The sequence below is a fragment of the Girardinichthys multiradiatus genome, chromosome 5 (genome assembly GCF_021462225.1).
Source record: "Girardinichthys multiradiatus isolate DD_20200921_A chromosome 5, DD_fGirMul_XY1, whole genome shotgun sequence".
Lineage (NCBI taxonomy): Eukaryota > Metazoa > Chordata > Actinopteri > Cyprinodontiformes > Goodeidae > Girardinichthys > Girardinichthys multiradiatus.
The window spans coordinates 46205919-46326643 of NC_061798.1; the positions used below are offsets into that span (position 1 = coordinate 46205919).

The window sequence follows — 120725 nt, forward strand, 5'->3', positions numbered from 1 at the left end:
CCCAGAGGCGAAAAGAGAAGCTTTGGGAAAAGTCATGTCAGTTTTGCCCTCAGCTAGTTTAATGCTTTGCGGGAATTATTTGTAGTTAATAGATATTGGGTGCTGGGAACAGTGTAAGCCTAAAGAAAACATAGCCAAAAGCTGGTAGGCTAACAGATGTAATGTTGGAATCTGTTTAGGTGCTAAATAAAAGACTATTTGACTGTTTTTTAAAGAAATCTGGGCTGCATTTGGCTACATCATCTCTAATTCAAAACCTAAAATACAAGGGTGTCCTGGTCAAACTTCAACTACATTATTCTGCAGTGAACAGAGATTCTGTAAAACATTGTTTGAGTTTAATAAAAACTTTTTTTTTTTTTTTTTCCCAAAAAGAATAATGTTTTAAATGCTTTTTGGCATTATGACCACCTTGGATTGGGATGTGCATGAAAAGCACAACATATAATAACTGGTCAGCCATGGACTGAATTATTTTATACTGTTTCTAGATGCGGGCTGCATGGTGGTACAGTTGTTAATACCTTTACCTTGAAGCAAGAAGGCCTTGGGTCCAAATCCCGGCCTGGGATCTTTCTACATGAAGTTTGCATGTTTCCTCTGTGTACGCATTAGCTTTCTCTGGGTACTCAGCCTAAAAAACATGCACGTTAGGTTAATGGATGTCTCTAAATTACCCTTTGGAGTTTGTATGTGCATAATTGTTAGTCCTGTGTGTCTTTGTGTTGAACTCTAATGGACTGGCAACCTGTCCATCAGCAGTCATTTTGCCTAATGACTGCTGGAGCTGGGCATTAGCCCCTCCACAACAGTGGAAGAGGGTATAGACAATGGATGGATGGTTACAGATGCTTTAAAATGCAATTTGAATTTCTAAAACTTTTATTTGTGATAAAAATGTTTTTGAATAGACTTTTCTGGGGGACTGTGTGTAGTTGTGGGGGTACCACAGTGGAGTAAGGGGTGCAAGGGGTATATAAGAAGGGCCTCACCCAGGACGCGATTCATGCAAGAACTGCTCCTGCCTTACTGTGTGTCTTCTACAGCTGCATTTCCACAAATCAGAATATCATCGACAGCTAATTTATTTCAGTAATTCATTACAAAAAGCCAAACCCATATGTTATTTCATATATATATATATATATATATATATATATATATGATAATATATATACACATATATATATATATATTATCATATATTATTCAATCTAAATGGTGATTTGAATCAAGTGTTTATTTATGTTCAATTTAATAAAACCAATAAAAAGCTAATGTTATGGCCCGCTAAACCTTAGGGAAGACTGCTGACTTGACAGTTGTCCAGCAGACAGTAAATGAAACTTCGCAAGGAGGGTAAGCCTCAAAGTGTCATTGCAAAATAAGCTGGCTGTTCACAGTATTTTATGCAAGGATTTTAATGGAAAGTTAAATGGAAGGAAAAACTGGTTAAACATGGTGAACAAGCAACAGTGATAACTGTAGCCTTGAGAGGATTGTGAAGCAAACCTCATCCAAGACTATTGGGGAGATTCAAAATATGCCGGGGTAAGTGCTTCAAGAGCCAACACCGACAGACTTACCCAGGACATAGGCTGCAACTGTTGCATAAGCTGTGTTTACCCATGTCTAAACAAGAGTCAACCTCAGAAGCAAATGCCTGGACTACGGAGAAAGGGGACTGGAGTGTTGCTCAGTGGTCCAAAGGCCTTTTTTCAAATAAGAGTAAATTTTGACTTTCAATTGGAAACCAAGGCTGCAGAGTTTGGAGAAAGAGTGGAGAGGAACAAAACCCAAGTTAACTAAGGTCCAGTATAAAGTTCCGGTAGTCATGATTTGGGGAACCATGTCATCTGCTGGTGTTAGTCCACGGTGTTTTCTTAAATCCAAAGTCAGTTCAGTCTACCAGGACATTTTAGAGCACTTCTAGTTTTCCTCTGGTGGCAAGGTTTATGGAGATGCTCACTTAATTTTCCAGCAGGACTTGGCACCGGCCGGCACCGCTTAAAAGTACGAGTACTAGTTTTAATGTGCATGGGATCACTTTGCTTGATTGGCAATGTTGTGGAATTTTCTTATCAAAGTGGGTAGAAGTTGACTCATAACAAGAGAAAATCCGGACTTTGTCTTTATAAGTTTTATTCAAAGGCATTCAGTGTTTGAATGACTCTGTCACCGAGCAAGTCAGTTGAACAGAGCCCCGATCAACATTTACACACAGTATTTATACCAGAACATGACAGTGTTATCTCAACTGCAAAGAGTCCATGTTCTATGACCCCAACCCTTCTTGAGTTCAACAGTGACAGGCTTATCTAGGAACAGACCTAACTGCCCTAACTGACATTGTCCTAAAGATGGGTCTGAACCATTAAACTTCTGATAATGGCTTTACAGCTTACTCCCTAACACAGATGTTCTGAGGAGTAAGATAAAAAAAAAAATCATACACAGTGAAATGCTTACTGCAAGAATTTCCATTACAGCAAGCAATCTGGCCTGACCTGAACCTGTAGAGCAGGGGTGGGCAACTCCAGTCCTCAAGGGCTGGTGTCCAGCAACTTTTAGATGTGTCCTTGCTCCAACATACCTGAATCAAATGGCTGAATTATCTCCTCAGTATGCAGTCCGGTACTCCAAAGACCTAGTAATGACCTAATTATTTGGTTCAGATGTGTTCGACCACGGGAACAAATACAACTGAGGTGGGAAACATCAGTTCTCAAAGGGTTGGTGTCCAGTAAGTTTTAGATGTGTCTCTGTTTCAACACACCTGAATCAAATCTATGGCTCATTAGAAGGCCTGTGCGAACTTGACTGCATACTGAGGAGGTAATTTAGCCATTTGGTTCAGGTGTGTTGGACCAAGGACACATCTAAAAGTTGCTGGACACTGACCCTCGAGAACTGAAGTTGCCCACTCCTGGCATGGATAATCTATGGAGTATTGTCAAGAGGAAGATGAGATAGCAATGCATAAAGTGTACAGTACAGGGGCATATATTTCAGTATTAAAATGTATTTGTCTTGTGAAATATTCTAATTTTCCAAGAAACAAAATGTTGGGGCTCAGCAATAATCATAAAAATGAACAGAAATAAACACTTGAACTATATTACTCTGTGTGTAATGACTACACAATGTTTCACTTTTTGACTTGAATTACTGAAAGATATAAACATTTTTAGAATATTCTGATTTGTTGAGAAGCACTCGTAAAATGCCTTGAGTTTACTTTTATTGTGAATTGGCGCTATATAAACAGAGTGAAATTGAACTGGACCAATTAAAAAGCGTTCTGACTCTGACTAATGAGCGCAGGAAACGTGCATTTTTTTTTTTTATCATTATAATACAGATTTATATTTTCCTGTTGAACGTTCAGTTCATTTTGTAAATCTGTGCTTTGTGAAATTAGGAGTCAGAGCTGAGAAACGTTTGCGCCATTTGCATATATTACTATCAATACTTAAGTCATATTTACTTCGGTTCTTTTTTTTTTTTCTTTTTCTTTTTTACGGAAAATGACATTGACTCTGAATGCGATTCGACTCCATCAATATGGTTCTCTTTGTGTTTTCAAATATCTATATTGTCTTTTCAGATACGCACACTGAAAGCCTGGGGGCACCTTGTCCGTACGCTGCTCTCGGGGGCGAGCTCCTCCAATGCGTGCGTGCGCGCGCGCGTGTGCGTGCGTGAGAGAGCGTGCGAATGTATGTGCCGAGTGTGTGCGTGCCTGCCCACGCGCGTGTGTCTGCTCTGCTGTTGCTGCCCTTTGATCCCTGCATTAGTGTTAGTTAGGGGCTCGGAGACACACTTGCACCGAGAGCAGCCATAGTCAAGACACGGCAACAACAACAGCAAGCGGCACCTCCTCCGCCCGTGTTCCCGTTCCCCCCCTGAACAATACAGTTTAAACCGAGCAAAGCCAGGTGCACGACCGAGTCCCTGCCATCACTGGCGCCTCCAGTCTCAATGGGAAAAATCCATTTTTCTCCTCATCCCCAAACAAGGACGAGAATGTGATTAAAAGCGGGGGGAAAATGCCAAGGAGGAAGCAGGAGCAGCCCAAGCGCCTGCCTTCACGTAAGTCCTCCGCTCGATGTGTGCGATTTTAGCCGCTCTCCGTGTGTTTTGCGCAGTAGTTTAGGGTTATAGAGGTGAAACAGACAAAAGGCTCGGCGTAGGTTATTTCTGCCCCCTTTTTTTTTTTTTTAGGTCCGAGCGAGGCAGCCATGTTGTTGGCGAATGGGTAACGTTAGCCAGGCAGTGAGTGGATAAACGATACGTGGCTTTAATAAGAGCAGAATCGATAAAAGGTCCGGTTCCGCTAAGAGGTTGCGGTCAGTTTGGCTTATGTGTCGGGGCGGTTGTGTGCGGCATAACGGCCGAGCGGTTTCGGTAACGTCTTCACCCTCTCTCGGATAGAAAAAGGGGGAGGACCTGGGAGTCTGGCCGCAATAAAATGAAGGGTCAGCCGGATCAGACGAACCAGAGTCTGGCTCCCCCGTACACCCGAGTGTTCTCCGTTAGCTACAGCGCTATCGAGTAGCACCGCTCGATAAACTTCTATCCCCCGGCTAAAAAACGGCTAACTTTCGCCTCAGAGTTGCTGCTCCGACCTCGCGGAACCGACTCATTTCGCGTTTGTTTATGTCGTCGACTTTTTTTTTTAAAAGTGATGATTTTACCGTTTTTAAACTCAATCTCAGTGTACGTTTTTTTTTTTTTTTTTTTTTTTTTTACCCCTCCCCGTGTACATGAAGGCAGTGTCAGAGCCATGGTCGGTCACCTGAAGTTCAGGGTTTTCCCCCCCCTTTCCTTCCCTTTGCAGCCATTCATTGCAGACAGACTCCGATCAATAACGCGTTTAGAAAAAAGAAACGGCACTCGGGCTCAGCTGCGCCGCTTGTGCCGCAGCAGAACCCCGTTATACTTTCCGAGGAGTTTATTTTAGTCGGTGGTTGGCTTACTTTGGTGCGTTTGACCCTTCTTGTCTTCGATATTCTGCCTTTATCAGTCCTCCTGTATAATGAAACGCTGCAATAACGTACTCCGGCCACTGGAGGATTCCTTAGATGTTAGTGGCCGTTATTAGTGACATTTCTTGAAGCTGTTAATCATTTCTGCTGAATGCATGCGTAGGCAAACAGCTCAATTAGTCATATTGATATGCAAATTTAATGAATAATTAAGTGGTTTAGCTCGATATATTTGTCTTTCTTTATTTCATAAATGTCACATCCCACCAGATGTTCTGCATTACCGCTAATTTTGCTCGTTTATTCTCGGCTCAGGTGTTTGACCCGGGGGTGAACTTGGGGGGAAATGGCAGAAGCTGGTTAGGGAGGCAGAGATGTGGACAGTAGGTGACTGTAATATGCAGTGATTGGTGCTCTGTGAGTGTGGAAGTGACTGACAGTGTGGGAAGTCACATGAATGGGCTGCACAGCACAGAGCATGGTTTTGATATATAATGAAAATAAGCCATTGCAGTCTTTTTAATATGATCTCCCATCAAGGTCTTTATATTGAACTGTGTTTTGAGTGTGTTTTCCTTTATCATTTAACTCGTTTTCTTTAGAGGTGCACCAATCAGAGATTTTGTGGCCAGTTACTGATTTTTGCTCAATTCTGAAATGACAATATTTATTTTAACAGATTATATTCTCTTTAAGGAGGTATTTATTCATTATTTTATTTGTATACAACAACCTAGGTTGTCCTGAAGTGCTGTGGAGAAGAGATCAATAGCTTCTAGAAATACAGTGTGCATAACCAATATGTAAAAACAGATTGAAAGTGATCAGGTCAATTAGAAACCAGCTACAGGATCATACTCAACCAGGGCAGAAAAACAGTTTATGAAATGTGGTTTTTAAGCTTGTTAATATCCCTGGACAGATCTCACTTGAAACAGGAGAACGTTCCAGAGCTGTGGTGCAAAGACCAAAAGGCTCTAACCCCTTTGTTTTTCAGCCTGGGCATAGGAACTTGTAAAAGTTAATGGCCATTTTTATTTCTGTTAACAACGCAGCTGATGATTTTTGCTAAAGTTTTGATCCTTCGATTACAGTTTGCAGATATGAATCATTTCAAATAAACATTAGCTGGTGCGATTAGAGGTTTAATTTGCATGAACAAGGTCCCCATTCAGTCACAATTTGGAAGGAATTTATATCATAACTTCAGGTTTTAACTATGTAATTTGTAAAAGAATTCAAGCTAAATATATTTGTTTAGGTGAAATATTATCCATTGCTGTTGTCTAATGGTGAAAAAATGTAATTCTTATTCAGCCCAAACTTTACCTTTTGGCTGAATTAAGTTATTGTTACAAGGCAAATAACTGACATTTATTCTGATCACTAAAAGTATTATATTCATCAAAGATAATTTGTTAAATGTGTGCAAGGTTTCATAGGTTTTGATGTAAACTGAGAGACAAAAACCTCCCAGAATCTCAGCCTTTTAAACTGATGTCTTATTTTTAACCTGTACACCTGATCTTGATATTATTTCTTTCCTCAACGTCCTTTTAAGGCATCATTGTTTGTTTTGTCTGCAACTCTTGGACATTTTTTTTCTCACATCTACTTTAGGAACTATGTATAACAATACGTGCCTTTTTCTATGTTCTGGATGAATTAAAAAATGTAAAAAGAGCCCAAACTTACAGAGCTGTCCTTGTATCATAGAAAACCTGCACATACAGTAAAATCATCTCTGTTAAGGGACAGAGGTGTAAAACTAAGCAAAAGAATTAGAGATTGAAGCTCACTAACTTTTTTTCCTGCAAATGTAAGGTTCAACATATCATAAATGTTTAGTTTTGCAATAACGGTGTTCTCCAGATTAATATCTGAGATAGAAAAAAAGCTCTGATTTGCTATTACGTGTTAGATTATCATTCATTCATTAATTATTACAGGTGTAACCACAGAGCTACTTGGATGCAGTATTTGGTTGGATATTATAATTCAAGTGCCATGCATTCATGCTCTGCATGCCAAGAATACATTTGGCCACTTATACAGACTCTCTAGCTGCCCATGATACCCAATGTGGGTTAATCATAATTAATATAAACTTTCAGTCATAGGAGTGCAGTTTCATTTTTTTCCCTGAAATTATGCATCTTCAGTTGGGACTAGAGGCGTGTGAGAGAGAGAGAGAGAGAGAGAGAGCAGTCTGTGTTACACAGCTCTACAGTTGAATACAGGATTTCAGTAACTTATAATGAAGAGAAGGGATCACAGAGTCGACATTTTAAATTAATCAGCAACTTATATTAGTGATTATCACAGTATTACACAGTGCCTGTATATATTCTTTAACTTGGCGTCTGTAGCTGTTCCCTGACAGACAGAACATGACTTTTCATTATGATTAAACAGAGTAACTTTGCTGTACTATGTTCACTTTTCTTTTTACCTGCTTTCATCTGACTCCATTGTTGTGGGAGCCAGAATGAACAGCCCTTATTCCTGTTCTAGAAGCTTTGTGTTTTTTCTGATGTTTTTAAAAACCTAATTGAATCTGAAAATGGCTGCCTTATTCACCTTGTGAGAAAGTTCACAGAGGAGTATTTTTGTGTTAGTTGATTGGAAAAAAAATCTGATTTTTGTTTCATTTCAGACAGACTGGTCATCTATCCACAGCCTTTTTGAGCATTAAATCAACCGATTCCATTCACATTTCACCAATTTAAAATGTTTGTTTCCAGTATGCTTGTCATTTTTAAGCCATGTAATAAGTTTTTTTTTTTTTTTTTCTTGTTGGGTATTGTTTGTTTTATTATTTGTAGTCATTAATTGTGTGGGACTGTGATATGTTACCCTTTGAACAAAGCTGTGGGTCTATGTGTTCACCACACCACATTAATTCACCAATCTTGTCAACACCATCTGCATTCATGCCCTGGTCCTAATGAGGCAGAATGTCATTTCTGGGTTAGATGAAACTTGTGTCTGGATTAAGCATGAATTTGTTACTGTTAAGATGTTAGTTTGTTTTTGAAGCTGTGTACGAGCGATTCGAAAGCAACTCCCTCCCATATATTCGGTGTCTAATATGCCTGCCTGTGTATCTGTATAGCTTGTAAAATATTGCTACAGCAGTCAGAAAATGTGTATGTTTTGATACCTTATTGTGCACCTAGAAGGCTAATTGGGTAGATTATCAAACAAATATTTGTCGTTATAGTATCCTGCAAAAAAACAAGTAACTATTATTTTGACAAGAATGTTTAAGACATACTTTTTAAAAAACTGAATATATATGTTGAAAATAGGTTGTTTGTGATCAGTTATCATATAAATTAGTCCAAAGTCAAGAAATATGTTTCGTACGATATACCAAAACAAGGTTGTCCATATTTGTGGAAGAGCAGCAAGAAGAAAGCTGTTATTGAAAGAAATCCATAGGAACATGCAAGTGACATGGCATACGCAGAGAAGGTTGTTCGGGTTAGACGAGACCAAAATGTTTTAACCGATGTACATGTGTGGCAAAAAACTGCACACTACCCTGAACACACCATTGTCATGGTGAAACATGGTGGTGGGAGTGTCATACTGGGGGAATGCTTTTTTGCAGCAGAGACAATTAATCTTTCTTAAAAAAAATATCAAAACTGTTTTTTGTTTTTTTTTTGTTGGAAGAGGTATGAATACTTTGGCAAAAGGTGTGTCTGAACTGGAGAAGTAGCACGCCTGTTCCTGTCTAAATCTTTTCTGGTTTAGGAGTTGATTCCCCCCTCGGCCGACAGACTGTCACAGAACAGCATGAATTTGTCAGAAGATTTTTTGCTCTTTGTTTTGGGATCTTCCCACTCTGGAATGGAGCTGTCACCTCGTCAGTTCTGAGCGTTTTCATCATGCGTACCGACAACCCCGCGGTGGCGTGCCATTCGACAGGCACAACATCGAGCTTTGAAAATCCCTACGTCTGTGGTGAAAAAGGGCAAGTTAATACACTGGCTTTAATGCTGGAGGTGCTTTATGTTAGCTCAGACCCCAGATATATGGCCTGCTCTGTGCTGCTGTCTGTTGCACAGTCTGCGGGACGAGGAGAGTATTCTTTAAGGATGGCACCCTCATGTGAGAACAAAACTCCATGTGTGTGTGTGTGTGTGTGTGTTGTTGTTGTTCATGTGTTGGTGTGTCTGAGGGTACAGAAGCTGACTATGGAGGTCACAGTGCAGTATGGCGCCTTCACTCTGACAAGCACACATGACCTTTTGACGCCACAGAGGAAACTGCCTTTCTCTTTGACCTTGCTCTTTATTATTGTTTATGTAATTTTCAGTCTTACAACTCGCACCTGAAAGTTAGGAACTAGTTTAAGTGCCTTTTAAGTAATTTCTTGTTCATTTCTTTTCTGTTTTATGACGGGCACACTTGAGTCAGCGAGAATACCATGGGGAACACATTTATTCCACTCTCATTTCTCCTGATTATTTCCATTTAAAGTATAGAGATGTTCATCATTTTTGGACTGAATTGTGCCTTTTTTTCTGTCCGCCAGTAGCTGACAGACTAGGTGGCTCTCTACCTTACTGTAATGGTGGGTCACTGGCTACCTTCCACTTTTTATGATTATAATGACCTTGGTAGGGCTAGGGCTTGAAAACATTGGATTATAGGGAAAATGAGAGAAGGGTTTCCATTTCCCTCTTGGCACCAAATCTTCGGGCTCTTTCTGCCAAGAATGCTCCACCTCACCACCGCTGCTATGTTCTCCCCTAAGCTCGCTGGGGCTGGGGGCGCGCTGGCAGTGCAGAGTGAACAACGCTCAAGCAAGTAATGATACACAGCCTTGAACTTGGAAATGAGGTACAGGACAAGCTGTATGTATCTGACTAACTGCACGTCAACTTGGGGCGCAAATAAACCTGTTTTCAATTAGCATCCATGTTCAGTGGGCAAATTAGAACCCGGCGTTTGTGTTTTTTACTTCATAGTTGTAGAAAACACAAAGTTGTTTGAATGAACAGTTTGTTGGGCAGAGTTTAATGGGCCCGGCTTCACAGAAGTAGCAAAGCCTCAGGGCTAGGATCAATATTTATACACAAATGTTAACCTTATTTGCTACTTCAGACAATTGGCAAGGCACACAGACGAGAAGGCTTTACAGCACTTGAGAATGAAGGACTGCGAAGAGGAAAAACTTGCTCTTGGTCTGTTTGTAACTCAAGAAGAATTTAAAACGGTCAAAATAATCAACTTAATGAAACGGATTTGAACTGGCATCAATCCTACAAGCATTTTTTACAGAACGTGAATAATTGACCTTCAGTGCCCTGGACAGTTATTGGCACCTTGGTAAAGATATGTAAAAAGTCATAAAAACAATTATTTTCTAGGCTTTATGACCTTGAGATGCCTCTCTTTGCTGCAGGTCTCTAACAGTGAGCTCAGGAGATTTCTTTCTAATCTCCATTACCCTCCCTGCACAGTGGAATGACAAACTCAGGTTCTTGTCCTGCTGAAAGAGCCAGTCGTGACCTGTTTTCAGTTCACTGGCAGAGGCCATCAGATTTTAAAACCTCCTGTTTTAAAAAAAGTTCATGATGCCAAGCCTCTAACAAGGCTCTCTGGACCCTTGGAACAGAAACCGGCCCACAGCACCACAGATCCTAGGCTATACTTAACAATGGGCATGAGGCGCTTTTCCACGTACTTAGTTTTCCACCAGACCCAGCTGGAGTGTCTGTTGTCAAAATGCTTGTTGTCTGATCTGAACACAGTTCCAGTAAAAATTCCCAGTAAAGTTTCAGTCTCTCCACATATATTTTTGTGGTTATGGAGGTTTGGTGACCCCTAAGATGCCACTTTTTGCTCTAACAGTGAACTTTAGAGATTTATTTTTTTTACTTGCCCTGCCATCCTCCTCATAGTTCTGGGTAACATGATTAATTCAGTCTTTTTATCACTGTTTCTATTAAATAATTGCCTTGAGCATGCATATTGGCAAGTAGCTTTTGAATGGCATATTCTCCTAACTTTCCCATTATGAAGAGTGTCTAAAACTGATGAGCCTCTGTGCCGTGTCATTTCTACATCCCAGGGAAACGGAGACCATCTGATTAACTTAAAAATGTTCAGTTTTACCTGACTTGTTAGGGGTGCCACTGATTGCTGCACCTGTAATATTATTTTTGAATGTGTGATTTTCTTCTAAGACAAATGAATGTTCTTAGATTAAACAATTTTGTTTCTGTAATATAACATTAATTTGTTTATTTTACACATATTTACCAGGGGTGCCAATAAGAAAATTCGAAAGAAGATCATTGTGTTCTTTCAAGTTTGGTACATTATGGCTATTTTTATTAGAGCCTCTTGGGCCCAGACAGACCAGAACAAGACAAGGAATCAGTGGGTGATCTATATTTGAAAAGACTCACAGAACTTCTCTTTCCAGCAGGACCCATTCACAGTTTAGGTGCCTGCAAAGTCGGAAACAAATAACAGTGTATTGTGTTTCTCTTTCCTACTGTGCAGCCGAACGTTCGCAGGGAAAAGTAGTTTGTCCAACTCTGCCTCAAACTTCAAACAACAAAGGCTCGCAAAGCGCAGCAACAGCACGAAGTCGGAACGTTTCGGGGGGACAGATGCATTGCTGGTATGACTGCCAGCAGCATTTGGAAGGAAGAAATCTGCAAAGAGTTTGCTGAAGGAGGGAACAAAAAGGAAGAATTACCATTCTCTCCTCTAAAGAATCAGGTTTAGGACGTTTTAGAATGAGTCACGCTTGTTTCAGCCCATTCAGCTGGACTCCAGTAAATTTATATTTTGTGCTTCTTGTTTTTTTACACTCGCAGCTGTAAACACCGCAGCTATTAGTTCTTACTTATGGATTCTGCAAAGTTTGAATGTCAGTCTTCCGATGTATGCCTATTATTTCTTTGAAAATTTGAGTTGTTTATTTCCCAAATAATATATGCTTTGTCTCGGAAGCTTGACAGTTTTTTTTTTGTTCTGTTTGTTTTTTCTTTATGTGCCTTTTGAGAAAAGTCACAGCGAGTCAGCGGAGGACCACTTTTGGAAACCCCCTCTTGGGGACCTTTTATGGATTTCTCACATTGCAAACCGAGCCCTAGAAATTAATGAGCAACATGGAAATTAATATTTCTATACTCCAGCATGCCAGCAAGGTTCTTAGTGAATTAAGAAGACACAAAGCTGGCAATTAATTAAATGAATGTAGTTATTTTTCACTTGACGTGTAAATGAGATTTAGCATAATCATACAGTTTATCCCCCAATAAGCATGAAGCGCAGAGCTCCTGCTTCACAACTCTCTCAGCACCTGATTCATCTGTGGTAATCATCAGCTATCTGCTGGCATCTATGCATGCTCACCTTCTGAAGCACCCGAGGCGAACACAGACAATTAAAACTGTTTAAAAGCCTGGTTGTTTTAATTAAATCAGGCCAGTTCCTATGTTTAACGCAAAGCCACATGTTTGTAGAAACTCTTTAGCACAAAGATAAAATGACGTTGTAGGAAAACCGCTAGTCTGTTTAGACTTTCTTTGTGGAAGTGATCCACTCCATGTTGTTGTGCAGATCTACTTCACACCATTATTGTACCTTTTGACGTACAGTTTAAAATGATGCAGATTAGATTAAAAAGTTTGTTGATCTACAGTTTCTTACAAAAGAATTGGTATCTTTTTAACTTTTGCATCTTTTGCCACATTGCAACTACGCATATTTAGCCTTTGACTAGGCCATTGTAACACAGAAATATGCTTTGTTTTAAATCATTCCTGTTGCAGCTCTAGCTCCATGTTAAGGGTTGTTGTCTTCCTGGAAGGTGAGCCTTGTTTGCTGTGTCCTCTACATTGTTTTTGACACACAGTGAATGGAATGGCTTTTGGCAAACCTTCAACGGGACTTCCTGTGGCGTTCAGTCTTCCATTAAGCCCAGCTTTGTAGAGTGCAAGGCTAATAGTTGTCCTGTGGACAAATTCTTCCGCCTGATGAGTTGATCTCTGCTGCTCCTCCAGAGTTTCCACTGGCCTGTTGGTTGTGTCTCTGATTCATTTGCTAAATGCTCTGCCTGTCAGTTCAGGAGGACCCCCATGTTTTGGTAGGTTTGCTGTTGTGCTAAAGGCAATTACTGTCACTGTTTAGGGTTACCAGAGTAAAGGGGCTGAATAGAAATGCACTCCACACTTTTTTAGATATTCTTATTTGGGGGGGGGGGAGAGACATTTATTTACCTTGAAAATCCTTCACTTTCTTTGTGTTGGTTGGTCACATAAAATCCTAATAAGATTCGTAATAGTTCTGTAGTCGTTCCCTGAGAGAACGTTGGGGGGATCATGGGTGTGAATACTTTTGCAAGGAGGTGTACATCAGACATTAGGTCTCTGGTTAAGAATATTTATGAAGGGTCAGTAAGACAAGAAAAGAAGAATCCTTACTCTTTGTGATCATCTCATCCCAGTGGATGATATACTGGTTTTGATACCCTGGGTTTCTCTGCTTGTGACAGCACAAACCAGAGGTGCACTGAACAGTTAAAGGTATTTACGCAGATGTTACTGCTATTGGCTTTACTACAGACATGTTGCTTCTGATATTTGCCCAGTCTCGCTGCACAATGAATCGGTTTCATTCGATCAGCAGTTTCCTGGATCTTATGTGGCAAAGTATGGAAAGGTTGGAAAAAAGGAGAGGTGGAAGAAGAACGTTTTCCCTTCAAATGGGACGTTTATACAGTATTATTCAACTAAAAAAACTAAGAAATCAGTTAAAGGGAAAATTGTACAAAAATAAAAAAGCTGAAATAACCTGGTTGAATAAGTGTGCACACCCTCCTAAATTAACAGTTTGTTGAACCTCCTTAATTAAATTTTCACATGAAATAACGTGAATCTGGTTATCTGTAAATAAACTTCAGCTCCAATCAGGCTGTGGGGTTACTTTTCTTTAAATGGAACTAGAGCTTGGTAAGGTGGGTGAAATCAGCCATATCTGTTGGTTTTGACCCAAAACTTTCAGTTGTCTACCAACAAGCTGAACATGAACAGCAACAAAATGAAAATAAACATTTTTTAGAATGGCCTAGCCAAAGTCTGGAGCTAAATCTAACAATATCTGTTAGGTCACCTGACAAGGCACGTGGACCAGAGATGAGGTAGATTTGGAAAATGTTGCCATGTTGAGAAGTAGCATGCTGACATTCTCCTAACAAAGAAGACCCGATGCTGATGTTATTCATTTAAGGGTATGCACACTTATACAACAGTTTTTTTTATTTCTGCCTTTTTCCCTCTTAACATGTTTGGTTTTCAGTTGGATTATAAAAGATAAATGACTCTTTAACAGCAGAAAGAACTTTTAAACAATTTTATAATTATAAAATTTTTTTTTGAATGTTACAAAAACCTCGCATTTTAAAACAGTTGTGTAGCTTTTTTTATATATATATCCACTGCTTTCAGTTTGGATCTTTGTTGCACTTGTTCTTTCAGGTTTGGGAAGTACTAGTTCTCTTGTCTTTTTTTTTTTTTGTGGATCTAGAGGCCTTTTATTTTTCAATTTTTCAGACAGTAGGTAGACGGGAAATCGGGAGAGAGAGGGGGAAGACATTCGGCAAAGGTCTCCGGGTCCAGGACTCGAACCAGGACGGGCGCTTCGAGGACTGTAGCCTCAATACACGGGTCGCACGCTTAACCCCTACACCTCCAGCACCGTGCCTGGAAGTACTGGTTGTCTGCAGTTCTAAACCTACTAAAGTTTGGTTCAGATTCCAAAACAAATTTAACGATGCTCGGATTGAAAAGGTAAAGTCTTCATTGTGTTTCTTCGAGTTATTTTGCATAGCAGAGACTCTGTAGCACAAACCCAGGTCCTAAAACCACCAGACTGGTACCTGCCTCTCTGCTTAGTCACTATCAGAACCCACCCCTCCTTTCCTTTGTGTGGAATGGAAGTGCCTCAGTCTTGATAACGATTTTTTTTTTTTTTCCCGTGTTGACAAGTCACAACATGGAGATCTACAGCTCGGAGAGCAGCCCTTTGGCTACGTAGAGCCCTGCTTGCACTGAGTAATAGCAATCTCACAGGAGTAGCAGGCTTTCAGCTGGCAGCAGTTCATACGGAACAGCTCGCCGGTGCAGCTGGGAAAGACAGAGCATGAGTGGAAGAGGGGAGCGAGGGGCCGGTGGAGATGGAGGGAGGGAGGAAGTGGAGAGGAAGAGCTGTTAAGAGCTTTGGGCGGTTTCTCTGTTGTTGTACCACACAAGTGCATCCAGGCCCTGCAGGATGAGCCTTTAACAGGCGTGAGGAATGGAGAGCATGAGAGGAGTGGAGGAGGAGGAGGAGGCAGCAGCAGCAGAGGAGGAGGCGGCGATGGTTTGGGGAGCTGAAGCCAGCCAGTGTACCAGACGCCGGATCTGAACAGGGATGGGTTTTATTGTTTGCCTCTGTATCACTAAACACATTAAAATTACTCTGAGAGATAAAGAACTTACATGATTAGCTTAAAAGAAAGAGCATCACCTGCAGGCTGTGGAGACATTCTTGAGAATGTGATGCATCATTAGGACACGCTTCTGTTCTTTAAGATTTAATGCTTTATACAAAGATCCCTGATCTGCAGGGAGGCTGGCCAACATGTTGATCTTTGTCGCCCTCGCAGAACACCCAGCACGATGCAGTGCAGTGAGATGACCTCACTTCCTGTGTGGTTGCGGAGGCCAGACATGCTTTCCCTCCTAAAGCCTGGCTCCTGTTAGCCCTCAGCACTGAGAAAGAAAAGTACCCCCCCAATCTTTCCTCCTCGGTGTGGTAGGGTTCCCGTTTAGCACGTTCAAACAGTTGGGAGCAAGGCCGGGGCTGCCGTTTTCAGCTTGCTGGGCTCAACACTCTGCATATGGAGGATTTTTTGGGGACAGAATCAATTCAGTCAAGAGATTTAAAGTGCAGAGACGGGATGGAGGGCTGGTGCAGACGAAGCACCGTGTGTCCATGAAGCAGCAGTAGCTCTCTGCTCTCTTATTATTCTCTAGGGAAATAATAAATCGGCTCTAAACAGAGAGTGGAACTGTTTTGGCATGAGTGCAAAAATTTTGAGAAGTTAAAATCATGATGTCATCTCTGAGTGTGATGTTGCTAAAAATGCAGGTGAACATCTTGACTAATTCATTGTTGTCATGTTGACGCCCCTTTGCACGCTGTGGTCATAACTCCTGTTACAATAAAACAAAGATGGACTGGGCCCTAAAATAAATTCTCCAACAGTAACAACTTTCACTGCAGAAGCATAATCTCACGTGGAATATTTACCAAAAATCCAAGCTTAAACTGAGTGCATTCATTCCTTAATAGGGAGAGAAATTCCTGATTGGAAAAATATTTTAACAGATTCACTGGAAGAAACATTATTTTTATTATTATTATTATTATTATGGGGACCTGAGACTTGATTTGGTTATATTAGAAAAGACTTGAGACTCAACTTTGACTTGAATGCTACTGACCTGTGACTTGAGCGTCTTGACTTGAAATGACTTGATGCTCTTATTAAAGTCAATATTTTACCACACAGAGTAAAAACTAAAATATTTATCCGCATCGTTTGTTTCCTCGCGTCGTTGTTTTCCTCCTCAGTCCCCCCCCCCTCCTGGTTTTAATTGTGTTATAGTTCTATAAATAAATAAAAAGTATTTTGTTCTATTGAAGTTTGCTAAAAATAAAAGACTGACAAAAACTGGGACAGAACATTTTTGTTTTTAGTTTTGTGTGTACAGTTTCAGCAATAGCTCATTATGACTTGTTAATAGCTTTGAAATTACATCTTAGGACTTGGACTTGACTTGAGACTTGACTATAAAGACTTGAGACTTATTTGTGACTTGGGAAGTAATGACTTGGTCTTTGCCAGTAGGACAACCCTTACTCTTCTCCTATGGGTTCTTCAAGTTCTTAAAGACAAAAGGTTTGTAAATGCAATGATCTGAATTTTAGGTTTATAGCCCTAAATATGACCAAGGTTTTTAATTCTAGGACCTGAATTGCATCTAATCTTCAATCTGCTTGTTCATCCTCTCATTGCTTCTTCCTTTTAATAGTTAAATTTTTCTGGAGGTATAAAAGCACTGAAGTTACATATGGAAAAATATCTATATAAGTTAACAAGGCAAGTTAAATAAAAGTTATGTTTTATTAATCACGTAGGTCTGGAACTTAAACTTAACTGACTGAGATTTGCTAAGGCCCTGAGTCATCCAAAATCCAAGGTCTACTCTCTCCTTAGTTGATGTTTTTTACAGGGTTTATCTCTGTTTTAGAGAAATATGCTCATAGCACCACAGATCCTCAATGGTACCTAACGGTGGGCATGATGTGCTTTTCTGCACATTTATCCTTTGTTTATATCAACCCAGATAGAAATGCTCAATCTTGGTGTCATCTGACTGAAGTCACAGGCTTCCAGTTAAAATCCCAGTAGACATTCCAAGCTTCATGTTTACGTTTGTGATGGTGGGACAGAAAAAGGCCTCTTCTTTTTTTCTAGCATCTCTTCCAAATGCATTCAGTGTTGCTTCTAATAGTTGTCATGTTGCTTTTACCTCTCTTGTCATCCTCCTCTGTGTCATGGGAAACATTAATTCATGGTTTACTAATCAAAACATGCTAGAAACTATGATCAACTTCAAGTATAAGTTAAAAATACTGTAGTTAGATATATTTTAAAGGGCTTTTTAGGGGTACCAAGAATTTAAAAGCATTTGATTTTGCTAAAAATGATTATTTCTTAAGGATTTTTTCCTCACCTGAATAAATGTACTCAACATAAGTGTGAGATTATGCTTCAGGGAATTTTTTATTTTTATTTCACACCCTGTAAAACACCTTTGTGAAGGTGCCAATAGGTGGCCAGCGCTGTACCTCCGATCTTCATCTTTCCTTGCTTCCCAAAGGCATTTGCTCATTTACTATCTTCTCTTCAGGATGTTACTAAGATTAGGTAATCACTGTTTTTCTTGTGGTTTATGGTTCTTCTTAATAACCTAAAGCAAACAAAGAGGGACAAATGTGAAGTTTATAAGTGAGAAGACATCAGAAACCATTGCAGGAAGATGTGAATCAGACGGCCCAGTCCGTAATTGCCTGTGTTTTCCCACACCCCACGGGTCCTTTGAATGGAGGCCATGTTAGCTCAGATTGCCATGTCATTAATCCCTCGTACTCTACAGGGGAGTGGTCAGCGGCAGATGTGTTTGCGCTTACTCCAGAAGGTTTTCTAGATTAGCACAAATCCTCCCCGAAAAACCGTTTAAAAACCTCATTTGGCACGCACGATAAGACTGTGTGGGCTCATAGCCGGCCAATGACAATGATGCCAACCCTCCCTCGACATCTAATGCTTTCTGACTCCACCCCTACACCCCTCTGATTGTTTTTTTTTTAGTTTCTATCTCCCCCCCACCTTCTGATTCTCAAAGCGTAGCCCCCATGTTGATTTTGACTGGCCAGCGTAATTGTTTGGAAACCAGCTTCTGTCATTTGCATGTCGCAAGCAGCCACTTTTCCAGTTTCAGTGGTTTGACCTTGTTGTACCTGCCAGCTAGAAATGAGATCATCAGAAGAGTAGACGAGAAGCTGACATCTCTCCTCCACCTACCCGTGGCTTTAAGTGATGGTTGTCATAGCAATCATTATGCCACAGAACAGACTCAGTGGGTGAAGGATGGCTTTGAATGCCGCCGCCTCGGGTCACAACCTGGTTATGACAGAACAGATAGACCTACGGAGGTTGGCTGCAGACTGCACAAAGTAAACAGCTGCATACTCTGCTTGTTAGGGTTATAAATTCTACAGTCATATTTGAGCAGCTATGGCAATATTCCCTCTTTATAGTATGAAAATGGGAAGGCAGGTATTGGTCTAACTGAGAGGAGAGGAGCAGCATGGTGCAAACAATGCCTCCCATTCCCATCAACCCTGGCTAGCATTTAACATGGAGATTGCAAATGGAATAAGCACCCCCCCACCCCCCCATTCTCCCTGGACCTGCATGTAAATGAGGTTAGCAGTGAGCTATTCCTGCTGTGCCACAACAATTCCTCTCCTCCTTGCCCTCTCCTTTTCCTCCTTTCTTTTTATAAGTGATGGTCTGGAAGCGCTCCGCTCTTTCATGGATGGAATAGGAACCAAGACCAATCACTAATAGTGAGCCTGTTCTCAGTGACGAGCCAAAATCCAAGTGGGCGCTGCATTGGGATGCTTCTGCCAAACCGCTGTCAAACTCGAACCTCTAATGCAAAAAAGAGAAGACACCTCCATCCCAAAGATTTCACCCCTATTTTGTCCTTCTTGCTTCTCTGCCCCATTCTCCCCTGCTGTATTTATTTGCTGTTAATACATCTCCACTCTGTTGCATTATATACATGTAGAATTATTTCCAAGTCTGTCCTCACCTCCCACCGGACCTTGATTGTGTGACCGCTGTAGGGCTGAGTGTCCCTTCTTACTAGTAGGACGATTCACAAACAATACATGGACACTGTCTGCGGCAACCTTCCACCCTCCTACTGTCTCTCACTTCTTTCTTTCACCGCTACACAGCGGGGAGGTAGTCGGTTCATTTCACACTCATTCTAAAGAATGCACCCCGTCTTCTGCAGGACGCAACATCCACATCTTATTCGACAAAGAAAGTGTTGTTGGCCAGCAGGAAAATTTATGACAAACTCACTTTTTTTTCTTTTTTTTATTCAGGCGGCTTATACAATAATTTAACTATAAACCACATGAAATTCCAAAAAATACTTGCCACTTTCTGAATGGGAGTCTTCTTCATCAGTGATGTACATTCAATATGGTCACTTCATTTGGGGCTGCATTTTAACGGCCACAGGGCGACTATGTGGGGGCCATGAGGGGCTTGGCTAAGGCTACGTTCACGCTGCAGGCAAGTACGACCCATATCTGAGTTTTTCATGCCAATCAGTTCATGGCAGTCAGAACGGCCCAATTCCAATTTTTCCACCTCCAAAGAAACCCGCTTATCCTTTCAGGGTCATTGAGCGAGAAGCGGGGTAAACCCTGGACAGGTCGCCAGTCCATCACAGGGCAACAAAGACACACAACCATGCACACACACTTAAGGGCAATTTAGAGAGACCAATTAACCCAACAATCATGTTTGTGGACTGTGGGAGGAAACTGGAGTGCCTGAAGGGAAACTACACATGCACACAGAAAACATACAAGCTACATGCAGAAAGATTTATTTTAGAATTCAGGTATTATTCATCATTAATTTTCAGGATCCTCTGATTAAGATCTCAGATTTTTTTTCACTGATTTATTAAAGCTGCAGATTTTTACATTTCAATCAGGAGTTTTAAGTTTGAATAAAACCAGAACAGCAGCAACAACTTTCAACAGATTCAGTTTGCTTCAGCCGTTTACTAAACCTGAACAAATGATAAAAAAAAATGCTTGAGTTTCCAAGACTTTATTCTATATTCCATTACATAAGATCTAAATTTGTAAAAAAAAAAAGCCTTTTTACATTGATTCATCTGTGATGATGCCTTCCATCTTTGATTTGCTACGTTGCAGCTTTGGGTTTTGTCCAAAACATTGTTTGAGTTGTTGACAGAATCCACAGAAAAATGCACAATCATTCAAAAATCAAAAAGAGACCATTTTACAACTTGAATGCAACAAAATGAATGCATCACAGAACACAGACTGTGCCTTTTTAAAGATGTGATATATTTTCTCTCACTCCTTTTGGTATGTCATTACCAGAGCTGCGTGTTGAGATATTGTTGGTGAATAATTGTAATAATGTTATTGATTAAACCCAAATGTCAGTGTTTAAATGAGCTGGAAGAAAATCTAGAAATTTGATTCTAGAAAACTCCTATTCTAGCTTCTTTAAAAGAAAGGTGGAAACATTCCCACAAATCTGGTTCTGGAATAAGGTTCCGGAACCAGGTTAGTTTTCAGGGGCCATTATTACCCTGCATTGCGACTGCATTAATCAGGGTAAAAAAAAAATGACCAGGCTAGAGATTTACCCCAAGAACGGGACCTGGTAAAGAGGAAGTATGATTCATTTACCAGGAACTTTTGGATGGAGTGTTGTGGAGGGATCATTTCCAATTGGTTGAATTCTTTCTAGGGATACACCGATATGAAAAGTTGGTCCGATATTCATTATCCAGTACTAGTATTGCTTTTACATTCGATAACCAGTGTTTACAGATATTATTTATATGATATATATTTCTTAACCCCTTCAACACTGTGGAAAAGTGACCACACCACTGATTTTACTTCTCTGCTTCAGTTAAACACCCAACAATCCTGCGCTGCATCACAATCACATGACCAAACGGATACCACATGGCCAAACCCCTCCTTAAACAGTCATTTTTTAACATATTGGTATTGGCCCTATAAGTAAAACTGGAAAAATGTTTAACATTTATATGTTATGATATATTGTGCATTCCTAGTCATTTCAGTCATCAATGATGTTCAAGTACATTGATACAAAATGGATTACGAGGTATGTAGGTTAACACTTGGGTACATAATGGGGGTAAAAATTGGTCAAGGGGTTAATTGATCCAGAGCCAAGTTGATCAAACTTTCTCGTTTGAGAATGTAACTAAAGAGAGCGGGAAAATAATGACATTAAGAACAAATGTGGGAACTTTTAGATGTGGAATCACAGTCTATTATTATACTAAGTAGAGCCTAGAAAGAAGAAAACAAATCCTGGATTACAGTTAAACCAACTTTGGTGGGACTGGAGGGCATTCCTCCACCATGTCTGGTCCTGACTATGTAGGAGCTTGACTTGTAGTGTTAAGAAATCAAAATGTTTTGTGGAGACATTGCTCGTAATGTGATTGGATGAGTGTGTTACCACTGAGCTCCTCAGAATAAATGGAGAACTCTGAACAACAAGCCTTTTAGATGCAACCACAAACACAGGCAGCTGTGTTGGTCCAAACAAGTGTTCTTTGGTATCATTGTCAGACGAGCTGTGATGGATTAGAAAGGAACCATCCTCTGATTGTTAAAACTATATTTACATCATGTTTGACTGCTGCTTAGTGTATTTAATGTACATCACTTAGAGGACGAATTCCCTCGTATGCCGACAGCGACAGTCTGAACATATTTAATCTTACTTTATACGGAAATGTAGCTGCAAAAAAAGATTTAAAAAAGCTGAAATATTACATCACAGGACACTGCCTCAGTGGCTTTAGAAACTTCATAAGATAACCTAATGCCATGATTTGTTTTCTGAACATTTAGTGAGAATTTTACTCTGCAGATATTAAACCTAGGAAGCATTTATTTAAACTTTGGTCTTTGCACCAATGAGCTACTGTTTCTGAAGATTGAAAGATGGTCATCATTGCTTAGGTCTTGTTACTGACATGTGGTCTCATGATTATTATCATACTAGAGATTATTATTGTTATCTATAATTATGTTTAATATTTAAATAAAATTCTTTTGGTTTTAATAAAAGACACGTGGAAAGTGAGAGGACAGGTTAGCATGTTGACAGCCACTCTGTTGTCATGTGCCCATAACACACATTTTTAATCGATGTCAGCATTAGATATTTAGAAGATCAAGGTTGAAATCCTAATTTAATCTTTTAGGGCGAGCTGATAACAAAGGTCACTGTCTGCTCAACCACTAGAAATCCAGCAGGCTTTTTTAAACGACAGTCATCTGTTCAATAGATGTCCATATTGGACATTTAGTGATAAATGTTCTTATTGCTATCTGCTCCAATCTGCACTAGGTTGTTTATTGTACCAACAGACATGCTAAAGGTTGTTGCCAATATTCACTTTAAAACACTGCCCTGTGTAAAATCCAGACATGATTTGTCTGAGCTTTTGTTTTGCAATAAATCCATCAAACATTATGTTCTTGGGATAACTCCCCTCCCTAAGCCAGCTGATTGGTGGTGTGCAGCGTCAGGTGTGGGATTGGGAACACCATTCTTATTTTTATATATACACACACACACACACACACATATATATATACATACTACTAGAGAGAACTCCTGACGCTTCGGCACACTTTCAGGTATCTGATAAATGACGATTTAAACCACAGTAATGGCATGACCGAAATATGTATGTGGTGTCGTTTTTTTTAAGCGAGACTTTTTTAAACCATTTTGGGCCGCAGCCCATGCCTTGTCTCGGTGTATAGAAATATCACAGTGGAAGTTTAAAATCATAATTTATTTCCCAAAAAACTGAATTGTGAAAATATGATCCATTGTTGGGTAAATTTCTGCTTCTGTCTGTCTTTTTTTTTTTTTTAAGTGTTTTTCAGGATCGCAGTTAACATTTATTCTGCTTCTTTATGGGGCTGAGGGACTCATGTCAATAATTCACAGTTTGCTCTTTAAAAATGCGCTGAATGACTATGGCAGCTAGATTATTTGAAACCATCAGTTGAAGCACATGCAATCAGTGCAGTGTCATATTTGAAATTTGCTTAGCATGAATTGCTCCATTTAAAGCACATAACAGCCAAAGTGTCAGAAGCAACCATATGGGAGTCAATGTCCATTAAGATACTATTCCACACAGACCACAAATAATACGAATCACCAAATATTGCTAAATTGTAGGATTCATGAGGATTCTTTGAATTTAGATAATTTTCTGGTCCAACTTCTGATGCCGAAACACTTAGGACAAATGCGCTTAAAGATAAATCAAGAGATTCGGCTTAATTCGCTCGTATATTGTCTGGAATTCAGTACAATTTACAAGAATTGATGTAAGAATACTGCATGTTTGGAATCGGTTAACAAACGAATGCATCTGAGAATCAGGTATGATTAAATTTAAACTTGTTATTCTTCTTGACAATTTTCCATCAAGATGTAATAAACAGTGATGAGGGACTAGCTGTGAATGTTATCTGAATGATGACTGTTGATATATAGAAGTTAAAATGTTTAAAGAGGTGACTGTGGCTCAGTAGGAAGAGTAGCTGTCTTGCAATCAGAAGGTTGTGGGTTCGATTCCAGCTTCCTCCTGCCATATGTCAACGTGCCCCTGGGCAAGGCACTTCACCTCAAGTTGCCTACCGATCTGCGTATCGGTGTGTGAGCGTTAGTGAGTGTGATTGGGTGAATGTGGCTCTAGTGTAAAGCACTTTGAGCGGTCTGTATGACTGGAAAAGCGCTACATAAGTTCAGTCCATTTAAAGTGAAGTGATTGTTTTTACCAAAAATATGTAAAACTATAAAGTGCTTGTTTCTGGACAAAAAATGTTATAGGAAACTCAATTAAAAAACATTTAACATTTACTTTGTTTTAGATTTATTTTAAAAATGTTTTATTTTGTTTTTTAATAATTATTTTCCTAATTTCTTTTTCATATTTTTCCATGGGCAGCAGAGAGATTTGGGCAGATTTAGGGGGTACAGTGGCCCTGAGTGGTCAAGACAATGCTTCACAAATCCCAGACTGAGTTAAGAACACAAGGGAACATCTAAGTATAATTTAGGAAATAGCTACAATACCTAAGAATGAATCAGAAATTTGTTAGGAATTGACTGAAATGTTTTGGATTCGGGAGTTTGGCACCAACATTTTGAACAGCTCTAAACTTTTGCCACGACTTCCAGATGGCTCAAGAATAACAAAAACTGACTAGGAATGAAATATAAATCAGTTACAAATATAGGGCCTTATTACGATTAAATTTATTTGTCATTTTGTATTATTCGTGCTCTGTGTGGAGTAGTGGTAGTAAAGACAATACTTAAAATAGGTCAGTGAAGTTTATGACTGAATCATGGCTAGTAAACATGTCTCTTATATTTGGACTTAAATGAGCTTAACGGGCCAGGGGTTGGTAGATCACAAGTTGGGATTTAAAATAGGAGAGAAAATCAACGGTGGATTATTTGAACCAAGTGTTGATTTCTAGATTTATTTTTGATATGAGCAGAACTGTGCTTTAAACATGCAAGCATCCAAAACCCTGCTCTGAAGATGAGCTGAATGCAGTCATAGAAGGAAAACACTGCAAGAGTTTTTTTAAATGTGCATTTTTTTCAACATTAGGTGATTTTTGGCTTACTGTGATAAATGTTGTCACTGTTTTCTTAGTTGAATATTTAGGCCATCAGTTCCTTTACCAGGTCGGTAGCTTGTTTAAAACTCTACTAACATAATGTCACTTTGTCTTTTACCGAATTTAGAAGTAATTAACATTTTAAATTAAATGATAAACCTTGTATTCATGCAGTTAGTGCTGTGGAGATTCAGTAGATGTATCACCTCTCTCCCTAAAGCAGGCCAATCGATTTGATGACACATCTGATGTTATGAGTAGCTAAAAAAGGAACAGAAAAATAAACCAGGGGGGTAAAGTTCACTTCATCTGCATTGAGGAATTTCAGAGGTCTCGGGCTCTCGGTTGTCTCATTCTTTTCCAAGAACACTTCTCCTTCCTGTTTCACCTCTGGCATACGGCCCAAAGAACCCACAAACCACGGAGGCCAAGGCCGAAAATACACTCATGGTAATTCGCACTACATTTCAGTACGACTCGAACCAGCAGTATATATAGCAGTGCTGCATGAACTCTGATCCTCACTGAGAGGATCATCTCACCTCAGATTCTAGCTAAAAGACTATCTTTGTCATAGGCAGCAGTAGGATGGGGTTATATAGATAGTTTAATGAGGAAAGAAAAGGTTTAATTCAAAGTTTTCTTACATTAAAACATAAAATACACTACAAAATGTTGTGGCTAATTTCCAGTCTGTTTTTTTGTAAAGGTTTGACCTGCCAACCCTGATTCAAATTTCTCTTTAAGAACTAGACTATAGGAAGAAAAAGGAACAGTATTAAGTATATATTTTTCTAGCCTTCCTGCCCTTAGAGGTCATTGATTATTTATATTTGGAGCCGAGGAGACGTTTCTGTGTGAGAGAGCAGTTGCTGTAAAACAGGGTTCGCTAATATTTTAAAACCAAGAGTTGGCATTTTAAACCATCTTTTGCATTTTATATGACATATTTCTGCCTTTAATGTGTGAGCATTGCTGAAATGGCAGTCTCAGCTTGTATTCCATGGAGACAGCAAATCCTCACCTTAGCTCTGAGATTTCCAAAAGACTACCAACTAGGATGGGCAATTATCAGATTGTTTATTATCATGAACTCTAATTGATTATGTCTGCAACATTTCCAATGTTGGTTGGAGCCTAGTTAATGTCAGTCTGTGTGAAAATATGGTTTAATGCACTTATGTACTGTTTAGCAGTGCTGTAGTCTTTGTAACAGGTGTAATAAAGTAGCCTGTTCAATAATGGGTGTGTTTTTACAGCAGTATTTGTGTTTGTTGGGCTCCAAATGTACACAGAGACAGATGTATTGCTGCAAAGACAATGGTTAACGTTATGTTTAAATCTTTTTTAAATGTAACAATTGCGAACCTCCTCCTTTTTTAAACAGGTTTTACTCATTAACCCAAAAGACAAAGTTTAATTGTTCACTAAAAATAAATAACTAAGTACGGAGTTTCTTGTGGCTTTGAGAGAATGGGAGACAGCAGATAACAAGCCGAATAGACTAAAGAAAAGTTGATTTGTTTTATCCTCCAGCTTATTTAGTGTAACCAACATGGCAACTTTGGACTATGTTTAATGAGTATTCAGACCCCTCTAGCAGCTATTATTAAAAAAGCGACTAGCGACTGAAATACTTTTTAGATTTACTGGACACATTCGAAGACTCATTACGACACATCATTGTCACTCTTCTGAATGAGCAGTCCCTTTATCTTTCCAATGCACTCACAGATGGTCCAGTCCTTCTAGCTCCAGTCAGAGCAGGAGATGTTCCCTTCTCCACTTCCTGACTGCAAATAAATGTCAGCTACTGGGTTTGTTGTTGATGGTTCTTAAAAGGAAAATGTTTTAACAAATATAGTTTTTTAAATAGCTTCTTGTATTTCTGTACTTCCTCTGACATTTGAACATATTGCTGATGCTGAAGATGCCTAACTTTGAGTCTTCACTCAGAAACAGCAACCTGGTAGCACATTGCACGGTGCGTTCACTGATCAGTAAAAGATCCAGATTGTTTTTGTTTCCGGTTCCCCATCAGAGCCAGTCGAGCTGAAAATTTTGTTTTTTTCTAGTTTTAACAGAATATTTTAATATCTGACAGGAAAAAACAAAATTCTCACAACTGTATTTCTGAGTATGAAGACTGCGTCTTTAAGGCTTCAGGTTAACAGTATTTCAGTGGAAAATGTTATTGTTCCAAGTTGGAGGCAACAAAACTGCTGCCAACAGGAGTACATTTTATCTAATGTACACTCATTTGAAGTAATTTAACTGGTCAATACTAATATTTAGATATTTAGATATTAATTGGACTGGTTTTTTTTAGTTTTTTTTTTTAGAAATGTTCGTTGTTGTATCCTGTGAAGTTGATATTTGTTGTGAACCGGCGGTAAAAAATGAATTTAGTTATGCTTATAAGTGGTATTTTTCTTCCCAAATTAATAAGGATGCTTTAAACTGTACCATCACTAAGTTCATCAAAAGTAAATGGCCACTGTGCTTCATAACAACTCGGTTGCCGCATGTCGTCAAACAAAAAGAAAAAGTATTTAAACGAATGAAGGAAATACTTCTACCCACTTTGTTCAATAACTATTTTTATTGTTTGGGTTTTGGCAGAAATAGAAAGGCAAGAAGAGATTTAAGTGAAGTGGTTGAAGTGTGCAGCAAGGATCAAGTAGGTGATAGCTTATGCAAAAAAGGAAAGGGGGACAAGCATTATCCAATGTGTCCCAATTAATAGAATTACATTCCTCCTTGGGAAGGCTGTTAGTCATTTGTTGAGAAGAGAGTCTGCCGGTGGCGCATTTCTCCCACCATATTGTCCAACGAGTGCTTATTAAGCCAGCCCTGACCACTGGGCATGCTCATTAGCATAGCCCGCGGCCGTGGCAAGGCCCAGTAGTGCTCAGCTGGACACTTAATTACAACCAAAGCTTCTTCAGCACTACCTCCATGCTCTCCGCTTTCCTTCCCATGTCCTCAGCCCTGCTCAAACCCCCTTAACCCACCCAGAGAGGCACAAATATGCCCACACACAACTGCCGCCCTTTTTGCCTTGGCAGGAGAGGAGGCTAATCATTTTGGTCATGTAAATGTGATGGCTTTAGTCTGAGCATGTTGTGGCAGTCCTTTATGTTGCCTCACACTGCAGGGCTTTGCGGTCGCTTTGCGGTCAGCAGTCTTTGAGATTTTAGTGACTCGCTGACCTACACTACCTCTCTCTGTCTCTGGGTCTCTCCCTCATTCTTATATTAGCTCATGGGCATGACTCTCCTTTTGACATCAGCGCAGTATTGATGCATCCCCTTCCAACCTTAATCGGCTAATGGCCTCTTCTTTTCTGCCCAGCCAAATCAACCCCTCCCTTTATTCATCCCTTTATCTCTTCCTTCTTTCCTTCGCCTTCTCATCTGCTCCTCCCCGCCACCCTGTTCCAGCCTGGGGTCAGTGACGCCACTTTTCATGCCTGGCTAAGGAAGAATAGTTTAGTACGTATTCCTGTTTATATTCCCATCTGCCATAACACAGTGACTACTGACAGAACATTTATTCCATAATTTTTAGCTAATGGAGTTTATGTGGATGTTGCATTAATAGTTTTAAACTAGAGTCCCTAAAGGGACCGCATACATAACTGAGATTGTTGTTGAGGGCTGGATCATTGCCTGAACGCAGTTATTCCCAACAAATATTTCGTGATAAACCCAGAATATAATTTTTAATGGCTGCTGGTAGCCGTTGTCGCCAATAAAACTGAACAATAAAAGAGGAGACTGACGACTGAAACTAGATGGTAAGATATGTAATCTCATGGTAAATCATAATGTTTTTAAAATTAAAAATGGTAGAAAATAGAAAGATGTGCATGTTGTATTGTGTCTTTAGACTATGTTAATTTAAGCTGAGATCCTGGGGAACAGCAAACCTGTTCTCCACAAATACAAAAACATCGGCTTTGACTTCGATAAACAGATACTTAAGAGTTGAGCTGCATGATATTAGGAAACTGTAGTCCAACATCATCAGAGGATCTCCTACAGCGAGACTTCATCCGGCACACTGAATATCTTACCGGCATGCAAAGGCAGTATTCATGAAATAACCATCAACTATTGTACCACAAATAATCCTTAGCAGTATAATGAATGCGTTCAATGATATTGCAATGATCATACAGTGCACTGTCCTTACTTAGAAGTCTATATATTGAATAAAAACTACATTCTGCATTATTAAACAGCGATATTACCACTAAAGTCTAATAAGCTTCCTTCTTTTTTCTTGCTGGTTTATGCAACACTTACTAAATGACCAGTGTTGTAAGTTAGAGACGTGCTGCATATTTGGTTTGTTTTGTGTGCATCTGTTGTAAAGCGTAAGACAGCTTGCTGTAGTTGCCGCTGAATCCCTTTTAGTCTTTCATTTATATTGACTCAGTCTGGACTTCTTAGGTGTCCCTCTTTGTCTATAAAGTAGTGATGTTATGCATTATTTGTGGCCCAGAAAGTACATGCTTCTGCGCTGCACCAATGAATCACTTGTGTGTGAGCGATAACAGACCCCGACTGCTGAGCACCCTGCAGCTGTTTGTCTCAACATGCAAGTCATCACCGCCATTACACCGCTAAACGGTCCTCCTTTAGTGGCAGACGCTTGCCGCCTCAGCCCGTTTCTCCGTGTCTCCATCACTCAGGGCGGCGGCAGCAGCCCGGGTATGTTGTTACTGTCACCAAGCCAGCCACGTTCCAGAGGCAATGCATTTGACTGCATCACAGAAACAATATGTTAGAGGGGAGGGCATAAGCTTCTGAGTTTCACTTCAGGAAAACATTTTGCTCCAGGATTTTTCAAAGCAGTTGTGGGATGTAGTACCACTGCTGAACAAACAAATCTGCCTGAGCTTCATCTATAGACCATCCACTTAGAACGTGTCATGCTTAAAAGTCAAGCAGATGTTTCACCAAATGCCACCAAACAATCAGTGAATAGGGTTAGGGTAACCTCAGAGGAAGTTGCAAGGTATATGACTGCAGATATGATTTATATCTCATAATTGACACAAACCAAACAGTTACTGCTCACAACAACAAAAGTGATGCATGAAGTTCAGTCTCAAAGTAAACATACAAGCTCAGTTGTTGGGAGTGAGCTTGTACAATCTGTGTACAAAAATTTTAATTGGAGAGGTAGACCAATATATTGCCCAGGCAATAATTTGGGCCAATAATTGCTTTTATTATTTATTATCTGTAGACCCTAAAGGGTCATCAGCAGGATACTAGTCACTGTGTGTGTCTGGATTAATAGCACATCTTCAATTAGTTGAAGCTTAATGGGCAATAAGTTACAACAAAAGATCGAGCTTTTTAGGTGTAACCTTCCTAATTCAGTCTGTTCTAAGGACTGCAGCAACCAAACTCATTTGTGTCAGCTCATTTGAGGTAGCATCAGAAAACAACATAATCCCCATAATCCCCATTTATATTTCACAGCATATATTCCAAACCTCTGTCAGATTTTTATTTAATTGAAAACTGAACACATCTAATAATATGCTGGTGTTGACTTTACAGTTCAATAAATGTGGGAGATTATAGTTTTAATTCAATTCTTATACAAACTCCCGGTTACCTTAAGAGTCGATCAAGGGAAATCTGGCTGATTGATGGGTGGAGCACTGGGTTTATCTGGCTCGAATTGTCAGAGTAAGTAGCCCTGATGTTCTTATCTGGACTGGGGAATCTCTCTTCTTTAAGCCGTGTGTGAGGAGGAGCAGGTCTGTAAACATGATGCATGAGAATCACCTGAACTGTCTCCACCACTAGATCTCTAAAGCATCTGTATAGACTGCCTGGAAATGTTGAACCAGGGAAACATCTAAAACATGCAAAGTCCAATAAATCGGTCATTTATAGGCCTCTGCTGAACTGGAGACATATATGAAGAGTTAATTGGTCATTTGAGTTAGGTGTAAGTTGGATCAGGGACACATAAAGCAGAAATCCAGGACTGGAATATGACACCAGTGCTCTGGAGGCATAAGAGAAGAAAGCCACTCCTTTAGCCATGTAGGGCATACAAGTTTAGTTCAAAATATCAGTCCAACCTTACCATCTGTGTTCTTTATTGTTTTTGGTAGAAATTCTACTTTTATGGCATGTAACATACAGTAGGGTAATAGAAAACCCACACACCCAAGTGGCGTGACACGCATGCTGCTGATTCTGTGTAACTGAATCACTAGTTTAAAGGACTTGTTCAACTTAAGTCTGAGTTCAGTTGTTGAGATCTTTCCTTATAGGGAAAGAGGTGTGAAACAGGTGGCCCTCATTTAGGCAGGGAGGCAGAACGTGTTGTTGATTCAGGTTGTACTGCGTTCCTCTCTGAAATCTGGGTAAAATAGATCGTTTACAAGAACAGTGTATGTTAATGAAAAAGTTCATTGATGAAGGGGAAACATGAAGTACAGAAATTGATGCTCAGCCAATGATCAGCTCTGAGGAGTTCAGAGAAGGTGTCCAGTTACCTGTAGGTCCTGTAACAAGTAGAAGATGCCTATCTATGTGAAACCAAGATATCAGCAAAGTCCCTTAAACACTTCAGTCTTCACTGTCAGGCTCATGAATCAGCGTATGGGGTTGTTCCTCGTGCTGTTGTGTTGGGCTGTTTTACTGCATACCACATATGGGTCTGTTTAATGCATAAAAATACTTTAAGAGTTCATATTACCTTAGTCTGAACAGAAAATGCCCCTGAAACATGTTTCAACCAGGCAACAACCTTACAACCCTGGCATGCGAGCAGCATCTTGATCTCGGACAACGTTGTAGAGTGGCCAGTTCATTTCTAGGACCCTAATCCAGCAGAAACGTTCGGGGTGACATCACACCTGCTGTGTCTGAAGTAGAGCCAAGAAATGCTGATGAATTGTGGAACTATAGTCCTGTTGTCCTGGGCTAGAATATCTGTTCACAGATGCTAGAAGTTGGTCGACTCCATGCAGCACGAATGAGAAGCAATTCCCAGAAACACAGTGGTTATACCACTAAATGTTAGTTCAGTGATTCACAGGAAAGCTAAATCTTCAAGTGTTTTTCAGTTTCTACTGCAAGTAGAAAAAAAAACCAGACAGCTGTTTTTAACAGTATTGATCTCTTTTCCTCAATTGCTGTAAAGTGACAACAAATACACTGCTGATATTTAGAACACAACTATATGTGTTTCATGTCTAATACAGTATAAAAGAGAGACTTCGAACAAGTAAAATACAAATAATTAGGGTGTATCGACCATCAGGTGCCCTGATTAATTAAGCATCAGTGTTTGAAACCAAACTGAAGGTGAAGATGTGTTTTATTTTTTTTTATTGTCAAACTGTTTATTTGAGCATTTATTTGGCTAGAACACCCATAACATTATGACCACTCATTTAATATGCATTAAAATTGTGAGTTTGTGACACATCACCATAAAGCAAAGCACTATATATAATGAATGTCGATTTTCCATCTCATTGAGCCAGAAGTATAAAGTTTTGTGGTTCGGATGTAAGTAATAAAGTTTTTTTTCTTGCATGTGAATGGCTTTTAGTAGCAGTCGTGAGCACAAGGCCCGGATGAAGCCCCCTTAGAGGTTGGGCTGGAGACCTCGACCTTGGAAAATGTCAGTTTGCCCACGGGGGTGCCTTGCCCGTGACACACAAAGCCACATAGTGAAGTTCATCGGTGCACTTTAGCACTCAGCCAGAAGTCTGGTGGTTTACCGTGGTGCTCAGCTGTACCTAACCCTGGGATTTGAAAGTGAACTTAGGAAGGAAGAGAGTTCAGCCTTAAAGCTGAAACCTCGGGTCAGCAATCCAGCTATTTCCCTCTAACCATATTACAGCCATTAGCGACTTTTACTGCTTTTCACATGTCACATGGAAATAGGTCAAGGCCTGGCCCGTATGACTCACTGTCTCGGTTTCCCTCTCTTTATTCTTGCTAACCATATTCAGGTGGTAAAATGGCTGCAAAGAGCATGGGAAGGGATCAGGATCGTTGCATTTTAGTGTTCTTATTCAGCTTTTTAACAGTCATAGGTTGACTTAATGGTGAAAGGTCATGCAGTGTATGTTTATCCCTCTCAGCACTTGCTGCATTGTGTATGGAGTAAGGGAGATCCCATGTTTCTTCTGTAAATAAAGAATATAAGTTGGAACTGTGAATGTGTTGGAGATGAGGAAAGATGTGAAAGTGTGTATGCCATATTTGATATCTGTAGCAGCAGTAGAGTAGAGGTCACCGTGGGTTGGGGTTTTAGTCACCCTTGTGGACCTTGGTGAGCCATGCTGGCCAGATGTCAGGCAGCTCTAAAAAGAATCCAACAGGTTGCCTGGAAACTCCTTTGCCTGTAAACAAAGAGCCAAAGAGCAAACCCACCAGGCGTCTGTAAAGTTCACGAGGGTGAAACCAGCTTGGTGTGTAGATACATGAACGTTTGTGTTTCATTTTGGGGGGAAAAAATGAAGAGGTTTTGCTGTATTGTTTTGCAGCTGCACAATGCCCAGTTTCCTCATAAATCTCTGATTACTGCTTTCTGTTTAATGTTTGGGAGGTTGTGTACGGTAACCCAAAGAGAAAATGCCAGTTTTGACATCTTTCTTCACCCTGACTAGGTGCTTTTGACTTATTCTTATGGAGGTTTGTTAATATGTATCAGGAATATTCACTTTTCTTTGTTCGCCCTTGTCTGGCAAGCTGTAATGTTTTGCTTATGAATATTGATACACGAAGTGTATATTAATGACCCTTGGTGACCTTAACCCTATCCTTATTGGCTCCCTGGTGGTATCTGCAGGCTCATGAATATTAATCTGGTTCTGTAACCTCCATTACCCTAATCTTCGCTGTCTAGCCTCCCAGAAGGAGCGGTTGTCATGGTTACCCCTTTACCAGGCTCTTCTTGACTAAGGGTGGGAAAAATGTGTTTTTAAAGAAAAAAGGACAGAAAAAACTAAATTACACCAAAAATCTCCAATGTGCTATCTGGAACACTTTTTATTACCATGAGTAATGTTTTCTTTAAGTAGTTTTTTGCTGAGGACTGCAGCTTTAACAGCTGTGTATTCCTGTTTGTGTTTCTAAACAGCTAAATTATGTTGTTGGGTTACAAATTAGTCCTTTAGCAGTACAATTTTCAACAAAAACAACAAACTTTACTGTATTGTATCAGGATTCAGTGTGTTGACCAACATAAAGTAGTGCCTAATTCTGAATTGGAAGGACAATAATGCATGTTTTTTATTTTTTATTTAAACAAATCTGGAAAGTGGGCTGCACGGTGGCGCAGTTGGTAGCACTGTTGCCTTGCAGCAAGAAGGTCCTGGGTTCAATTCCCGGCCGGGGGTCTTTCTGCATGGAGTTTGCATGTTCTCCCTGTGCATGTGTGGGTTCTCACCGGGTACTCCGGCTTCCTCCCACAGTCCAAAGACATGCCTGTTAGGTTAATTGGTCTCTCTAAATTGCCCTTAGGTGTATGAATGAGTGTGTGCGTGGTTGTTTGTGTGTTGCCCTGCGATGGACTGGCGACCTGTCCAGGGTGTACCCTGCCCCTCGCCCATAGACTGCTGGAGATAGGCACCAGCTCCCCCGCGACCCACTATGGAATAAGCGGTAGAAAATGACTGACTGAAATGAAATCTGGAAAGTGTGGCGTGTTCGTATTCAGCCCCCCTGAGTCAGTACTTTGTAAATACTTTGTAGGTCTTTGAGCTATTCTGTCTCTAGATTTGGCAAACTCAGAGCTATCTATGAACAGAAAGTCTTGCTAGAGATTCTCAATGAACTTTAACTAGGCCATTCTAAAACATGAATATACTTTGATATAAATCATTCCATTCTATTTATGGCTGTATATTTAGTGTTCCCTGCTGGAAGGTGTGCCTTCACCTCCCCCTCAGGTTTTTCACAGCCTCTTAACAAGTTTTCCTTCAGGATTGTCCTGTATTTAGCTCCATCCATCTTCTTGTAAACTATGACCAGCTTCCCTGTCCCTGCTGAAGATGAAGCATCCCTTTAACATGATGATGCCATCTCCATGTTTGATGGGGATGGTGTGTTCAGGGTAATGTGCAGTGTTAATTTTCTGCCCCACATAGCATTTTGCTTGTAGGTCAAAAATGTCTAATCTGGTCTCATCTAAGCAGAGCACATTCTTCCACAGATATGTTTGCTCCAGTGGCTTTGTCTTGGCCCTCTTCCATAAAGACCAGATATCCGAAGTATAGGACTGACATATTCTTCAAACCTGAGCCGTGGAGCTCTGCAACTCCTCCAGACATGAGCCTCTTGAGTGCTTATCTGATGAATGCTCTCTTTGCCAGACCTGCCAGTTTAGGTGTCAGCCATGTCTTGTTAGGCTTGGAGTTGTGCTGCTATACTCTTTCCATTTTCAGGTGATTGCTTGAACAGAGCTCTGGGAGATGTTTGGGGTACTGTTTGTCCATGATCTTTCTGCTGTGCTCCTTGGTCTTTGTGATGCAGTTTGTTCACTAATGTTCTTAAACAAACCTCTCAGGCCAGAAACATAACTTCTGGATTCATAGTACTGCATTTAATTTAGGAGTAAAAAAGGGTTAAAATCAAACGAATGTCACACTTGTAACATTTTCTTGGTTAAAACCCTTTGAGGGTTGTAAAAACCTCAGCGTAGTTTATATTCTCTTCCAAACAGCCTGAGCAGCAACCTGCTTGTTACGTCTGGTTAAATGATTTTATTTTGTCTTCTTACAGATGTGGACGGTGATGAGGAAAGGGGCCCTGATGATGGTGCTACAGAGGAGGAAGGCTGGTTTGGTAACACCTCCGACACACGCTCTGACTCGTCGTCTTTTGGAGACACACAGGATGAGCTCCTCCTGCACAGAGGCTCCTCTCCTGAAGACCAACCAGGGGTTAGTGTCGGTTCCAGGGATCACGACGCCTGTGGAGGCGAGAGCTTGCTGGGTTGCCGGACACCCGTCCATCGTGCCTCTTTGGAACTTCTCGGCTTGGATGGAAGTTCATTCTCGGCCCAGGACACTCTTTCCTCTGTTGTATCATCGCTGTACGGTGAGGCAGCATCCAGAGCGCTGGGGAAACCACTCAGCAGCAACCTGCGGCGCCTCCTAGAGGCTGGCTCCCTCAAACTTGACGGTGCAGAGATCCTGGGTCGGTCATCTAGGGGAAATGCTGGGGGAGAGTCTCCTCCAATTGCTCTAGCTCCAACTCTGACCCTTTCCCCGTCTTCTCACCATGCCCAGCAGTTAAGTGCTCTTGCCCGAAAACTGGCCAATAACAACAGTGGTTCTGCCTCACCAGCCTCCTTGGCACCCTCAGTCACCAACATAAAGCAAGAGCCCCTTGACCCCTTTAACTCCGTCACCCCTAGCAACGGAAGTGGCTTTGTATGGGCAGGTGTGGCTGATAAGTGGCCCCCTGCCTCGTGCTCCACACCCTGCAGCTCCAGCCTGTCCCCAGACTCTGCAATCCAGAAGTTAAAAGCAGCAGCTAATGCCGTACTTCAAGACAAGAACGCGGTTGCTTCCTCCTCAACGACCTCTTCCTCATCCACCTCCACCTCATCCGCAGTGCCCACTCTGGGTGGGGGCGGTCGAGGAGACGATGTGGTGCGCTTCGATGCCTTCAACTCTCCGTTCAGCCCACAGTCAGCGAGCTCTACCCTCGCCGCACTTTCCAAGAAAGTGAGTGAGAGGAGCCAAGCCTCATCGACAACCAGCAATGCTTCGGACCACCAAGCCTCAGCGAGTTCCTTCCTCTCTCACGTGTCAATTACCACCTCCTCTGCTGCCTTGCTCAAAGAGGTGGCAGCCAGAGCAGCGGGAAACCTGCTGGCAGAGAAGAAGGACGGTTCCCCATTGTCGACTGCAGGGATCCTCCAAGAGGATGTGAAGCCCCTGCTGGACAAGAACCAGAAAGCACCGACGCCCACTACGCCCACGCAGAGCCTAGAGTTGTTGTTGCCGTCTACGCCAAAGGGCAGAGGCAAACCAAACAACCAAGCAGGTAATCTGAATGTAATATGGTGAACTTTTGCATGTTGGGGTTAAGACTTAAAGGACACGTTTTCCCAAACAATTTGGCCTAATTCAAACATTTTATATTACTTTAAAAGGTAAACGCAATATTTGGGTAAACTGCTCTTGTCACATAGTAGGGATGCAACAGTACAAACGTTATTAGTAGTAGTAGTAATAGAAGTAGAGATATTTTTAGTCCTTTCATCACTCATTCACCAATACACAGAACATCTTCTGTATTGTATCTGTCAGAGATAAATGAAAGTCTCTGGCTCGGACACGCAGCGCGCCCAGAAATCAGACTTTTGTGTTTTTACAGGCAGGGAGAGTTGTGTATGATGTTTTTCATTTGCTTCAAATATGTTCTTTAAAACTCAAGGCATTCTATATTTAGGGCTCTTATTGTGAAGTTCAGAAGGAAGTCTATCTGCTGTATTGATTCTATTGAGGAGATGAACTGTTTCAGGTAAAAGCTTGTGCTATTATTTCGATCCTGACAAGTATAGGTGGACCTGCACCTACAGTTCCAGTAGTCCAAGCTAGTAGCAAGTTAAGAAGACAAACCACACTATTATAAAGACCCCATACATCAGGCTAAATGTTAACTAACTTCGCATTAGTCGTTAGGCAGCTAGTGGATTCTTTAGGCAGACAATATTCAGCATCATTTTAGTGGTTCAGCATGAATTGTGGACAAAGACGCATTGAAAAAGCCTTTCTTCTGTAGTTGAGATCCATAGTCCAGATACATTTCACACTTGGTGCTCTTTTTGTCATGTTACAACCCTATTTTAATGCGATTTAATTTAGTAGACCAAAACAAAGTAGTGCAGAATAGTAATGTCGCATGTTTTTCTAAATAATAAAATGAGTTTTGTGCATTATTTTCCTGCCCCCTGACTCTGATTGTTCTAAATAACAACCAATGCAAGCAGCATTCTTCAGAAGTCTCATAATTAGTTAATAGTCAACCTGTTGTAATTTAATCTCATTATAAATGCAGCTGTTCTGTAAAGGCCTCAGAGAACATCAGAGAACAAACAGCATCATGAAGACCAAGGAGCCCAGCAGATGGCTCAGGGAAGAAAGCCATAAAACGTCCTTCAGCGGGGCTCCAGACAGATGAGACCAAAATAAACTTTCTGGCCTACAAGCAAACCCTTTGTGTAGCAAGAAATTAACTCCTTGAACACATCATCCTCACCAAGAGACAGTGTTGTAGCAGCATCATGCTATATTGATGACTTTCCTCAGCAGGGACAGAGAAGCTTGTAGATGTCGATGGGAAAGATGAATGGAGCTAAGTATGAGGTGTCCCAGACTGTAAACCTGTTAGAGGCTCACAAAGACTTGGGACTGGGGCAGAGGTTCACTCTCCAACAGGACAGCAACACTAAACACACAGTCACATCTACAATGGTCTAGATCAAAGTGTATTTGAGTTGGAATGCTCTAGACCTAAATGTGGTGAAGAATCTGTGGCAGTATGTAAAAATCGATGTTCACAGATTTATGATAAATGAAGACTGTTGAACGGTAATTTAATTGTAAAGAAGCAACAATAACAAAATAGGAACTCTGGGTTTACCTTGGTAAACCCAGAGTTAGGAAGGGTTTCTTACTAATTACTTTAGAGCGAGTTCATGTAGCTGTAGGAAGCAGGAAAATAAAACTGTGCAAGAGCATAGAACAGCAATGAATAGAATGTGGCTTGTAGAGCATCCCATTATCTCTCTGCTTTGGCAAATCATCAACATCTTGCAATTCTTCACCATCTCATATTGTTTTATTTCTCTGGTGTTTTGATGGTTTATCTGTGCTGATGAGCTCCAAGTCTTTGAAGTTGGAAGAACTCAGTTTCCATCAGACAGGCCCGTCCAAAACTTAATATTACATCCAGGAAGAAGAAATGTTAGTAACATTATTACTTTAAACCTATATCTGCCAGGAGCATGAATAATTAACTGTATGAAAAAATATGAAAATTACAAATAAATCTCTCTTGGGTCAGTAAAATTTATGTCTGAGTTGCTTAGTTTTGTACTCATCTGGATTTCAGATAATTAAAACTGTTGTTAATGATACATTAGATCTAATAATGAGTTTACCTTCTAGAAAATGGAGATCATTCTGCTCAAACTAAAAGTCATTCATTTCCCAGAAAAAAAGGACAACTCTGTCCTTCTCTGACATGTTTTCTTCTGTTTTGTCATAGTTTTGCTCTCACTTCAGTGGCGCCGCAGTAGTAGTGTAGCCTCAGCTTTAACTGTCAGCCGAGCAGAGAGCAAAACCGAGAGAAAACAGCCCTGGCTGGCCTTACAGTATGGGAAATGGTCTGTGGGCTCAACAGGGGGTTCCGACTGAGACCTCGCTGCCTCCCCTAAACCAGTTCGTTTGCGCTCGGATGTGCGTGCTGCCAAAAGGGGGTCGTCAGTGTGTGCTCGGCACAGCGGGGAGCCCTGGAGTCCATATCCATCTCAGCAGCCTCCTCCTGGCTGCAGCCCCCACTTACCAGAGCCCTCTGCACTCATCAGCACAGTAGACTTAAGACCAAACACATCATACTTTCCACTGACTGGATACAGATGCGTGCACACTTTTTTTTCCTATCCCCCCCCCCCCTCGCTCTCTCTTTCTCTCTCTCTCTCTCTCTCTCTCTGTGTATTGCTCATGCAGTATACTTGGCAGGCATACCCTCTGATGTAGACGCGTAACCCAAACAATGGTGCACACAAGGATCTTGCTCGGGACTCTGAGTACTCTTAAGGGAGAACCAAATGCTTTCAGAGAGATTGATGGGCACTTTTGAGGGATTGTGTCGCAACCCCGCCAAACCTAAAAATGGCTGGATCAAATTGACTTCAGACAGATGAAGCAATCGATGTAATATTCTGTGATCTGCATGCTAAAAAGGATGGGGGGGGGGGTGTCGGTTCTAACCCAGGCTGCCGTCAAGGTCGAGCAGCGCTGTAAAAATGCAGGTAGTCGTTTGGTCGCCAGACTGAAAAATGTGACCTTGATTATCGACTGTCATGTCTTGTTTTACTGTCATCCCTCGCCGGTTAGACTGTAAAACTCACATAGCGTGCTGCTTCTTCATCTAATACATGGTTGATTCCAAACATGTTAAGGACCAAACTCCTAAAGTTTCCTCCTCCTGTGTTATTTCTGCTTCAGTGACCTTAAATTTGAGAAAGCAGGACTTCTATTGTTTTTTTCTGTTTGTTTTGCATCCTGATCTCTGCTGAGCTTGGGAGAGGTTGGGCCGCAGATGGCGGTTTATTGTTGCAAATAGGCAGTCTCGAGGTTTTACACCTCAGGTCAATGAATGGCTGAGCGCAGTAATTTCACCAAACACTGATTACCAGATGTTTTTCAAGGAACGGCGCTGGAATACTTATGAAGCCATCCTGACAGGCCCCTTGTAGAATTTGTAATGCAATCATGCCTCTTTCTAATAAAACCAATTAAACAGTAATGGATGCCGGATATGAAGCCAACAACAATAATCGAGACACTAAAACATGCCTGAGTTTTCTCTTTCATTGTTCCATTTGCTTCTTGCTGGCATTTCCCTCGATGCTTCCTATCATGAGGCTTCATGGCTTTTACTTCATTACAAACAGCGCCAGCCACATTCATGGCACCGCTGATAAAGAAATGAAAAAATCTTTTAAAAACATTCACCTTGTTATCAAAGCAGCATGATCTCACACTCATATATTGAGAAGAATCTAACCTTTAATTTGATTATATTTATTTAGTGGGGGAAACCCGATGTTAAGAAATTGTTTTTAACAAAACTACTGATGGCACAACTGTTGGTGCCCTGCTGCCAATACCTTCTACAACCACCATGAAATTTTAGTCCTGTAACATTCCATGAGGTTAGAGGAAATGTAGGGAGGGGTCTTTAATCAGTCCGTATTGCACATTCTCTCTAGATAGACCAGAGTCCCTGGGTCTTCTTTTTCCCTCTCTTGTCTTTAACACATCCTATAGCTTGTCTACAGGATTTATGTTTGAGAACTGAGATGGAAGAAGGTTGATTTTGTGTCTATTGAACCATTTCTGTGTTGATTTGGTCATATTGGATCATTTTCCTCCTGGAAGAACTGGAGAGTCCACCAGATTGTACCTTATATGTCCTGGTATTTCATGCCATTCACTGTAACGATGCCCATAGCATAACACTTCTTCCACCATCCACTGTTACAGGGCTGTGAGCACCTCGCTTGGGGACTCGGGCATTACAGCGGTGGGTTCCCTTCCCCCTTGGTGTGTTGGTTCTTTCAGAAAACACAAAAAGACTGAAAAGGTGGACTTTGAGTGTTTTTGGAGTTGTCTCATCTGACCAAAGCACACGGTTCTAGTTAACTCACTCTAGATTAATCACACTAGAGTTTAGCAAACTCCATTTATTTACGTTTGTGATGGTAGGACAGAATAGGCTTTTTTTCTGGCAGCACATCCAAACAACCTGTTGGCATGGTCGTTATTGAAACCAGGTGACTCCAAGTTGCCATTTTTTGCTGCAGTTTTCCAACTGAGGGCTTTTAAGAAGATTTATATTTTACCTCCCTTATCATCCTTCTCACTTTATGTGGTGGCAAGATAGACTAAGGTCATCATCCAGCCAGAGGCTTAGAGAAAAGGTTCTGTGATGCGTCCGATTTTTACCCCAGGGAAACAGCAAATTATGGATTACTAATTAGATGTTCCTAGATTCCTACGATTTTATGGCTAATTGTGCCAACGGTGAGTTTGTTATAAAGCAATTATTACTCAACATACGATTTTGATTCCCACTTCATAGATATACTGTTGTTAAAGGTTGGGTTTTTTTTATGTGAGAGCTTCTGCATTAAAAGATCCATTTCTTTTTAGGCTTTTTATGCATCTTTACTGTGGGATTCAGTAAAGCAAAACTCATTACATGTCGATTGCAAACAACAACAGTGTTCTTATCTTCTATTTAGGTTCTCCTGAGGACGGCGGCAAACCATTCCAGTGTCCTGTATGTGGACTGGTCATCAAACGCAAGAGCTACTGGAAGAGACACATGGTCATTCACACAGGCTTGAAAAGCCATCAGTGTCCACTGTGTCCCTTTCGCTGTGCTCGCAAAGACAATCTCAAGTCTCACATGAAGGTTGGATGATCTTCTGGTATTTTATCTCATATGGTCTGGAATTAGTGCCACTGTGGTTATTTAAATATGTTTGGTATTATGATATCTGATTGCTCTTGTTATAGATCTTAAGCATTCCCTACTTGCTGTTTTATGAAGGAACTTTGCTCAGAATGTTGTGCTAAAGTCTTGAGGGATCTTATTTCTTTAAATATTTCTTCTAAGGTACCAGACTTTCTTGTACATCTTTGAAGTTGTGCAAAGAGGAATTTAAAAGCTCTTTTAGACTACCTTAAGAAATAAACTTCCTGGTTTCCTAAAGCATCCGTCCATCCTTCCGTCCATCCATGAACCACGTAGAACAGACCTCCCCAACCTTTAGATGCATCACTGCTTTTACACACCTGGATAAGATGACTGAATTCCCTCATCAGCATCTCATTCTGTTCTCCTGAAGGATAGTAGCTCTCGAGGGCTGGACTTAATGTAGAAACATCTGCCATGTACTCATAGTTAAGTTTCAAATCTGTGTTTTAATACAATTGGATAAAAAACAAAGAGGAGAACTGTGGACCAAAAGAAAAGTGTGGAATTTTGATATATAAAATGTGTAGGAATCCAGCTCATCGGTGATTTTGTGTTCCAGGTACATCAGCACCAGGATCGAGGTGAGACCTTTCAATGCGAACTTTGTCCCTTTACCTCCTCCCGACACTTCAGCCTGAAGCTTCACATGCGCTGCCACCAGCATTTCCCTCGCACTGACGTCAAGGTGAAAGAGGAGCCCACCACCGACACCGAGGGCGAGGGATCCCTGCTGGGGGACAGCGGGACCACAGATCTGAGAGCGGCAGAGGCGTCTCCGCTGCACGGAGAAGCCCAGCAGCAAACCTCCCCTCCGACCGAAGTGTCTTTTAATCACGTTCACGTCAAGGAGGAGCCTCAGGAGAGGGATCTGTCCGTGCTCTCCCCGTTCAGCATTTGCAGGGACCGCCCCGGCAGCAGTACCAATTCCCTAGACCTACCTGGAGTCGGTATCGGACTTGGGATGAGATCCAGTCCGAGTGGTCCGACCACAGCCTCACTCTTCAGCCCCGACATCACTACCAAAACGGCAACTGACCTGCTTATGAAGCTTTCAGGTGAGCTCGAGTTCCTTTTTGAACTTCCCTTTTTGGGACATTTAGTAGATTAATGTGACTTGTTTATTACCAGTTTGCAGAGTCTGAAACAAGTTTTGAAAATATGTATTTTGAGGTTGGGTCACAAACATGATGATACAACCATGAATTACCAAGGAAACTAGAAAGAGACACTTTAAAAAATCCCTAGCTGGTTTAAACCAGGTTCTACAATGATTTCTACCCATCTAACGTCAATGAAATAAAACAACACACATCAGTTTCCACTCTTTCACTGTAAGGGAAAAATGGAAACGGTTTAGTGAAATGTTTATAGTACACATTTGCTGTTTCCATAGGATTTGAATGGGAAGTAGCAGCCAGATGTTGCTGATTGGTTCCACTTGATTAATTGATTTTCACCAGTCTGACCACCTCTATTAAAAAGCATGGGTGACACACACACAAGGAGTAAAGACAGCAGCAGTGACCTTAGAAAACTGTTGCAGCCCATTGAGCGGGAAGATTTGTAGCCATTTCCAAATTCTTAGAAGTCATCATTCTACAGAGAAAAAATTATTTACAAAACGAAACTTTTAAGACCGCTGACAATCTTCCCAGGAGTGGACAGCTCAGCAAATTCACTGCAAAATTACATTAGAAAAACTATTGTTACAAACATTTTGGGTTATTATCACATGGCAGGGCCCAGTTCTGCATTAGCCTGATTTTTTACAGATAGTGTAACATTTTTGTCTAAATTCATGGTGGAGGTCCTGTTGCAGCACAGTATCTCCTGACCATGACACTTCCAACTCAGCTGGTTTTTTACCGGGAATGCGTTATTGGGTTTATACCAAACTGTCCTCTGTTCTGGTGTCCAAATAATAAAATTTGAGACTCATCTGTCTAAAGAACATTATTCCAGAGGTCTTTGACTATATTCACTCTGGCAAATTTTAAGGTTTCCTCCTTGCTCACCTCCTGTGGAAGTGGCGTAGCCTCTTGCTAATTGTTCAGGCATGCACTTTTTAAAATAATATCCTTTTAGGGTTTTTAGAGACTTCTCTTAGCATCTTGCAGTCTGATTTCAGGGTTAACTTGCTTGGATAGCCTAAACTGGGCCTGTTAGCAGTTGGTTTGAATGTGTTTTATTTCTTTACTATTTTCCAGACAGCAGAATACCTGATTTCAAATCTTTTTCACGCCTCTTTAAAATTCTTACCAGATGTGTTAGCTGCTACAGGCGTCTTTCTGAAGGCTTCAGACATGGTGTTCACTCACACTTCAACAATCAGGGGCACAACAAACTGTAATGTCTGATGTCTCAGCAAGGTCAACCTCCTACAAAATGCTGAGTAGCAATGTGCCAATTGTGTTTCTCATGTGATACATCTGAGATTTTAGCCACTTCAAGTGAGAATAAATTTGATGTCCATATATATTCTTCACTAGAATTAGCATTGTTTTATAACATTTTACGCTCCTTTTTGGGAATAAAAGGTGTTTTACACAGGACTAACCTGATCACATTGTATGAGTTGTATTTGTCATTGAGCTGGAGAACTGTTGAGCATATCATGCATGCCTTCAGTTGTAGCGAGGTCCACTCTCAGCCTTGCTTTTAGAATGTTTTCCATTATAATTGTGATTAAATAAAAATAGCTCTCTGACTTTTAGACAACAAAAAAAACCAATTTGCCTGTGAAATACCTCTTGACATCCAACTGAATAGGATGACACTTCAAAGTATTCAAACACTGTTTTCTTTTTTTGCTTAAAAAATATTAAATACGAACAGGTAGCGTTCCAGCTAATAATGTGAATTTGATAAAAATTGTACAAAAATTCCAGTTGCACCTGTTAAACAGACTGCTGTCCTGCAGCATCACTGGAAGGAGCACGAGAGGGGGAGATCTGGTTCTTCAAACCCGCATATCTGAATGGTCGGTTCATGACTGGCTTAGATGTGTCCGGTCCAGCGGTACTGGATCGGACACATCTAAGCCAGTCTACTAACCCTCTCCTTCTTTCATGCTGTTCCTGAGAGAGGTGAAGGGGAAAAGCCGATCTTGGCTGTCGATCTCAGCCACTCACGGCCGTTTCTCCCGTTTAAAAACCACGGCATCTGTGGCTTAGTGGCTCTTAGCGTCACTTTTCAGCTCCACGTGTTTTCTTCTCATTGGATAAAGTGGAAGTCACTATCAGCCTCCCAGCATGTGATGTGTGATTAGTAGCAGTGGGACAGAATGGAAATCAACCTCTTTATCCAACGATATGCAGCCCAAATTAATGGCCTGATTTATCAAAATGTTTGCTGTAGGGTTATCAGTAGGATTTCTACTTTATAATAAGCAGTCATAAATAAACCTTCTTCCCTTCTCTGCTCAGGGATACACTGCTGTCTGGAAAATTATGGAATTATTTCCCAGGAAAACATAGTATGGAGAAATATTTGTTTTATATACTTTTGTCACTACCCCATTTCCTAAAGCATTCATCCATCCATCCATGGACCATTCTGCCACTTGTTAAAGGACAAAGTGAAACCTTCAGGCATCTTCTCCTTGATAAGAATCATTTCTGTGTTGAAGATTTTTATTTTAGTGCTGATTTTAAATCTTACGTTTCTTTTAGGATGGATGGAAAATGCATGCAGTGGGATGCAGTTGAAAAGCCAAGGACTACGTTAGCCCTCTGTAAAGTTGAGATATTCTTAAAAAAAGTTTTCCAGATATCCTGTTGCCAGGTGAAGAAGTATCAGGTTTATTTGGATGCATTTTACCGTGTTGCAAAATATCAAAAGATGAGCCTGGAGAAAGTGGCAAGATTGATGGAAAAAGGTTGACAGAGGTCGATCGCGAGGGTCGAGGCTACAACTGCCACTCTCCCGCTTAATGCTGTGTAATTAGATTGAGATCTTCAGCGAGTATGTGAAAAAAAAAAACCCTGGGAACATTAGATTAATTAAAAATTTATGCATAATTCATAATTAAAAAGGAATTTATAATTTGAAATGATTAACACCCCGAGCGCCATCCTGTGACCCCTCCAGGATGCACGGGGACTGGGACGGCTTAGTTAACTCCCCCACGATCTCACACGCCCTGGCTCCACACGGGTGCCCCCTGGGTTCCAGTCACACTCTGCTACCAGACTGCACAATCAAGCCCAGGCAGGTCCCGGAGGAGCCGAGGTGGTTCCTTGCAATGTCAGTCCAGTGTCAAGCGGCAGACATCTTAGTCAGGACATTGTTCAAGGAGGATTAAAAAAGAACACATGGCTTTATAGTTAAATGGTGTTTAATAAATACTGCTGATTTCATTAAAAACTACCCTTTTATTAGTTTGTTGGAGTAACAGGAAGGTGTTGGACTCAACTCGCTGAGGCTCACCCATGTAGCTGCCAGGCAGACTGAGGTGAGGAAGTTCCTCCTGGGACCTCTAGACTCTATTTCCTCTGACCTCCCTGCCAACCCAGATTTAGTGCATACACAAGCACCTCATCCCTCCTGCTTTTACACTGATGTCTCAGTGCATCAGTCCCACAAGGCCTTTAAGAGATGTGGGGGAGGGGGAAGATCCTCAAAAAACTGCAAAGGGTATGGTGGGCGGGAGGGGGTGTAAAGTGACAGCGAGAGAGTGAGACATAGTAAGAGCCGAAAGAGGGACTTGCGTAGATTCCCCCCGGCATAAAAAAAATCTGAACTCTTCCTGACCTCTGACATAATAAGCATGTCAGTTTTTTGGGCTGTCCTGCTTTCCATCGAGTGATACACTGATACGCTTTGATTTTTTACATGCGCGCTAACACAACCGTTAGCCATCCAGTGTGATCCACATTCTGATTCACGGATGAAAGCCACCGAGGCACTTTGAAATGCACAGGCCCTCTCCTGAGCCCAGTGGACTCGGAGTTAATAATGAGAGTGGGCACTGCACACCTTCCCAACACAACCCTCCCCACCCCACTCCCCCACTCCTGCGGTGACACAGGCACGACAAGCCTGACCCTGCCTGGGTGTGAATAATTGGCATGCAGGGGGTTGTGGGAGGTGTTGCATCTGTCATGATGCTTCTGCAGTTGTCTTATTTATCTTTTTGCTAGCAGTGTGTCTTGCTTTGCTTCTGTTACATGAATTGGTTCCTACACCCATCACCCTAATGGGATTTTTAGTTAAATTGTCTGTAAAATAAACCTTCACCTGCTGGGCCCTTCAAAGGTATTCATACACCATGAACCATTTATTACATTTTGTCACATTACAACCACAGACTTAATTGTGTTTTATTGACATAGAGTGCTTACCTGGAAGGAAAAGGATACATGGCTTCCTTTTGTTTTTCATTTTACAGTTAAAAAATCTGAATGGTGTGGCATGCATGGTATTCAGCTTCACTGAGTCGATACCTTGTAAAACAAAATCTTTTGGGGTAGGTCTCTACCAGCTTCACACATCTGGAGATTGAAATAATTCCCTCATTCTTCTTTGCAGAATAGCTCAAGTTCAGTCAGATTAAGTCTAAATTTAGGTCTGGACTTTGACTGGGCCATTCTGCAGAGGTACTGGCAGCATGTTGAGGTTGTCATCCTGCTGGAAGGTGAACCTCCACCCAAGTCTCAAGTCTTTAGCAATCTCCAACAGGTTTTTTCCTTGCTTGCATGTAGGTCCATTACCTCATCACATCTGACCATCTTCATTGTCCCTGCTGAAGAAAAGTATCCCTACAGCATGGTGCTTCTATCATGAGCAGGTGTTATTTAGAAAAATCTGGAATCATCAGACTGCTTCTGCCAACATGCTTGAAAAGTATTAAAATACAGAGGAAACAGGAGCAGGGAATAATTCATGTGAGCCGACAGGGAGGAGGGGATCGTCTGTTCCGGTCCGGCCCGGTCTGGCCCAACAGGATGGTGTTGGTTTTGTGGTCGTACAGTAAAATGTGGGGAAGACACAAATTCTTTCCTGCAAAGTCATCAGTAAGAGGGGAAAAGCTGCTCTACACGGCTTGTGGCAAACTGCAAACGGGACTTCTTATGGTTTTCTTTCAGCAATGTTTTTTTTTTGAGCTGCTGTGCATGAAGGCCAGACCTGCTGAGTGCATATGATCAAATGTCTTGTCAGCAGATTCTCCCACCTGAGCTGTGGATCTCTGCAGCTCCTCCGGAGCTTCCATAGGCCACTTGCCTGCTTCACTGATTAATTCTCCTCCTGCCTGGCCGGTCGGTTTAGGTGGACGGCCAGGTCTCGCTAGGTTTTTGTTTTTAGATGATCCAGTGATGGACAGACAACTTGGAATATTGTTCTATAAACCATCTTCAAGATGATTATATTTAACTAATGTTCTAATAAACCTCTGAGGCCTTTACAGAACCACTGGATTAATATGAATATTAAATTACACTAATTTATTTAATAATTTATGTTACTTCTGAAAGCAGTCGGTTGCACTGAATTTTTCTTGGGGTTATTGTGTTAAAGGAGGCTAAATACAAATGCATGCTGCACTTTTTAGATTTTCATTAATAAAAAATTTTGAAAAGCATGTATTTTTCCATTTTGTAATTCTGCTTTGATGATCCATCACATAAGATCCCAATGAATATAGGCTTAGGTGTGACTAGTATTTTTACTCCTGAACAGGCAGTACAGTTTCTTCCAAAGACTGAACTATTTATTTCCTCTCTGTAAATATGAGATAAAATAGGATGAGTTTCTTTCTTTCCAGACCTGGCTTTTTGTGTGTGACCTCTGGTCCATACATCCCCTCTGCACCCATCAGTATCACTGTCCAGTGTCTAGGACAGTGTCAGCTGTTGTTGGGTTCTCAACCTGCCCCACGCAGCCCTGTGCTTTCCTTTTTTTACTCTCTGGGAGAAAACAGCAGCCCATTGTTAGAGGGGGAGCAGGCCGGCGTGACAGAGGTGGAAAGCTAATGAAGTTATTTGACGGCAGCCCTGACCACAGAGCGAGAGGTGAGGTGCAGCGGACAAGCGTCTGGCAGTGAGACGGATGAGCCGAGAGAGAGAGGCGCTCAGCGAGGGGGAGAGAAACAAGCGAGGGAACGGTGGTGGAAAGGAGCGTTGGTGGCAGGTGTCAGAAGGGTGTGATAACATGGAGACAAACTGATAGCATCGTCCATCCTGAGCTAGAGCCTGCCGTACAGTATCATGCACACAGAGCTGTCACCAGCCTTGGTTAGCACATAACCACCCTGCCAGGAAGCCCACAGAACAGAAGCTTAGTCACCCAGAGATGGCCATCTCCTCCGCAGAGATGTACTCTCTTCACAAAATTATCCGCCGCGGGACTGGACAGCCATGATGCGATTACAATTGTGAAACTTTGACAGACAAAAGACCAAAGTGTAAGCTCAGTGTTGCTGGCGGAAATGTGCCGCAGTTTGGCTGCTTGTTAGCGCTCTGTCCTGCCTTTTTGTTCTGAAGCCATTAGCATGCAGGAATAAAGAAACTTGCCTATTGAATTAGTCTGCTAAATAATTCATTGTGCTCTGTAATGTAATTCCGAGTGGAAATGTCCTATTTATAGCAACAGTCCACAAAGGTCACGGAATGGTGCGACTTTCCTGTTTTTGTTCCTCCGCCTCCACAAAGGAGAAGAATTTAAGAGGATTTATCTTTGGCAAGGATTTTTCTGTCACTAATCACAGAGAGTGTCACAGCATGATGATTCCCGTGGAAAGAAATGTCTGGATTTATGCCTGGTTTGGGTATTTTAAAAGTGCGTTTGCAAGGTGGTGGCCATGTGCGCTGTTCGCATCTGATCCAACATGACCTCAACACGCTTCTAATTAAAGGACGTCCTTCCAGGTGCTGACCAGGTTATACTTGGGCTGCCGGCTGACACCTTACAGTGTGACATTTCTAGCTGGTGCCACGTGCTGCCCTGCGCCACTGGCCCAGAACTTGAAAGTCACCTCCCTCACCACTACTTCTCCCTGCATCCTTCTCTTCATTGCTCACCCTCTTGAACTGCAGTCCAAACCTGCCCTAAAGTGGCTCTGCGGCATCACATGGGTGGTCAAAACACCTGCTCCTGTCCCCTTTCCCTGCCCCGCGCATCTTGTCCCGGAGCCCTTCCTCGTGGATCACCATTAATCAGAAGAGCCAGAGTCAGCACAGATTGATGGCACTGGGCCGGCAGCGGCCGGCCTGTGGTGGTTTGAGATGTTTAGTGTGAGGGGAGGGTAAGGACCAGAGCAGATCTTGCTGGGGTCAAAGGAGAATGGACAGCGGTGTGCTACCTGAGAGCTATATCTTTTTCCACTGTATGTTTCTGAGACAGATCGAGTGCACGTTTCTGCAGTTCTACAGAAGCACACACTTCATCTTGTTTTATTCATTAACAATAATATTCTTTAATACTCTACCTTACGCTCACCATGTCCCCATCAGGATCTTCTGTCTCTAATAATGATCCAAGTCATGTAGGAACAGGCTTTTTTAGATACTGAGTCACAGTCTAAAACTGTTATAAAATGTATGTTGTGCACATACTTACAACCATTGTATTTTTAACAAATATTAAAATAACAGTACATTTCATCAATACTAACTCCGGCTGATGCAGCATTTGTTTGTTTTCACATCAGCAGATATTTTATTCCAACTGGAGTTTCTTAGACAGCCTTTTGTTACGAAACGGGTCTGACTCGACGCATGCAGCCACAGTCTCCAATAACCCCACGTGTTGCTCTGCTGACCATGTTTTCATGCAGAACCGTGTGCTTAAGGGTTGCCCGAACATTTCCTCGTTCTCACCCTGTTCTAATATGACTCGTGGCTTAAAACACATTTCAGGTTTCAGTTAACCTGAAGTCTAGTCTGTGGACAAAGCCTGCAGAAAAAGTTGTTCTCCTGCTACATAAACTTAAATTTCCCAACTAGCGTTTCATCAGCACGCACACAGCTCTGTGCTAAAAACAAAACTATTTGAGGATACAAGAGAACCACAGGTCAAAGGAGCCGCAGCAGCCAGTCCATCCTCCCTTTCAAGGTGAATATTGGGATGGATGAAAAACAATTTGACTGTCAGAGAAAACCCAGATTTATTATATCAACAAAATGGTATGCATGGCCTAAAATTTAGCTTTGGGAACTGAGCACTCGAAAATATATTTGAAAAATTTTAGGGCTGAAACTAATGATTATTTAGCTTAATTGATTAATCTGTTGACTATTTGTTTTTCAATTAATCTGTTAATAGTCAGATAGCAAAAGGTGTTTAATAGATATTTTTACAGAATTTGAACCAGGTGAAGCTAAAATGGTGCCACTTGAGGAGTTTTGGATAGAGCATATTTACAGACAAAGGTTTTTCATCCTAAAAATGAATTGGCTGACGATTATTTTAAGAATCGATTGATCACAATTAATCCGATTAATTGTTTTAGTACTATAAAATTTCACAGATTTCAGCCACATGCCTCGCTGGGGTGCTGCTGATATGAAATCACAGACAATGCAATAACAAGTAACAGGAGTAGAGTTCAGTTAGGGACTGTAATATCGATAATTTAAACATGCTGCGATCGGTAGATCCCTTGTTCCTATATCTCTAAGTGAAATACAACATATTGTCGACAAATCTTACAGCTTCTTTCAATGTTTGTTCTGTTTTTCCACTACTGTAAAATGTAACCAACGAAAGTCTTGGTTTTTACAAGGAAAACAGTAGAACATACACGGAGACACAAAGAAAGCAGCTTGGCCTGCTGTTCTTTTCTTAGCAGCTATCGGAAGTTGTTCTGTGTCTAATTATTAATTATTCATCTAAGGCAGATTATATGTGGCCCAGTTTCTCCTTAAGACGCATTCGGACCGGAGTGACCAATGTGACAGTTCAGTCCCTAACCTAGCCTCAATTACAGTAGAATACAGCTGATTTTCCAGCTGGGTCTAAAACAATAAATAAATAATTCTGATGCCAAAGCGTGATGTGAAGGAGAAATAGGGAAGTGGTATCATATTTCTGTTTTCAGCCACAGCTAGACTCTAAATCTCTAAACTTTGTTGTTCTCTTTGTTTAGCATTTTCTTGTAGTGTTCAGGATGTTTGGATTCACTCTTTAAGTTTTTAACTGAAAATTAATACCAGAGTCTAACTTGAGCTTCACCAGGATTCTTTTGATCCAACTCACTCCTTTAATCTCGTCTTTTTTTCCTACCTGCAGCAGCCAACCAGAGGGAATCACTCAAGTCTCCATTCCACCTGAAGCAAGAGCCGAAGGTGGAGGAGGCACCGAGCCCGAGACCATCCTCGCAGTGCCAGAACCAGGTTCAGCCAAGCTTCCCTGGGTCGTTCTGCCAGGATGGGCCGACGGGGGCTGCGGCAGCCATGGAGTCACTGAAGCCGAGGGAAGGAAGCCCCATGGCTAAAAACAGCCTGCTGAGCCAGGATATCAACGTAAAGGTGGCCTCCGAGCTGCTGATCAAGTTGTCAGGTAGGCTTAAAGACCTCTGTGATGGTTGATAAATATTATGCAAACGGTTGTGAATTTCATTTTTTAAATGTTGCCTTTGCCATCTGTAATCATTAAAATTGTGCATATAATCGAGTTAAAGAGAATGCTGCAACATTGTTTCTCTGAAGCTGATTGATGCTGTCTGGTGACACTTTGCTTCACTCTAACATCTGTTTATCACAGCTTCTTCTAAACAAAATAGATTTATGTTTTATTTTTCTGACATCCCTCCCAAACCAGCTAAATGCTACAGGTCCTTCTCAAAATATTAGCATATTGTGATAAAGTTCATTATTTTCCATAATGTCATGATGAAAATTTAACATTCATATATTTTAGATTCATTGCACATTAACTGAAATATTTCAGGTCTTTTATTGTCTTAATACGGATGATTTTGTCATACAGCTCATGAAAACCCAAAATTCCTATCTCACAAAATTAGCATATCATTAAAAGGGTCTCTAAACGAGCTATGAACCTAATCATCTGAATCAACAAGTTAACTCTAAACACCTGCAAAAGATTCCTGAGGCCTTTAAAACTCCCAGCCTGGTTCATCACTCAAAACCCCAATCATGGGTAAGACTGCCGACCTGACTGCTGTCCAGAAGGCCACTATTGACACCCTCAAGCAAGAGGGTAAGACACAGAAAGAAATTTCTGAACGAATAGGCTGTTCCCAGAGTGCTGTATCAAGGCACCTCAGTGGGAAGGAAAAAGTGTGGCAGAAAACGCTGCACAACGAGAAGAGGTGACCGGACCCTGAGGAAGATTGTGGAGAAGGGCCGATTCCAGACCTTGGGGGACCTGCGGAAGCAGTGGACTGAGTCTGGAGTAGAAACATCCAGAGCCACCGTGCACAGGTGTGTGCAGGAAATGGGCTACAGGTGCCGCATTCCCCAGACCTGGGCTACAGAGAAGCAGCACTGGACTGTTGCTCAGTGGTCCAAAGTACTTTTTTCGGATGAAAGCAAATTCTGCATGTCATTCAGAAATCAAGGTGCCAGAGTCTGGAGGAAGACTGGGGAGAAGGAAATGCCAAAATGCCAGAAGTCCAGTGTCAAGTACCCACAGTCAGTGATGGTCTGGGGTGCCATGTCAGCTGCTGGTGTTGGTCCACTGTGTTTTATCAAGGGCAGGGTCAATGCAGCTAGCTATCAGGAGATTTTGGAGCACTTCATGCTTCCATCTGCTGAAAAGCTTTATGGAGATGAAGATTTCATTTTTCAGCACGACCTGGCACCTGCTCACAGTGCCAAAACCACTGGTAAATGGTTTGCTGACCATGGTATCACTGTGCTCAATTGGCCTGCCAACTCTCCTGACCTGAACCCCATAGAGAATCTGTGGGATATTGTGAAGAGAACGTTGAGAGACTCAAGACCCAACACTCTGGATGAGCTAAAGGCCGCTATCGAAGCATCCTGGGCCTCCATAAGACCTCAGCAGTGCCACAGGCTGATTGCCTCCATGCCACGCCGCATTGAAGCAGTCATTTCTGCAAAAGGATTCCCGACCAAGTATTGAGTGCATAACTGTACATGATTATTTGAAGGTTGACGTTTTTTGTATTAAAAACACTTTCCTTTTATTGGTCGGTCATGAGCTGTATGCCAAAATCATCCATATTAAGACAATAAAAGACCTGAAATATTTCAGTTAGTGTGCAATGAATCTAAAATATATGAATGTTACATTTTCATCATTACATTATGGAAAATAATTAACTTTATCACAATATGCTAATATTTTGAGAAGTACCTGTATACTGTGAGCTTGCTTGCTTTATTGAAGTGAGAACTCAACCCTGGCTTGTCTGTTGCTCTGTCAGTCATTTTAGGAGACGCATGTCTCGGTGTTTGTTTGTTTGTGTGTGTGCTGTATCTGAACCTGCCTGGATCACGCTGACATGTTCCTGTGCTCCATGGTTTAGCCTCTACATCTTCTGCTTTAACTTGACAAGAAAGTTGGAAAAAGATGCAAGTCGCTGCTTTAGGACTTATCTCTTAACCGTGTAGTTGAATGCATGTTCTGCTGCTGCAGTTTGTTTTAACAGTATGTGTTTTGTGTTGCTGCCAAATTTAGCTATAAAGAAGGTGCTCATTTTGTCAAATGTGGTTGAAGTGCAGCAAGGACAGGTGTTTGTCTGTGGGTTGGTGGAGAGCTGTACTCAAACATTCAAGAGTGAAACTGGCTGCATGTGAAATAACTGAGCTGTTATCGTCTTTTATCCAGGTTAAAATAATTGCAGAATAACTTGCTTTCTTTTAAAATTAATCTGCGCTCTCATTTACATACTTCAACTTTTTCTCTTTTCACTGTTTTGCAGCTTAATTCTACAGTCATGTTGGAAAGATCAAGATATATTAACAACAATCTGATCCTATATTTATTTAAATCAAACATCCAAGTTGTCCGTAACACAGATTCCTCACTATTAAAAACAGATTAAAAAAAAGCCAAATGATAATGTTGCATCTTGAAACTAAGACGACCATTGATGCGTCCAAACGATTTGAAGGAGGTTGAAGCTGTTGGGTGTCGCTTAATAAATCCCTCTTCTAACTGATCACCATCTTTATGAAAGAGTTTGGAACTTTGCTGATTTGGAGCAAACAGGTGCATTTACACAACGCCAAGGCAGGAAGACATGACCTTAGAGAAGCAACTGTCACTGCCCGTCAATCTGGGAAGGGTTGTAAAGAAACAAGAAAAATTAAGTCCATAGTTTTACAGAGTTAAAAGGTTATTTACACGTGGAAAACATTTACACCACCTTCCAGTCCTACAAAGAGTCCCAGGGATTCTTTTGGAAATTGAGAAATAAAAAATAAAGGCCTCCATCTCAGGTTCTACATCCCTCAGTTAGCAAATGCTAAAGTTCATGAACAAACAATTAGAACAGTGTAGGTCTGCAAAGTTGCATCTGAATGAACCACAAGACTTCTTGAACAAAGTCCTTTGGACAGATGAGACAGGCCATAATGCACAGCACCTCTTACTGGCTGTCAAGCATAGCAAAGGAGGTGTGATGATTTGGGTTTTATTGGTGGCCACAGGACCTGGGCACCATTCAGTCATTGAGTTGACATCTAACAGCTTGAATAATATTAGGTTGTGTGCAAAGAGGCAGTGCTGCAACGTCCCCCACAACGTTGGAAATGACAACTGAGAGTTATTGCTGCTAAAAATGGGTCTACAAGATGAATCATGGGGAGCACTTTCTTTTATAACTTCCCATTTTTATATAATTTTTCTTTAATAAATAATGATATTGTGGAACCTGCTTTGTGTTTTTGTACATTGAATGTTAGATTTACATAAAAGGGTGTACTTTTTATTTACCCTTTGGTGCATTTGTTAGGAAATTTTTATAAGCTGCAGGAATTAACTTTCACAAAAATGTAATGAGGTTTGACAGAAATGGTGAGAATAGAGCATATATTTTTGCAGACTTCGGTTTTTATACTTGGTCAGAAATCACACACACACTCACTCACTCACTCTAGGTGAATTATAATTTGATGGTGCTGCAGTGAGGCGCTGCTCCATCCACAGCTCCTCATCCTATGCCAGTGTGTGCATTCTTGACAGACACCTCACACACCGGTGGCCATTGTTCTCTCTGGGTCGACTGGTGTTCGCAGTGACTCATGCTGGCTGGTAGCTCAGTGGTACTACACGTGTGCTGCTCCGCTGCCTGCCCTCGGGTCACGTTTCCCTGTGTGCGCGTGTACGGCAGAAATGTAAGATGTTGGCACAGGGGCCTAAACAAAGAAATGCATCGCCTCTACTTGTGTTCTTTGTTGTGTCGCTGCATTTCCCCTTCTCCTATACTTTTTGCTTCTTTTTGTGCTGACTTCACCCATTCATCCAGTTCCCGGCTCCACCCTCCTCTCTTTTCCATTCTTTGCACTGGCTCTGCCAGGTTGACCCGGGTTAGGGAAAGATGCCGCAGCGTTCATCCCTGCACCGGGTCCTGCTGCCCCCTCGCGCAGCCCTTGGTGCGCAGTGCCATCCGTTGCCGTGGCAACAATGGGGGCGGTAGATGGAGAGGGCTGTCTGGAGTGACAGCCTTGACAAGAGTCTGGACCCTCAAATGACCTTGATGGGGGAGGGTTTGGAGGTAGGGGGAGGAGGAGCCGGTGAGGAGGGAAGGAGAGCGCCGCGGAAAGGTCACCACCATTATACTCGTGTGTGATTACAGTCATGAGGTTCAAGGGTACGTACACTGTAACCTCTCCCTGTCCTCTGTTAAAGGTCAGCCTGGTAAGGATGCTTAAATAGGAAAAACACATTAGGAGTTAAATCTCAACGTTTTTCTTACAAACCCTCCTATCTGCCTGTTGGTGTTTATTTCCTCACTCCTATTTGGCATCGCAGCAAATGGACAGAGCCTAATTAAATTTCTGCTGCTCGACCGTGGCGTTGGGGATGTCATCATTACTGCCCATTGTGCTGTAACATGAGTTGCATCATTCCTTTAACTAGGTCACTTCTTCTTCTCCTCCTCCTCCTCTTTTCTTCTTCATCACACATTTGTCGGCGCTTTTGCTCACGTTACTTCCCCCACATCTGTTTAAAACCAGGCTGCTGGTGTCTGGGGGCTAATTATGCTGGGCTAAATAGTCCCCGGTGCCAGCGGCTAACGTGTCATAGCAGATGGGCGCTAGTGTTTCGGGCCAAGGGGAACATGGCGTCAAAGGAAGAGAGGAACGTGAGGAGGGGGTTGGGGTTTCAGGGCCCAAGGTGGTGCCCTGACAGACTGGCATCATGTGGGTAACAGCCGTGCCACCCACTCACCATCCAGCCACCCTCTCTATAGGTGTGAAATCACACTTTGTGTTCACTTAACTCCCGTCCACAGGGCTCTTTAACTTCCTTAGTCGAGTTGAAAGAAACAACTTTGACAGATACACTGAGAAACTTTCAACTGAACTGACAACAAACATTTCATGAATTTTATGTTTATTTTAATAACAGTTTTTCTTGGTTTGGTGTGCTGATTCTGGTGAAGGTGGACAAACATGATGGCATTTCTGCTAACTGTCAATTTTGGGAACAAAACATTGGCTATTGTTCTCATCAAAAGCTATCCAGTCAGGTAATTCATCATTGTCAGTTTGTTTCAACTTCTCATTGAAACAAAGTTTAACATTAGGTTAAATAATTATTTAGACTTATACTGTCCTTTCATTGGAATCAATTTAAGTCCAAATTGATTTATTTTGCTGTAATTTCAAGGAAAATGTTTGACTTAATGTATGTTCTGAGGGCACTGTTTATTTCTGCTAAATACTCTCTCACCAAGTCTTGACACGGTTTCCACACTAGGTGGCGATTGTTAAGAAAATTATGGCATTAACTAAGGGTCTGCATCACGCCTTTTAGGTGAAAATGACTACTAATAACAAGAACATCAAGTAAACGCATCAACTCTGTGCACTGCAGATTAAAAACAAGCAGCTTCAGCCTCCTGTGTCATCAGTACCAGCCAAGCTTTGCATTTGTTTGGTGTGGAATGAGCCAGTGTGTGTCCACATGGTTAAATGGAACAGGATGGAATAGAAAGTTAAGCAACAAACAAGTATGGCTTGCCTAATTCTGACAGTCATTTATATCTGTGAGTCAGTTGTGTCAACAAGGGGCAGTATACAAGTTTGAGATGCTGTCCATGAATCCATGTTCAGAGACTATTTAATACAATGTGGCATTATCATTATAGCTTATCCAGTTGGATTTCCTCAAATTCATTTTTAAGTAGACAAAGCATCAGATGATGAATTGCTTTCATTGTCGTGGTAGATTTATATGCTAATGTTACCAGACATTGCTGGCTACTGGACCTTCAGAGAGGCTCAGAGAAGTTTGCCACACAGAACTTCTTGAAAGCCAAGGTCTTTGGCTTTGCTTTATTTCTCGTTTTGATCAACCACTGGCATGAGAAATATCCGGACACATCAGGACAAGGCATCATTGTTCACCACCCCTCAACCACTGACTGAATCATACATTCTTTGCTGTTGCGCGCTAACATCTGAACCTAATTGTAACCTCGAAATCTACTCCAAACCTTGAACAAAAACCCTATGAAGTTCTTAAAGTATGTATTATTATCAGCTGGTTGAGATCAGATTTATAACAAGCACAGACTTGGCAGCTTCTTCTTGGCATACAGAAGGCTCAAAGACTGAAGACCGCCACCATGTGGTTGGAGCACCATATTAAAATCAGTTCCTGTCAAAAACAAGATTTGGATTCGTATACCATGATGACTTTCCGAACATTTGAAATTCAGATCCCCTCTCTAGTATAAGTAGTTTGTGCAGTTGCTCTGTTGAACATAGTCGACAGTAGATGTTGTTTTTTAGTAATATACTGCACACAAATTTTCTGTCATAGTGCCTTTATTTAGTCAACAGGAGAATCAGAACCAGCATTATTGACCACGATTGTGTGCACAAACAAGGAATTTGACTTTGGTTTCAAATAGTCAAAGAAAAAAGGTTTATTGAAGTCCGACATCTGGTCTGTATGACACGGTGAAGTCCATACATCAGGGGAGCCTAATGTCTTGTCTTTTTCTTACATTTCACACATCTTTACAGATTTCTTTAGTTTTTACATCAGTTATTTCTTATTCTCACAAAACATTTTCTACTGCAATTCTAGTGCAATCACAGGAAAATATATATTTTTTTGCTGAACACCACAGTTTTGATGTGTATGACTTTAATTCAAGAGTTAGTATCTCAGCTATTTTTTCTACAGCTTTTTTCTTAGCAAGAACAAAAAAAGACTAAGGAAGAAATATTCAAGTGGTAACTCTCCTCAGCAAATCATGTCCCTTTTCTTGCAATTTAAATTAATAAATATGAGCTCTCAATTCCACTGCTTTTTAGTAGATAATATAAATAAAGATTAAAGTGGTCTAAAAAAGAGGCAAGCAATACCACCAAATGTTTTATGTATAAATGTACTTTATAAAATCCTCCTTTCATGTTTTAAGTAAATGTAACGCTGCTTAGATTCAGCCGTTAAATTTTTCAATATAGCTTACCACAGCACGCTGTCCAAGCGGTTCACCATTCTAGTTCACAACATTGGCATCATTCTGTGGTATTACCTCATATTAAGCCGTACTCTGCTCTGACAGTGTCCTCACTGTGACCCCTCAGCGTGGCCGCTTGCTGACCTCTTTTATTCCCGCCCTCCGTACCTTCTGTCTCTCTGGCTCTTCATCACATCCTATAGTTCCATCTTTTAATTATAGGTATACTTGCTTTTTATTTAGTGCTAAGTTTGATATCTATGGGTGATGGCAGTCATTTATCTGGTATTTATCTACGCCTATATGACCAAGCAACCTGAGATTTGGTTATGTATTTATTTATTTTTTGTTATTGCTTAAATTTTGCTTCTTGGAGACGGTATCTGACTAATTATAGGACGTATATCAGGCGCGCTGCTCTACATGTTTCTGCATTTTGTATCTGTTGGAAGACTTAACTGCGGAGCTCTAGTTGGTTGAGGATCAATTGTAGCAGCAGCTGTCTGTGAAGTCTGCAGGCAAGGCTGCTGTGGCTCCCACATGACATCCAGTCTCCACACTGCAGCCTTTGAAGCGCCTGAACTCTTCACCCCTGTCTGAGCAGGTCGGCTAGAGAGCAGCAGAATAGAGAGATTGAGAGAGCGAGGGAAGGGGGCAGGGATGGAGAGAGATGTGGAATAACAGAGCAGAGAAGGGGGGTAGACCTGGATAACGGGAAGGGGGAAGAGATGTCATTTAGGCTCTGGCCAACTCTCATCGTGCTGTCCTCCCCCAGCTCTTCATTCTCATCCTGCAGTCTTCGTTTCTATTTTACCCTCGGGTGTTTTTTTTCTGGCACTCTTTTGACAGTTTTCTTTTTCTCTTCACCCTTCCACTTTGCCTCTCTGCCTGTCCTCTTCATTGACTGTCAGTCCAAGAATTTCTCCCTATGGTTTCGATGCATCAAAGTCGTGCCACGTCTTTCTTTTTTCGTGCCCACTGCTTTCTTTATCTAAGGGTAATTACAAACCATAGCTGGGTGTATATTGAGGCTTTCTTTTAGGTTAACACATATTCAAGTCGCCACATGAGGTCAAAGGTGATCACTAAAAACAGAAAATCACACAAACTCCTATCACTTTAGATTAAACGCTGCTAAGAAGTGCTGTGTAAGGGGCCAAAGGTAGATCTAATGTTTCTATTAACAAGGCAGTGTTGTTGCCATCACATTCCAGCTTTATTTTCAACCATTCATGAGGATAATGGTCACATTTACAAAGGTTTAAACTAAAATCAGTCAAGGCCCTGTTTACAAAGGGTAGCCCCAAATGAAAAAAAAAATACTTTTACTAACTCTTGACTGAAGCTATAAGTTCACAGCTCATTAATACAAATGGCAGAAAAAAAGATGGGCTTATCAGTAAGAAACAGTTTAAAAAGAAATGATAATAATCTGACATATACTGTAGAAACTTGTTTGCATACCTTTGTTCTGCATTAAAAAATAATGCAGCAAAAGGTTGTGCAACAAAATATTAGGTTAAGAATACCATCATTTTTGTCCAGGCCTGTTTCATGAGTTTCTTTTTTTTACATAATTCTGTTAAAGCATGTTTGAAAAACAATGGCTGACTTTCATTTGTTCATTTTCATAGGATTTTTATTCATTATTATCTTTTGTCAGATTCAAGTTATTTCTGTAGACCATTGTGGGTTTTTCTTTCATTAACCGAGGGGTACCAACAATTTTGTCCACGTGTGTAGCTGTTGTGTTATGACATAAATATGATATAATTATATTAATATTTGGTACGTACCTTGGTTTTTGGGTCATGATTTGCTACGGGTACAGTACAACAGCAAAAAGAAACAAATTTACAGGTTTTAATTTCTTTAAACAAAACATTAAAACTCAGCAAAATGGAAAAAGTTTAACAGCAATTTTTGGCAAATCAAACAAGTATTTTTCTCAAAAATGGAACAAATAAAGAAAATGTTTTGCCCATTTTGGCCTTCATGCAAAATAAAGTGCTGTAAAGTTCTAAATAACTGCTTCCCAAATAATTATGCAAAATAAATAGTTTAAATGTTAAACTTTCACTGAGTGTGATGCTTTGTGAACTTTAGGTGGCACTTGTTCAGAACAGTGGTGTATTTCTGGTATGTATTACAAACACTGAAGGTTGCAACTAGTGTTTGAAAATGGACCCTGATATCAAGGATAGTGAGTAAACACACAAATGGCTAGCCATAAATGCACTATTATAAAGTATTTGTGTTTGTCATACATCCATCACTGCAGTCCTGGCACTAAAACATATTTCTATCCACAGTCTGTGTACTGCTGATTAAAGATAAACAGGTCTCCACCATCCAGGTCATCAGTCATGTTTGCATTGGTGTGGTGTGGGGTGCTTTAGAGAGCAGTTTGACCTTTTATTTTGTTGTCATGCTTAACAGAAAGTAATCACATGAATGCATCATCTCCTGATTTAGAGTGATCGCCAGTGAGCCTGACTGCCATTGAGTGAGATTTGTACCATTAGAGTTTGGTACAATTTTTAGTACAGATGCACCTGAGATCAGAATCATCCAATTTTCTTATTCATTAAATGCGTCAAAACTAAGAACTCCACTAATTTTTAGTCCATAAATGCATCAACCAAAGGTTATGGGCATACCATTTGATGGCCGAATGGGGAATAATCATGTATTTCCTTAACTTTTTGTATGATTTAAAGCTACTTCCTCCATCAAAGAATTGGCAGCAGGTTTTTTTTCCACATTTATGCATTGTAGTCCTTAGAAATAGACAACTCAGTCAAAATCAGAATCGGTAGATCAAAGACAACATTTCTGATGGGGCAGGAAAAGTCTGATTGGTGCAGCTCTAACTATTAGTAAAATGGTGACATCCACTATAATCATCTGATCAGCTTGTAAACAAAAATATACATAAAACATACATTTGATGCATGTTTTTATATGGATTTTAATATAAATTGAAGCAGCATTGTGTGTAACACTGTGGCCTAAAACCAAGCGGTGTATGACGGAGCTTCTGCACTGAAGGGGCTGACACATACTGTACATACACAGACTAAATGCTGCTTTTTATGGCTGCAGAACATTAGGTCATGACCTGAGCCAAAGAGCCATATCTACTGTTAGTGTGGGAGTGAGGGCCATATTTAAATGTTTTATTTTGTGACAGGTAGACGTTTCCTCTGGTTTGCTGTGATCCTTTCAGAGTCTGTATGATCAAATGTTTTCTCTCAGTGTAAGATGATCTCTTTGCAGGACATTAGCTGCTGCATATCTTGTCCATTTCATGTGTTTTCGTGTGTATTTGTGCAGCAGACCAGTCATTGCTGCCTCTGTTGTTAAAGCTGTGATCTACTGATGGAAGCTCGTGTGTCCCTGACCCTTACAGTGCAGTCCACCCCCACCACCACCTCTCCACCCTCCCCTCACTCCACTTCTCCATCAGGCTCCTAGGTTACTCGGCTAACTCAAGCCACCTGATTAAAGGATTAGTGTGGCTGATGGTTGACAGTGTCTTTCCCCCCCCCCCATGCTTGTTGGTACCAATAACTCAGACACCTGGCTCTGAGGGAGGGGGAAAGAGGGGCGGCTCTGCCCCTCAACCTCATAAGCAGTCAGATAAACAAGTGACTTGATTAAGTAGATTCTCTCTTGGCCATACAGGTTCAGGGGTTTCTGTCTCTGCCCCCCCCCCCCCCCCCTTTTTTTTTTTTTGCCCTTCTAACCTCCTCCACCCCTCCCAATGCTCCCAGTGACCTGCTGAGTCGCAACATCAGCGACAGTGTATGCTTTGTTCTGCTCCTGTTTGTCACCCTGCTAAGATGCTGCCTCCTGCCTTCACACTGGTCGGAGGTCACATGAAGTCCTGGATTTACATCACCTTTTGCGCAACTGTTTTTGTGAGCCAGGAAATAATAAAAATAACAGGTTTTCAGTTGAATAAACTAATTTGTTGCCCCTTTGTTAACATTCAAAGTGTTTTACTGCCTTTCCTGTTTGCTTCAGTGAACCCACATGAGCTGCTGGATTGCTCCTCCAAGCAGCAGCCTGACCTCTCCGTGCACTCGTGCCCTAATAACCACACTGCTACATGCTAACCGGCTCTGCTGGGCTTTGAAGGGAACGCTCATGTTTAGGGTTTATTTGGATCGTCTTGTCAAATGTCAAATATTACTTAGTGGTGCGCTTGATTTACTGCACATTTTTTATCTTTTACTATCTTTTACTTTACAAAATTCAGTCAGACTGTTTATTTAGTGTAGTTTATTTTTTATAAATCATGGCCAAAAAAAACATTTTGGGCATCTCCATATGGATTGGTAATATTTTTCTCATAGTTATGTGGTTCTAGGAGAGTAAACAGAAGCAGTTAATAATAATAAAGACATTGTTGCAGTTTAGACTAATTGGTAGATTGGTGAAAGAAAATTAGGAAAATTAACGTTTTTGTTGTTCTTGAGTTTCAAGGGTGCAGTTTACACATATTATTGCTAATAATGAAGAACATATACTGACCAATGAACCCTGAAGTGAAAATTAAATAACATACAGTTTGTTGCAGAAGTGCTCAGTGCAACTGGTTGTCTTCAGCAGTCAAATAAATCCACACGAGTGAAGTTGAATCTCAGTATTAATTCTGCTGATCTGTGAAGTTTGCCTGAGAGGTTTGCTGGAGCACATTAAAGGAGTAATAAAGAGGCCTATGGTATCTCTGGGGGATGCCATGTGCGACAAGACAGGAGAATCTGTATGCATGCATGCATGGAGGACTATCGAAAGGAAACATTTTGTTGAAAGATATCTTGCCGTAAGTCATGGAGATGCACAGCAAAACATGTAGACGAATTTGCTCTGGCTAGAAGGGCTTATAATTGACCTGTGTGGCATGTATGCAAACCTATGTGTGGAGCAAACCTAACTGCAAATCACCCTGATCACCATCTCCATGGTCAAACATATTAATGGCAGCATCATGATGTGGGAACGCTGAGATTTGCTGTAGCAAGGCTTATTTTTCTAGCTGATCAGAGTTGATGGCACAATGGATTAAGTTTTAAAACTTTTAGGTTACTAAAGACTTTGACACAATGGCGAAGGTTCACCATCCAGCTCGACAACCAGAGCTGCAATGGAAAGTTTCAGATCTTGGGTTAGAATGGCATAGTCAAAGTCCAGACCTAAATCTAGTTGAATCTTTAGCTTGAAAAGACTTGCTGTTCTGACACTCTCCATCCAGTGTAAGGGAGAGTGGGCAAAATTTAAAATGTGCAATTAAAATTTTTTAATATATTTAGATTTGAGCATATTTGTAATGCAGCTGTGGTACCTTATTTTCTAGGTGAGCTCAAAGAAAGAAAGAAAGCCGTCTTCATTCACTCATCCCCCCCTACACCAGAAAAACGATTAGGATGAACTAGAAAAATTTGCATTTCCTGCGAAAATGCAGTGTGTAAGCTGAATTTTTTTAGTTGAAAGCTGGCCAAAAGAAGCTGAAATTGACTGCAGAAAATCTGCTGAAATCTGATAAATTAGTAGAAATAGCAGAAACAGCAAAGAAAAACTGTCATCTGATCTGTTTGAGCAGGTAGACTATTAGCTATAAAACAGCTTAACAATGTAAAGTTACCTCAAAACTACTTGTTGAAAGAGTTGTTGAAATGCAAGAAGACAAAAACTTTAAAAAAGCAGGAAAGAGCTGCCATAGATGAGCTGAAAAAGCAGACTGAAGCAAAAATAAAGCCTAAGAAGTTGAAGTCAGTGCTAAAATACACAAAAATTGCAAAACTGAAAAAAATGAACTAACAACAAATTTGTTGAAGAAACACAAAAACAAACAAGAAATTGCTAAAAATAAAACGCAAAAGTGTTCTTCAGCTAAGAGAGAAGAGAGGAGAAAGAGAAGCTAAAATGATAACATTAGCATATTGGTTATCACTAGCATGAAGGCTGATATTAACCCATCTACCATGCAAAAAGCAATATATAAGCTAAAATTAGCTAAAATTCTAATGCTTACTACAGCGTATATTCAAAAGTCTATGAAATTGCCGTTTAAAACTATTCACTCTTCAGCATTCACACAATAATAATAGTAATAAACTAGAAAATTTCTGAAGAAATTTAGACGGGGCCTGCCTCTTGGCGCGTGCTTCTTGGACCAGAGCCAAATGTTGTGGGGCTGAGGTACAGAACCAAAGCAACAGAACGGTGAGCATCATGATTGGGGGTAGAAGGTTAAGATGTCTATCTAGACCTGTTCTTGTTTCACCAGTTATCATGCGTCCTTGCATTGCTTTGGCAGTCGCCAATAAATAAAGAGTCCAGTTTAGAGATGTGTAGTAATAGGTGCCACCAGGCAATGGCATGGGAGTCAAGCCACTCACTGTTCTCCCTTCATTACTGTGGCAGGCCCCAACTAAGGAATGTTGAGACTTTTATTTTGTAAATATCAGTGAAGTTATTTTGAAAGGTTAAAGTAGATCCATTTCCGTCACAGAGTCCCATCAATAGTGTTAAGACCAATGCTGCAATTATTGCTGTGTGAAATATGAAGGCGTTTATTTTGTAGTGTATGTCTAGGTGTTGTTTTGAAAGTCCAGCATGGTTGTCCTTTCAGGTCTGGCGTACTTCCACTAGATATAAAGAACCTATTTGCTATTCTAAAATCATTGTGTATGCTATTATCAGCTTAACAAAAATCAATACAAACTATGGAAGCTGAGGCTTTTATTTTGAAAGCCTTATTTCAAAGGACTAGCATAGTCCCATTTCCAACACTGTGTGAACTCCAACAGTAGTGTAATGCCCAGTCCTGCAATGATATACAGGTCCTTCTCAAAATATTAGCATATTGTGATAAAGATCATTATTTTCCATAATGTAATGATGAAAATTTAACATTCATATATTTTAGATTCATTGCACACTAACTGAAATATTTCAGGTCTTGTAGTGTGTTAATACGGATGATTGTGGCATACAGCTCATGACCGACCAATAAAAGAAAAGTGTTTTTAATACAAAAAACGTCTACCTTCAAATAATCACGTACAGTTATGCACTCAATACTTGGTCGGGAATCCTTTGGCAGAAATGACTGCTTCAATGCGGCGTGGCATGGAGGCCATCACCCTGTGGCACTGCTGAGGTCTTATGGAGGCCCAGGATGCTTCGATAGCGGCCTTTAGCTCATCCAGAGTGTTGGGTCTTGAGTCTCTCAACGTTCTCTTCACAATATCCCACAGATTCTCTATGGGGTTCAGGTCAGGAGAGTTGGCAGGCCAATTGAGCACAGTGATACCATGGTCAGTAAACCATTTACCAGTGGTTTTGGCACTGTGAGCAGGTGCCAGGTTGTGCTGAAAAATGAAATCTTCATCTCCATAAAGCGTTTCAGCAGATGGAAGCATGAAGTGCTCCAAAATCTCCTGATAGCTAGCTGCATTGACCCTGCCCTTGATAAAACACAGTGGACCAACACCAGCAGCTGACACGGCACCCCAGACCATCACTGACTGTGGGTACTTGACACTGGACTTCTGGCATTTTGTCATTTCCTTCTCCCCAGTCTTCCTCCAGACTCTGGCACCTTGATTTCCGAATGACATGCAGAATTTGCTTTCATCCGAAAAAAGTACTTTGGACCACTGAGCAACAGTCCAGTGCTGCTTCTCTGTAGCCCAGGTCAGGCGCTTCTGCCGCTGTTTCTGGTTCAAAAGTGGCTCGACCTGGGGAATGCGGCACCTGTAGCCCATTTCCTGCACACGCCTGTGCACCGTGGCTCTGGATGTTTCTACTTCAGACTCAGTCCACTGCTTCCGCAGGTCCCCCAAGGTCTGGAATCGGCCCTTCTCCACAATCTTCCTCAGGGTCCGGTCACCTCTTCTCGTTGTGCAGCGTTTTCTGCCACACTTTTTCCTTCCCACTGAGGTGCCTTGATACAGCACTCTGGGAACAGCCTATTCGTTCAGAAATTTCTTTCTGTGTCTTACCCTCTTGCTTGAGGGTGTCAATAGTGGCTGTCTGGACAGCAGTCAGGTCGGCAGTCTTACCCATGATTGGGGTTTTGAGTGATGAACCAGGCTGGGAGTTTTAAAGGCCTCAGGAATCTTTTGCAGGTGTTTAGAGTTAACTCGTTGATTCAGATGATTAGGTTCATAGCTCGTTTAGAGACCCTTTTAATGATATGCTAATTTTGTGAGATAGGAATTTTGGGTTTTCATGAGCTGTATGCCAAAATCATCTGTATTAAGACAATAAAAGACCTGAAATATTTCAGTTAGTGTGCAATGAATCTAAAATATATGAATGTTAAATTTTCATCATTACATTATGGAAAATAATGAACTTTATCACAATATGCTAATATTTTGAGAAGGACCTGTATAGTTTAAAACGTAAAGGCTATTATTTTGTAGAGCATGTTTTGCCTTATTTTGAAAGTCCAGTGTGGTTGTCCTTTCTGGTCTGGGTTAGTTCTGTTAGTTGTTCTAAAATCATTGTCTATGCTATTATCAGCTTAAAAAATCATTAGTAACTATGGAAGGTTGAGGCTTTTATTTTGAAAATTTCAGTAAAGGGCTGATTTGGTCCTATTTCAAACACTGGATGAGCTCCAACATTAGTGTGAAGCCCAGTGCTGCAATTTTCTATAGTTTAAAATGTAAAGGCTTTTATTTTGTAGAGCATGTTTTGTCTTTTTTTGAAAATCTAGCAGGTTTGTCCTTTCAAGTCTGGGTTATTTCCATTAGTCATATAGAACCTGCTTGCTTGTCTGAAATCATTGTGTATGCTATTATCAGTTTAAAAAATCATTTGTAAATGTGAGCTCAGCCTCAGAGCCAGTCTCTGTCAGAGGTTACTTAAGGTAACTGGCAGCTGTGTTCTGTTGCTATGGTAATTAATGAGCGCCCAACAGCTGCTGTTTCTCACTCATGCAGCACCACACTTTGTGTCTCATCATGGCCTAGCTTTATAACATGGTGGGACATGCTCCCGAACTACTGCCCATAACTCGGAAACCGTAAGGGCTATCAACGTCATTCTTGGACCGTTCTTCTCAGAACGGACAAGAGAACGAGAATATTAACACATTTTTGTTGAAAATATAATAATAAAGGCACAACACTAGGTGACAAAAAGGGAAAAATGGAGAAAAAAACAAAAATGCCTGAACATGCTCTCGAACAACGTCTAATATCTCAGAAACTATAAGCGCTATCAATTTGATCCATGCACTGTATTAATCAGCAGGCCCTGGTGAACAATCATGGAGCTTCTCAATTTTCTACACATATCTGTTTGAGAGGTGTCACCCTGTGAAAAAGTGGATAATTTTGACCATTTTTAACCTGAGTGAAGGTGAATTTTTCAATGTCAAACAAACCTACTTCACAAGGAAACGATAAAAAGTATCCAAATAATTTTTGGACCATAGGTATCAGCAGGGATCGGTGAACAATCCGGTTTATTTTCATGTGTCTACATAAATCAGTGTAGGAGATGTGACAGTGTAGAAAAGTGGATAATTTTGAAATTTGTTAATTTCAAGCGATTTTGAGAAGGACATATTTGGTACTCCTAAGCAAACCTGTTTTATGACAAAACGATAAAAGGTATCAAAGAAATTCCTTCACTGTGAGCGCCAACAAGGTCTGAAGATTAATTGGTGCAAAGCTCATGTCTCTAACTTGAACGGTTTAGGAGAGGCGGCGATTCGAAAACATGTGAGTTTAAAGATTTTTTGCTCTAATTTTTTCTGAAATTCCTATAAGTTTTCCATTCAGGGTGTGTTGACTTTGCGTTGCTCCCGGACGTGTCGCGTGAAATCCGTTAGTCCTACATTAATGAGGGTGACATTTTCTGAATCACGAAAGAGCATCCTACGTTTTGATACATAATTTGTGCCAGTAGAGTGAAAATTGAGCGAGTGAGGAGAGTTTGTCCGTTCTTTCTCAGGTTATTCAAAAACCTAGAGCATACATTCTACCAACTGACGAATTCCGCCATAGGATTACATTATAAAATCAAAAACGTCAAAAATCTTGCCTAAAATTTGAATCGCAATTGTAGAAGAACCATAATAGATATCAAAAAGCTGAATCATCTGAAGATAGCTTAATGTCTTGTGAACATTTTAAAAGTTGAATGGTGTTTCTAGCTGAAAGTATGCAGATGTAGTAACCTGTTAAAGAGATCAAAGTTTTAGCTGAATTTTGTGGAATTTTTAAGATTTTTCATTCATTTCAATGGGCCAAAAATCGGCACAAAAAGCTGAATATTTTAAAAAGTATAAAAAGTATTAATACCAAAAGTCATAGCCGTAATGTCCTAAATGAGCTGAACATTTTAAAAGTTGAATGGCTGAGATAGGACAAAGTATGAAGGAGGAGATAGGTGCCAAAAGAAGTGTTAGATATACATAATAATACAGCATTCACACAACTACACCTTCCTCAGAATTGTAGGCTTAGAGCTGAGAATGAGGGCCTTGAATGGGATTTGGCCAAAGTCTCACTCACTTTTATTTTTTTATTTGTGAAGTTGTAAATGTTTATTAACATTCTTATTGCTTTGTAATTGCTTTATGTCTTTCATAAAAATGTGCAGAATCATCTAATCTTTGTCAATATGCAACAACAGTAGCTGTAGTCATGTTAAAGATTATAAGAGTAAAGTTAAAGGCAGAAAGTTTGATTTTAGTGTGAGGCTGACAAGTCTACAGTATTTAAAAGACTCTTAATACCAATGTAGACTTTTCTGTGTTGGGTTATCATTGTACTGACCAGTAGTTGTCGTCTTCTCTCCAGAGAACAGCAAAGACGCCCAGTACCAGAAGGTGAAGGTAAAGGCCGAGCCAATGGAAGTGGATCCGCCCCCCGCAGAACTTCCCCCGCCTGCCTCCCACCTGCTGACCTTCAGCACTTTAGGGGCGAGTGAGAAGAGTGAGCCAATGAGTAACCTCCCAGAGATGTTGGCCTGCCCCCAGAAAGACCTCTTCTCCCAAGACATATCGGTCAAAATGGCATCCGAACTGTTGTTTAAATTGTCAGGTACGCTTCCTGTCAGGCACAAACACACATCATGCACTGTGTTTTAACCCTCGAACTCTCCTGGTGTCGACCGTTTCCATCCTCTGTTCGAAGTAACAGCAACAGTGTGTTTACATCCTGGCTCTTACCTCTAAGGCCATATTAGAGAAACACAAGCAGACCCCAGCTGTTTATGTTGTTAGATTAAGACACAGTTTTCAGGGGTGTTCACCGTCCCGCTGAGAGAAGAGAAAAATCTGTGTGTGGTCAAGTCTTCTTCTGCTCCAACATCTGCTTTCTGTCACTTAAATCAAGCTTTTCTCTCACATATTCACACATTGACAATTTTTCTTTGTCACACGATCTTCTACGTGCACACCTTTACATGCTCGCACCAGGCCCCACGGGGAGCGATGTCTGCACAATTGCCCGCTCCTCCCTCCTTCTTCTCCTTCTCGTCTCTCCCCTGACTTGTTTTTAGACATGCCGACTCAAGTACACTTGGCTGCACATGCTCTCCCCCCCCACCCCCCCTCTCTCCCCCCTCTTTTACATTTCTCCTGTGCGGCATCTCCATGGCAACGTGGAAAAAGACCTCTGTCCTTGGCGAACAGTGCGACGAAGTGGGGCGTTTCGGGTACGGGGGGTGGTAGTGGCATTTTCTAAAGGGGGATGGGGGGGTGTACAGTTTGCCCACCCAGGGAGGCCAGGGCATCGCCAGCCTGGGCAGCGGTGACCACCACCCCCTCAGAAGTTGTTTTGAACATTTGGGGGGGACTGGAACAGAGTGGGCTGCTGTCATACAATGAGCAATCAATATGAATTAACCAGAGCAGTAGGACCTCAGAGACGCATCAGGAGCAAGGTCGCTGTGAACACTGAGATGATTGCAGCTTTGAAATTCACTTCAGCACATCGCCTTGAAACTCACACGTATATCTCCGCTCTCACTAATTTAGTGTGGTGCCCTTTACTTCTGAACACTGGGAACTACACGATCTGAGCTCAGGTTCTGGCTGCTTTCACTATTATTATTTTTTTTTCACAAATATTCACTATTGTAAAGTTGCCAAAACCTCACACATTTCTATATATTTAAAACCATTGACTTTAAATAGGTGCAAGCAATATATTTGTGCAAGTTTTCACATTCGTTTATAGTGTCTTGCAAAACGTTTCATACCCCTTTGTCACAGCCACAAAGTTCAGTTTATTTAAATTTGATGTGTTAGACCAACACAAGGTAGAGCTTATTTGTGAAGTAGGTGGAAAAGAGTACATGGTTTATGAATGAAAATCTGAAAAGAGTGGCATGCATTTGTATCTTCCCTGAGTCAATACCTTGCTGCAGTCTGGAGTTTGACTGGGAACTAGGTTTTAATTTAAGGTATTTTTTACCATTCTTCATGTATTTTACAAAATGTGTGAAGTACATGAAATTTGAGTTGGTCTATTATCTAAAATCCTAGTATAAAACATTCTCAATTAGATTTCGGTCTGGACTTTGACCGGACCATTGTGACATATGAATCTGCTTTGATTTTAATCATTGCATTGTAACTTTGGCTGTTTATTTAGAGTCGTCTGGCTGGAGGGTGAACCTCCACCACTGACTGCCTTTTTCTCCAGGATTCCCCTTTATTTAACTCCATCTTCCAATCAACTCTGGCCAGGTTCCCTGTCCCTCTTGAAGCAAAGAACCTCCACAGCATGATGCTGCCACCACGGTGTGTCACCTTTTGGGATGGTGTATTAATTTTGATGTCTAGTGTTTGTGTCCCACAAGCCAAAAAGTTACATTTGGCCTCGTTTGACCAGAGCACCTTCTACAGCATGTTTGCTGTGTCCCCTACATGGCTTGTGGCAGACTTAAAAAACAGAATGTTGTATGGCTCCGATCAACAAGTAATTTCTTCTTACAACCTGACCTATCAAAGTCAGGTTTGAGGATTGTATAACAAAAAGCTGTTCTGTCCTGAGCAGGGGTTCTCTGCAACTCCTCCAGAGATGTCAAGGGGTTCTTGGCTGCTTCTGAGTTGTGCTTCCATTGCCCAGCCTGTCAGATCTCTAGCAGCTGTACCATACTCTTTCTACTTTCAAAGGGTCGATTAAACAGAAGCTTGGTATATTTTTTTAGAACCTAACCTTGCTTTAAACTTCTCCACAATGTCCTCCCTGATCTGTCTACTGTGTTCCTTGGTCTCCATGATGCTGTTTGTTCTCTAGTGTTCTCCAACAAACATCTGAGACCTTCACAGAACAGCTCTGTTTATGCTGACATTACATAACTCACAGGTGGAGTCTGATTCCTAATTAGGCAACTGGCTGCATTTGATTTTATTTCAGGGTGTCATCGGAGTAATATAAAAGCACACCAAACTTTTCATATTTTCAATTGTAAAAACATTTGAAAAAACATTCCTTTCACTTCATAATTATTTGCTACTTTGTGTTGGTCTCTCACATGAAATTCCAGAGAAATACATTAAGGTTTGTGGTTTTACTGTAATAAAATGGGAATAACGTAAAAGGGTGAGAAACCTTTTGCAAGTTACCGTACCACTTGAAACATTTCACAAATATATATAGACAGTGGGGAGAAGTATTTGATACACTGCCGATTTTGCAGGTTTTCTGAAGAGTACCTATGATAAAAATTAAAGACTTCTACATGTTTTGTAAGTAAAAGCTGCAAAATCAGCAGTGTATCAAATACTTGTTCTCCCCACTGTAATTGGAAAAGTAATATTAGGCTAATTACTTTTGGAGATTTTATTTGTCAGTAGTTGATGGCTGGATCAGACACAATGTTCAGCCGCGTCACTGCCATTAATCTTAACAACGAGAAGCTGAGTCAGCAACAAAGAAGTTAGGAGAATCAAAGACAAACTGCTGGACCAGGTAAGATGAGGTGATTGTTTAAAGGAAATGTTAAAGTGTGTAGTTCAGCTCCTAACACAAGAATTTCACCACAACAAATCTCTTTTTTTCTGTGCTCACAGGTGGCGTTTTAAAGATAATCATTGTAGACTAAATATTTTAGTCCTTGATGTCTCTTAGTACTGTTTTAAGCATCCAGGGTGGCCATAAAGCCAAAATAGCTGTGAAATAATACTTTTTAGCTCCACCACATCTAATGATGAACTGAGGAGGCTTGTTTGCTGTTTGTTACAGAGATAACTGTAATTAGTTTTTAGGTCTGACACCTCTCCCATCCTCAATGTATTCACTTTTCTCATTTTTTTAAGCACATGTCACACGGTACGCAGTCATGGTAAGGTACAAGGACTGGACTGAACTGAGTGAAAGACACCTGAAGAAAACATTCTTATAAATATAAAATTCTGGCTGTTTTGGAGAAAAATGTAAATAAATGAGGAGTGGTTTTAACTTGCATTGGATTGAAGATTTGTTGACAGTAGCAGACATGAGCCTGAACATCTTTAGAAAAGAGATTTTCTAAAGAGTGTGAATCCTCTCACAAAGCTTCAACCTCCATAGTTCCAGCTGCTGTAGTTTCTTCCTTTTGACTTCATGTCTGAGTTGTTATCAGACATCTATGAGGATACAAAGAAACAGATGTATTTGGTATGAATAATGCTAAATTGAATCTGTTGATAAGTTGCTATTTTCTTGTTTCCAGAAAAAGTAAGCAAAGCCAACAACCACAAAGACAGCAACATGGTGGGAATAAATAGGTAGGTCAGTTTCTCTCCATGTGCTTCAGCATTTATAAATACACTGCTTGTATTTGTGCTTTCTAATGGTCAGTATTAGTTTGACTGTGACTGAAACCTGTGGGTGTTTTTAGTGGCAGTGTAAGTGATGGTAACATTGCCTCTGCTTTTATCTGTTCCAGTTCATTCCTGGACGAGTGCTTCAGACAATCACCCTTTAACTTGCGCTCCAAGAGCTTGTCCCCCGCAGAGGCCAGTTCCTCCACCAGGGCACCGTTCCACGGTGAGGCAGAAGTTACACGCACACAGTTGTGTTCAAAATAACAGCAGTCAAAACCAGATATATCATTGGTTTTCGTAGAAATTATATTTCAACATGGCAAACCGTTTCCTAATTATTTTTTATGTGTGGTATAGTAATAGAAAACAAACTGGCTCAACGTGCATGATATGCATGCATGCTGCTGAAATCATTATTGATGTTCAAAATAAAAGCAATATGGAGTTCAGTCACTGAGGAGATTCATTCTGTATATAAACAGTTGGCCCTGATTTAGGGATGAAGACAGCATGTTATACCTGCTGGTTAGGATGCATTCCTCTCCCAAAATCACAGGTTGTTCCAGAAAATGCTCAGAAGAACATCTGGATTTAGTTAAAAATGAGTGAAGAGGTGCAGAAAATTATGGTCTGCTCAGCTAAAATGATCTCGGATTCTTTAAAATGCAAACCAAAACCAGAAAGATGTGGAAGAAAACAAAAAAACGGCCATTTGTAGGGCTTCAAGAATAGCTGAGGTGGTAAATATTCAAAGGTGATTACAGAACATCTACATTTCCCTGCAAGTACGTAGAAGACACCTATGTGAAGCCAAGCTATCAGCAAAAATCCCACAAAGTCCCACTGATGAAAAAGAAGTTACAATTTGCCAAAGAACACACTCACTGATCTATAGATAAACTGAGAAATATTTCATAGACTGATTGTTACATTTAGGTTCGAAACTGTTTCAGACGAACCCCAAATTCAACCTACAGTACCTGTGAAGCATTGTGGCTCAGGTATCATGATGAGAGGATGTTTCCCATTCTATGGTGACGGGCCTATTTATCTCATGTCAAGGACAATCGACCAGTTTAAAGGCATTAAAGTACTTGACAAGGTCATGTTGCCTTATGCTTAAAAGGAAATGTGTTTAGACAACGACCCCAAACACGAGCACGAGTCGAGCAGCTTCTTGGTCCCCAGACTAATTCTAGGACCTACAGAAGACACACGGGTTGACATCAAACATGCGGTTTCTAAGACGAAATAAAGAAATGCTGATGAACTGTGGATTGTAGTCCAGCTGTCCTGGGCTGGGTTTGTTGGTGCCTGAAGTTGGTCGACACAGATGTGGAGCGGTTCCTAGCAACGGTGCTTATACAACTAAATATTACAGACCCGTTCAATAAATTAGAACATTGTTAAAAAGTTGATTTATTTTAGTAACTTGGCTCACTAAGTGAAACTCATTATATAGATTAACTGCACACAAACTGATGTTTTCAAGCCTGTATTTCTGTTAATTATGAGAATTTTCTGCTTGCAGCTAATGAAAACATTTCAGATTAAAATATTACATCGCACCAATAAAAATAGTTTTTTAAGACAGAAATGTTGGCTTTTTGAAAGATATGTTTTATAAATACTTGATGGTTATTTTCAAAAATACTCTTAATTTGACAAACAATCCTCACCCATATTCTATATCACTGAATAGGACCGTAGTTCAGCGATTCACAGACAAGCTTCATCCTCAAGCATTTTTCACTTGTTTAATGCAAATGTTTATGTTTGGAAAGACAAATATCGGTATTCAAATTTTCTCACTTTCTGTTGGCTAAATAATACATTTGTTAATTTTTGCTTATGTTTTGATTTAGAATAGGATGTGCAGCAATCCCAATGCATTTGTCTAAATGGAAATAAGAGCCTCTTTTTTATTTTGAAGTAAAAATGAAAGCAGTTTTTCATTAAATACCATATCATGTTAGTGTTACTAACAAGTAGGCATTTATTGATCCAGAGGCTCAATTAATGAACAAAATAACTGAAAAGTGATTTTTATTTATATGTAGCAGAAATATTTAAAATACTCTATCTTTCAAAGTTCATTACTTTTTAATAGAAGTCCCTAAATCATAATGCAGTGACACATGCTCTATATGCAAATACATTTTTAGACCTTCTGTAGATACACATCATGCAGACTGAGGTTAATCTACCTTCCGTTGGCCTTTCTGCACCTAAAGGCTCTGCCCAGAGCATCCACCTACCCCGCCCAACTCCAACTCATCCCTGGCATCTCACAACTACCCTTGGTGTGTCTTTGACAGTGAGGGATCCAGAGGTTAATTAGCTTGTGCCAGCTTCCTCTGTCCCTCTGCCAGTTAATGAAAATCTGATTGGCTTCTGGGTGTCAACAGTGTCCTGAAAGTTAATTCTTCGAGACCTTTCCCCTGTGAGTTTAAGCTTTACATTCAGCCTCTTCTGCTTTATCACCTGTGTTCTGTTTGACATCTTTTTCTGTCTCCAAGGTAGATTTCCTCACTTTTTGATTTCATTTTTTAGCCTAAAATTGATGCATTGGTCAAACATGTCCAGTTAGCCTTTGCAAATGAAATACCTGTTAATAAGGAAATCCTATATAGCCAACCTGACTGCTTTGACCCAGCTAGTGGGATGAACCAGGAGTGTGTGTGAGTACTTTGTTAAAAACAACTTCATTATGAAATGCTGCAAACTGCATCAAGCTTAAATTCATACAAATTTGGATGAGGCAAAAAAAATAAAAAAGACAGCCAATAAAACTGCCAAAATACATACAAAAATAAATAAAAATAAATATAAAAATATTCAAAACAGAAATGAATAAAAGAAATTATTCTGAATATCTTGCTCTGAATAATTAACCCCCAAAAATGTATTTGACCATTAATAGAATATTCTAAATAATAAGTGGTTAACATTATGGTGGATAACAAATACATAAAAATGTGTACATTTTAAATAAATATGAAAAAAGTTGCAGGTAAAGCCAGACAGAATGAATATGCGGATAAAAAATAAGATATCAATAAAACTCAAAATTACATCACAAGATATTTTCAAGTGAAGATAAATTATTACAGGGAGACATTTAAATGAAATGTTAATGTCACCTTTAATGGATCAATAAATGAGCGAATTAAAATAATTTTGTTACATTTTTGCATGTTTTATTTTCCGAGGCATTTGGAAATTTTATATTTATTCTAAATATTGGCAGTTTTATACCTCCGTAGTGAAGCTTTTTCAGTTTAAACAACGTAGAAATGATTTCATAAGTTAATGTGATACTTGTTCGACTACAGAGGAGCTCCAGGTTTCCTCTCTTCCAGTCCGGGCTTAGTTCACTCCTTCATTTCTTGTTTGCGTTTCTCCTCTCGGCTCTAACAACACTAATTAAAGTGTTAACCACTTCAAGGCCATCCACTTTAATTGGCTTAATCATGAGTGTATTTGCTGGGTCATGGCTTTAGGTCCCTGCAGTCTGACTTCTCAGTCCCTTGAGTGACCAACCCTTCCTCCTGCTTCTCCTCTGAATCAGGCCACTTAATCCTCCTCTGCTTCTTCTGCTCCAGCCACCAAACCCTTCAAGTTTGGACTTAACGCTGCGCCTGATATCAGCTCTCATAAGGCAGATTTTAGCAGATGCAGGAGGTCAGATAATGTAATATAATAATCTCACCTGTCGTTACTTAATGTACAAAGTTTGCTGGCAGGCGTTACCCTATCTCGAGCACCAAAAATAAAGGGAACACTTAAACAACACAATAAAACTCCAAGTAGATCAAACGTCTGTGAAATCAAACTGTCCACTTAGGAAGCAACACTGATTGACAATCAATTTCACAGCTGTTGTGCAAATGGAATAGACAACAGGGGGAAATCTTTGGCGATTAGCAAGACTCACTCAATAAAGAAGTGGTTCTGCAGGTGGGGACCACAGACCACTTCTCAGTACCGATGCTTTCTGGCTGATGTTTTGGTCACTTTTGAATGTTGGTGGTCCTTTCACACTCGTGGTAGCATGAGACGGACTCTACAACCCACACAAGTGGCTCAGGTAGTGCAGCTCACCCAGGATGGCACATCAATGCGAGCTGTGGCAAGAAGGTTTGCTGTGTCTGTCAGCGTAGTGTCCAGAGCTTGGAGGCGCAACCAGGAGACAGGCCAGTACACCAGGAGACGTGGAGGAGGCCGTAGGAGGGCAACAACCCAGCAGCAGGACCGCTACCTCCACCTTTGTGCAAGGAGGAACAGGAGGAGCACTGCCAGAGCCCTGCAAGATGACCTCCAGCAGGCCACAAATGTGCATGTGTCTGCACAAACGGTTAGAAACCAACTCCATGAGGATGGTATGAGGGCCCAACGTCCACAAATGGGGGTTGTGCTCACAGCCCAACACCAGAGAACACCAGGATTGGCAAATTCGCCACTGGCGCCCTGTGCTCTTCACAGATGCACAAATGAAAGCAGGTTCACACTGAGCACATGTGACAGAGTCTGGAGACACCGTGGAGAGCGATCTGCTGCCTGCAACATCCTTCAGCATGACCGGTTTGGCAATGGGTCAGTAATGGTGTGGGGTGGCATTTCTTTGGAGGGCTTCACGGCCCTCCATGTGCTCACCAGAGGTAGCCTGACTGCCATTAGGTACCAAGATGAGATCCTCAGACCCCTTGTGAGACCATATGCTGGTGCGGTTGGCCCTGGGTTCCTCCTAATGCAGGACAATGCTAGACCTCATGTGGCTGGAGTGAGGGGGGGGGGGTTGTCAAGCCACCTCTGTTACACCCAGAGCCACCAAGCAAGGCATTCACAGCCCTGTTTTATCTGAATGATGCTAGTTAGCTTTGTAGCTTGAGGATGTGATACACAGACGGTCTGTTTCTTCTGCAGGCCAGCAGACAGGAACATGGGGGAGCAGAGAGTTATCCACATCGTTTCTCGCCCTAAACAAACATTGGACAGGCTGTTCTGTAGAGCGATGAGACAAAACAGATCTCTGGACTTCAGTCGGGGGTAGTTTTTCCAGCAGGCGACACTTAAAAATACAACTTAACCAATAAGCTGTCACACACCTCAGATGTGTTTAGCACCGTAGAATGAGGGAAACTCATTGTATGTGTTATGCTCTATGTCGATCCTGCTGAAAACCACACCCCCCTTGGTTCCACGATGCTAGCTTGCTTTCTGAAAAGTCACAGGTGCAGTTTATCACCATCATAATGTGTGTTTCACAATCAACCAGAGCAGCATAAAGATGGGCTCGTCTTTGAGTTAAAATGAAACAGTTTTGTAAAAAAAATATATAATAATAATTTGGCAAAAAACACTCCACATGGGTCTGGTGTGAAACAAAATATGAAAATGTAGAAAAACACAGTGTCCACTGTTAAGTATGGTGGAAGATCTGTAATGCAGTGGGCATCACAGTACATGACATCATGAACTTTTTGTTTTTGAATAAAAAAATTGGCGACCTCTACCAGAAAACTTTATATGGGTTATAGCTGAATCTTCTGCAGAATAATGATTCAAAAATCAACACGAGTGGTTAACCAGATGGATTCAGCCTTCAGCCATGACCAGAGTCTTCAGACTTTAATCCTGTAGATCATCTGTGGTTGAGCTGAACAAAGGTGATTGTCAAAGATCCCCTTTTCTGTATACTGATAGGTTAAATTAAGTTGTACAGCAGGGGTGCCAATAATTAAGCCACCTCTGATTGTGTTAAAAACTATTTCTAAACATGACATTTTTTCATTAAATGTTTTTTAAATCTTTCAGTGGGAGATGATCCTACTACAATAAAAGATTGTACTGTTGCTGCCTTCTCTTGCCTTCATCATAGCGACGAGACGAGATGTGTTTTCTTTCCAATAAACTTCACAAAGTTTGAATAGGATTTAGAATGTTTCCCAAACTTTAAATATTTTGATTTGAGGGGAAAATATAAAAAAAATTATTTTGGCCTAATAGGACAGTACATTTAAAATCCCTTTTGATTGCTTTTAGATTTTTTACATATGGTAACAAACAGCCATACTTAAAGAAAAAAAAAAGATATGGATAATTGTATTTTTCTTGCTTTGCTGCCTCTAAAAACCCACAAAAGCCGCTGTGACACATCGTAAAGCAACAATGCAAACTGTGTACAACATAACCAAGCTGCTTTGCATTTTGGGGGTCAAAGAGGAAGTTAAAATCTGACAAAGAAAGAAAAAATGCTCAAGGTTGCCGGAGTTAGAGGAGCAGCAGCTAAACGTCTTCTCACGCCATCTGTTCTTAAGGAACGCACTACCAAGTCTTCCCCCTAAATGCCTGGAATAAAGAAGATATTTGCTTTTCTTCTCTGAGTATTCAGAGCTGTATAAATAACACATCATTTGTCACCACTGGAACACACACAGGCTTTCTTCCATAATCTCAAACAGGCTTAGTTCAAGGCCAAAAACTGCAGTCTGATCAATGTGTACTGTGAATATAGTCTTCATTTACTCTGTGGAGGATGAACAGCGCAATGAAGAAAAGTATTGCATGTTTCCTGTTGTAAATTGTTTCATTCAGATCCTGCGGTTTGATTTAAAGCTGCAGTTCTTTAAAAGCACCTGCAGGAAGCCATCTTTATTTAGGTGCTTGTAGGACTGGGTTAGCATATAGTGAAAAGGGGCTCCAGGGGTATACTTACCTTCAGAGGGTTTAGAGTGAAGGACTTCTGCTTGATGCCAACGTTAAGAATCTATTTAAACTGTATCCCTCCTGAAGGTTGGATACGGAGCATTTCTCAGACGGCAGGGCGTTCATGTAACACTGGGTTTGATCAATAAATCTTTAGGTTTCTCTTTGGACTTTGGTTGCTTTTCCCCTCATTTGTACTTGACCATCATAGCATACAGTGCTAAAGTATTAATACCCCTGGAACTAATCCACATTTTCTTACAGGACAACTACATACTTAAATGTATTTTAGTTTGATGTTCCTTTCAGCTTCATGTGAAGTGGAAGGAACGGAGTGCCTTTTTATTCACTCCCCTTTAATCTGACACTGGAGAACAAACAGCATCATGAAGGAACCAAGGAACACAGTTGTCTACTGACCTCTAAAGGCTCATTTGTTCCCCTGGATTTAATTTAGGGGTATCAAAGTGGGAAAGGAGGCTGCATGCTGGTACAGTTCTTAGCACGATTACCTCTCAATAAGAAGGTCCAGGTTTCATGTAGGTCATTTTTTGCATGAAGTTTGTATGTTCTTCCCGTGATTTGGCTTTCTCCCACGGCCCAAAAATATGAATTTCAGGTTTGTTAATATCTGCATATGGTCCTGAAGAGTGAGTTTGTTTCTCTGTGTTGCCCTGCGATAGACTGTAGACCTGTCCAGGGTGCACCCTGCTGGAGACCAGCAGCAGGCTGTCTATGACCCTGCATGGACTATGCAGTTACAGACAATAGATGGATGCAGAGTAAAAGAGTTTTAACAATGTAAAACATTTTGCAAACCCTGTTTTATTTTCCCTCTATTTCACAAATGTGTGCTGTGGTTGTAATGTAACAAAAATGTGAAACATTTAAATTGAATACTTCTTCAAGGCACTGTATTGTGTGTGTGGATAAATAGGAACCGTGCAGATTGCTGTTCTGTTTGTCTGTGCAAGCGGTGACTGACAGGTAAATCTGTGTTTTAGACTCGGAGAAGGATGACGGCGAGCCAGGAAACGGACTCGCCCAGTGGAAACTACACGAGCAGCTCTTCCCCTGTCCCGTCTGCGGGAAGGTGTTCGGCCGACAGCAGACCCTTTCCAGACATCTGTCTCTCCATACAGGTAAATGACATGTCCACACACCAACCCCGAGTCTCTGCTCGAGCTTTCTTATTTCCTTTTATAGATGTTATTTGTGCCTCCTGCTATAAATAGATCAGGTTGACCGGACTAGATTACCCTTCCTTTAAAAAGATTACTACCATGATTAGTCTCTCTGGGAAAACTGCCGTCTAATTACCCAGCTTGAAGGATGCAGCACACACACACTCTCTCTACACACACGGTCCTATTGCTGCTCCGACTGGTTCTCTTTTACACACACACACAGGCTTGGGAGGCTTCCCCAGTCCCAGGTGACCTGATTACACTGCGTTTTCACCATTGATCCATTCAACTCATCCCTGTCTTCCACTGTCCCGCGCTCCATCCTCGTTACTTACAGGAATCTAATAATAATCCTACCTTCCCTGTTTTATTTAAAGGCACATTTCCTCTGGACTCGAGATAAATGGAGCCTTTTTGGGACACCAGAGCTCACAAGTGGAGACTTGCGTACCAAATGCCCCCACACAACCAAACATGCTCGCACATTTAGGGTGCACACACACACACACACACACACACACCATATGAGAGTGTTGGCTGTGAACAGCTTGGCCACACCACAGAGAGCAGAAGCAGGGGCATATGTCAGTGTGATGGTCTTTTTGGTTTCCCCGGCGACATAAAGGTTGCCTGGCTTCATGTCCTTGGGGCAAATGGGTTGTGTGTTAGTGTTTGTGTTTTTGAGGTGAAGTGGGGCGGTAGACGTGTTGTTATGCTAATTTGTTTTTACATAAAAGGAAACGTGTTTCTGCATATAGTGCTAATAAAAAACCTCACTATATCCATGTGTTTTTACCTTCTAGTGCCGTGTATAGAATTGAGTGATCGGGTTTAAGAGTTTCACCTGGGGTGACGTTTACAGTAAGGGGGGGTTTCATGTGTGTGTGTGTTGCAGAGGAGAGGAAATACAAGTGTCACCTGTGTCCTTACGCAGCCAAGTGCAGAGCAAACCTCAATCAGCACCTGACCATCCACTCTGTGAAGCTAGTCAACACGGACGCCGAGCAGATCGTCAGCGCTGTCACAGCCGACTCTGCAGAGCGCAAGAACTGCCTGTACTACTACAGGTAGGCTTTACACGCCCAAGACAGACCTGCTTACTGTTGCTAGGATGTTGCAAAGCTGAGTTTTAGAAGATTATGAGCCTCCCAGCATCACTAAAGCCTGCAACATAACACAGTACATCTCATTTGTTAGAAGCCCATGATTCATACAGTATGATTTTACTGAGACGTTTCAGAAGTTTACATACACCCATGGCCATGATGGTTATATTAATTTGAAGCTTTTAAAGGTCAATTTCAACTGTTCATTTTTCAGTGCTATTACAAAACCTGCAGTGATTCTTAAAAATAAGACATGTATGCACAAGTTTAGTCAATTTTCTCTAATCCACACATGGTCAAAATGATTCATGCTCATATTCAGTCATATTCCATATTACAGTTTTTGAAAACAAAAAAACAACCTTTGAGCAGGTATTAAACATACTTCCCATTCATGTGGATCTGGATTTTCATAGCGATGTATGTTTGGGACAATTGTCCTGGTGGAAAACAGAGTAGCGTCCAGGTTTCTTTAAAGAATTGCTGATGTAGTCCTTAATTATTCCATACCCAACAGGCAGAGACCTACGACTTGATGTTGCCACCATCTTGCCTGAGAGTTGGTGCAGTCGTCTAAGCTTTTAAAGCCTCGCCATGACTCCTCCAAAAATTTGTCACATTGTGGCCATATAGTTTAATCTTTGTGCCGTCTGTCTCCAGAAGGCATTTAGCTTCTCCATGTGGGCAGCTGCAAATCTTTAGTCGAGCTTGAAGATGTTAATTTTGAAACAGGGTCTCTCACTCCCAGTTCATGGCCATGTACAATTAGCTTCACTGTGGATGGAGGCACTGGTGTTTCAATAGTTTCTAGTTTATGATGGGCTTGAGGCTGGGTTGATTCCTGGGTTCTCCCTAAACATCCCAACCTGTTTTATTTCATCTAAGGGGGACAGCTTGGGTCGGAGGGATGGAAACTGAGATACATTTTGGACATTTATTGGACAATGATCCCAGGCACACATTAAAACTAGTTTGGAAATGGAAAAACATCAAACTTCTGGAATGGTTTTACTAAGCTTCGATCTCAACATTAATTTTGATCCTGTCTGGATTTGGAGAAAATGTACAATAAACACAAACTTGTGGTTCCAGATATTGTTTTTAAAACATGAAAAGTTGTTGTGTACCCTGAAAACCATTCCACCCTGCATATAGAACATTTTAAACCAATAAATGTGATGAAGCTGTATCTAAGGCTGCTTTTCTCCATGCATCATGAACCAAACCTCACAATTACTTCACAATTTTGATTTCTTTTTTTTTTAATGTTGTTACACACCTTCTTCCTGTTTCATATAAAACCAACCCAGTTCCCATTTTTAGCATTTCATCAGACACTGACCCTGGACTGATTTCCTTGAGTTTTCACGGAAATTTGCTCCGTGCTTGAACATTTGAGACTTAGTATTCTAACCATTTTCAGATCACAGTTAAAGCAGTTTTAAATAATCTTATTCAAACTAAAACGAATGCAGTGACACCATACATTTGGTAATTTATGCAGGCAAATGTAACACTAAAACTGACTGTGTCCCTCTTGTTATTCTCACCATTTTTCCTTTTTTTCCCCCTGCTGTCTGTTTCCCGTCCAGCTGCCATGTGTGCGGTTTCCACACGGAGCTGAATGCCCAGTTTGTCAGCCACATGTCGCGTCATGTGGACAAGGAGCAGTGGATGTTCTCACTCTGCTGCAGCGTCTGTGACTACGTCTGCATGGAGGAGAGCGACATGAAGAGCCACATCAGTACCGGACATGCAGGTAGGGACTGATTCCTGTCGGCGAAAGGACTCCGGCTCTGGGATCAGGTCTTTAGTCGTCCTCTCACACTGTAATAAAGAATGAATGCCTAAAAATTGGGGGGGAAAAAAGTCACCGTCACAGCTTTCTATAAGGATCTTTAATTTTTTTTTTCGGTTTACATTTTATTTCCTGTTAGTGAAAAGTTAAAACCTCTTTATACAAATTTATTTCAGTATCAGAAAAAAATATTAATACTAATATCTTTATTAACATTTTTCTTTCTTACCTTGCTTGAAGTTTCACATTTTGACAAAGTTATTTTAGAAAAACTACTCGCATGTAGGATTGGGTGGAAACGAACAGATTGTTCTGAATAGAAATGTGACCCACTACTGGATGATAATTTTGGTACGGTCCTCCATCACTTTGGGATCAAATTTTAAATCTTATCACTTGAACCAATCCTATGTTCTGTTTCTGGCCTCCGAGGTTTGTTGGAGAACATTAGAGAAAAAACAGCATCATGAAGACCAAGGAACACAGTAGACGGGTCAGGGAGGAAGGTGTGGAGACGTTTAAAGCAGGGTTATGAAACAATATCCCAAGCTTTAATCATCTCACATCATCTGAAATGGAAAGACTGACACAGCAGCAAACCTACCTAGACATGGCGGTTCACCTAAACTGGAGAGCATTAATACGAAAACTGTCATGCACTCAAAAAATCTGGCCTTTATGGGAAAAAAAGAGTCATAATTAAAGGAATGCCATTATAATTGGATTTAAAAGCTATTTAAGGGACACAGCGAACATGTGGAAGAATGTGACCCTGTTGGCTGAGGTAATATTTGACATATCTGGCCTACATGTAAAATGATGCATGTGGAGGAACGCTAACACTGCACATCACCCTGGACACACTGTCTCCATGGTAGAACATGGTGCTGGTAGCATCATACTGTGGGGATGCTTTTCTACAGCAGGAAAAGGGAAGCTGGTCAGAGTTGATAGGAAGATGGGCGGAGCTAAATTGAGGGCTGCAAAAGACTCAAGACTAGGGTGAAAGTTCACCTTCCAACAGGAAAACATACAAAACATACAGTCAGAGCTAAAATGGAATGGTTTAGATCAAGGCACATTCATGTGTTAAAATGGCCTAGTCAAAGTCTAGACTTAAATTCAATTGAGAATCTTGTGGGTAGATTTGATAATCGTATGCACTACTTTGTGTTGGCCTCTCCTATAAAAATCCCAATAAGATTCATGGAGTTAACGTGACGAGATGTGAAAAGGTTCCGCGGGGTGAATATTTTTACAAAGCATCGTAATCATCTCTCAGTCAAAAAATGTTTTTCATTTCTGTGTGAAAAATCATTTTGTACTGTTAGCAGAAACGGTGTGATGCAGGAGTTTAAAAACAGAGTCAGAGGTCAGTTCAGAGGACAGGCAGGAAGACACAAACAAGCCTCCTCCAATCGACCGTCCTCAGACTTTTAGAGCTGCGGCCCTGAGTCCCAGCTTGTCGATATGTGTTTTTGTCTGAAACAGCTTTGTACAGTTTATTGCTGATGTTTTTCCTCTTTTTTTCCACCTCTTGTTGTGGGTGATAGTGTTGGTGGGTGGGAGTTTCCAGTCCAGACAGCTGAGCGGTCCTCTGTAGTCCACGGTGGCCTTGTTTATCTGAAAAGGTTGCCCCTTATCGTGTCTGGGGGGGGTGGGGGGGAATCAATAGACCTCAGGTCCTCTGGAGAACCGCTGGGTTTCTGATGCCACTCTGGGGACAACTTTTAAGCCTCTCAGCCTGGTGTGGTATTTATCTTTGTCTCACACAAGACGGACACCACCATTAAATGGACAAAACCTTTAATTACCTTAAACTGCACAAAGAAACATGTTGCATTCTGGGGGAAAATCATCTGTATTAAAATGCATTTAAATGTATGTGCTCATAGTTCCACCTCAAGGGAGACTAAGACACTCCCCAAAATCTTGTTTTGTTAACACGACTTCTAGGTCATTTGCTTTTTGTGTTTTTTTCCCCTTAATTGTAGCATACCTACAATTACAATACAAAGAAAGTACACCCTCTTTCAGTGATGGGATTTTAGTATCAGGAAATAATGAAAGCGTTTTGGTCTTTACCAGGTTCTAAACTTATTTCAGTTTAACCTAAACTCATCAGATTTCACCCTGTTCTCATTTAATACGCAGAAAAGAAGCCAAATTCAAAAAGCCATGTGTGGAAAATCTAAGAACACCCTTGCTGCCTCTGTAGAATCAAGTTATTGTAATGGCCTAGTCAAAGTCCAGATCTGGTGAAATGTTGTGATTGGAGAGAAAAAATGCCTAAAAAATCTCATTTAGCTGACAGGATTTTGTAAAGATGAATTTGCAAGAATCCCTGCACTGAGAAACCGATGAAGTTGGACAAAAACAATTACTGGAAGCTATTGAATCATGGGGTGTACTTAGTATTTCACATTAATCTTGTCCATTTTGGTTACCGCTAATCTTTATTTCTAAAACAATAACTGCATGTGTACAATAACTTGTGTAGTTTTTTACACATCAGTTAAGATCCAACAAATTTTAGAAGCTGGTAAAAACGTTTCATGTCCTGATGCCTAACAAAGGGTGTACTTTCCTTTTCCCATGAGTGGATGAGAGAAGGTAAGCAGATGATAAACCCTGCAGTGCAGGAGCTGGAAGGCTGCTTCAGTTTATTAAAAATGCTGCAAAGACCATGCTGTAACGAGCTACTATATATAGATTTGATCGAAGGTAATCATTCATCCTCCATCCCAGAATAATTTCCCTGTCTGAAAGAGCATACCCGCTGCGTTTGTACATTCGTGTGAGCCTGTATTAAAAAGAGAGGTCAACCATTTCAAGACACGTGCAGGCGTCTTCCTCCCTCCATTCACTCCCTCCTGAGTGAATGCCCTTTGTTGAGCTGTGCCCTGAGATGCTCCCGCCATCTTAGATCCTTCGGCCGTGACCCGTGCTCCTCAGCCCTCCCTGCTGCCTCCTCTCTCTCCTTCTAATTCCCCCTCTCTTCTTGCTGAATTGTGGACTTGGAGAAGAGGATCAATAAAAGCACACTGCATCTTGATTGGACTGGCAGCAGGGCTCTCGGTTCAGGCTGCCTGCTTTTAGTCTGTATGTGTGTATGGTAGTGTGTGTGTGTGCATGCAGATAACAATGGCAGTGACCAGAAATAGATTTTCTGCACAGTATGCAGCCTGCAGATTTATTTTTGGGTTATCTTTGGACTTTCATATATTCCTCTTTAGCTCAGATGTATTTCACAACCTTGTCATCTAACTGAGAAGTAATTCTTACTTCCTCCTTTCTCATGTCCAGGTCTGAATTCAAGAAGCCCCCTCAGCGAAACCAAGAGCACCTCATCGTCCCTCTCGGCCCTCAGTGATTCACTCAACAGCTCTGAGGGCGGAGACGTCGTCCACGGCAACGAAGAACTCAAGAACCTGCTGGCCCCGCCCACCTCCGCGGGCAGCCAGGCCAGCTCCGGAAGTCACTCTGGATCAGGAACTGAGGACAAGTCGGACAAAGGCAAGAAATAGGGAGAACTGCTGGCAACAAGATACAGTTTGTCATTTTAGAGTCCATAAAATCTGGCATAACGCTTAAAAGATTATTTATTGATTGTTTAACCTTTAAAGCAGATCTAATCTATGTTATGAGGACTGTGCCACCAGACATCGCCTCATCCAGACAGTTAAAACACAGACTCACCCCGTCACCTACGAACCTGCCAGGACAGCACAGATCAGGGTCTAGATGAGTTGGAATAAATTGAAATATGCAAAAACATTTCATTTCCTAAATTATAAAAATTGGATATTCTAAAAGAAGCAGAGTGGTATTCAAATTTATTTAGTTCACGGTGTAAAATAACTTTTGAAATGTACAAAGCAAATACAGCTCTGCTGTGCAGATAAAAGTACAGCATTCACAATATTTGTTTCTGCCAAGAGCTGTTACTTATTATTCAGGATTAGTTATCCTAAATCAAGAGTGTCCAAGTCCAGCCTTCTAGAGCTGCCATCCTCTACTTTTACATGCATACCTTCACCCATCAACACACCTGAATCAAATGGCTGAATTCCTTCATCGGTCATTCAGCTCTGCAGAGGCCTGGTAAGGAGCCATTTATTTGATTCTGGTGTGCTGAAGAGGGGATACATCTGAAAGCTGCAGGATAGCTCTGGTGGACTGGACCCAGGCAGCCCTGTCCTAGAGAGTGAGATAATTCACTTTAAAACAGGTTTTACTAAAAATGTTGAATATAAAACAAGATGATCAAATGTGACGGTTTTAAACTGTCTAGTATCCTTTGCTGGTGATTAGCGTGGTTAGCACAACTTCCATCACAAAAACAGCAATCTTTGTGTGTTTTCCTGAGACAACGTAGATCTATAGCTGAGATTTCCAAAAGGCTGCCAACGTTTCCAAATCTAACATGTTGCATGATCTGTAAAGGATAAAGCAGAGTGACCTTGCTGTAATATGTTCAGCATGCTTCCTGTTAGAGTTGTGATATTGAGGTATCAACCGAATCATTTGACCGGCTCTTTAACACGTACGATGGGAATCAGTCGTAAATTTCCAACCATTCAAGCCAGCTGAAAATCATCTTAATTCCACTCAACTAACTCTTCCGCATCTTTTTTCTGAGTCGCTTTTTCATATTTTATATTGTTTTCAAACCTTCAATGTGTCAAAAACTTGGAGGAAAATCAACCCTGATGGGATAATAATGATATTATCAGGGCTAAGACTTAAAGAATAAAAAATGTTTTAAGTTTTGACGTGCAGGATTTCGTTCTGTTTGACTGTTTCAGGAAGGTGGCTCGCTTAATTCTAGTCCAGACCACATCCAGAAACTAATCAGAGTAGGTTTTATTCTGTTATTTCCTTTTTTCTCCAGGTTTCGAATGTGTATTCTGCAACTTTGTGTGCAAGACGCGCAGCATGTATGAACGGCACCTCCAGATCCACCTCATCACACGGATGTTTGAGTGCGACGTTTGTCACAAGTTCCTCAAGACGCCCGAGCAGCTGTTGGAGCACAAGAAGTGCCACACCGTCCCCTCCGGAGGGCTCAAGTAAGGAAAGCAAGTACAGACACAGGTTCCTAGCTCCACCAGTCCTTCCTCTCCATTGTTGTTCAATTCACTACATACAAAAAAAAAACCCAGATTTACAGCCCTGCAGCAGCAGTTTGCCAGCTAGATTATTCAACTTCCACCTAATTTAAATAATTATCTGCTTCTAACCAAGGTTTACAAATGTTCAATAAGGTAAAGACACGTTCTGGGAAGGCCACATTACCCCGGTGGATCACCCAGCTATTAACATTTAACCATCTAGTGGTGGGTTTGAGGTGAAGAATTTGGAGATAGTCCTCCATATTCATTATTTCTTCCACTTTAAGCAAAATGCAGTAGGACTGCTGGCTATAAAATGTGCACCACAGCATGCTGCTGCCTTCACCATGCTTCACATCATGGTTTTGAAAGCCTCGGCTCCTTCAATCATAGGTCTGGTAATTGTGGCCAAACAGCTCAAGCTTCTCTGACCAGAAACCTTTAATCCAGAGGCCATTTGAAGCGCCGCAAACAGCCCCCAGGTCACACTTTGGACACCCCTGATTATTTCATTTCTGCCTAATTTAAGAAGAAAAAAGAAAACATTGAATTGAATTGAAAAACATTCTGTTAAAGTCATCCCAGAACCTTAATATTAGCCTGCTTCTTCAATCCAATCAACCTTACCTCAAAGCAGACCCACAGGATGATGCTGCCACCTCCGTGCTCGACAGTTGGTCCAGTGTTTTTAAAGGTGTGCAAGCCTCCTTTCCTCCAAACTTACTTTGCAGATGGCTAAATCTTTGTCCCATTTGGACATAAAATCTTTAATTTATTTTGACATAATTGGGGTTAAAGAAGGCTGTCATTTCTATATTCTTTTACTAAATCGGGCGCTTTGCATCTACCTGAAATGGCTTCCTCATTCGGCACGACTCCATCTCTCCACCAGCTTTGTTATCAAAGAAACAAATGGCACTGATCACATAACGCCTGAAAAATAAGAAGCGAACTGTAAGAGTCACACAGATGACACCTGTAAACGGCAGAAACGCAGATGCACGGTCAATTTGAGGACGATTTCAGCCATGTGGCTCGAATCAGTTAACCCCATTTCTCTGCTCATTATCTACTGCCAGAAATCCAAACGATGCAAGCTGTAGTTTTGCTGCTTGACAGCTTCCCTTGGCAAGTCCAACTTATTAGACAGTGGTCTGTGGGTCTGCAGTGGCTGTTCTGAGCAGAAGGGAGAGTGGAAAAGGAGCTGGAAATGGGCTTCCCCTTGGGGTCTGTTGTTCCTCTGCCCACAGCTAACAGCCATGCCAAAGAAATATATCTGCTGCAAGCTGCATTCCAGCAGAAATACAGACACTTGGATTGGTTTAGCAAGTGGCTGATTATATAAAATCTGTTGGCGCACCCTGAAAGATAATCAGACGAGTTCACACACTTTATCAGTGCAAATATCTCAGTTCCTACTGTAGTCTTTATTTGTTAAAAAATCTCGCTTTTGTTCAGGGTTGTAAAAGAGCCTTTATGCACAAATATTTATAATATTTTGATAAAAAGTCATGTTTGGAAATAATCTAGCGTTTGTTGCATGCGTCCCGCTCCATCTTCACACTTAAAAGAGCCTAATTTTCCACATTTTGTGCCATTTCAGGCTCTTCAGCATAACAAAGTCCGTCTGCTGACCTTTAACATGCCACAGACGTTAGCGTTTTATTCCAATTTTGACCATTTACTGAAAAGCAGACTAATTTCAAGCAACATCAGCCATGTTTTTGTTGTGTCTAGTCTGTGCATGTGCAGAACCATTAAAATATCATTATGATTGCCGCCTCATCACGTCATGAACAGGAATCTGTGTTCAACATGTTGTTTCTGTGCAGACACCAGCGCAGTGGAGTTAGCATGTTCTCAACATTGTCTGATTGTGTGGAAGTGGTCACATGTCACCAGATCAGAGTAGGAAGCTGCAAATAAAGTTACAGCTCTAACGTCTGTGTTTTAGGAAACCCGCAGCGATTGAAACATGTATGCATAGGAAGCCCCCTATTAGCTCTGAAGTCTCCACACAGCAGTTTCCTGTAGTGGTTGTGTGGGTAAATCAACTGTATGTGGAATATTTTACATGTTTCCTCTGTCTGGTGTAAATGTTTTTAAGGTAATTCTCCAAGCGTAAATTTCCAGCCGTTGATTGAGGTTATTGAGGGATGAAAAATGACATGTCCTGTGGCTAACACTTTAACCCGGTATTTAGTTTTTCAACTTAAACTTTATTTAAATTTATCATCAAAACAGGTCATAAGTTTACATACACCGATCATGGGTTTGGATGTCATCATTTGGGCTTTAATGATTTATTCTTAATTCTTTTTTTGAACACTCCGCTGTCTCAGTTTCAGCCAAAAAGAATTTGGAGGAAGTGCCCCTTAATTATTGCATCCACCTCCTGCAATGCACCACTACCCCTCTCAGCATGATGCTGCCACTACCATGCTTCACAGTTGGTATGGTGTTCTTTGCTTTGAAAGCCTCCACAAATGACTCCACCAAACATACTTCTTGTCATCAGAATCAGAATCAGAAAAGCTTTATTGCCAAGTACGTTTTTGGACATACAAGGAATTTGTTTTGGCGTAGTCGGTGCAATACAATACAAATTAAACAGTATAAACATATCTACAATATAATATAAATATATGTGCACAGTTTTAAGTGAGTGAGAGTAAATATAGAGCAGTATAAGATGCAAGAGCAATACAACAGTGCAGGTGATCATTGTGCAAGTAAAGCAGGAGTCCAAGCTGAGCGTTAATGTAACACATAGAGTTACATTAACTCATTGCAGGCAAATAGCTCATTCTCTATCTCACCATAACTAAAAACATCTGGCTTCTTCCTTTTGGGTTGAAGCAAACTTCCTTTAATCTTCAAGGACTTGAGCATGCACTTATTTTTTTGTGATCAACATCCTCTCAATCCAGTTCCTGGTTCAGAGCTGGCTGGTTGCTAGGCTTTTTCTGAATATCCGAACAGCTTAGATCTTTTTCTAAAACACTTGAGACATTTTAATAATTTATCCTCATACGCAGTTGTTTAGAAATGGCTCCTAAAGACCAACTTCCCAACTTGTATAAATCTACAATTCTCCCTAACCAACTTCAGGCATTCAACTCAACTTTATTTCTACAGCACTTTAAACTAGAACTCGTAATAAAAGCCCAAAATAGTCACGTCTGCGACGAGTGTATGTAAACCTGTGACCGCAGGCAGACAGGTGTAGACAGATGTTTGTGCACAGAAGTAACGTCAGGTGTTTCTATGTATGAGGGAGAGAGGTCCTTGATCATTTCGAGGTTTTTTTCTGAGGTGATTCTGTTCTGCAGGGTTTGTGAAGCGCTTTGGGGCCCAGAGCAGATGAAAGGTGCTATTTAAATGTAAGTGCCACTCATTCCTTCATTTCCCCTCATGTCCTATTGCTGCCATCTTTCTCCAGCCTGTCACTCACCCCTCCAACCCGGACACCCCACTCACATCTGCTCACCTCCATTCCTCCACCATTAAACTGCCACACCTACCATCTTGAGAATATATTCCACACAGTTTTCCTTAATCTGTCCTCCTCCTCTTCATAATTTCCTGTTAATCAATGTCAAGCTGTTACATGGTTGTGAATGTACACTTTCCCTTCAGCTGTCTTCTGCTTCTGTGTGTCGCGTCCTCCCTCTCTCCTCCCCTCTCGTTGCATTAACCAGGTGCCCTTTTTGCATCTACTCCACCAATCGTCCAGCGGCCATGGAGTGTCACCTGAAGACGCACTGTAAGATGGAGTACCGCTGCCGCATCTGCCAGGGACTGTGGCCAGACCAGGCCTCGCTGGAGGCACACATGCGGGGGCACCGCCTGGGCAACCACTACAAGTGCGAGCAGTGTGGCTACCTGTCCAAAACGGCCAACAAGCTCATCGAGCACGTGCGCGTGCACACGGGCGAGCGGCCCTTCCACTGCGACCGCTGCTCTTACAGCTGCAAGCGCAAGGACAACCTCAACCTGCACAAGAAGCTGAAGCATGCGCCGCGCCAGACTTTCGGCTGCCAAGAGTGCCCTTTCACCACCACGCACCCCTTCGTCTTCAGCCGCCACCTCAAGAAACATCAGAGCGGAGGTGCGGTGGGGTTGGACGGAGGCGTAGGAGGGGGAGGAGGGGACGAGGAGGATGAAGAGGCAGGAGGGGAGGAGCTGCCGTCGGAGGAGGCGTCGTCGCTGCAGAAAAGCCAGGAGAGCTTCTTGTTCGGCGGGGGAAGCAGCAGCGGAGGAAGCGGGAGCAACAGCCCCCTCATGAGTCTGACAGCGTCTGAGGCGCTACAGTCCGTCGCTCTGTCTCTAACGCTGGGCAGGTCCCGCCAGCAGGAGCCCACAGGCCGCGACAGCACGAGCATCAGCAGCAGCCCCTCCCTCTTCCCTCCCTCCTCCCGCCACGTGTTGGAGCAGTACAGGAACGGCGAGCAGGCCCACCTGATCCCCCTGACCACCCTTTTCACCCACAACAGCCGCTTCACATTCCACTCGCACCTCCACTCCAGATGGCGGCCGGCCACGTCTCCTCTCATCTTCTCCAGCTCTGCGTCCCCCTCACCCTCCTCCCACAAACACTCCTTCCTGGCCTACCTGGGACTGATGGAAAGGGCCAAAACTGTGTGACCTCCCCCACTTCCCTTCCCTCCCTGCCTCCCCTCGGACGGTGGTGTGAATGACACTTGACCACTGCAGCGGGAGCAACGTCTTTTCCAATCAGACCAGCAGAATAAGCTGGACCAGACAAACATATTAAAGGAAAAAAACATTTATAAGAGAAAAACGTTGTACATGCTAAAATGCATTTATATAAAAAAGCTGCTTTTCTTATCAGTTCTATCAATTGAATTACTACTACAAGTACTACACTCTATTACCTTTTTTCTGTTTGTAAGCATCTGAATGACCTGGGCCCAGTTGCTTTATCTGATGAAACTTACGTATACTGGTTTTATAGATATTTTCTTTAGTCGTTTACCAAGATAAAAAGTTGGGAAGAAGACAAAACAAACATTGCAAATGCTATATTTTAGTGCGTTTTTGTCCCTTTGCTATTATGCATCGGAATGGCATGCCTGTTTCTGTGTTTCAGCTAGCTGTAACGTCATTAAGGAGCTGAACTCCAGATATCCTGAAGTGTTAACCGCTGCGAACTGGACACAACCAATGTGACGGAATGCTTTTCATCTGAAAGGTCACGTTTCCAAAGCGACGCCTCAGACCATGCACTTACTTATTTATCAACCTTGTACATAGTTTTGTAGCCCTTCCCCATTTCCATCTGTTTAAGTTGCTTTTTCTTTGTACTATGGTGACGTGCATTTCTGCTGACTGATCTCAATTCTGTCTCAGAATCAATGTGGTGTATTGGATCAGGTTTTTTTGTAAGCTTGGAGAATAAGCTGTGATAATGTAAATATGGAAAAGATTCAATCTGAACTATCATGGAGAAAGATACATTTATTATCAGAGAACTTAAATATAAATGCAAGGTTTTTGCACTCCCAGATGAATAAGCAGTAAAGTCTTACAGAGCAGGGATCCTCAACTTGTTTTACAGACCCTCGTGTGCGGGCTTAAAATGCAAGCAACATATCTAGTGTATAAAAAACATTATAGCAATATCACTTGCTGCAGCTCTATACAGTATTGTGCAAAAGTCTTGAGTCAACCATTATGTCTTTAGTTTTTTTCTTGGCTGCCTTTATCAATAACTTTTATCCAACCTGATCCCTCTGTTCATAATTAGTTGAGAGGTCTTAACTCGTACATATGAAGGCTTTAAAAAAAACTAAACTCAAGTGATGGACCGCTGTTGTCTACACACACACACACACACACACACAACTTAAGCTGGAGTCACACTACACGATTTCTTTTGCCCATTTCTACCCCCGATTCCCAGTGGGTGAAGGTCTGCAGTAGTCGACACAAAAATCCGTTGGGATGAAGACACAAGCATGTGTGAGGGGAATTGACCTGATCCAACCTCAGTCACGGTCAGACAAACATGTCTGAATTTTTTAAGGTGGATCTGGATGCCTCAATGAACCTGTGGTATTTTTACTCAAGGTTATCACACCATGCCTCGTCTTGTAACTGAACCATCGCAGAACACCAGTTTAAGTTCGTGATCAAAGACTTTGGGCCAGAGCAGCTCATAATTGCACATTGTGAACCCGGCTTTAAAAGCTTTGCTGCAGATCATTTTTAAGGCCTTTCGTGTTTTCTTTTGTCTTTCACTTTCCTAATAAAAATGTATTTTAATTTGCCATCATGATGTGGCAGAAGAACTGGATAGAAAAAATGGGTAAAGCCAGCCAAAGTCCAAAGAAAAAGTACAGAATCTGGACATCTTGGCAGATTGACAGCAAGACATAAGAAATTTGGGGTAGTATAAAACTTTTCCACAGTACAGTAAGTCCTCACAATGTTTCACCCATATGGATGCATGCATTGCAACTCACCAGTATATAGTAATCAGTGGGAGGCCTGGTCCTGGTTCATGAACCAGTGAGGAAGTTCAGAGCTAATCTGTTTTCTGCTGTTTGCCCAGGGGATCCCTGTCACAACGTCTGTCTGTAAGACAACATTCTGTCATTATTTCTGAGACCAGGTTGATATCAGCACAGCATATATGCAGACCTATATATCACGCACCCATATGTAAAAGAGATATATGAGAAGACTGTTTTGTGGAGGTGACCTGCTCCGGGTTAGCGAGCTACCCTGCAGCCAGAGTTGCCACAGGCCGATTCAATGGTGCTTTTTGGAGCTTTTTGTAATTTTTGTGTACAAAAGAGAAAAAAACTGTTCCAAAATGACTTGAATGAATGTATTTTTGTTTATGTACATGAAAAAGATGCGATACAGAGAAGCGTGAAGAGTTCTGGTGAAGATGGGGAAGTTACTGTGTCTGATGGCCTTTCTGTGTCTTTTTCTGTTGGTTTTTGTGTTTTTATATTCAATTGTTTTGTTATTACTGAGCCTTTCACGTCATATTCAACATTTTCTACTAACGCTCGCAGAGAAGCCGTTGTGAGGAAGAGCTGTAGGGTGCAATGATGAAGAGAAGCCATGAGTTTGTACAGCGTTGTGTCCAGAGGCTTCTGCTAGGCAGGCAGACCACGGTACTGCTGTTTGTCCACCTTCCCCTTCCCGTCAACCTTTGAGTTTTAATTGCACTCGTTATTGTTACCTTTTAAGCCAAAAGCACTTAAACCTTTTATGTTTTTTAAAAACAAACTTTGATCCACCATGTTTCCATAATTGGAGTCAATCAGCCCCCCTTAGCTTCTGCTCATTTCTGACGGTGCAAAAGGCTGCGCCTCTGTGAAATCGGAGAAAAGTCGAGCACAAATTACAAGAATTAGACGACAGAGGTGAAGCTCCCCTCCTGGGAACTAAAGGTCCCAGGTTAAATAGTTCTGGCCAATTTTGCACAGTGCTGCACTTTTTGATGACAATATGTATTTATCCATAAAAATGCAGAAGAAGAGGTTTCTTCTGGCGACATCAGGCAGCGTAGTTCAAGTATTTTGTTTTTTAAAGGCTTTACGTATTCATTGTGCTTGTGTTCCTAAGTGTTCTTCAAGCCAAATTCCCTTATTTTTTATGTTTTTTTTTATTTGTCTGTTTTACTGTTGATGAATTTTCCTAAATGAGTTTTATTGTTTTCCTCTCTCGTTAAATTTGAAATTTCAAAGATCTTGAACCGTTCAGACCAAATTGTGTTCCGCCACCGGATGTGATGTTAGGATTGAATCCGTCACGTCCTGCTCTGGGAGAGACGCCTCCATCGTCTTCCCCATCGTTCTGTTTAAGCCCCCTTTTCTTTTTGTGTTGTCCTCTCTGGAGAGAAAGTAGCATCCTTCCTAACACTGGCTCACTATCTGCGTTATCTTTTATACTCTAGTGCCACTTGGTGGAAGGAAACCACCTGAGACTTCTGAGAATGAGTCAAACTAATTGTCAGGGTCCAGTAGAATAGGGAAAAAATAAAACGTGCCCGCTCTTTTTCAGATGTCTGCCTTTCACTACAGCGTAATCATGACTTGCTGCACTTCTCCTGCCCCCTTTAGATTCAGTGTGATGTTTAGGTAAACGGGCCTCAATTCTTTAGAAAACGAGTGATCTTAAGCACTTATCTGCTTGTTTTTTTTAATGATGGGGGGGTTTGTCTACTTGTACGCAGCACAATGACCTTTTGAGCTCAACTACCTTCTCAGCACTTCAAAGTATGCATGACGTTTTTCTCTCTGGTCCTTCAGCACTTACTTGTGTTTCCAACTTGACTCCCGGGGTTTAGATGCATCGTCTACAGTCTGTTAGCTTTAAGTTTGGCTGTATGTCATGATTGGTAAAAAATGGCTCAACTATCTTAACATTTGGCACTTGGTAAAGATTGGTATGTGCTGTACAAAGCTTTTTTTTATTACTCCATTGTTAAGGCTGTACAGGGTTGTGACGATAACTGGTAAATAGATCATTTGTACTTTTCTTTTTGGGTTTGTATTTGTTTTCTCTTGTTTCACATTATTTTATGTTCAATTTGCCAGATCTAAATGTAACAGGATTTGAAAGTAAAGCTTACATCAGATATTACTTCCGTTGTCTGTTGTCTCTTTGGTTGGTGTTGAATGTTTTTAATTACTGTTATTATTTATGCACAAATACAAAGTTAAGTCAAGCTCTTAAATGTTAGTAAAAGCCAATTGTTTACAGTTTTCAATATAATTTTGGAAATGCACATTAAAAGGCAAACAGGTCCAGTTCATATCTGTTTGGTTTCAGCTGATTTTGTGTCAAAAAAACTAAAAAAAAACTGCTGTTCAATGAGATCAAGCTGATTACAAGAGGGAGCTCTTGGCCTAATTCTAGAGGAAAAAGATCCAATAAATGTTGCAGTTCTGGGCCGAGCTGTTATTGGATCATACAGGTCCTTCTCAAAATATTAGCATATTGTGATAAAGTTCATTATTTTCCATAATGTCATGATGAAAATTTAACATTCATATATTTTAGATTCATTGCACACTAACTGAAATATTTCAGGTCTTTTATTGTCTTAATATGGATGATTTTGGCATACAGCTCATGAAAACCCAAAATTCCTATCTCACAAAATTAGCATATTTCATCCGACCAATAAAAGAAAAGTGTTTTTAATACAAGAAACGTCAACCTTCAAATAATCATGTACAGTTATGCACTCAATACTTGGTCGGGAATCCTTTTGCAGAAATGACTGCTTCAATGCGGCGTGGCATGGAGGCAATCAGCCTGTGGCACTGCTGAGGTCTTATGGAGGCCCAGGATGCTTCGATAGCAGCCTTTAGCTCATCCAGAGTGTTGGGTCTTGAGTCTCTCAACGTTCTCTTCACAATATCCCACAGATTCTCTATGGGGTTCAGGTCAGGAGAGTTGGCAGGCCAATTGAGCACAGTGATACCATGGTCAGTAAACCATTTACCAGTGGTTTTGGCACTGTGAGCAGGTGCCAGGTTGTGCTGAAAAATGAAATCTTCATCTCCATAAAGCTTTTCAGCAGATGGAAGCATGAAGTGCTCCAAAATATCCTGATAGCTAGCTGCATTGACCCTGCCCTTGATAAAACACAGTGGACCAACACCAGCAGCTGACACGGCACCCCAGACCATCACTGACTGTGGGTACTTGACACTGGACTTCTGGCATTTTGGCATTTCCTTCTCCCCAGTCTTCCTCCAGACTCTGGCACCTTGATTTCTGAATGACATGCAGAATTTGCTTTCATCCAAAAAAAGTACTTTGGACCACCGAGCAACAGTCCAGTGCTGCTTCTCTGTAGCCCAGGTCAGGCGCTTCTGCCGCTGTTTCTGGTTCAAAAGTGGCTTGACCTGGGGAATGCGGCACCTGTAGCCCATTTCCTGCACACGCCTGTGCACGATGGCTCTGGATGTTTCTACTCCAGACTCAGTCCACTGCTTCCGCAGGTCCCCCAAGGTCTGGAATCGGCCCTTCTCCACAATCTTCCTCAGGGTCCGGTCACCTCTTCTCGTTGTGCAGCGTTTTCTGCCACACTTTTTCCTTCCCACTGAGGTGCCTTGATACAGCACTCTGGGAACAGCCTATTCGTTCAGAAATTTCATTCTGTGTCTTACCCTCTTGCTTGAGGGTGTCAATAGTGGCCTTCTGGACAGCAGTCAGGTCGGCAGTCTTACCCATGATTGGGGTTTTGAGTGATGAACCAGGCTGGGAGTTTTAAAGGCCTCAGGAATCTTTTGCAGGTGTTTAGAGTTAACTCGTTGATTCAGATGATTAGGTTCATAGCTCGTTTAGAGACCCTTTTAATGATATGCTAATTTTGTGAGATAGGAATTTTGGGTTTTCATGAGCTGTATGCCAAAATCATCCGTATTAAGACAATAAAAGACCTGAAATATTTCAGTTAGTGTGCAATGAATCTAAAATATATGAATGTTACATTTTCATCATGACATTATGGAAAATAATGAACTTTATCACAATATGCTAATATTTTGAGATGGACCTGTATGTAAAATACATTTCTAAGACGTTCTTTTTCTGAATAACCGTGGCCATAGGTAACGCTAATGAAGCGAATACTTTTTAGTCTTGACAGTAAACTCGGTAATAATGATTTAAAACAAAGAGAGAGAGAGATCTGCTGAGACAAAAAGCAAAGCTCTCGATTTACCAGTTTCTCTTCGTTTCGACCCTCACACATTAAGGTGGACTGAAGACTGAAAGAGCAAGATGTCTGAATGGGAAGAACCCTGGGGAATACCCAGAACTTGCTGGAGGGGCAATAAATCCCCTGTAGCATGGCAACTCCAAAGAAGGAACTGCAGAGTGTCGTGAAAAGGATTATCTTCAAACTGCACTTCTTCCTGATAAAGATGACCACACTTCGTAGATTCACCACAATGAACCCTCAAAACAAAGCCCCCTAAAATGAATGCAGATCACCTTGTGAATGCCCTTTTTGGCATCTTTCTTTGACACCTCAATAAAATTTCTAGAGCAACCATGTTTCTTGTTAAAACCGCTGGAGGTACAGAAAAAAACTGTTCTTTAAAAGTGGTCTTGAGGCCACCATGATATGCGTGCGTCAATAGGTGTCAATGTTTATAAATTCAGCAGAATTGAGCGGTTCTTAAAGCACCCCTTTGTGGTGAACAGATCCCCATTCAATAGATAAGCAGCAGCAATATGAGACATACTAATCTGCCTTTTCACTTTGTTTTTGTCTTAAATCAAGTTCACTGTAAGCAATACATTTTCATTTTTGAACCTTTTTAGATAATTTCTTGATTCTACTGGTCAGGCAGTGATCATTGATCAGTGTGATTAATCCCAGTTTATTCATGATTTAACAAAGGGGGCAATTAGATTTTTATTCAGGGGCAGATTGGTTTGGACAGTTTCTTTTCTCCATAATAATGAAAATTGCTTCTTGTATTTATTTCAGTTTTCTATGTCTGATATAAAACAACTGTTTAAAGATCTAAAACATTTGAGTATAACAAATAGCCAAACCGAGAAGAAATCTTTGAAGAGTCAAACACTTTTTCAAAGCACCGCATCTCCTGAAGCATGGGATTGATTTGGGCTTCCCCACTAGGAGCTGACAAGTGTTTACCAGTTCTTTCCTCTGGCCCAGCCAAGAACTGGAATCAAGACAGATCCAGCTTTTTTATACTAGAGCTGGTGCTTTTGTGGTGGGAACAAAAAGAACTGGTGCTAAGCCAGCTTGATGGGAACCCCTCAATCACAACCTCCTAAGGACTTCAAACAGTCAACAGCAGACTGTTTTAGGCCAACAAGACCTTCTCATTCTAGTTGTGGAAGAAGCATTGATCATCTATGAGGTACGTGGCATTCTCTAATTTCTAACACTAGCATGCCGTGATAATAATAAGGAATAGGATCTGTCACTGTGTTGCGCTGCTGTTTTTATTAGACCGATGGGAGGTCCCTCTGCCTCTCCTTTCTGTGTTGCAGTAATGAAAGTTACAGCACGTTCTCGCCCAGCCAAAGGTTGGCCCTGCCTAATGAAAACAGATGAAGCAGAGATAAAGTGTTTGCCGACATTAAGGGACTCATTTATCACCGTTAGGCCTCAAGCTATAGAACACCTTGGTCTGGAGCCTTGCTTTCACAGGCGCTGCCTCCCAGCACCCCAGTGGCGCTCTGCAGCCTCCCAGACACATGCAGCCCTCCATCTTTGCCTCAGTTTCCTCCATCATCTCTAACATGCTTGCATTGTGCTCAAACATATTTGACTGCATACACCCACATCCTCTTATCTACACACTTTACACATTCAGCATGAGGGCATAACAGGGAAAAGAGTTTTAGAGGAACCCTTATCAGATCTGAAGAATTTGGTAGTCCTTGCGGGACCTACATCACCGTACCCTCAATGTTGACCCAATTGGGTTCAACAGCCATCCAACGCTGAATCTTTTCTGTTGTGAGGCCATGTTCTCATCTCACTGCTCATCTTGCCTGTGTATTAATGAATCTTTTCTGCTGTGTTTAAAGCTGCTTAATTAAGTTCAAAGCAGCGCTTGGGGCACTGCGCGCCTGCTCAGCCGACCTCCCTATGAGTGGAAGTGTTGATTAGGAAGTAAAGAGACATTGCGGCACTGCAGAGGATGGGTATTGATTGAAGGGAAAGTAAAGCCTCATTTGAATTTTTTGGATTGAAATATCATGCAGCTAACGGTAGCTGATCTTATTCATTCATTAAATCCCAATACTTTCCCATCTGTGCCGACAGTTTGGTGAAATTGACAACTAAGTGAGGAATTTCTGAGATGAGACAGAAAGGCGGAGTGTTCCCTCATCCCAATAAAAGCCCTTCACCCCAGGCCGAATTGTGTGCACCGCGTCGACCTTTCGACACCACCTCACCAAAGTTGGCCGCTGTCGATCAATAGCGTGTTAGCTTTTTGTTTGTAAGTTCAGGCTGCCTTGGCTTTATTACAGCTGCCGACAGTCACGGGGGAGCCATGCAACGCTTTGAGAGAGTGGAGCTCCCTCTTGTTTGCCAAAAGTGTAATCCTGCCGTGACCTCCTGCAACCCTGCCCTGAGAGGAAAGCTGCTTAGACAAAAGTGTGTGTCTGTGGGAGCTCCCAGCTGCCTGGCCTCTCTTTATAACATGTACCTCTCACTCAGTTTTTGCTTTTGCAGCATCTTTTACTGTACATCTTATCCTTCCCCTCTCTCTCCTTTCCTCACACTCTTAGTTTGTAAACTCAATGCATGCTTCACTCAGCTTCAGCACTCCAAACAAACTCGCCCTCTTCGCCGCTTATTCATCTACCATCAAGGTTTCGAGCCTGTGAAGGAGCCAAGGCTTTGGTAAGTGGAGACAGATCTAGCTTTTTTGCCCCTTCTGTCTCTCCAACAGAGAAAATAAACAGAGTCTTGCCACAGATAACCTTCAGTGCAGTCTGCAGAGCTGGACCAGTGGAGCACAGGAAGGAGAAAATGAAGGGAAGGAAAATGACCTCTGGTATCGATTCAGTTCGAGTTGAAGTCGGGGCTAAAACTGCGTGCAAAACAATCTCTGCCGAGGCAGCTTGTTGATTTTTGTAAATCTATTCATCTGTGAAGAATTGAGAAGAAAAAACTGGCGAGTATTAATTTAAATGTTTATTCAGACCTTAAAAGATTGTTGATTGGACTGTTCACCCAAGCCACGGGGAGTGTATGCACCGGGCAAGAAGACGCCATGTTCCAGCTTGTTAAAAAAAAGAGGAAAAAAGCCTGATTTACATTGAGATGTGCAGCAGCTTCACATGATCTGATGAGTTAGTGTGTTTTTTGTCATTTACAGAAAAACTTGACATGCATGTATGTTGTTATCAGTGCCCATCCCAGGAAAATAGCATCAGTGCCTGCCCGCTTCCCTGCTGCGCACGTTCCCCAATCACTGGGGTGAGACATCACTCTGCGGGGGTCAGCAGCAATCTGATTTGGGTGGCACTGTGGGGGGTACAGGAAGGGGGGCTTTACCCACAAGTCTCTGGGCCAGGCGTATCCAGACTTTAGGTAGCCCAAATCAGCAGGGGAGACACATAATTCCCCCCTCCCACCTTCCCGCTGGCAGCCGCCTCAGATACAAAGCTAATGCTCGGCCACTCCAACTGAATGACAAACACATCGTTGAGAAAAATAACGAGGAGGAGGACGGTACTGAGCCAAGGGAGAACAGCCCTACAGCATGCCGTTGCAATATGAAAATTAAACCATGACCCTATTTATAATGACTTTCTATTGATAGAAACACTTTTCCTGTTTGAAGAAACAGTTCCACAAATTTTCTTTTTTTTTTTTTAATATCTAAAAACAAAATTGATTTAAGTGAAAATTACCTAGAAACTAGTTATGCAAAAACTAGGTCTAAGACATTTGAAAATCCTACAAGGTTTGAGTGGCTTTTTTAACATTTAACAGCTACTCTTGATAAGTATTGCAGGTATCCTGAGGTAAATTTCTTCTTGTTAAAAAAAATTTAAATTCAAATATCAAGAAAGCCTTTATTTATTGAAATAATATTTGAAGAAATATTATTGAGTATTTTGGAAAAGAGCCAAATCTTTCTGGAAAAATGGGGCTTAATGGTGTTTACTTAGTTATCAACTCTAGTAAATGATGTTCAGGGACTATTATTCACTAGCTTGAAAACCAACAACCTTTCTGTTGACTAGCCTTAATGCTAACACACGTGTTCTTACCAGCTGGCTGTTGGGCTAACAAAGAAGCTAATAGCTTAGCACCAGAATCAACACATACCTTTAAAATACCAGGTTAATAAAAGGGTTAAAATGCATAAGCGCGGACGGCGCGTTATGAGTAATGTTCTGGTTAAAATCACCCTTTAAATAAAGTTTATCTTAACTTTAAAACATACAAAGAACACAGAACCGGCGCGTGCCGTAGCTAGCCTACTAGCTCTAAAGATAGTCTGGTTCCACAAAACAAAACTTCATAACATGAAAACGTTTAGATCATTTCATCCTAAACCTATCTGTTAATCTGCCCAAACCTAACCTCTGACCGTAGCGAGGATATGTTGTCCAAGGGCGATGAAGTTCGACGAAACGTCCACAGTCAAACAAGTGGAACCTCTGCGTTCGCTCTGTGAATGATAGGGTTAGCTTCCCGCTAACTTCCTCAGTTCCTCCCGATCAGAAGGTGCGTTCGTTCTGTGAACAAAAGGTTAGCTTCCCGCTTACCTCCAGCTGTGGATGAAGAACGAACGTTGTCCGCTGCGGTCTCTACCGTCTTCCTTCATGCTGAGAGACTGCGTCCTGGCCGGGGCCTCTCTCTCGAACAGTTTTGCTTCTGTGGGGCCTCGAAGAGAAAATGTAAGCAACTCTTACACCTTAACTTCCCCATTCATGAATGAAAATACCGGATACACAGACAGTATTTCATTCTACTTAACTTTGCATATGATCGATGATCGTATGGCTTTGGATCCAGTTGAATTTATGTCTTTTTGCCAGCAAAAGACATCAGCGCGCTTTCATCTCCTATCCGGTCCCTCTGGAAGGCCGTGTGGAAGAGGAAGACTTGTGGAAAGGTGGGGGCTTATATGCGGCAGTGTCCTTGCAGGAAGTCCGCAGTTATCCCCTTTTCTGGCTGTGCCGGAAGAAGGTTAATGCACTTTATTTTGAAAAGTTCCAGAAAAGTATGTACCGGAGTTTTGGTGTCGAAATCCATGGCTGTATGGTCCCAACAACTCCAAGTACATTCTTCCTATCTAGAATAAACATTATGGGTCGGTGAAATAGAGTTTTATAAGTTATGTTCATTGTAGTGTGGGCACTACTACTCCATTTTTTTATTTCATGTCTTATGTTAAAATGCTGTCTTTTAGGTGGTTAATAAGTTTGCAAAATGTGTTATAATCTGAATTAATTGTTATCAAATTGCTCCTTGTCATTATTTCACTTAATGGATACCAGCAATTGCTGGTAGTTAGTGAGAATAATAGAAAACTTAGGAGAAAAGCAGGTTTCTTATTGCCAAAATTCTGTCTCAAATATTCAGTCAGGAAGACAAGTTCACCAAAACAATACAAACACTAGCAGGAAGTACTTCCTGTGCCAACAAATAGATTTTGCTTTCTACAGACATGCAGTTTGTAGACGTTCCACAGCAGCTACCTTAGCTTTTGCTAATACTTACGATAGCAGCTAAATTCGCTTATATTTTACAAGGCCAGGGTATATTGTTTTAGTTAGATGTCTTAAAATTATCTTATCACATTTTTTAATTAAGCAAATCTAATACGTCAACACAAATATTTGGTAACTGTTGGTTTATTTACATTATTCTTAACTAGCAGTACAAATGGAACTGGGTTATTATTAATCTATGATATTCATTTATTGTGTATATTAATTGATGTTTGTTGATAAATTCCTCATATTCATACAGATTACCATTATCATCCATTAAATGTGTGATTGACCAGATTTGCTTCTCCATTTAATTATTCATGAACATATACAGGGGTTGGACAATGAAATTGAAACACCTGGTTTTAGACCACAATAATTTATTAGTATGGTGTAGGGCCTCCTTTTGCAGCCAATACAGCGGTAATTCATCTTGGGAATGACATATACAAGTCCTGCACAGTGGTCAGAGGGATTTTAAGCCATTCTTCTTGCAGGATAGTGGCCGGGTCACTACGTGATACTGGTGGAGGAAAATGTTTCCTGACTCGCTCCTCCAAAACACCCCAAAGTGGCTCAATAATATTTAGATCTGGTGACTGTGCAGGCCATGGGAGATGTTCAACTTCACTTTCATGTTCATCAAACCAATCTTTCACCAGTCTTGCTGTGTGTATTGGTGCATTGTCATCCTGATACACGGCACCGCCTTCAGGATACAATGTTTGAACCATTGGATGCACATGGTCCTCAAGAATGGTTCGGTAGTCCTTGGCAGTGACGCGCCCATCTAGCACAAGTATTGGGCCAAGGGAATGCCATGATATGGCAGCCCAAACCATCACTGATCCACCCCCATGCTTCACTCTGGGCATGCAACAGTCTGGGTGGTACGTTCTTTGGGGCTTCTCCACACCGTAACTCTCCCGGATGTGGGGAAAACAGTAAAGGTGGACTCATCAGAGAACAATACATGTTTCACATTGTCCACAGCCCAATATTTGCACTCCTTGCACCATTGAAACCGACGTTTGGCATTGGCATGAGTGACCAAAGGTTTGGCTATAGCAGCCCGGCCGTGTATATTGACCCTGTGGAGCTCCCGACGGACAGTTCTGGTGGAAACAGGAGAGTTGAGGTGCACATTTAATTCTGCCGTGATTTGGGCAGCCGTGGTTTTATGTCTTTTGGATACAATCCGGGTTAGCACCCAAACATCCCTTTCAGACAGCTTCCTCTTGCGTCCACAGTTAATCCTGTTGGATGTGGTTGGTCCTTCTTGGTGGTATGCTGACATTACCCTGGATACCGTGGCTCTTGATACATCACAAAGACTTGCTGTCTTGGTCACAGATGCGCCAGCAAGACGTGCACCAACAATTTGTCCTCTTTTGAACTCTGGTATGTCACCCATAATCTTGTGTGCATTTCAATATTTTGAGCAAAACTGTGCTCTTACCCTGCTAATTGAACCTTCACGCTCTGCTCTTACTGGTGCAATGTGCAATCAATGAAGACTAGCTACAAGGCTGGTCCAATTTAGCCATGAAACCTCCCACAGTAAAATGACAGGTGTTTCAGTTTCATTGTCCAACCCCTGTACATCCTTTGTAAAACAGCTCAGCTGTTCCTAAAAGAAACATGGGGACTGAAATTCTGTTTGTAACCAGTTTTCCAATTCATCACAACCTTTTGGTGAAAAGCTGATAATTTGACAGGTAATTTAGAAATATCAGTCACATTTTAATAAAAACTCAATACCTCCTATATTTTGGAATATCAGGGTGGGTAAAACCAAACCGCATTGCAATTTTTCAGAAAAGATTGGAGCCATTTTATTTTCAACACCATTATTTCAAAATCTATTGCTTTTATGCCTCCATATTCAGAACTTTTTACTGCATCAGCAGCTAACTGTGCTGTAGTGCTATTTTAACTTGTTGCAGCTAGCTATGTTGCAGTTTGAATGGTAACTTCTTTTTGCAGCTAGCTGTGAAAAAAAACAAGTGAAAACTCAGTAATTTGTGCTTTTCAACAACAACGCTACAGTTAACAAGCTTAAAAGAAACAAGGCAACTGGAAATGTTAACTGTGCTTTACTGCTAATGCTAACGTATTTTAGTGTCTAGCTATACTGCAATGCTAAAACTAACCTCCTTTAGCTGCACCACAGTGAGAATAATAGCTTCCTTGAGTAACTGGCTATGCTACAGTGCATACGCTAACTTGCTTTAGCAGCTAGCAATGCTGCAGTGGTAATGCAAACTTCCTTTAGCAGCTAGCTAAACTGCAATTCTAATGCTAAGCTTTATCAGCTAGCTGGGCTACAATGAGATGCTAGCTTCCTTTTGCAACTAGCTATATTTTAGTGCTAACGTTAACTTCTTTTCCAGCTAGCTGTTGGCTGTGCTGCTGTACGATTGCTAGCCTGTACGAGAACAGAATTCAGTTTCAGTTTTTTAGTTTTTGTGTCCTTCTGCATAACAATGCTAGTGGTGACAACACTTTTGTAAAAATCTAAACTAAAAACAAACTTTGATTTTGTTGTTATAGCCATTAACCACCACAAGAGGATGCTATAGCTCTATCAGGCTTAAAAGCCACACATGCTAACTAAATAACAAGAATGTGAATGTCTGGGGCATCAGACTAATACAAGAGAATGGGAAAGTTATGTAATTTGTCCTTGAAAGAATGATGGCTGGGATATCTAAGAGGCTGATTTCTGGTTGTGTGAAAAAAAATTTTTGAGAAGAGGAAAATACAGAATTTATTACATCTTTTCGCAATATTAGATTAAATTTGTGACATATTTGATTGCCATACAGCTCAACTCAACTAATTATTTAAAATTGATAAGAAATAAGCCCGCTGACTCCCTTGTTGTTAGGCTCTGCTGTTACCATAGCATTCAGTGACAGCCAACAGCCATAGGTTACTTAGTTTCTATTGGTAACAATCGACACAGCACCTCACATCCACTGTGACACTGAACTTACAGAAATTACCCCACTAATTTTTAACAGCTTACAAAAGCTACCAAAGACACTCATTTTGAAACATCAACATGCACTTCAGTTTGTGTTTTCCTTTCAGTTGTTTTTGTGATTCTGGATTTGTTTCCGTCTAAAGTGAAGAGATGTATTCAACAAAATACAGTCCAAGGTCGAGCCCAAACTAATCAACCTCCTTATTTCCCTGGATGGAGTAATGAAGAAGATCCTGACCCCTGGCTGACCGGGGGAAGCTGTAGCAGAAATCTGTCCTGGATACCAATTAGGCAACAGTAAACTGAAATATTAAAACAGACAGACGGAGCAGTCAGACGATAAATAAATCCGAGCTATCCTAAAACGAGGCTTCAAAGTGCCTCTGTGCAGAAAAAGAATGAGCTTTGATGTTCTGCACCTTCTGTCATAAAATGTGAAGTCTTACAGGATAACAAGCTGCTTTTTAGACCGCATTCAAAAGACGAGAGTTGATTATAACCGGGTTAGCTCCCTTAATTATCTCCTGCACTTGAGCTTTTAATGATTTCCATGATTCAATTATCCCTAACGAAATTCCTGTCTTCAGTTAATTAAAGCTATAGCTGCACACTCATCCATCTTCTGATCAGGACATCAGAAATCTCTCCATCCATTCTCATTTGTGCAGAGAGCGGGTCAAACAAATTAAAAACACTGCATCCATCTATGTCCTCTCATCTTTTCCTTCACATATTCCAACCTTGATTCTGTTTACTTTGTTACTTTTGATATATTTGGGATGAACGTTGGGAGATTTTAACCTCAGAGATATTGATCCAGTCTGGAATAAGTTGGGGCAACAAACAAAAACGATGCCTCTTACATGCAGCCACTTTCAAACAACAGCTCACACCGTTTGGCACCATCTGCTGGAACACAGAAATCTTTCTCTTAAGATGTTTTATGTCAAAAACCCAACAAAGGAGCTGGTAAAAAAATAGACCAACTTTTTTCTAAGGAAATCAAACATGAACATCTGCATTTTGGAAGATCTGTAACTGTTGTCAGGAATGCTTATAAATGTTTGGCTGAAGAATGCAGTCAGTTTAGTCCATTCAGAGTTGAATTAGAGGAGGAAGAAGAAGGAGCACAGAAATGGTTGCCAAGGTGCCCAGATAGTCATTTAACCCTCATTGGTTGAGAGGGAAGCCAAGGGCAGCGCAGCCTTTTCACATACTGCTCTTTCCATCCCCATTATCTTCTCCGTCTCATCCCTTCACCCAGCAATGTGGTGTTTTTGAAAGGGTTTAGCATTTTGTTAAAGGAAAATACCAAACTGTGCTCTTTCTGTGGAGGCGCGCAGGATGGGGGCCGAAGATTAGGTTTGATGTTTAATCGCTGCAGCGCCTTTCCTTTCAGCAAAAATAATTTAACAGCAGTCCCCCAGCTGCACAGCAGAGCGTTAGGGCTGGTTTGGTCACATTTAACCACGGGTAAGATCAAACACAAACGCAAGTCTGCTAAACTGCGGCGGCCCCATTGAGAACCCCACTATGATCAAATCTGTGGCTGAAACATGGCTGCAAACCTCAACCTCATCACGCTCAGATCAATTCATTCAGGGTCTGGTTTTCCACTCACTTATTCCTTTTTCAGATTGGACAGAGAATACTTTCCTTGGCACATTTTTCAACAGAGCTCCCCTTGGAGTTACAGGAGAAGGGCTATCACAACAGTGACAGCTCCTTTCTAAAGTGCACTTGATTTATTTGATTAGCCAAGATTAATGGCTCTCCCAACAGAGATGTCCAGTACCACCAACTATCCATCCAGCTGTAGAAGCACAGGTGCCGGATACCGCAAGTAAAGAACCTGGATCTGAAATTAAAAACTTATAAAAGACACACACCTTTTTGTGAAAACATTTATCTAACCAAAACACGTTCATTGTTCCGTTGAGATCCAAAAATATAAAACTTCAAACAGGTCTTTGTGTACAGTCCTTTGGAAAAGTATTCACACTTCTCTCTTCATGGTTTTGCTATGTACAATAAGTCTTTAAAAATATTTTATGTAGATTTTGTGAGATGAACAAACACAAGAGATGTATGTGAAATGGAATAAAACTGAAACATGGTTTTCGAAAACCTTTACAAATAAATATCTCCAAAGTATGCCCTTGCATATCTTTTCGGTCCCCCTTTAAACTGATCTCCCTAAATAAAATGTCCCCTGATTTATAAGCAATTGTCACCTGTGTGAAACCTAATTTCAGTATAAACAGTTGTTCTGTGAAGGCCTCAGGTGTTCCTTAGAGAACATTAGTTAAACTGCATCAGGAAGATCAAGACATACAGCTGATTATTGGGAAAGTTGTGGAGAGATTTAAAGCAGAGTTAAGGTTATAAAATCAATATCACAAGCTGTAAAAATATCCTGGAGCACTGTTTAATCCATCAGCCAACAGCTGAGAGAGTATGGTAGAACTGCAGCCCTAACAAGACATGGCCATCCACCTAAACCTTTAGACAAGGCAAAGAAGAAGCAGCCAAAAGGCACATTGCAACTATGGAGGAGCTGCAGAGATCCACAGATGTCTGGTGAAAACTGTACACAGCTATACACAGCATATTTGCTTCGTAAACATCATACCCACTGTGAAGCACGGCAGTGGTAGGATGATGATCTGGACTTGTTTGGCAGCCACTGGACCTGGGCTCCCTGCTGTCACTGAGTTGACTATGAACCCAAAGTATTTTAGAGTCAAACGTCATCAGTCTGACAGCTGAAACTTGGCGTGTTGAAGGAGTTTGAATCAACTTTGCAATGAAGTTTGGGAACAAATTCTTCCATAACAATGTGAGAGACTGATACGGTCCAACAGAAGACAACTACTGAGAGACATTGTATAATTCTAGGAACTGTTGAAGCATAGGCTGTTCTTTTATTTCATTTTTCAGGAAGTTTCACTACTTTTTACTAAAATAAACAAGGTGTTATTTAAACATTGCCTAGATAACTATAGAAAAGATTTTTTTCAAAGGGCTAAAAGCTAAATTATCTGCCTCTTCAGAGTTTAACTAACTCAGAGAAACCCGGCCTCCCACTCTGTGCCAGGAAGTGCTGTGTTCTGCTTGCTGGTCGAGTGTTTCCAGGCCAGGAGTGTGTTACACAGTCCAGTGCGGTTGGCACTGACTGCTGCCCATCTGCCCGAGTTGACACGTTTGCTCTTACACCACTTGTTCCGGAGGACGGAACGTGTTGCCGTGTCCTGGCAGAGCTCCCTGAAATGTCAACCTGGCATAACAAACCCGCGCCGCCCCTTGGACCTCACAGGCCTGGCGGTGTGGGCCGCTGCCCCACATCAGACGAGAACATGAGCCAGGAACATGCCACGGTAACACAAACTACTGATGGACTGCTGGGGCGCTACCATCTTGTCCAGGGTGAATGGAGCTTGTTCAGTTGGGGTAGAGGATGACCGTTCTCCCTACAGGCCTTGAACCTATTCAGGACATTGGGCCAGTGGATAACAATGAGAATGCATTGAGGGAACATATTTTGGACCATTAATGGCTATGATTGAAGCCATTTCTATACCAGAATATCTTGTTACGAACCAAAACCAAAGGATACAGAGTAAAAAGACCAAGCAGAACATACTGGATTTTATGTTGTGTGAGCAGATGGTCCAGGAGATGCGGTGAGGGTCTTATGTTGGCTGACTCGGTTCTGCAGGCCCCTCAGGGAAGCAACTGTGAGTGGTCATTAACTCAGTGAGCAGGCCATGACAGGAAAGAGGGGAATCCAGCAGTAGTTAACAGCTAAATCCTCCTCATCTGTGCTAAACACCAACAACTACAACAGCCTTACTCAGCGCCAAAGAACATCACGCAAGACCTTTAGAAAAAAAAAATAAGACATTGTTATGCAAGAATGAATTAGTGAACCAGGAAACAGGGCATCTCTACTGCTTTGTACTGAATCTGAGATTGCAGCCAGAGTGCCTGGCAGCTGTCCATACACAGTTAATCATGGTACTGTGTGTGTGTGTGTGTTTTGAGATGAGTGTGTGTGTGCACGGATGAGCTGTGGACAGGTATGACAGGCTGACCTCCACGTGTTACCAGAGAGAGTGTGTGGCCCAGTGTTACCTGTCATAACACGGGCTGCCTGAAGCCCCAGAGCAGCAGCCTGACCAGGCCACTGGGCAGCCAGAAATAATGGAGACTGGCAACAGGGCAATGAGGGGTCAGATGGAGGAAGAGGAGGAGGATGAGAGGGGGACGATGGAATATGACAGGAGCACTCTGTATATAGGGTTCCTACTCCTCTTTTATTTCAAAATTCCAGACTTTACCAGGTTTGAATTCCCAGGTTCTCAGTCCTTTTTTAACCAGTTTTAACCAGTATAAATATTAAAGCCGATTATTAATTTATAGAAGTTATTTTTCAAGAACTCAAACTTAAATGGATGCATTATGGAGAAATTGATGGATGGATCTTATAAAATCCAAATATTTTTCCTTCCTTATCCAGACCTGGAAAATGTTCAAATTTCAAATTTTTCCAGAGTGTATGGAAAGCAAGGAGCCAAAGGAATAAGAGTAAATAAATGTTTACTGCAGTCAGAATAATGCTGTAGGAGTGAAATGGGTCAATCAAGGTTTAAGTAGAAGAAAAAAATTGTAGAAAATAGGAAGAATTACCAGTTATCCTTCACTGAGCTGCTATGATGAGCTAGAATTATGAAAATTTAGAAAATCTCTAATCTCAGTCTCAAATGAACGTCATCAAAGAACAATACTAGACTTTTCTCTCAAAATAAACGCTTCGCATTTGCTTTCAATCCCAGCTCATTTTAGCGAGTCCAACATTCAAACGCAGCCGACGTGCAGCCGCTCGCCTGCAGTGATTGAACAGTCCAATTCACTCAGAGAAACTTGGCCAGCAATTAAAAGCTCTGGATTAAAAGTGATTGCGTTTCGTGTCCTGAGGAGGCGCTGCCTGCCATCTTGAGGGGTCTCATTAACACGAATGCCGTAGGCCGTGCTGAGCAGGGCCACAGGCAGTTAAAAAAATAATGGAGACATTATCAATGTTAATGTCCTTTACCTGGAGTGGAGGAGATTTTACAACCACCATTGTGATGAGCCACAGGCAGACAGTCTTGCGAAAGGGAAAGGTTGGATAAAGATAACCCTTCTTCTGACCAGACCTCCTGTGTGTGTGTTTTTGATCAGCTACTACACATGGGGAGCCTGAGCAGCTGGATTTCATTAATTGAGTGCTGGCAGCGCTCAGCTCTGGCAGCAGGGGTGAGTCACACTGGTGGGATTGGTCTCTCTCTCCCTGATATCATCTTCCAACCATAACTACAAATAATTATTCACTCAAATCCATTACCGGGGGTCAATCAAGTTCCCCAATCTGTTCTAAAGTCCAATTACTGGCGCCAAGGCTCCATTCGCGCCTTCCTGCAGATGAAGGCCTTGCCCACAGGCGACCCAGTAAATTACACACAGCAAACAGCGAAGTGTACATGTGTGGGAGAGTGGGCCTCCTCAGGTGTGTAATAAAGCAGAGGTACATACTGGACTCCCCTGGGGCGTTCTGACTGAACCATCTAGCAGACTTCACCAGGTTAAATAGAATTAGCCTGCGCAATGAGATGCACTTTGAATACCAACTGCGTCTCGACACTCTACAGGCTAGAGAGCACACAGCATGCACACTGAAGCCTGGTATTAACATCCATCTCTGCAGTTGATGTAATAAGACGTGTCGCCATAAGGGTCTTCTTATAAAGAGGCAGCACCGTGACCCATCAGAGCCGCATAATGAGCGAGGTGCTACATCTACCAGAGAGCACAAACCCTCTCTGGGTTGTGCTGCAGCTCGCCAACCCCATTAAAGCCGGTCCCATTGTAGCGTTTGGTGGCCGTTTTGAAAAAGACAAAATGCCTCTTGCTAGAGATGCACATTATTGTTCAGTTCTGAGTTCAAATTTTCTAAAAAGCCAATTCAGATCGCTAAATTTAACAGCAGAAAATATTTTCAGGGATGCACCAATCAGCCAGTTTTCCTTAAATTTCTTCAAACAGGTGGATAAGCAGGTCAAACCTAAAATATGTAACTTTTCACAAAAAAAGTTGATTTTGATTTCATGTCAGACAGTGAGCATAAAAAGGTTCTAATCTTTTCAAGCAGTATATGTAAATATCTGGCTAAATATCTGCATATAAACGTATAGGTCCAGGATAATGATCACATTTAGGTTCTTGGCGATGAACCAAGTTAGTTTTATCTTGTTGTCCAGAGAGAACGGCCTCTCAAACCGAGAGGATTCTCCTCTGAAGATCAGTGGCTCACCTGTTCACACGCAGTCCATCACAAGCTTTCGCATTATGTTCCCTGCTGACATTTTATTTCAAAAATCCGTCTCTGGGATTACTTTCTTGATCTTGAATGGTTGACAAAGGTGTGCAATTTTTAAATTGTAAAAGATTTTGTACATGTCTCACTGTACGGATCTTGAGGTCATAAAATCTTCACCTCAAGCCCATCCGATGTAATGTATCTGATTTCTTTTTTCCATTTAAGATTATTCAATTCAATTCAGTTTATTTACAAATCACCAATTAACAACACATGTCATCTCAAGGCAATTTACAAAAAGAAAAAGTCCATTCTACAGAAGCTTATTGCATTCACCAAAGAAAAACAAAATAGATAACATTTGTACAGTGCCTCCTACTGGCTGCGTGCACTCACAACAAGCCTGGGTGTGAATGAATTTCGATGGATGTACGCAGGCTAGTAGGTCACCGGAAAATGTCTGGGTTTGTTTGATAGATAAATGTTGATGAATGGACTGAATTTATATAACAGTTCTCTAGTCGTACCAACAACTTTAAGCCCTTCACACTGGAGCTAGATTCACCTACTGCACTCACAAACACGCACACATTTAAACACAGATAAGCAGATCAATGGGCAACTTGGGGTCACGTGGCTTGCCCAGGGGCACGACAACCCTTCCTGCTGAGCCACAGTTGCCGCTCACCTATTTGTTATAGGTTGCCCTTGGTTACAGTAGTGAGGAAAGATAACAGGCCATCGATTCAAGATCAAAGATTTTTTGCTTCATAAAATGCCAAAAACTGCACATCATCTTTAATGGTGCATTCTCTTTATACTTGGAATTTCAGAATTGCATACTAAAGAGCAACAAGAAATCACAATTCTTCCCGGTAACGTTTCCGGTCCTCAAACCCAGAGTTGAGTATCCAATATGACTGCCATACCAAAAATAAAAATAAAAACCCTAGAGAATGTATCTCATTAAACAGGATGCACATATACCATACCATTTGTAAAAACCTTGCTGTACTGTTTGAATGCATACATTCAAGAGCAGTAATGGGAATAATAGATCTGAGTTTTAATTTCTGAGAAAAATTACAGAAAATCTTTCAAGAAATTCCCCTAAATTTGGCCTTTTCACAAGGAAAGAAGGTGGTCTTCAAGCAGGCCTCATTTCAGTATCCAATATGGCTGCCAAATAAACACAGTAAGACTTGGTGAAAGTTTCAGATAAAAGCTCCAAACCGAACTTAGCTGTAGTATGCCCTGGAAAGATGAACTTGAATTTTTGACCATTGGATCAGTGCCTGCACCTGCCTATTGTGACTACCAGCGAATTGGTGGAGGCTTACCAACTTCTCAGTCTGTATGGTGGGATGACAACTGCTGGGTCTGAGCATGACAGGATGTAGACGTGTGAAACATGTGCATGAGCATAGCCGAACATCTCATTGTGTGTGTACAAGGGTGTGATTTGTGAATGTGTGCAAGAAGCAAAGCAGCAGGGATGGCTGAAGCTGTGTAGCTCAGCAGTCCATGACCAGTTTGTCACTGCAAACCCCAAATCAACCAGGTAGAAGTGCTGCTCTGACATTTCCCTCAGTGTCAGCCTTCCCCTTACACTCTGATCTGAGCAGAAAACAACTAAACTCCAACACTGATACAACCAGCAGGAAGACAAACACAGATGTGTTTCCCGGCTACAACATGCCAGCTCTGACATTTTTAGCAGCCCTGTTTTACAGGAACCTCAGCAGATTTTGAGGCTGTGAAGGGAGAAAAAAAGTGCAGCTCCTAAAATGAAAACAGTATGAGGGAACTGTTTAGATTTGTCCTACAGACTGCTGACACCACCATTCTTATCCTGTCCATTAAACATGAAAAACCTCTTCAAAGAGGCAGTCTTTGTCCTCTGCTTACATTCGAAAGATCCAGCAAAATGCTAAACACATGTGCACCAGCTCTGTGTTTAGGCTAAAATGGCCGAACACAAGCCGGCAGCATTTGATTTAATCTTTCTTAGCGAAACCGCATGATGTTGTTTACACTGAAGATAACTGTGTATATGTATATACCTGTGTGTGTGTGTGTGTGTGTGAGAGAGAGAGAGAGAGGGAGAGCTGCAGAACTCACTATTCCCCTGTTACAAAGCCAGAGCAGTCACAGTGTGTATGCGTTTGTGTCAGCATGATGGAAGAGAAGGGAGTTACTCAGACCTAATGAATCCATCTGCATTCAGGGGGCATTCTTCCTCCCGGACGTAGATGGGAGCAAACGAGCAGCGACCTGGGAGTCTCTCCAGCAGTTGGAGAGCTGGACTCAGTGTTTCCAAAAGCCCACTGATAAGGACAGGCACAGATAACTGAATTCAAGCAATAATTTAGCTTAACATACAGGACATTCACATAGACATGCTAAAAGCTAGACTGTCACATTCAGCCTTCTTTTACTTTGCACTGTTCAAGGAATCACTCCTTTTCCCTTGAGGAGGAGGGGGTTTGGGCACGAGACATGGGACTACAGTACAGCCAGTCCTCCAGGAGAGTGGCAGCTGTTGACGTCCTCACCCCCGAGTGACCTGGCACCCTGCGCAACCTCAATGAAGAATGGATGGAAGACAGGAGGTGGGGGGCGTTAGGATGGGGGGACGGTTTGTGAGGCGTGCCCCGTCATTAGGGTAATGAGCCCAGAGCTGGGTGGTGTTTGGGAGACCTCTAGTGGGTGAAAATTTACCAGGATTTTACATACGTACCAAGCATTATTAAATCAGTTCATCACACAGCTTCATGACTATTTCAACAGAAAAATGGCCAAATGTTCATTCTTTAACTTCATGACATTTTAAGTTCTTTATCCTCTAAACTATAGAAAGAAAATCTCAGGACAAAATGCTTTTGTGTTAATAAGGCAAATCGATTCATACAGCATCTAAAATTTGCAGACGTTAGAAAACTAAACAGTTTAGATCCAGCTTCCAATCAAACTAAATACAGTATGTGCTTCATAACTCTTGTTGCTTTTCTACAGTTTGCATTAATTTCATTAATTCTATTTTTGAGCAGAATTTTAAAATAAAACCACTTCATAACCACTGGACCATGTTTGATTATTCACATATTTTAATTTCATAGGATTAATTAATTTTAATCAATATTTTTAAATAACAGTTCAAGTACAAATGTATAAAGCTCCAGGGGAGAACCCCAGGGCTCCGTTTCTGGGTGCATATTATTCTCCTACATTGTTCACAAAATGATCAACTCAGATGAGATTTAGATCTACATATCAACTAATTTTCACATCAACTAATTTTCTCTCTGCTTTCATTGTGGTAGCATTGAGCCTTTAACGCAGTCATCTGTGAAATAATTTTAGTGTGACACTATAGAGTGATCTTTAATAATTAGTTCAGGAGTAAATATAATTTTTTTTAAATACGTATAGACTGATATTATCACCTTATAAAAACTTAATTTGGTTCTTACACTGAATCTTTGACCGAAGGTGAAATCTTTATAATCCAATGACATTGATTTCATCCCAATTCAAAAATTAAATGGCAATTGTTATTAGTAAGATCCTGTCACAGCGCCAGTTGGTCCAGAATATTGCAGCTTATCAATCAGAACAGAGAAAGAATGACAATTTATCCCCAGAATTTTCTTTTCTGTTCATGTTAGGATAAAGTTTAAGATTATATTGTTAACCTAAAGCTCTCCAGTATCTATCTGACCTTCTGCACTATTATGTGCCTTCTGATTCGCTTACCCATCTTATTGCCAGAACAGGCAAATGTGTAAAAAGCCTTCAATTCAGATTTAATTGCAGAAGCATAATCTCACCTTGAATAAAAAAGAAATTCAACCTCTGACTATCAGTGGGGTGAAAAATCTCCTACAGCAATGACTCTGTAAGGTGTTGGCGGTTATGTGGGAGGCGTGGATAAAACATTTTTTTGTTCTATCAAAAGTGGAAACACGTGGAGTTTGCTAAACTCTAGAGGGACCTAAAATGGTTCTGTGTGGTTTTGCCAGATGGGAGTATGATTGAGCTTTCCGTTAAACACTCCAGGTGGGTCTGACTTAAATCAAAAGAGCCTCACAACCACTTAAGCATGGTAGAGGATCTGTGATGCTGTGGGCCTGTTTCACTTCCAAAGGCAATTGGAACCTTGTTAGAGTGCATGACATTATGAACTCTTTCCAATACCAAGGAGTTTCAAATACAAATCTGGTCAGCATCTGCCAGTAAACCGAACATGGGTTATCGCCGAGTCCTTCAGCAAGATAATGATCCTGAAAACACAGAAAATGTTCATCTGATAGAAAGCCGACTGTCTACCAAAACCAATCGTAGAGAAATCAAAAGATAGGACCCAGGACTCTGGATGGACCACAGCAATTGTGCTGCAGACCGTGTGTCTCCAACCTGAATGCTCCAACCTTGGGAAACTTTATGGAAGACCTTCAAGATTACTG

The 120725-nt window shown here is 41.2% G+C and overlaps 1 protein-coding gene and 1 long non-coding RNA gene across 4 annotated transcripts; one reads left to right on the forward strand and one right to left on the reverse strand.

Moving 5' to 3' along the window:
- The first annotated feature begins 2966 nt into the window (after nucleotides 1–2966).
- On the forward strand, nucleotides 2967–99313 carry znf827 (zinc finger protein 827). 3 transcript variants are annotated; one of them, XM_047364842.1, is made up of 14 exons: nucleotides 2967–4092; nucleotides 35909–37180; nucleotides 42174–42346; nucleotides 42972–43467; nucleotides 52643–52909; nucleotides 70817–71059; nucleotides 74682–74736; nucleotides 74898–74998; nucleotides 82488–82625; nucleotides 83566–83737; nucleotides 85369–85535; nucleotides 88881–89090; nucleotides 90469–90646; nucleotides 94390–99313. In XM_047364842.1, exons 1-14 carry the CDS (start codon nucleotides 4050–4052, stop codon nucleotides 95333–95335), a joined length of 4461 nt encoding a protein of 1486 aa, XP_047220798.1. In that variant the 5' UTR covers nucleotides 2967–4049; the 3' UTR covers nucleotides 95336–99313. The 3 variants fall into 3 exon arrangements, with proteins under 3 accessions (XP_047220798.1, XP_047220799.1, XP_047220797.1); XM_047364843.1 differs by having other exon boundaries at nucleotides 2968–4092; nucleotides 52640–52909; nucleotides 83605–83737; XM_047364841.1 differs by having other exon boundaries at nucleotides 2969–4092; nucleotides 52640–52909.
- On the reverse strand, nucleotides 59399–70900 carry LOC124868052. The gene is made up of 3 exons (XR_007038231.1): nucleotides 70793–70900; nucleotides 60689–60975; nucleotides 59399–60593 (listed from the first exon to the last, which is right to left on the reverse strand). It is a non-coding gene; the product is annotated as an uncharacterized LOC124868052 (long non-coding RNA).
- Nucleotides 99314–120725: the final 21412 nt, after the last annotated feature.

Excerpts from the sequence above, each read along its gene's own strand:
- znf827 (XM_047364841.1), top strand. The coding sequence starts at position 4,050 with ATGCCAAGGAGGAAGCAGGAGCAGCCCAAGCGCCTGCCTTCAC. Across the intron at positions 4,093-35,908 it reads GCCCAAGCGCCTGCCTTCAC|ATGTGGACGGTGATGAGGAA; the intron begins GTAAGTCCTCCG and ends GTCTTCTTACAG. Across the intron at positions 43,468-52,639 it reads CCTGCTTATGAAGCTTTCAG|CAGCCAACCAGAGGGAATCA; the intron begins GTGAGCTCGAGT and ends TCCTACCTGCAG.